Source organism: Sander lucioperca, chromosome 10 (genome assembly GCF_008315115.2).
Source record: "Sander lucioperca isolate FBNREF2018 chromosome 10, SLUC_FBN_1.2, whole genome shotgun sequence".
Lineage (NCBI taxonomy): Eukaryota > Metazoa > Chordata > Actinopteri > Perciformes > Percidae > Sander > Sander lucioperca.
In genome coordinates, this window is record NC_050182.1 from 10,719,312 (window position 1) to 10,863,490 (window position 144,179).

General features: G+C 41.0%; 2 long non-coding RNA genes across 2 annotated transcripts; one reads left to right on the forward strand and one right to left on the reverse strand.

Moving 5' to 3' along the window:
• The first annotated feature begins 5,937 nt into the window (after positions 1 to 5,937).
• Positions 5,938 to 55,575, forward strand: LOC118496153. The gene is made up of 3 exons (XR_004898641.1): positions 5,938 to 6,035; positions 54,879 to 55,074; positions 55,443 to 55,575. It is a non-coding gene; the product is annotated as an uncharacterized LOC118496153 (long non-coding RNA).
• Positions 52,684 to 75,003, reverse strand: LOC116049111. The gene is made up of 3 exons (XR_004898640.1): positions 74,865 to 75,003; positions 59,275 to 59,279; positions 52,684 to 52,695 (listed from the first exon to the last, which is right to left on the reverse strand). It is a non-coding gene; the product is annotated as an uncharacterized LOC116049111 (long non-coding RNA).
• Positions 75,004 to 144,179: the final 69,176 nt, after the last annotated feature.

A 144,179-nucleotide genomic window follows, 5' to 3' on the forward strand; every position in this document is an offset into this window, starting at 1 on the left:
AAAGGTGAAAAATGGAGGTGTTAATCTGCAGTAGCTAAGAACTGAATTCAATTTATATCATGCAATCAGCCTAAGTAATACATTTTGAGGTGCAGCACTTTTTCTTGTGAGACTTTTACTCCACCACATTTTAAAGAGAAATAGTGGTACAATATGATAAAGATGTTGTTGAAAGTACAATTTATACTTTATATTCCAACATGTTGATCTGATATGTGTTTGCTGCTTTTTAGATCAAGTTCATAAAATGTGATCCATCATTGGAGTTTAAACTAGCCAGCAGCACATGGAGAGGTTTGACCAATTGCAGTACAAAAATCCCTTTCAAAAATGTATTTTTATTTTTCCTACTCAAATTCAAGGTGCAGGTGTGAGGAAGCAGAGACAGAGTGAATAGCAAAGGGAGCTCTGTAATGTACAAGAATAATGGGTTTGCACCATGAAAAGAACATTGGTCAGAATGACGACATTTGTTAAAACTTTAGTGCGTAACTTTTTTATATTAATAAACGTCCGTTACATACAAGCCATTGCCAAATGAGTTTATACACAGCTAATCAGCGCCACACAACTATCTCTGTATTTCTCAGTATGGCTATGTTCAGAAGATTGTGTCGTCCGGCGACTTTCGCACGCAGAAACTCGAGTGAAGATAATTACGTCTTCTGAAGAGTCCATGTTTTTTTTAATCCTCCGTGTCCTCCATGGCTACTAGCAACTTCGTGGAGGAGGGGTGGGGGTGGTGCAAGATCACGGAAGGCTTGTATCATGTGGATGGAACAGTTTTGTTGTCCTTACTTAGAATTCCTCATGGGGGAGACAGAAACTACACTGTTAGAAAATCCGTACAAATACAGGCTAATATACTGTGTTAACAGGAAGGAATTTTCTGTAATGATTTTTCTGTAATCTTAACAGAAAAGGTATTGGTAATTTTCTGCGAGGACATTATCCGTTTTTGTACGGATCTTTTTCTTACAGTGTACGCACTATAGCTTTAAAATTTAAACTCACATTTTACTGCAAGTTCTTACATTTTGCAGCACCTTTCAATGAAGCAGCATTACCTTGTGGGACTACTTAATCCTTTGTCCAGACAGTTTACTACGTGACCCTGATATGACGGAGATTGACTACATATCAAAAGTGAAAGGTCAAGGCTTCATTGTCACCGTTAAATGTTTTTGTATTTTTCTTTAGTTGTGTTTTTATGTGACCGTTGGCCTTGGTATATAAATCTTTGGGAGGTTCCATCGATTGATAGCAAAGCAGCCTGTTGAGATGCAATTAAGTGTGTTCAACACATCAGATACATGCAGTTTGCCCGCAGAGTCCTCATGTTATGTTGAGTGTTATTGTCAATACTGCAGAGGAATGCACGGAGATAACCAGTGCGTGTGACTCTGTCTCGGTGACTTCGTGTTGCGTGCTGAGGAGTTGTTTTCTTTTCCATTGCAGCCTATGGTGTGGATGGTACCCATCCATCAGTCCAAAGAGCAGAATAACCAAGAGTGACATTCAATTACTGTATGCTAATTTGTGTTCTTTATTTATTTATTTGGGCTTCACCATTTATTTACTTAATTAACAATTTTGGACGTGAGCTATCATGAGCAGATTGCAATATTCTTTCTAATAACAGGCCATAATGAAATATATTATTAGCAATAAAGTTAATGGAACAAGTGAAGTGAGACTCCTCATCACCGCTGGATGGATGGCAAATTAAGGATCCTAAAGGGAACAAATAAAGAACACAGACTTAGGAAAATATCTCCTGTAAAGTATTGTTTAAGATTTCCATGAAACGTCTGTGGGATGCGCACTGTTAGCACAACTTGCGTCGTATCATTCTGATGCATAATAGCATTTACATTGTCCACCTGTCACTGGAAGGTCTAAAAACAACCTTTCCCCCCTCGTTGTTATTGCAAATTGGACCTTGTTCTCAATGAAAATGTTATTAGAGGGCTAAAAGAGTAAACTGGATGTTTTGTTACAAATATTTAGCTGGACCGTGTAGCATCTGGCATTCACTTGGAAATCCTCATTTGTGGTTTGATTGTTTTTGTGATGCGCTCCTTTTACAATGATTTGGCTAATCAAAGGAGAACATCTTCTAAAATAAGCACGTTCATCATGCGTGCAGATTTTAACCAAATTTCACATACTCTATGCATAAAAGCTGTAATTGTATTTAATGATATATTACCTTAAAGTGTGCTGGTCAGTCTGGATTCTCAACAATATGACTTAAATCAGGTTTACTTAATTTTTCATCCCCTGAAGCAGTCTGAGAAACATTAAACAGTATTTTTCTTTCGCTCAAAGTTCTCAAAGTTCACACCGTGCCAGACTAATTGGACAGAAATAAATCAAGCAGCAGTGGATCTGCTGACCTCTGAGACCAAGCTGGACACACAGTTAGAAGGAACTGTCTTTGATGTTAAGATGTTAAGGTCTGAAACTGACTGAAGCTTGGTCAGAGCCGTTGGGCAAGCATCTTTTGAAAAGTCCAGTTATGTATTCGAAGCACAGACATTGGCAATACGAAGGGAAAATAAGAGCAGATTGGTTCAAAGTAGTCTCGCATTGCCAGACCTTCCTCCACAGCGCTGAGGAGGAGGGTCTGGCTAGTCCACACAGCATTCTGGGATGGGAGGAAAACGTGCTCTGCTTTATTGGCATTTCTTTAAACCAATCACAATTGTCTTGGCCGGCGCTAAGCACTAGACGGAGCCCCGTTGACGCTGCAAAATAGCCTCAGGAAGGAACTTGTTTTGGTGGAACATGTGTACCATTTGGGAAAAATGTATTTGCCATTGACTGACATGTTTTAGAAATTTCAACCACTGCTGATATCTGGCTTACATGTATTCTATTTTGTAACAAGTATCCACCAGCTGCAGTGTCTAAATATTTCTTAGGCATTCAGTGGCATTTGAATGACATATTACATGAAGCAGGTCCTAACTAAACATTACTGTATGACATTGTCATTTATTTTGCCGTTTTATCCTCAATGTCTTCATCTTTTCTGCTGCAAATCACCAAATCGATGCTTACTGAGCTACAGTGGTGTGAAGCAGTTGTAGATGTATCCCATAATGTACATCTTGCAGATCATTAACAATAAATGGACATACATCAAAGAAATAACGGGTATTCCATATCTGCTCGGGCTCTTGACATAAAACCTAATGGTTGTTTCCTGAATAACTGTCCAGACGAGATGGCCTACAAATGTTACAAATGTATGGCCTGAAAGTTGACCACCACTGGTTTGTTTAATGAACTGGCCGCGACAAACCTCCTGCCCTCGTTAGTTATATTTGGACTGACAAAAAACACATTTTTCTATCATTGCCTCTCCGCCATCGTCACCTTGTCCCGAAGCTGGAGCCGTACAGTATGAATAATGAAAGCACTGATCTCCAAGTCCTGCTGGCTCTCCGACAGCAACCAGGAGCGCCTCCATTAAAGAATGAAAAGGCAGGTCTCTTTTGTTGCTCCCGGATCTCCCCATTATTAAAGAATCCCATTAAACGACAGAAGAAGGTGACTTTTCCTTTCAGTGCGATGACACATGGAAAGAGGCCCCTGTCAGGTCAGAGATGGGGGCCGCTGATGAGGCTAGTGAGGGGCGTTTTGACTCAAGAGGAAAGGAGTTATTGATTGACTGAGCCAGCACTGCGTCTCCTGCACTCTGTCAATCACCTGCGGACCCTTTTCTCTGTTGCTGTCTTTTCTTCTGGCCACCAGTGGATCGCCCATTTCTAGAACGCGCTCTGCCGAGCCTGTGCCCTCATTTAACTTCATTACTGCGGGGCTGACAGCCAGGCAGCAAAAGGGGGACAAACAGCATCCTTCGACCCTGCATGGTCACCATCTCCTGGAGACACCTTTCCTGCCGCCATCTATCCTCAACTCCCCTCCCCCCGCCCTCCTTCGCTTTCCTTTCTGTCTTCTCCTCTGCGGTTTTTCTATCACTGTCTCTCTGCCTTTCTCCGCTGCCCTCCCCCGTCGCGCCTACAAATGCAGCTCAGCAGCATTGATAACAGTCTGACAGACCACAGTGGAGAGCTGGCGTCGGCTCCTCGCCCCCTTCCACTAAGTCGATGCCTTGCCTTTCTCGTCAAGGTGACCGTGCTGCCAGAGAGAGAGCGAATGCCAGCCTGCGAACGGAGGCTTACACCTGCCACTACTTGTTCCTTTACAGAGGTTTCTTGCACCTATGCCACGATGGTGCCAGTGGTTTGATTTAGCGCTGTGTGGCCAGACTGTCAGTAGGAATAACAACTGATGTGATGCAACACACGTATATGACAGTGTGGGATTTATGGACAACAACAGATAGTTTCTACTGCAGAATTTCAATTGTAAAGGACACATGATTTGTAGTACAGGGCCTAAAACAGTTGACATCACTGGTATGGTCATTTGAGCTTGATTTATAGGCTGTTCTGCTCCTACACAACTCATATAGTTGTTTTTTGCAGTATATGTGTGAATATATAATGATATGCACCTTCTTAATATACACTGTGATAACTGCTTTCCGGAAAAGGAAAATGCCTGTACCATCGTAACCCAAACATGACCTTAATTAGGATGTGTGGCAGGAAAAGGAGCGAGTCCCGATAACACTCTGTGTTGTGCTGTAGATTCTCTGCCCTCTCTGGAGTATCTGCTCTGCCATCATACGTATATTTAGCACCTAACTTCAAACCAAAGTGTCTTGCACCTTGGGTTGTAACCGGCAAAGGGAAAGTAATACTTGAGGCAACGTGCAAAGTTTGTCTCTCTTAAATATGTGCAGCGGCACACAGTGTAGTGTACTTCGGTGTGGCTCAGTGATGAATCACAACACACACACGCACGCACGCACACACACACACACGCGCACACACACACACACACACACACACACACACACACACAGTAGACGTGTAAACAGACTTATTTCAGAGTGCTACCATATAGCACATATATCCAACCGGAGGTACAATTGCTGGTTCATGCTTTTGTCTGTGAATTTAACCAATATAACATCTTATAATAAAGATTTACATATAGAAATAAATAAAATATTTATTCTATGGGTATTTCATTGCAGAAAATGTGTGAAAATGTGTATATATGTAGACATAAATAAGCAAATAGGCTACATAAATTGATGCTGCTCAAAATGATGACTGTGTTGGCCCAATTTCAATTAGGCCTACATTATTTTATGACACCTTATGAATTATTATTTAGTCTTTCGAACTGGATTTTCAAAGTGCTGCATCATGGATATTAAATATACTTTGTTTCCAAAATATCCCCAAGAACAACACGCCTATGTGGCTCCACATGCGAACTCCCAGCGACTAACTGAACTCCTACTCTGAAATGAACTTGCCATGAAACAGAGTCAGACTTGCTTATATTGCTTATATTTGATAAACTTGATAAAAGAGGTGTAATTAATAAGTTTATAAAAACAAACACGATTATAAAAAGTAAGGAAATGTGTGTTTGGTAGATTATTTCTCTGTGGTAACAATGCTTTTTGGCAATAAATCTTATACCGTTGGAAAGCCTGTTTAGTTCCCTTTCAAATGGGGCACCATTTGAACATGCATTTGTGGGATGAGTGTGTGGGTTGCGCCCATGAAAAATTTGCCAAATCTTCTCTGCCAATGCCAAACAACTTATTCTGCCATTGACTCGTTTGGTGTTTGGTGGATTGGATGATTGAAGTTTGAAGAAACAAGACATTTTGGCAATTTAAAAATGCCTTTGAGGTATCAATAAATGCGTAGTTGTTCAATCAAATCTCTTTGTGAATTAATGATTGCTCTCAGCTGTGATGAACAGGCTCATCACAGCTGAGAGTTATCACTAATTCAAGGGAAGGGGAATGTTCCCCCACTTCCGTTTAAGTTACTATCATATTGTGTAAGGTACCATAAAAAGAAGAAAACCCAGGAATAGGATTACAGTCACAAGAATCATGGAATGATGGTTACTGAGTGCTTCAGCCATTTCTGGTGAGTCTGCTTTGCTCAGGGTATTACTTTCTGCGACAAATTCTTGACTTTGATAATGTGTGTGAAGACCTCCAGAGAGAAATGTCTGCACACTGATTAATATTTTGAAAGACATGTTCACACGTTGTCATTGTGATGTCAGTGTGTGTTTTCCTTTTTGCACGATGCGACAAGGAGCCTTGAAAAATATCCTTTCTGCCTGTTCTGGGTCATTTCTTGTGGGCACAAAGCAGTCTGTTGAGTTGTTGCATGTTCTCAAATAGTACGCGCTAATTGGAATCTGCACACCTGCTGATAATCACACTAATGACCAGAGGCTCCACACTTCTCTGCTCAGTAACCATTAAATAGTGATAATTTTTTGGACAAATTGGCAGTGAGATATAGGACATTCTCCTCTTGTGACAGGCACAATTTGCAGTTTATTCTGGTGTATTGCAGGTGTACTTTTACATAACCATCTTTTCTACAAAATACAATGTACACATGTTATACAACGACCACACAGTGTTGGGAAATGTTGTTGATCTCCAATACTTTTTTTATTTATTTTTTTATTTTAGACCTTTATTGTATATGACAGCTTAGGCCGGCTACACACTGCCTGCGTGGCGTGAGCGTGGCGTTTCTGTTGCGTGGCAGCTACGTGGCATTTTCTATGTCTTTACACACCAGAAACGTGTCTGACGCGGCGCTGCTGCTGCTAGACTTGTCTGTACACATGTATGTTTCCCATTGATAAAATGAAATACCATGTAAAACATAAATGTATACTGATTTGATTACAGCAAAGACAACGTCGGCAGTATTGACGGCAAAATAGGCTACAGAATATGTAGTTCTGTATTGACAGGTGCAATATTTGAAAATCGATAATTATTTATTATTTTTTTAAATTTCATTTATATCTGTATTTGTGTTACATTACCTAAACTGTAACTTTTTATACACCAAATAGTTTTTTTTATTTTTTTAAACCTGATGGTTTTTATGACTGGTCTGTTTCATTGCTTTGTTTAGCACTTTGCAACGTGGATTTTGAAAAGTGCTCTAAATAAAGATTATTATTATTATTATTATTATTATTATTATTATTATTGATATCATTTGACTGGAGAAGTTTTAATACAGATTGTTATAGTTTTTTCTTTTGCATGCAGACGTATTGTATTTAATTATAATGTTACTGTTGCATTTCATATTTTTTTACTACAGTGACTTTATTAAAATATATTGTTTTAGTCTCTTCCACAAGTAACCGCAACGTTTCCTTCTTTCCGAAATTAATTTCTTACTTATGCCTCCCTCCTGTCCCTTTGCTCGCAGACAGAGCTTGATATTTTCCCACTTACTCCCGCACTCAGAGCAGCCAAACCCACCGTGATAACTGAGCTGTAATCGCTCCTCCCACCCACTCACTAAATTCTCTTGACCTATCTTGTTTTGTTTTTTTCCTGCAGTGGGAAAGGCATTTCTGGGATGAACAATCCATTGAAATGTCACCAGATTCCATGGAGTCCCAGAGAGCTGCATCCTCCAGCCGGAGGGACTGGCATGTTGACATTAGACAGTAAGCAACATTTCATATCATATTATGGTGTGACAACAACATCATATGACTGCAGCTTTCAGAAATGCCATTCTCAAAGGGTGGGCTATGAAGCATATCGTATTGATATTATATACTGCAGATCACAGCATGACTCCACCAGCAGCTGCAGGGAACCACAGGCAGTGTTGCGAGGCCTTGTGTCAGCTGCACACGTTTAAATCATTTTGTGAATGTTACAGTGATGCACACACAAAGACACTTGACAGCGTGTGCCTTTTAAATTTACAGCTAAGCCTCTGCTGAGAAATTTACTTGCACATTCAATGACACCTTGACAAAAGGACGGGAAAAAAATCTGACTTCTTCTCTTTTATATTCTGCTCTGAGTGTGTTTCCTCTGCCAACCTGCAGTGTGGTCCAAGATCAGGTTGCTTGCGAACAAAAGTTCTGTTTGCGTCTACTGTAGCACTGAATTGTAAATGTGCTGTCGGGTAGATGGTATTACATTTTCTCTTTGAATAGTTTTCATATTAGTTTATGTGTGAATCACACAAATATTCAGTTTCCTCTAACTTCTTATAAGCTGTGACTTAATTCAGAGGCTCTGAAAGAAGACACTGAACCCTGAAGTTATTCCCGATGACGAAAGATAGGAAAGTGATTTATAAGTGCTCTCCATTTACCAAAAAAGTGTGTCCTTCAGAAGAACTCGAGTCTCGTCTGAACTTTTACCTCCTCCCCAAATATCCCAGATCCATACCACTTTTTATATATGTGCTATGTACTAATATTTTAAGTTTTCAAGCAATCAACAAACTTCACAGTTTTGAACTAACAGGATATTGCACAATATGCACGCTGCATCACTCAAACTCAAATTTCTGAACACCACTGCCAATCGCACATCACAAAGAGTTTTTCAAAAGATTTGATACTTATTATTTTTGATTTGCAACATCTTTCTGAAGCTGCCTCGCCTTTTTTGTGGCTCTAGAGTAACTGTAGCATTTCCTTTGTGCATTGCATGTGGGACAATAGTATTTATAGTTTTCTTTAGTCTGCTTACTGACAGTTTTAAAAGAGTATACATTTTTGTGCCACTTTTCTATTGTGTGCTTACAATTAGTGTGTAGTATGGAATTGGGACAGAGTTAAAAAGTAATGGTGCGTTCAGATGCTCAATGTCAAGTCGTAAAGTCAGTTTATCGCAGGAAGTTGCCCTCAAAGGCCGATAAAATGTAAATATCCGTGGGGCAATGCAGTGCAAAAATGTCCATCTTTTAAGTCATTTGTCTACTTACTACCAGTCGTGTCCTCCAGATTCAGGCTAAAAAACGTTAATAAAAGAGTATTTGTTATCTGCCTTTTAAGGAGCCTTTGAAATTGGACCCATTATGATGGGTTCAGTTAAAATGTGCACTTTAGAGGATGAAATCCTTGAATACTGTAAGAACACAGCTATTATCACTTAATACCTTGGAGGAGTGCGAAGAAAGGGATTAACAGCTGTTTACCGCCACCTTAAGTATCAGGGATTTACTAATGTGAATGCGTGGTAAGAATAAAAAAAGAACAGGCTTTCATCACTTTGAACTTACTAAGTAGAGATCCAGTCCTGCACCCTCACTTACTGTTAGGATAATCACATCTATCCTGTTTATAAGGTGCAGCCTAATGCTCAGTCCAGGAGGCAGGGGGTAGCTGGTGGATGCTTCCTACTGTTTTTTTCCTGGCAGACTCCTATCTGTGGATGGGAAACTACAGGTGTGCACTGCACAGCAGTATTCTGTCATCAGCTGTACTCATGGCAACAGAGACACTGAATCTCATGGTGTGCAGGTGCGGGGCTAGAAGGGGGCACAGGGTGGCACCAGCCCCCCCTGAAATATGGACCCTCCACCCTATCCCCAATGCATTGGGCTGATATCCATTGGTTCAGAGTACTGTCACTTGGCTGCCTGTTCTGCAAATGTTCCCAGCCCTTGTCACATGACCAATTAATGTTTCCATGATGACTATCCAAAAAAAGTGGCAGAATGAGCCTATAGAAAATGTGTATTGTATTTGGATATATAGAATTTGTTTAAAATGAAAAGAATTGAAACTGATGAATGTTATGTTTTATTTAGCAGTAAATACCTGCATTAGTTCTGTGCTTGTAAATGTAACCATAGAACTCGCTCCCTTTTTTTTTTTTAAACTGTAGGCTTACACTGCTTTTTTGTTGTGAATGTTGTGAAGCTGACACAGTTATTATTCTATGATCTCATCCAGAGGAATTTAGGTATTAAAGAGGCAAATTTGGTTGACAGAATTCAATACATGAATGCCCGTACGGCTCACTTTTGGAATTGGCGGATTGCTAAACTGCTATACCCTGGACAGTGATTGTTCGAGAGCTTAGCAATTTAGGCACAGCAGGCCTGCCAATCTTTGGATTTCTCAACATGATGCAGCAGGGTGCATGAGACACAAGAGCGAGGAATGGATTAGACTGTGTGTTTAACTGCTTGAATGTAAGCTGCAATCAGCATTAGAGTTTATGCTTTAAAAAAGCCATTGTTGTAATTTCCCAATGCCTGGAAGCTGGTCCTGGATGCTATCAGAGTTTAGGGTAACATTAGCTGCTCTGTCCTGCTCATTGGATTTGCGGAAGCTTATACGTCCACAGTGGCGACTTTTTTTTTTCTGTGAGACATGCAATGCATCTAATGATAACAATGCGTACATGCGCACCGGAGCAGCAGCCGACAGCAGCTCTGTTCTGCTCCCAGCTCTGTTTACAGTAATAATTTTCTCGTAAATTATAAGTTATTTTACCAACAACCCATCCACTATCAATCAGAATGGTCATTTTTATGACTCGATATGTGGAGAAACTGGTTGCTGGACGCTTATTATCGCTAGACCCACGGATGGAGCTAGCATGTTGTTTGAATCATGTGTGTTAACATGGACATGAATGTTGCATTTATGAGGCTTGAACACCATTTTTGATCATATTCGGGATATGATGTTTACATGGCACACAGAGAAATCAGGTTATTCATATCTCCATACAGGCTCGCCGACAGCTGTCTGCTCTGAGTGCATCTCTCTCTCTCTCTCTCTCTCTCACTCTCTCAAAACACTTCAGTAAAATATTTTCATGATCTGGTCATCATGATATGATAAAAGTATGGTAGGAGCACACTCTCATTCACATCCAATATTATAAGAACGACTGATTTCTGGCACAATAAACCGCTTCGGCGGGCGTTTTTTGTGAGTACTATGAAATAGAATCCTGCTGGCGCCACTGCACGCCCAGTAACCCCAACAAACTCCTACGAATTTCCTACATTTAATCCAATTGCTGATAAAATTACTATGAATTTTGTGAGGTAAATCTGCCATTGTTATCACTGTAAATTGCACATGTGCCGTGCAAGACAGTAAATCTTGACAGGTGTAGCGAATGGTCAGTCGTGGGCTCTGGTAGCGTCCCAAAGGCAAACATGAAAAAGAAGATTTGAGTTGTTTTGCTCCATAGAGCTGGTATAATCATATACGACTTTGACTACATTTAAATCCAGAATAGAAACTTGTTGGAAGACATCTCTCTTCTTCCTTTGGCTAAATCTCAACACTCCACATTTCACTTACATCTCAGTGTTTTATCTGTCTCTTTTACATTTCTGGTTATCTTTTAAATTATTTTAATACAGTCTTTTTATTTGGGTTTTTGTTTGTCTTATGCATAATTTCTTTTTTTAATGTATTTTATGCTGTGTGAAAAGCACTTTCAGTTTACTTTCATATAGCATGCTGATTAAACTCTTAATACAGTTCACATACTACCCCTCACATACTTGCATAACTGCATCTTTAAACGATAATTGGCCTAATGCTGCGTGGTGTAGCCACAGACAATTTTCAACATTGTTTACAGTGAAGTCACAAACAAACTGTGTTTCCTATCTGTTGTCTTGTTGGAATCAGTGTTGAAGTTCATCCCCACTGACCCTTTCAGCCTTCCCCAATACATGGATGTTAATGAGAAAAATCCAACAACAGAGCAGTTGTATATGACTTCCCCCAAATGCAGGCCTAATCCCTGAAGCAGTGTCTCCTCTGACTTTGATGCACTTTATCTGTGTTGTCCTTGAAGTTAGTTCCCTTTTTCCTTCAAACCTTCCGTCTGGCTGCAGCTTCATTGCCCTAAGCGGGTCTAAGTGGTCGGGGGTTGAGCTAGTTTCATCTGAGGTCACCTCGCCTCCATACCAGGCTTCTGTTCCTCAGAGAAACCGTTGGATGCTGCAAAGAGCTGCCCTGCAGTTTTGATTAGTGCTGGCTCCACCTCCACAGCGTCTCCTGGAGGGAAGAACAAACCATCAAAATAAAAGCACTATCGTGCTGGCAACAATGAATATCATCAGAGAAGCCCGGATAGAATCAGGGAGCGAGAAAGGGGGAGTGAATTTTTTTTCTCCACTATAACCCTGAAGCGACAACCCTGATCGAAACGGTGACCTTAATACACAGACTCTTCATAATGCTGAGAAACCCAATGGGTGGATTTTAAGCTGCAGGACTATTTCTAAATGCCATGCTAAGGTGCCAGTCATACTTACAGCTTTAGAAATCAGCTGAATTGCTATTTGTCAAGGATAATAAGCTGCCATCACCTGGTGCTGTTGGAGTTGCGACTGAAACGGATCAGTAATTCAGTGTAGAACTTTCTGTTTTACAGGCTTTGCTGTTTTTAAACCAGCAGGGAATAGCCAGGGAACAGTTGGAGATGTGCTCTCTACAAACATTATCACCCAGCATTATTTACCAGTGTTAACATGGCCGCAGAGTTCTTCTGTAGCAGTAGGTGGAAAAGGGGTTTGAAGCTTAGCTCATGCTAGGTGGAAAGGGTACTGAGTCGTGGGAAAGTCGTGCACAGGTTTTTATCTCTACCTGCCTCATTAAAACCACGCTGTGTATTGTATGTGCTGTAAAATATACTTGAAATAATTGTGTAAGTAGTAAAACAATACAAACGCAAATGGGGCAAAAAAATGCATTTTTATGCAAGTTTAGTCCCCCCTCCCCTGCCTCACAGTGGTTAGGTCCACTGCTTGGTTATCACTTGTTTTTTTTTTCACTAGGTTTTCTTTTACAGTCACAGGTTTTCTCCCTTAAACGTTAACTGTAGCCTATGCAAAAATCCAGTGGGACTGTGATTGAGAGATTGAATTGCGTCAGTAAGTAGGCTGGCAAGTCTGTTCCATTCACTTTAAACATCAGATGAAGTGATTATTTACAGATGATGCTGAGTCATTGAAACATTATAACCATGACAAAAAAATATATATTTTCTCCACGAGTCTGTTAGGGTTCTAGGTATAAAGCTGGTAGTTGGTAGCTTGTCGGATAGTTAGTTAGCTATCTTGCTAATTCCACCCACTGTGCTTTCAAGCTACACACTGGTTATAGATAATGAGCCGAACAAAGTGTCCCTCATCTGGCAAGAGCGTAGTGCTTTTCTACGCTGTGACAACAGTGTGTGAATGAAACATTAAACTTTTACATTTTACTAATTAAGTGGCCAGCTGGCTGGCTAGTTATCTAGCTTGCTTGCTTGCTAGAAAGCTCAGTTCAGCATCATCTGTATTGGAGAAAAGAGTCACTTCAAACGATTTTAAAGTGAATTAAACAGCTTTGCCAGCCTACTTACTGGAGTTCTACAACCACACATATCCTATAAAAGTACAATGTTGTATTATTTATGTCCCCTTTAATAATTGCTCTTAAGAAATTTTGGGTTTATTGTCCCCCCCCATCTGAAATTTACGCCCATGGTTTATACGGTCCCGTTCTATTTCAGCGAGTCTTGTGTCTCTTTAACATGGTAATGCCCGAGTGAATATCAGCATTTAAAGAGACCGCTTTTTCCCTCAGGAGTTGGTAAAGACCAAAACAGAGCTAAAAGAGAGTGGCTATTTGAGTTATATTCACCAGGTGGGCAGAAACACAACTCCAAATGAATGATAAGGTTGCCATAAGGGCAAGATGTGTAAATAAGCAAGTGTTTCCTCGTATCAACTTGTTTATGTTCCTTTGTTAATATTGCAGGAGTAAGGTTAGGAAATAGTGGCCCTCATTTATCAACCTAACGTAGAAACCAGCGCAGATATCATCTTACGACAGACTTCACGTGTGATTCATGAAACGTTCGTATCACACCAATCAGAGCGTAAGAATGGTCGTACATTGATAAATGCAGCGGCTGGAAACGATCGTAATTTAAATATCACGCCCCTATATATATATTCTCGGTTTTGAGACCTCGACCCTACAATTTACGACATGGCGAGATGTAATCCGGCTGAGAAGCGGCACTTTTCAGAGGTGGAGATTGAAACCCTGATATCTCAGGTTCATTTTGTAGAAAGAATGTGGAATGGAAAGAGATCACTGATAATAGCATCGATGCAGTCAACAGTGTTGCTGTTGTAAATCGGACTCCAGCTGAAGTTTATTTAATTTATACATCCTTGACGTATGCTATAGTCCTAAAAGTAATATACAGGTTTATATTGCAATCTCTGAGGCCTACATGGTGTACCTATATATTTAAATAAACACACAGTAGTGGAGTTTATGCAGTCTTTTATTTTACTCGTTTTCTTTTCATCGTTACTTGTGGCCATTAACGACACTTTAAACGAGAAACGAAAACCTGAAGAATAAGTAAAAATGTTGTGTATCGTCATGTTTCCTGTATTGAGTATCATTGCCAAACATAACACTATACCTTTTAAAAGCGAGGAATAATATCCTGTCTCATTCGTATAGCCACCAGTTGGTGCTGTGCTGGACACTGCTCTCAGGGCATTGGGTCATCTACTCCATCACTACATTTATGGCACCCTGTTTTCCTGCGCGATGTTGTGCAGAACCCCACAGGCTAAAACTATGTTGCAGACTTTTTCTGCCGTGTATAGTAGGGTCCCCCCTGCTGATGCAAGACAAAGCCATCTGCCCTTTATTTTTCTGATGGGGCGCTCCACCGTGGCCCGTGTGCGTACCTGTGCACTGTTGTACCGGCGCATAGAGGTCCTCTAAAAGAGCCAGATCTGCCATTGTTGATAAGTGATCAACTGATGACTTCTCCTTCTCCTGTTAAACTGATTATATGCTGCACCGCAAGTCCACACTGACTCGAAAACTTGCGTACGCGAGTTCAGACCAGACATGAGATTTTATCGCAGCCTACCCTCACGTTCAAATTGATAAATGCCTTGCTTTGCGTAGGAATCGGCGTACGCCCGTCCTACGTCTGTTTTAGATTATACGCACGTTTCCTAAATGAGGGCCATTGTGGTCTTTGTTAAATGCCAACTTGAAGCACAGGTGATTCACACCTTTTGTCAGGATTGTAGGCTTGGATCCAAATGCAGAGATGCGAGGAGAGTGCAGCAATTTAAATAATAATTTAATAAGAAAACAAAGAGACTTACAAATGTAAGCAGAGCAGGAGAGCTAATCCAAAAACAAATCCAGGAGCACAGACATACAGCAAAATCACAGGAAGAGAACCACAAGGACCGACGACAAGACAATCCACCAACAACAGACACAGAAAGCACAGGGACTAAATACACAGGGTAATGAGGAAACGAGGGACAGGTGACACTAGGGCTGGGGAACAGGTTAAACACATCAGACAATCATAAGGGCGGGAAAACCAAAAGACAGGAAGTAAATAACACAAGACTAGGGAAAAAAGACAGACTTCAAAATAAAACAGGAAATGGGAAAACCAACATAAAACCAACTAAACAAAGAAACTTGACAAAGGGACTAAACGTGACAGTACCCCTCCCTCAAGGGACGCTACCAGACGGCCCTTAAAAAAGAAAACAAAAAATAGTCCACAGAATAGGGCAAAAAGGCCCAGGGAGGGCGGAGGGGGTACGGAGGAGGAACGAACAAAAGTCAACCCACGGAAGGGCGAAGGGAGGAACAAGGGTCAACGGGGTTAGGGAACTGAGGTCTGTGGGAACTCAGGAACTGAGAACAGTGGGGCTTGGGGACCGAATTGCTGTGGCCAGCTAGGCACGGGGTCCGGGGCTGCAGACAGCAGCGAAGGCGGAACCCCTCTGGCGGCCGAGCAGGACAGCGAAGACTTTCAGGAAGACGACGGCGAAGGCGGAGACCCTCTGGAGGCTGAGTAGGATGGCGAAGGCGGAGATCCTCTGGAGGTTGAGCAGGACAGCGAAGGCGGAGTCCCTCGGGAGGACGGACAGAACCGTGAAGACTCTCTGGAGGTCTGCGGTGAAGACGAAAACCCTCTGTAGACCGTCGGCGACGAAGGCGATGTCTATGAAGGCGAAACCCCTCTGAAGGCCGAGCAGGTCGGCGGCGAAGGCGAATCCCCTCTGATGGCCGACTGCAAAGGCGAAACCCCTCTGAAGACTGAGCAGGTCGGCGGCGAAGGCGATATCCCTCTGGAGGCCGGCGGCAAAGGCAATACCCCTCTAGAGAACGTCAGCGAAGGCGATACCCCTCTGAAGGACGGCGGCAAAGGCAGAATCCTTCTGGAGACCGGCAGCAAAGGCGAATCCCTTTTGAAGGCCGGCGGCGAAGGCGAAACCCTTCTGAAGGCCGAGCAGGTCGGCGGCGAAGGCGAAACCCCTCTGGAGACCGTCGGCGAAGGCGAAACCCCTCTGGAGGCCGGCGGCGAAGGCGAATCCCTTTTGAAGGCTGGTGGCGAAAGCGAAACCCCTCTGGAGGCCGTCCGCGAAGGCGAAACCCCTCTGGAGGCCGTCTGCGAAGGCGAATCACTTCTGAAGACCGGCGGCGAAGGCGAATCCCTTCTGAAGGCCGGGGGCGAAGGCGAATCCCTTCTGAAGGTCGGCAGCGAAGGCAAATCCCTTCTGAAGGCCAGACAGGCGATGGGTCAGCTGCCAGTGTCTGCCAACAAGGTAACATGATCAGTAACAGGCAACAAGGCAACAGGGTCAGGAGTCGGTCGGACCACCGACAAAACACGGGGAGCAGGAGTCGGCCGGACCACCGACAAAACACGGGGGGCAGGAGTCGGCCGGCCCACCGACAAAACACTGGGGACAGAAGTCTCTGGGAAGCTGGGCACCGGCAAAGTCTCTGATGCGCCACACGGCACAGTCTCTGAGGCGCCACACGGCACAGACTCACACGGCACAGTCTCATGATCGTCCGTAAATGAACATTCAGGGAGAGCGGTCGACATAGACTCTAGAAGGTCAGTCGAAGTAGACTCTGGGAGGTCAGCCGACGTAGACTCTGGGAGGTCAGCCGACGTAGACTCTGGGAGGTCAATTGACGTAGACTCTGATTAGAAGAGCGGTCATTGAAGACTCTGGATGACTGGAAGACTCTAAAAGGGCGGTCATCGAAGACTCTGGACGGCTGGATGTCAGCCAGGATCCAGGGAGACAGCTAGCCAGCCGAGGTTCAGAGCGACTGCTAGCCAGCCAAGGATCAGAGAGGCTGCTAGCCAGCCGAGGTTCGGGGAGGCTGCTCGTCAGCGGAGGTTCTGGATGGCTGCACGTCAGCTGGAACTCAGGAAAGCTGCACGTCAGCGGAGGTTCTGGAAGGCTGCACGTCAGCGGAGGTTCTGGAAGGCTGCACGTCAGCGGAGGTTCTGGAAGGCTGCACGTCAGCGGAGATTCTGGAAGGCTGCACGTCAGCGGAGGTTCTGGAAGGCTGCACGTCAGCGGAGATTCTGGAAGGCTGCACGTCAGCGGAGGTTCTGGAAGGCTGCACGTCAGCTGGAACTCAGGAAAGCTGCACATCCACAGAGGTTCTGGAAGGCTGCTAGTCAGCCGGGGTTCAGAGAGGCTGCTAGCCAACCGGGATTCTGGGAAGCTGCTAGACAGCCGGGACTCTAGGGCACTGAATAGCTCGGGGAGAAAGGACAGCCTGGGAACACTAGAAGGCTCAGGGACGCTAGAAGACTCGGTGGACACTAAGAAGCTTGGGATCACTAGAAAACTTGGAAACACTAGAAAACTCGGGAACACTAGGAAACTCGGGAACACTAGGAAACTCGGGAACACTAATCAACTCTGGCTTGGGGCCGCTGGACAGCATGAACACTAGAAAGCTCAGGAACACTGGACTGCTGAAGTTCTGGAAGGCTGCCAGGCTTGGAGACAGGAAAGCCAAATTCCTGCTCCGTAGACAACCAGCGAGCCTCCATGAGGTGTCTGGCAAAAGCAGGATCCTCTTCATGAATCTCACAAAAAAAATTGAAAAGAGTCTTACTGACCGAGTCCAGAGGGTGAAAAAGAGGCACAAACTCCATAACTGCTGGGTCCATTTGTGGTTGGTGGATACTGTCAGGATTGTAGGCTTGGACCCAAATGCAGAGATGCGAGGAGAGTGCAGCAATTTAAATAATAATTTAATAAGAAAACAAAGAGACTGACAAATGTAAGCAGAGCAGGAGAGCAAATCCAAAAACAAATCCAGGAGCACAAAAACAGAGAAATCCAGGAACACGGACATACAGCAAAATCGCAGGAAGAGAACCACAAGGACCGACGACAAAAGACAAATGACAATCCACCAACAACAGACACAGAAAGCACAGGGACTAAATACACAGGGTAATGAGGAAACGAGGGACAGGTGAACAGGTGAAACACATCAGACAATCATAAGGGCGGGAAAACCAAAAGACAGGAAGTAAATAACACAAGACTAGGGAAAAAAGACAGACTTCAAAATAAAACAGGAAATGGGAAAACCAACAGAAAACATAAAACCAACTAAACAAAGAAACTTGACAAAAGGGACTAAACGTGACACCTTTCCTGAACCAAGTGTAGTGGCCCAAACCTAACTCCTAACCTACTTTCTGTCTCTGTGAAGCCTGTTTTAATCATTGTTGAGGAAAGATGCAACAGTTTTGCACTGCTGTCAGTAATAGGCCTATTTGTAGTAGTAATATTATGTTTTTTGCTTACGGAGAACATATGAAACATAACTCTGACATTTGTTTTGTTTCCTCAGTCCTGATGAGCTGACCCTTAACTATCCCCTTCCATCAGTGTTGTCGTTAACATTCACAAACGTCTTCACTGATGTCTGCTGTAGATTAATTAGTCTGCATTTAAAATCCCTACAATACAAATAGCTGGAGAGAAATGCCGCCATTTCCACTCTGTTACGTGTTACAGGCCTGTGCCACTCTGAGCTCTATTTCTGTGCTTATCTATTAAGTAAATTAGATGCAAATGGTAAACAGTTTTACTTTACAAATGACAAATGACCTCAGTGTGCAGGCTAACACGAGATGATAAAGAAGGCTGTTCTTAAACAGTACCCAGCGTTTAAATGGCCAGCCTGGTCGAGTGCATCATTCCCGTGTCAGGGAACAAACAAATAAGATAAAGTGCTCTCTCAAAGTCAGTGGAAAGGACAACCACAGTGGCTCCGAACAAACAATGATAGATGAGCAATACATGATGGTGTGGGCAGAGAACGGGGGGAGCGTTCAATTAGTACAAGGAGAAATGGCAGTTTAACAGTACGGCGAGAGAAGCTGGCAGGCATTGAGAAACGCCAAATTGAAAACGCATACATCTCAGATCGCTGACAACCTCATTCCCTTTTCCAAATTGGTCACAAATTTATGATTTTCCATAATTGTTCATGTTTTGACACCTCATATTTCAATCTTGAACATGAATGAAAGAAAAGTACGCTTGGGGGGGATTTACAAAAAACAAAAGAGTTTATAGGGTGTTCCCATGTAAAAAACGTACTCTAAATGCTAAAAGTGTAAATTCAGCTGCATACTGCTCGCCCTCACCTCTCAACTTTGCCACTGTGCTCCAGGATTTGTGGCACACTGGAGGCTGTGCGCCAAGCTATTGTCAAGAGTTACACCTTCAAAAGCACTCTGAGCTGGACTCATGAATATTTATACACTGATTAGGTGCCCTGATTTATCAGGCTGCGACAGAAAGGAATGATGGGTCTTAAGGAGTTGAGGCATGCACAGAGACAAAGGTATGGCTCTGTTAATGCAGATCCTACACTCCACATAATAGGCTGTCCATTAGAAAAGACTGCTGGCTGTGTAGAAAGCCAACTTCAATTTTGGGGGTTTTAGTTCATTGGCACAGTGATAACGTAGAAGAGCTGAGTCATCATAAGTATTGCAGTGAAATACAATGATGTAAGCGCTAAAGCCAAGTAAAATGAAGAACTGGCTCTACAGCTTACGCTATTTGTGTTTAGACAGTTTCAAGCTCATTTAAGATTGCAAGTGCAGAGCTTCTGCGACTGGTTGTCTTGGACAAAGAAAACAGCAGAAGTGCTGTTTGGAAATACTTTGCATTTGAGGGAAAAGAACAAGGAAAGGCAAAGGATACAAGCAAGCCCATATACTATCCCCATGGTATCGCGTAAAGATTATTTTTCAAGGTATTTTATCGAAGTTATTAATAAATCAAGTGGCATACCGGTAGTTTTTCTTTTCTACTAATGGAGCTCTCATTCTTGAATTTGTTTTTTACATTGGAGGTTAAGGAAAGAAATGAAAAGAAGGGGCATTACTTTTTAAACAGGCTCCTGGATTTAATGGAAGGATCTGGAGTCTTATAGTTTCTTTTCAATACTTTCTGAAAGCTACTTGATTGTTCCCTGATCTGTCCATGACCCCAATAGCAGCACCCTTTGTCTGCTAGTTTATTTTTCTCCAATTCACACAGTCATTTGCTTTTCTGTTGAAATATTCACTTTTGGAAAAGCTCTATTCATCAGACTACTTTAAAGTGTAAAGTGCATAACATCAAAATTCTTGCCCCCCAATATAATTTGCGCATATTTGCAGATGTACAAATTAAAAGCCTTATTTTAAACCTGAAATGTGTGCTCGAGTGGAGACTTCACCAAAAAAAAAAAACAGCAGCATCTGCTGTCTAGTCAAGTGCTTAAAGAATCAGTCCCTCGGTGTACAAGTCCTGCGTTAAAAATGTTACTTAAGTAAAAGTTTGTATCATCAAGTAAAATGTACTTAGTAGTAGTAGTAGTAGTAGTAGGCAAGGCAGCTTTATTTGTATAGCACATTTCAGCAACAGGGCAATTCAAAGTGCTTTACATGAAAACAGATTAAAAAATTTAAAACAGATAAAATACAAGAATAAAAGTTACAGTGCAGTATAAGAAATGAAACATTGAAGAGCAATTAAAACAGTTAAATATATAAAAGCAGATAAAATAGGAATTTCTCTTTATATGCTTATATAGATTGTCATACAGTGTCAACAATGCAACTTCAGTATAAGAAATGAAGTTATTTAAAGAAAGGCAACATCAAATAGATAGGTCTTCAGCCTTGATTTAAAAGAACTGACAGTTGCAGCAGACCTGCAGTTTTCTGGGAGTTTGTTCCAGATATGTGGAGCATAAAAACTAAATGCTGCTTCCCCCTGTTTAGTTCTGACTCTGGGGACAACAAGCAGACCTGTCCCAGACGACCTCAGAGGTCTGGGTGGTTCATAGTGTACTAGCAGTGTATTTTGGCCCTAAACCGTTTAGTGATTTATAAACCAGCAAAAGTATTTTGAAATCAATTCTTTGAGGCACTGGAAGCCAGTGTAGAGACTTCAGTACTGGCGTGATGTGATCCACTTTCTTGGTCTTAGTGAGGACTCGAGCAGCAGCGTTCTGAATCAGCTGCAGCTGTCTGATTTGATTTTTTAGGGAGACCTGTAAAGACTCCGTTACAGTAGTCTAGTCTACTGAAGATAAAAGCATGGACAAGTTTTTCCAAGTCTTGCTGAGACATAAGTCCTTTAACCCTTGATATATTTTTAAGGTGGTAATAGGCTGACTTTGTAATTGTCTTAATGTGGCTGTTAAAATTCAGGTCTGAGTCCATGACTACACCAAGATTTCTGGCTTTGTCTGTTGTTGTTAACATTATCGTTTGAAGCTGAGTGCTGACTTTTAATCGTTCCTCTTTTGCTCCAAAAACAACCACCTCAGTTTTTTCTTCATTTAATTTCAGAAAGTTCTGGCACATCCAGTCGTTAATTTGTTCAATGCACTTAGTCAGTTGTTGTATTGGACTATAGTCCCCTGGCGATAAGGTTATATAAATTTGTGTGTCATCCGCATAACTATGGTAACTTATTTTGTTGTTTTCCATAATTTGAGCCAGTGGAAGCTGTAGATGTTAAACAGGAGAGGCCCCAGAACTGAGCCTTGGGGAACTCTGCACGTCATATTTGTATGCTCAGATGTATAATTCCGTATAGACACAAAGTAGTCCCTATTCTTTAAATAAGACTCAAACCACTTTAGTACTGAGCCAGAAATGCCAACCCAGTTTTCCAATCGGTCTAGTAATATGTCATGGTCGACCGTATCAAATGCAGCACTGAGATCGAGTAATACTAAGACTGTAGTTTTGCCACTATCTGTGTTTAAGTGGATGTCATTAAAGACTTTAACAAGAGCTGTCTCAGTGCTGTGGTGTGGTCGAAAACCCGACTGGAATGCATCAAAACTGTTGTTTAGTGACAAAAGGTTCAGTTGTTGAGAAACCGTTTTTTCAATGATTTTACTTAAAAATGGAAGTTTTGATATCGGCCTATAGTTGCTCATTAGTGACGTGTCTAGATTGTTATTTTTTAAGAGTGGCTTAATGACTGCAGTTTTCAGGGCCTGTGGGAAGATACCTGAGAGAAGAGACGTGTTTACAATCTGTAGAAGATCTGTAGCCAAACAATTTGCAACATTTTTGAAAAGGCCCGTTGGTAGAATATCAAGGCATCAGATGTTGTATAATGTCCTCCAGGTTTTTACGGTTAATCATATGAAATTGGGTCATATTGGAATCTGTTTTTCCTGGACACTGTGACAACACATACCCTGTACTCGATATGGAAGCACTGACTGTTTGTTTAATTTTCTGAATTTTGTCATTGAAGAAGGTGGCAAAATCATTGCAGGATAAAAGTTGAGATGCTACTGGTACTGGAGGGTTTGTTAACCTATCAACAGTAGCAAACAAAGCACGTGAATTATTATTGTTTTTGGCAATAATGTCCGAGAAGAAGGACCGCCTTGCATTCCTCAGTTCCAAATTATAAGTGCGAAGTCTCTCTTTATAGGTGTTGTAGTGGACCTGGAGATTAGTTTTTCGCCACCTGCGTTCTTCTTTTCGACACTCTTTTTTCTGTTCTTACCAGTATGGCATTTCTCCATGGAGATATTTTCTTATCAGAGACAGTTTTTACCTTAATGGGAGCAATGGCATCAATAACATTTGTAATTTTACAATTGAAATTGTCTACAAGCTCAGTGACTGAGACCCCTGAGAGGGTGGGTGTGGACGAGAAAAGCTGAATGAATGTTTCACTGATGTTGTCAGTGATATACCGTTTTCTTATTAACTTTGTTTGGACACTTTTTTGCACAGAGATAGTGCCATTAAAGAAAACACAGGAATGATCAGAGAGAGCAGCATCAGTCACCACAACCTTGGAAATGTTCAAACCCTTCGAGATAATCAAGTCCAGAGTGTGCCCCTTGTTGTGTGTGGGCTCCGTCACATGCTGAGTCAGTCCATAGTTCTCAAAAATACAACACAGTTCTTTGGTCCCTCTATCCTGGGGGTTGTCAACATGAATGTTGAAATCACCAGCAATAACTACACAGTCAAAGTTAATACAGATTAAAGACAGCAGTCCACTAAAGTCGTCAAAGAAGGATGCACAGTATTTAGGTGGCCTGTAGATAATTAGAAATATAGGTCGAGAGGGGGACCTTAGCTGAAGAGCCACATATTCAAAAGAAGCAGTTTCCATAAGCTATTTGAGTACATTGGAACGAGTCATTAAACAAAATGGCGACTCCACCTCCTTTCTTATTCGCTCTATTCTCACTCATAAAACTGAAGTTAGGGGGAGCTGACTCAATGAGAACAGCATCACTGTTATTATGGTCTAACCAGGTTTCAGTTAAAAACATAAAATCAAGATTGTGCTTAATAATAAAATCATTGATTAAAAATGATTTACCCGCCAAAGACCTGACGTTTAGTAAGGCTAATGTTAGTGTGTTAAAATAATTATCTGTCTCGTTTTTTGGGACAGGCTGTGGCTGACGAGGAATGGATGCTAAATTTGCTAAGTTGGCAGTTAAGTGCTTCTTTTTCTTACTTAGCGGATTCACCATTCTTTTTCTATTACCTATCACAACATAGATTGACGAAGAATTGAATACACAGGGCCCAGGCTTGTCCTGGAAAGAGTCATGAGTGCCACTAGGCATGCAGCCTGGGCCCAGCACATATCAGTTAAAGCTTGTTTCATTCTGTACACAAGCATACTTATCAGTCTGTTGAGAAGGAGTTAGCTGCCGTCCTTGAGGGGGCAGAGGTGCCTGGCGTTTTACTTTCAGTGGTTGAGTCCAAACAGGGTCAGTTTGATGCTGGGGGCGAGTGATGGGAAAAGGTAGTGGGGTAAACTTGGTTCCAGCATCTACCAGCTGCTCCATCCGGTCAGTGTAGTAGTAGTAGTAGTGTTGTAAAAGTACTCAATGGATTTTAGAATCTGGAAATGAAGAAATTAAATTCACATTTAATTGGCTAATCATTTCAGCTGTACTTGTAGGCTGTTATATTGTTGGGTAGTTTAATTCATAATAAAACCTTGTATTTTATAAACTACATGTGTTTTTTGTGCAAAAATCTTAATTTGTAAAGTAACTAAAGCTGTCAGATTAATTTAGTGGAGTAAAAAGTACATCTCTCTGAGATGTAGCGGAGTAGAAGTAGAAAGTAGCATGAAAAGAAAAGACTCAAGTAAAGTACAAGTAGCTCAAATTTGTACTTAAGTACAGTACTTGAGTAAATGTACTTAGTTACATTCCACCACTAGCATGAGCAGACTCATGAGCACTAGAGTGGTTGTAGACTTTTTCCTCATGTTTTTAAAGATTTAGTGCATAACCTTTTTAGATTAATGAAAGTCTGTTACATTCAAGCCATTGCCAAATGAGTTTATGCACATCTAATTAAGACTATCAGCTCCACACAACTCTCTCTGTGTTTCTCAGTATGGCTATGTTCAGAAGATTGTGTCGTCCGGCGACCTTCACACGCAGAAAATTGAGTGAAGATAATGACCTCTTCTGAAGAGTCCATGTTTTTTTAATCCTCCATGTCCTCCTTGGCTACTAGCAACTGTGTGAAGGGGGCGTGGGGGTGGTGCGCAATCACGGAAGGCTTGTATCATGTGGCCGCGCCAACAGTTTTGTTGTCATTACTTAGAATTCCTCATGGGGGCAACAGAAACTACGCTCTATAGCTTTAAGACCAAAAACCTTTAACATTCAATTTCCGACCTCGATCAACTCAGTCATCTGTGCTTTCACTGTTGTGTTTTTGCTATGCATGCAATTACAAACAAATGTATTTTTTTTGTCATTGTGAAATATAACAGAAAGCGATGGACATAAGCATAACTCCAATCACTGGGGGTCTCGTTTATGAAACTGTGCGTAGGATCCTTACTAAAAGTGTCCATACGCCCAAAAGCCAAAAATGGCGTACAGCAAAAAAAATTCAGATTTATAAAGCTGTGCGTATGCACATCTGTAAGCAATGTTCCCTTTATAAATCACAGATTACCCACAAGTGTGCGTACGTGAATCAGCCTCTTCGTGTTTATGTTCTCACATTCACAATCTGCAGAGTAATCCTCACCAACACAAGCATGCAGAGTAATCCTCACCAACCAACATCTTCTCTTTCCAGCTCTTAGCGAAGGCGGTCGCTTTTCTCCCTCTCCCTCCCAGGCCTACCCTGCTTGCTATCTTGTCTCGTGTTGTCTGTTGTTAACTTTTCTCAGCAGGCCAAACTCCCCCACCCTACCCCAGGGGCGGAGCCAGACAATATAAACATTCGGGGCTTAGCCCAAACCTAGGGGGGTCCGGGGGAGATTTTTTTTCCCAATTACGTCAGCTAAATGCACTATTTTTCAGGATGTTTGAGATAATAGAATGCCTAAAATTCTATACACTATCTGGGAAAATGATGATAGTTACTCAGTAAAAAATAAATCACCCAGTAGAGCCTACAACCTATTTTGTATTTAATTGTTCTCCAGCTGTAGTGAATCCAAAACACCAACAATGTTAAGGATGACTCATTTTCACCCCTGGCAACTAAAAAGAGGCAACCATTATCTGACTATTTTTAAGTTAGCCTACATAGGTAAAATTGGAATTTGGTGTAAACATCATTACTAATCTTAAGAGTTCAGTTCTGTTTTGTTTGTGCTTAGCTGATAAATTTGCTACATCAGAATCCATAAAATGGAAAAAAGAACAATTGAAGCTTTAACTGCACAACAAGGTTTATCGTGTATTTTTAAACAATACACAAGTAATAATAATGTAATATAATAAAACAAAAAAATTATCCTTAACAGGTAAAATAGAAATTTAGAAAGAAAGCAGTACAGGTGAGGATGAAGGCCAGGTGAGGATGGAGGCCAGGTGAGGATGGAGGCCAGGTGAGGATGAAGGCCAGGTGAGGATGAAGGCCAGGTGAGGAGGGTAGTGATGGTGTCGAGTGGAAGAAGAGCGGCAGCACTTCTGATAATCCTGCAAGAAATGATAAGCACAAATCAATCAGAGGCAAAACATACGACTAATAATCAAACAAACCTAACCTAACACCTTTTTAGGGGACATTTTTTGGCCTATGGTATCCACCTTATTATTCACGGAAGACTGGCACGGACATTTGTAAATGGAATGTGTCTGGCGTCCGATGTCATCCGCTTACAGTTATTCCTAGCTGTACAAAAAAGCTTGTTATGCTTCTTGATATTGGAAACTGGTATTTTTCTACCCTACCCTATTATTTTGATGTATTGAATTTGTCATAATTCTAAACACTAGTTTGTAGCACAAATATTTTTATCATTAATAGCACTTTGTTATTAATCTCGTGAATGAACCGGAAGTCTCTCACATTCACAGAAAATAGCTTACTTAGCTTCAAAGTTGAAAAATAAGGTGGATATACAAAGCCCTTATGATCAAGATTAAAACAATAAAAGGCTTTAAAAATATTTTACTTTTTATCAATCAACTTTACTCAAGACACAAAGGTCCATAGAAACAACACAATACAGATATATATATATAAAACAATACAAAACATTTAAGAATGGTGCCGGTGAGGCATCATTTATAAGAACATATACAGGCTTTGAGTCCAATGTTTCCAAAAGCAAGATGTGTACCTTGTGTCACTCTTAGAAACATCTACTAAACAACACTATGGACACAATGATCATATTCTTAGACCCTGTCAGTCTGCACATGAATCTATACATAAAATGTCTTAAAACAGCGTTAAAAGTGGGCACATTGTTAGACACAAACATTTCACTGGCACTACTCCACCTAGGGATTTTAAGCACAATTCTCAGTGCATCATTGTAAGCCACTTTTTTAATTTTCGACTCACTAAAATTACACCACAGGTGGGCAGTATACAGTGGAGTGCAATAGGTAAAAAAGTTTTTTATGTAATGAATGTAGAATATATTAAATATTTACTATTTAAATTAAAGTATGGGGGGAAAAAAATCTCTTTTCCAGTGATATTGATGCATCTGTACTTGGAATTGTTGTCATCAGGAGGAGGAAATAAACTCTCATGTCTTTCTGATCTTCTTTATCACTATATTTCTCAATTAGTCTCCCTTCTTATCCCACTAATGTGCCGAGATTAGCTGTAAAACATGCCCTGAGATAACTTAGCATTTGACACAAGCTGTGTGTATCCCCCCCCCTACCCCCCTGTGTACATGACAAATCATCAGACAAATCATCCGCCCATCTCTATTAGCAACTAATTTCTCTTAATAACAACTAATAATGTTAACTCGCTAGCTAGCCAGCAATCCAGTCACTTAACTCAAGTGTTACAACAGCGGATTCACAAACCTGCAGCGCTTGTCCGCGGTTCGTCTGACGCTGCTCCTGAATCTCTCCGGCCGGTGAGGTCTGTTACTATGGTTACTAGTTATATCTGTCGGTACACGATCCGTTCTGCCTGCACGATCCGTTCTGCACATGCGCAAAATGTTCGCGCATGCGCGGTTGTACGAGGATTTACGACACTGCACGATCTGTTCCACGCTTCCGGTCGACAGCCAAACTAACGTTAGTTTAGCTAACAGCTAATTCGGCTAACCGCTAGCTGATTGTAGCGGTCTGCCGTTAGCCTCCACAGGCAAGGTAACGTTAGTTTAGCTAACAGCTAATTCGGCTAACTGCTAGCTGAGACCAAGCCCCCAGGAAGAGCGCCGAGTCTAAAACATGGATGTATTAAGAGAACTGGATACAGTGTTCGGCGGGAAGCCCCGTACGTTCCAATGAGAGTGCTCAAAAGCGCATAAAGCAAACATGGAGCTCGGCTCTTCCGCATTGTTGGCCCATAACGCTGGTTGGCTCACGATGGGCATGCGCACTAGCAACAATTTGTTTGCGTTGTCGTAGCAACCGGTAGCAACATGTGTGTTCATGAGCTTCTCTGTCGTGTCTCTTACTGGCGAACTCATGAACTCGCCGTTTTCATTGTCTAAAATATTCACTAACGTTAAACATTGTTTTTGTTGTTCCCTATCGTTTACATGCTTAGCTAAATAAACGATAGATGTATTTAGCTAGACAACCAAGGAGATTTAATAATTATGTTGTGCTACTAGCTAGCTACCTACTAACTCGCGCTAGCTAGCTGTTAGCCTGCAGTTTCGTGAACAGAGCTCATCCATGGCTTCAGCTCTCATCCACGTTACACGCTTTACAGCATACAGCCCTCGGATGTATTATAAGAGAACCAAGGCGATGTAATCACTATGTCTGTAGTAACGTTATGTAGGCATATAGCTAGCTATGTATAGATCTTAATACAGCCATGCTAGCTACCCCTGATGTTAGCAACTAGCTAGCTAGCCGATAGCCCACCAGTTTGGCAAACGCTAATGACGTTACATCCACGTAGCTAACAGGCTTTACAGCAGCTACATACATCCCTGGAATGTATCATGACTTCATATGATAATACCATGGACGTATTAATAGAACACATGGTGAATTACAACCATTAGCTATATCCATTATTACAGCTAGCTACATGAGCTCGGGAGAACAGTCATGTGAGCGGGCGGGCGCAGTCCCGCGGCTCTGCTTGCGTCCACTATGCGCGTTCATCATGTCAAATTTAATAATTCTGGATTCGCTTCTAGTGAATGTTAAAAATGTTAAAAACGTAACGTTTTAAACAAGGACCCTTTCAGTGTTCGGGCTGGTAAGTTGATATACCCAGAAACAAATTATAGACGGTTTCTTTCGCCATGCAAAGTCTGTGTGAAAAGGCTTTCTGGGCCATGGGGTGCAGTACCACCGTTATCCGCTAAGCCCATGGTGGCTTTTAGACCAAGCCCCCAGGAAGAACGCCGAGTCTAAAAGCCACCATGGGCTTAGCGGATAACGGTGGTACTGCACCCCATGGCCCAGAAAGCCTTTTCACATAAACATTTTTAACATTCACTAGAAGCGAATTGCTACGATTGCTACGACAACGCAAACAAATTGTTGCTAGTGCGCATGCCCATCGTGAGCCAACCAGCGTTATGGGCCAACAATGCGGAAGAGCCGAGCTCCATGTTTGCTTTATGCGCTTTTGAGCACTCTCATTGGAACGTACGGGGCTTCCCGCCGAACACTGTATCCAGTTCTCTTAATACATCCATGGCTGAGACAGCATGTAATAACTTTAAAAGACCCTCAAAATAAAACTTGAAAATAAACGTTGACATATATAACAAACACCTAACATATATAACAGCTGTTACGTCAGTTCTACTTTACTTGTGCTCATTTAAAATACAATCACTCAATACTTGTCTGTATTGTTATTACTGTGAAGTCTTAATTTAGCTGTAGCCTGCTTTTCCCATTAAGTTTGAGTTAACGTTATTTTAGACTGAATCTAGCTGTCAGCTAGCGGTTAGCCGAATTAGCTGTTAGCTAAACTAACATTAGCTTCCCGGTGGAGGCTAGCCATAGGCTAGCGTGGAACAGATCGTGCAGGTCGTATCATCGGTAAAACAGTATTATCTTGCGCATGTGCAGAACGGATCGTGCAGGCAGAACGGATCGTGTACCGACAATATCCATAACTTCAGCCGGTTAGCCAGTAAGCTCGCGACACCGATGAAACATACAACATGACAACAGCCCGCCAGCCCCTGATGACAAGTCAACGAAGAAGAAGATTTATATTCTTCCTCGTTAGTTTTTATTGGCAGTTGGCAAACAAGCTGAGTGATGCGCGATGCGTTACCGTCCGCCACGCACGGTAATAGAGCTTTTGTTTCATTTTTTGCCGCTCCAGTCAGAAAGACTGAGAGAGGAAATGAAACAAAGTTGAAGTTATTTTAAAAAACCTAAAAGATTCGGGGCTTTTGACAAAACATTCGGGGCTTAAGCCCAATTAGCCACCCCCCCGCTCCGCCGATGCCCTACCCTATACCCCCAGTCCCACGCCTTCGCCGCTAAATGTGCAACTGTACATTTATGTTATGTTATGTTATGTTGTGCTGCAGTGCAAATGTACTGTTTGTGTGCTTACGTGCTGAGGTGTTTTTTCCTGTTCCCACACTGTTCTTATCTTTATGAGTATAGTCTGAGAGTTGCTTTTTTTTCCCTCTCCTTCATGTCATGCTGTATCTGTCCCTGCGAGAGTTAAGAGAGAGTTTTAAGTGTGCATGCGCGAAAGCTGCATGCTGCCTGTTCCTGCTCCAGCTGTTGTATATGTTGTTGTATACCTGAGTGGTAACAAAAAATAATTTCCTCCTGGGATTATTAAAGTATTTCTGATTCTGATTCTGACAAGCATGTGTATGTATTGCCTTTCTGTTTTAAATGAGTGATAAATAAAATGATCCTCAACCAGATAGCTGCCGTGCTAACCAGCTGTCCTGCTAGCAAGTCCATCCCGATGATGACCCACATAACTAGCTAACATCGGTTATTCACTGACCTAGCTACATATCCAAAAAAAGAAAGCCGTTCCCTTGATCATTTAACTTAACACACATACAAAAAATATCGGTTAAATTAAAGATGACATGGCACGGAACTAGCTTCAAAAACGTGTTAAATGCGGGTCTGCGGAGCTCCTACCCCGGCTAGCTGACGAGCTAGCTGCAGATGGCTTTGGACTGCTCGCTAGCTGCTGCCCATCGCGTCGTAATATCCACCGGTCAAATCTTAACATAGGCTACACAGCGAATATAATCACAGATAAGAAGATGGCTAGATGTTACAATTATGTGTGGTTACTTTTGATCATATACACTCCGTGATTTACTGCATGGATTAACGTGTGATAGATAATTAATGACTGCACTTCCCAGAGCTGGGATGCATTCAGGCATCCATTAGCTAGGAAGTTGCATTGGCACACCCAGTGAACAACGGTATGTGGGTAGCCACGACCGACCATGTCCTCTAAAAACATGGGCTTGTTGTATACATCTTTACTTAAGTAAAGAATAGATGTTAATACAAACTAAACCCTAGATTGATGTCTTATCTTTGCCATTATGAGGTACCTCCCCCCGCCGTTAGCGTAGCATCGCGTACCTGTAACCCAGCCAGCTACAAATAACTGGTAAGCATCCAGACTTTTAAAAGATTTGAGATCAGCACCAGTATACCCCGTTTACCACATAGTGTTATAGATCGTGTGGACTGAAGTTGGGCAGACTCGGTGATTTAATGAGGTCCGTGAAAACGGAGGGAGAAAGAACTAAGGGTCGGTATCCAATACTGCTATCTCCAACTTCTCCAAATACTGCTCTTTGTGAGCACCTACCAGGTGCCCTACCTCGACCAATAACGGCACGACAACTTGTTGTTCAATAGAAGAAGCCATATGAAGCCATAAATAGTTTATTTAGTGTTATGTATTTCAAACTGAAACTATGAAACTTTCCGCTCGTCCACTACTGTTTAGCCTGTGCTTCCGCTGTCCGTCATGGCGCCATCACGTGGTTGTGTGACGTGTTTGCAAAGGGTCAATACCAGACCTAGATTTAACGGAACTATATATTATATCCAAACAAGCCTTAGTGATAAAGTTGAAGATTATATATAATATTTATAAAAAAAAAACACTTAGCTGTCTGCCATTTCCCTCTGGAAACCCCAGAGTGGTGAGGACCTGTATTTGGACCGGGATGGACCGGGATGGCACGTTTCCAGCGCGTTGCCCTCTCTACTGGACCCAATTCAGTACATAGATCCAAGAGCATAGCTTTAGAGAATTTAAATCACCATATTAGCCAGTCATCATCATGGTCCCTGAAGTCTTTTTCTCTCCTGATTCTTCCATTGCCGTAGTCCTCCTGCAGGGCCAGCAGTGCCATCATGCAACATTACGCATGGGGGTCACCGCAGTATTTATATGTTTACAACAATTAGAGTGATTGTTAACACATTGCCAAAATCACAGCATTAACTAGTGGTATCCCCCACCCCGAGATACAATTTGAAGACGAAAGAAATTGTAATAGGCAAAAACACTTTTCTTCATGCAGGTTTTGTCACAAACAGTATTAAAGTTCGGACTGATAACGAGGACATTAAGTATAACGATTGCGCGAGAGCTTAACGGCTGTATGTCCAAACTTTGACATTTGATGATATATGCACAGTATTAAAGACATATATTTAGTTATTTAGGCTACACTGTTCTCTGCCGCTATCTAATGGTAGCGTATTTGATACCATCCTGTATTCCATGCAGTCGGGCCATCTCCTCCTCCTGCGCTCCGTAGCAGACAACGTGACGGTGAGACAGCGCTGATTAAATATTAAGAACACATTTTCATTTAAGATTTTAGTTGGAGGTGTTTATGGAACAATTATCACTCAGTACAAGTGCAAATAAAACTGCTAGATTTAATCTTCATGATAACGTGGATGATATGGAGTGAAAAAATGTGCGTGAGACATCAATATTTGAACATATTACGAGTAATCGTTATTCCCACATTTACTTTCTGCAGTCTGACTTCAGTTCACCACCTCACCATCTGCATCGCCAATTCCCAATGTCTCCAAAATGTGCGTACGCATAGGTCAGAGTTTGCGTGGAGGACCGCACATTCTCCCGTCAAGTTTGTTTTTCATAAATCACAACCTTTGCATGTGAAGTGGCGTACGGACATTTTCAGCCCCGCTTTGTGCGTACGCCACGTCTATAAATGAGACCCCAGATGAGTCGAGCATTGCTCTCTAAAGAGGACGATGAATCCACTGCGAGAAGTAATCAAAGACCTCCGGCTCACCTCGACGCGCTGCTATTGCTCACGCACTTTCAGCTGCCGTTTTTTTCCTCATTCGCGTCGGCCTTCCTCCCCAGCTGCTTGACTGACAGGTGAGATTAAGCACCCTTTGAACTCTATCTGGTTATTGGAGGAGCAGTCTAAATTGAAGCAGTGTTATTTCATGCCGCCATGCTGAGTCAACGGGAAAGTGGGAGCAGGGGGTGGCACTTCTCTGAATGAATAACGAGCTTTTCAGAGGGAAAGGCGTTGAGCCAGATCTCAAATACATTATAGAACAATAATGAGAATTGTAAAGGCAAGAGGGGGAAAATAGATTAAAAATGTTTGGAACAGAAGCTTTGCTTTCCTTTTAATCTCTCAGAGAAAAAAAGAAATATGACCTGGAATATCATTTTAATAAGAAAAACATTGATTAAGTGGTTTTCTCAGGTCACACTAGAACAAATAAGAGCCTCTAAGAATAGATAATGGTTTGAGCAAGAAACACAACTATATTAATTCTGGACCTGAATCTGAGCAATGTCAAAAGACGAGGATATATACATAGATCTTAATATTTAGCACCTAGAATGAATTTTTGTTAATCCAGTTGCTTGTAAAATTGATTGGAGTAAGATTTAAGTTTAAGTATGACATTCTGTAATAAGAAATTACTGAGTTAGTAGAATAGTTGGGTATTGTAGCTGAAACTCAGTCAAGATTACATTACATTACATTACATGTCATTTAGCTGACGCTTTTATCCAAAGCGACTTACAATTAAGTGCTTTCAATTGTGAAGGTTCAAACTCCAGACAACAAGTATAAGTGCAAGTACATTAGCTTTAAATAGGCAAAGCTACAAAGAGACATATGAAAGTGCAGGTTCAAGAATTTTTTTTTTTTTTTTTTTTTTATCCGAGGTGTAGTCGGAAGAGATGTGTTTTTAGCCTTCGGCGGAAGATGTGTAGGCTTTCGGCCATCCTGATATCGATGGGGAACTCGTTCCACCATTTGGGAGCCAGGACAGTGAACAGTCGGGATTTCGTTGAGTGATTAGTTCTCCTTCGCTGTGAGGGGGCAGCAAGCAGTTTGGCTGATGCAGAACGAAGTGGGCGGGTTGGGGTATATGGTTTGACCATGTCCTGGATGTAAGCTGGGGCTGATCCGTTCGTGGCCCTGTATGCAAGTACTAGTGTCTTGAAGCGGATGCGGGCCGCAATTGGTAACCAGTGAAGAGAGCGGAGGAGCGGTGTAGTGTGAGAGAACTTGGGGAGGTTGAAGACAAGTCGAGCTGCTGCATTCTGAATGAGCTGCAGGGGTCGGATGGCACATGCAGGCAGGCCAATCAGGAGGGAGTCGCAGTAGTCTAGACGTGAGATGACTAGAGCCTGAACCAGAACCTGAGCCGCCTTCTGCGTTAGAAGAAGACGTATCCTTCTGATGTTATGCAGCATGTATCGACACGGGGTTGCAGCAATGTTAGCAGTGAAGGAGAGTTGGTCGTCAAGTGTTACACCCAGGTTTCTAGCAGTCTTGGTGGGGACTACCACAGAGTTGTCAATTGTTATAGTCAGGTCCTGGGTAGGAGAGCCCTTCCCTGGAAGGAAAAGGAGCTCAGTCTTGTCGAGGTTGAGTTTCAGATGGTGTGTAGACATCCAAGAAGAGATGTCAGTCAGACAGGCCGAGATACCGAAAATAACAAATTATAGTGACAGTACTTACCAGTGTTTTATCTCTGTGGATACAGATGCAGTTGTCACAGAAATCACATTATGCTTTCTACATCAGTTTCTTTTGCGGAAATGATTTTAATTTTGTTCCATGTCTGTAATTAAAAGGAGGTACAGTAAGTATGTTCTCAGGCGGAGTAAACGTATGTGTTTCTATATAGATATTAAATATTCAGAGATAAAAAAGAAAACCTCAGAGAATAGATTTCAGTTGTCAAAAGAAAATAAATTCAGTAATAGAATATATAAGGCATATGAAAAAAGGCAGTATGAAAAAATATGCAATTACACAACAAAATGGACTTAAAAGAGCAAAAGACATTGGTAATACTGTAGTCATTTTTTTTTAACAGCATGTGGTATTAGTGTGTTTTTAAGAAAGAAAATCCCTTCTGAGTGGAGGATTGTGGGAGAATAGATGCAGGGTAACAGCTTGCTTCCCATGCTGTCTGCTCACAGACTAATCAGTCAGGACTAACAGTGTAACATCTGTATTAGTTTGTTAATTTATATTTAGGCAACTGTCAGTCATTGTGTTATGTTTTCAGCAGCCCAACTAGGCAAAGTCCTCTTGTGAGGACACAGTTATATTTATATCAGCTAAAGAGAATGTGTGCCAATTTTTACACTGCCGTCATACTAAGGGGTGAGACGCAGTGGTTAGTATGCATGAGGATAACATGGCACACATTTTGGCCAGTTTCTCCTCAAAGGTATTCATGGTGTTGATTGTAACCACGAAAAGTGACAGAAGTTATTGTGTGAAGAATGAAAAAAGAGAGAGACAAAAGAGAGTATATGTGGGCAACCACTGTAGGAGATTTCAGACGCTTTTAGACTATCCAACAAGCACTTTGAACCCCTTAATCCAACCCATTAGCTAACCCAATCATCTCCAATTTACAGCCTTACTCCATTTGAACTCAATCCTAATAACTTCCAATTCTTACCCCGACTACAATCTGGGGTTACACTGAACGGTGGCATTGGATCTGGGGATTCCCCCATTAACTCCAAGGTGGGGAAATCATAGGATGGTATCAAACATACCTACACAACCCTAAACCCACTCAGGCTGCGTTTCATTAGTTTTTCAACATGCCCTCCTTCACTTCCCCTCAGCCCTTGGTATGACGTCATAGCATACGTCGCACGGACGCCACTTGGAGAGCAGAGGGAAAGTGGGCAGGGCCGGAGCGGGGGAGTGAAATGGAACACACCTGCCCTCCTTCACTTTCAGCCCAAAGTATACGGATCGACCTCCAGTTATAGGCTTAGCGCTACGGCTTCAAGTGCATTTTATTATCCATCTTATTTTCTATTAAAGTGCCCATATTATGAAAAAATCACTTTTTCTGGGATTTGGGGTGTTCTTTTGTGTCTCTGGTGCTTCCACACACATACAAACTTTGAAAAAAATCCATCCATGCTGTTTAGAGTGAGATACAGTTTCTGAATGTGTCCTGCCTTCAGTCTCTGGGTGAGCTGTTCCAAATCGGCACGGCTTGTGACGTCACAAGCCGAAACGAGCAGGCTAACCGCGACCATTAGCTCGTAGCGTTAGCATGCTAATGCTAACGCTAGCATGCTAACGCTAGCATGCTACCTTGTTCTCAATAGCAAAGCACTGCTACAACACACACAAGTTCACCATAATCTACAAAAGAACTACTTACATGTGCGCCCTCATTTAGAAGTCTCCCAGCTAATCCTGCCTTGTAACTGACCAAAGTTGTAGAAACAGCCTTTCTTTTACTGTCTATGGAGCTAGCTAGCTGACATGATCTACATCTGAGCTACTGGGCATGTGCAGTGCAATCAAAGATAGTACAGAAGAAGAAGAAGAAGAAGAAAAGAGGTCTCACTCTGTAGCTAAAACAGAGACCAGGTGAAAAGAGGATCTGCAGCAGTGAGAGAGAGCGGTGCAGTACAACAAAAATATGGTGTTTTTTGAAAATTAAACCATGTAAACCTATTCTGGTACAACCTTAAAATACAATATGAACCTGAAAATGAGCATAATATGGCTGCTTTAATTATCACATTCTATCCCCGTTTTTATGTTCATTCTATGTCTACTTATGTCATGCAATTTCCTTACTGTACAGTAGGCCTATTTCTTGTATAAAAGGACAATACAAATATCATTTATAAAAAGTATTATTACTGCTGTTTATACATCATAAATACCTGCAGACTCATTGCAATGAGGCTTGGCTACAGCTGCATGAGTTCCAGATTTAGAAATTTGTGATCCGTATCACGATTAATCATGTTAATGCTTACATCTCGCTAAAACACAATTTCTTCCATGTATTTACAGATAATGTAAAGAAAGAAATCACACATACAACTATCTAGTAAATAAAACGTATAAAGTAAATATTAATTGACATTAGTTATATTACATGTTTCAGTAAAATATCAAGCTAACAACAATGAGGAAACTAAAAAGCTGAAATGCATTTATTCATCTTCTCCTTCTTTGGTGGTCAGGAACAAGAGTTTTAGCGGTTGTACATTACTGCCACCTAACCATGGATGTACTTTCTTGCACCAAATACATAACTGCAATGTATTGTGGGTGGTATCCACCTCTGGAGTGACCTTCGTTGTTCACTCGCTCCCACAGCCCTCCGAGGGTCGATCTCACCAAGTTCACTTCAGTTTTTCAGACAATTGGAACGACACTCAAGATGACGGCGGGGATTCCCCCGAGGGCAAGTGCTTGGAGGAATTGAACGAGGGCATGTTGAACCACTATTGAAACGCAGCCAAAGTCTAAACCCTAAAATGAAATGCTTAAAGGACAATTCCGGCGCAAAACAAACCTAGGGGTTAATAACAGATGTGTACCCACTCGATCGCTCTCTGGGACATGTTTTCATGCTAATTGAATGTGTTTGTAGCTTGAAACAAGCTAGCGCGGACCGCTGATTAGCTTACAACGCTAGTATTCGGGGCACAGGGAAAGTAAAAACAAATTGCTTACTATACCACTAAAAAGGCTCTAAATATCACCACACTTCAACGGTAATAATGAGTATGAGTAATGAGTGTCCTTAAATGTTAACTGAAGCATTGAGAACATTGTAAGTGTACAAACAGTTTATTTAAAAGATAGATTATAAAGACAGTCGCGTTCTCGTATACAGGCGACCGCCATCTTGGAGCTACTGTCAAAATTTCAGCTTTTTTTTTTTTTTTACTCAAAAATTAGGTATCATTTCATATAAATTAGGTTTATTGACCATGAATTAAAAAAAAAAAAATAGTGTACAACTAATGGGAATAAGTTGATGATAGCGGTACATACGGAGGCAGAGAATAAAAAGGGCAGAAAAAAGCCACAGAAACCTCAAAAAAGCTTCAAAAACCTCGGCAAAAAGGTTAACCCGGGAGGATTTTGCAGGATCTTGCATGGTGGACGGGAAGACAACACAAGGGTTAACTTTGTGGGAAATTGTCCCCAGATGCCAGACAAGCCCGCACAATGTGACCCACAACATGATTAACGCAAGTACACACACACACACAGTTACATGTATATTATCTTGACACCTGGGATTTGCCTGCAGCAAACTTTCAACTGTCAGCCTGCTGAATAATTCCACCGGACAGAATTGGGGCTTGCATGTGTTGTTCAAAGACAAATGGCTAGATTAAAGAATGATTCTGATACCTCGTCCAACCACATGCTCTGGTTGCTCAAAGCAAAAACATTGATCATTTACACCGAGTGTAACACTCTTCTTCTGCAGTCCCTCACAGCCGACAGACTTCGATCTGTAGCTTTTCCGTCTCTGCTGCTTTTCAAATGTCACTTCCTGGAACAGCGGAAACATTTCAGGTGTGGCAAAACAAATATGACCTTAAATCCCCAATCTGACATTTTAGAGCTATATGGAAAAGAAAAATGACTTTTTTGCTAATACTAAAAGAATATCAATACCTTTGCAGCAATGTGGTGTAGTGAGGAATTTCGGTGTTTTTGCACCCCATCAACCCAGTTCTCTGTAATGTATGCATTTATTTATTTCATTGAGTGTACTGTAGCTTATATGCTTTACAGGGAGAGATACATAAGTATAGGACATCCACTCATGGAGAAATTAGAGGAAAAGTCGGGGCATCACCAAAGTCAGTTGGATTCATCCTCGGTTAGGAAATTTCCTGGCATCCATCCAATAGTTGTTGAGATATTTCATGATTATGGACTAAAGTTTTCGACCACCGTCAGACAGACTGATCTAATTTCCAAGGCTCATCATTTCCTGTTATTACAGGGTTTCACACAAAAAATAACACTATTGATTCCCATGAGGGGAATTCTGGAGTAAATTAGTTTAAACTGATTTGCACCTTCATTTTATGTTCTCACACATCAAAATGTATTCATTTGGCAGCCCTGTTCACATTATACAGGGTCCTCTGGTGGGGAGGTGATAATAGAAAGTGGAAAAAAATATCCATTCCATGATCCGACAAACTAATTCATAGAAAAGCACGTCCAAACCACAAAGTTGGGTCTGGCTGGGAACTTTTGTTGCATGTCATCCCCACTCTCTCTGCCCTCATATCCTGACTGCCCCTCGACTCTACGTACAATCAATTAAAAGCTGAAATGCCAACATGCTTGAAATGTTTGTAATCTGATAAATATATCACCTGAATTGATATATTAGTATTCTAAATAGCTATCCCTGAAGTGCCTCGTTTGTCTTTTTGAAAGTTAATACAAATATATCCCTCATTCCATTCAAAAGTTGCAGTTTGAAAGGTTGAAAATTGATGTTTTAATTTTCCAGTTCATAAATATTTCCCCGGCATCTGGCTGACACAATTCTGTAATATCTGTTGTTTCACTGCTTGCTGCACAATAAAGGATGCAGAACATGGAATTATTATTTTGATGTGAACTCATCTCTACCATTAATATGGAGTCAGCTGTTCTACATGTGAACAGCAGGCAGATCAGAGGAGCAGCCACTGAATGTTTGAGCGAGTACCTGTGAGACAAAGCTTCCCTTTTTATCCCCCCAGTAAGAGTTGAGCCTGCAGAGCCGGAGTCATACAGGCACAACGGAGACATATGTTTCTGTCAGACTGCGTTAGGTTTGATTCTCACGGAACGCACATGCCATTAGAAGTAGATGTCACAACATTCCTGGATGAATCGGTTAGGGCCGCAAAACAATCTGCTGACTTCCATCCATCACTGGCCTGTGGAAACAGGGAGCAGCTGAATTCACTGTATGCCTCACTTCTTTTCTCTAGGCGTTTAGTTGGAGGTCTTGATTTTTACCTTTTTTTTTTTTTCTTTTCCTTTTCCTTCCTTTACATGCTTGACTTCTTCCTTTTGATGCTGCTTTTAAGCTGTACCAGACTTTTTTTTAAATCATTCATCGTCCTGTCAGTTGTGAGTGCAGGATTAAAAGGTGGTAGTGGTACTTTAAAGTAACATCGTAACAAAGGATGGTGCTCACTGAAATAATCTTACATGACTGCTGTTGTACAGTAAATGGATAGCGTAGTTGCTACAAGCTTCTTTTCTCAGCATAGGTAACATGATTTGCTATACATCCAATTACATTTCCTACATCCAGTTGGCACTGTTAGCAGGAGCAGCTCAATATAAGCGCAACAGTAGAATACAGTGTGTTTATATCAAAAGCTGGCACAGGTTAAAGAATAACTTTGCCTATGTTCAACCTGGACCCTATTTTACTTTGTTTTTGTGTCTAAGGGATTGGTGGGAACAACAATATTTAAAATGAGTCCAGTATTAAAGGACCATTCCGGCACAAAATGAACCTAGTAACCTTAATAACACATGGGTACAGAGTTGACCGTTCTCTGGGATATGTTTTCATGCTAATCGAATGTGACCAGTTTTAGCGCAAAACGGTAATTAGCTTGTAACGCTAGTCGTCGGGGCATGCTAAAGTAAAAAGAAATTGCTATTTTTATACCACTAACAAGGCTCAAAATAGCATCACACTTCCTCGGTAGCATAATGAGGGTCCCTACATGTAAACCGAAGCATTGAGAACTTTGTAAGGGTACAGACAGTTTTGTCACAAACAAAACGCTTGTTGTGACTTCCTGGTTCATGTGTTGGGTGTAAGGAGCAGTTTGGCCTCTAGGGGACACAAGTGGGGCATGGCTTGTTACCATGTATGTTTGTGAATGTAAAAAAAAAAAGAAGAAATCACGCTGTCATGATTGAACAGTGATATGGCACAGATTTTCCACAGCACCATCTGCTTTGTCTAATTAGAAATCTCACTTTTTCTCATAGAGAAATTGCCTGTCCCCCACTAAGTAACAACAGGACACCCAAGATAAATGTTTTTATTTGTGAACGGCTGAAATGGATAGTTTTCATGATGCTTTAAATTCCTTGCAGCCTGAACCAATAATACATGTGTAAACGCTGTAAATGTGTGATTGATTTGGAAGATAGAATACAGAAAAAATACTGTAGGAGGAAGATATTAATAAGAGAGGGAAGAGTATGAGCAGTAACCTTACGGTGGTGCTAGAGGAAAAGTAAGGGCAGCACCAAAGTGGTGGACCGACCGATGTTCAGTGTCAGTAAGGACCGAGTCTTTTCAGGGTGTGGCGATGGTTGATGGATGTGTCTGACTTTTATGCCAATGCTGCAGTTGGTATCCCATCTTAGACCACCAATTTTTCTAACAAGTACCATTAGTTAGCCTACCTAAGGGGGCTTTCACACCTGAAAGTCCGGACCAAGGTTCATTTTTTTTTCATTTGATCCGGTAAGTTTTGGTTTCACACTGCAGTTATGCAAGCGCACAAAAGAACTATACATGACAAAACTACGTCCTGTTGTCATCACATACGTGAGCTGCGTCTCCTGACAGTTGCAACTGATTGGTTTGTAGACAGGCTTCCCCATCCTCTCGTATCCTCTCTTTGATTCAGAGTTTTTCCAGCTGACCGCTGCTCTCCCCGTGCTACTGCGGCTCTTTTTGTTTTGTTGCGTTGTTGAGAAGCAAAGACACGGGAACTTTACTTGGGGTTTGAGGAGCTGCAGCATTTAGTCAGAGGCAAACTAAAACCTACACTGTACATTTACTACCACTTAACAAGTAAACTGCGGATATATTCTCTGCTCTGATAGCCGACAGCTATGCTCTGAGCGCATTCACCCTCACTCTCTCGGCCTTGACCTGGATTTGGTCCGAAAGTCCGAACCATCCAAAAAATGCTTTCACACTAGAAACGAACTAGACCATAGTTCAGCTTGATCCGGACCGAGACTACCTCTTTTGGTCGGACCAAATTTCGGCTGTTTGGCTTGGACCGTGGGGGAGGTTCCACAGTAATTCACTGTAATTTTGGTTCGGATCAAACTGAAAAGTCCGAAAGTCCAGATCAAACGAGGTAGTTGTGAAAGCCCCCCTAAGTTAACCATATAGTAGTTTCCATTTGCAAATAGTTTAAAATAATTGATGGAAAATGTTCAAAAAGGTTTTTACTGATGTAATGTAATGTGTTTCTAAAGATATGTCCTCTACCATGGTTGTGTCTGGCAAGCAGGTTGGAGCTTTGTGGCCTTGATGATACAGCCCAGAATGTTTTTTTCACCTACAGCAGAATGACAATGGTTTCTGGCGGGACATTGTCCTGCACTGGCACAGTGTTGCTACGCATTGTGGGGACAGGTCGCTAATGTGAGACTATATTGAACGCTGCATTCCAGCAGGGACATTCAGAGGTCAAGAAGATTTTTAAATTAAATGAATGTGGCTCTACTTTTTCTGTCAAAATTGAATCAGAGCCCCAGATGCTTACTTTTACCTTAATTTGATGCTGAGTAGAGTGCAGAGACAGCTATTTCAAATTCCAACAAATCGTCAGAAAAAAAGAAGAAGCTGAGTGCACTCCCTTGATTGTATCTGAAGCTGTTTGGGTTGGCGGCCACTCAGCGGTCCATAAATCGAGCTACTTGAAAGGAAACATCAGAGAAATTACAAGGGCGACTGGTGTATCCACACCATTGGAACTTTTTAATGTGGAAGTGCAAAGACATTTTTATAGGTCAGTGTCACAAATTACCGGTTTAGTTTCAACCTGCAGCGCAATTGTCTGTTCCCACCAAATACTTCCCAATAAATACGGAAAACTGAAGTTTACAGAAAAGTGGCTGTAGGATGGAGGAGAGGAGTTATTTCCCCATCAAATGTCTGCTTGTGTTAATTCACTCAAGCACATAAAAGAGCTCTAAAGGCAGAGAAGCAAACAATGACTTTATGAAAATCTCTACAAAAGACGTGACATATATCTGACAGCTTGTTCAGGCAGGCAAACTTGGACTTGTTTTAATCTGCAGTGTTACTGTTAGTTTCCCCTTGGGAAGATGTCCGGCCTTGAGTGAAAAAAAAACTTGTAAGAGATGTAAATGAGGAAAGCAGCTTTTTAAGTCACAAACATTCTTTCAATGTTGTATGCACTCATCTTTGGGGACTTTGTGGAGGCGTAGTGCCTCAGGTGTTTGTTGTCCTCTTTAAGGATTACAGAGGAGAGTTTGGATAGGTGCATAATCCTTTCAAGTTTCTATTCGGCTCGGACCAGCGGCAAAAATAAACAGTCCACCAGGCAAAACTGCTCGTGTCCCCTGTCCCTCGTCCTGGCCACTATAGAACTCAACATTGTGGTTACAAGATTGTGTAATGATGGTTTATGCCCCTGTAGAAGAAACAAGTCTGTATGATATCAACCTTGTTTAAAGAAAAACAGGTTTTATCCGCAATGTCATCGATAAATACTACACTACCCACTATCCTAAGTGTAACAGCGATATCTCTGATTGGTGGAGCCATAGAAATGTTACCACACCCGTGAACTGCTTTAGCTAGCTGCTACCCCAGAAGTCCATGAGCTTTCACATACAGTCTTGTCTTTGCCTTTTTTGCTTTAAAAGAATGCCAAAATGTTCTTTTGTGCCGAATCTAGGGCTGTACCGAATACCATTTTTTTTTTTTTTTTGTAATTTGAAGCCTTGGTACTTATCAACAGCAAATATATCGAAGCTTCATTGGTGGCAAGGATTCTCAACATTTCTGACTATTCGAATATTCAAATCCCCAAATTTAAAATCGAATACACACCCATCAAACGAATATTCAGATCCAACCCTAGCCAAATCCAATGTTTTATGGTTGATGTCGTAGCTGGTTGGTTTGGATTCAGGCTTACAATTCTTTATATAAGCGTTTTATGAAACGTAAATGGAGATATTGAATGGGGAAAATCACTTCCAGAACCACAGCCGTTTAAAAAGTGTGCGGTCACTGTTGAGCTCTATGACAAATTCCAGCTGGTCTCTGCCCAGGAGAGAGCGTGTCCACCTTTGAACTGCTGATCCCACATCTTGACCTTTTTTCCCTGCCTTTCATGTATGTTCTTGCCATGTCCGGGGTCGCTAATGTAATAAACAGGAAGGCTGCTGGTGTGTGATCTTGACACACGACCCCTGTGAGACGGTTGAAACCGAGTGCTGTGGTTATGCCTTTCCTCTGGAGCAGTGCAGCTCGTCTCACATGGTCTCGAGGACAGAGGGGAGACCTCCAGGGAACGTACCTGGTTATTACCTCTGTGTTTGGCCGTGCTGAGGTCAGCGACCGCCACTCGGCAGTAGGTGGACACAAGCTTGCCGTTTTTGTTTGCTTTTAATACAACTCTGATTGGATTTGTATTTATTTTCATCATGAGTCTGTCATATGATACATGTTAATACATTATTCCGCTGCCTTTGCCGTATGCAATCAGTGATCTGCAGCAAGAGGTCAACAATGTCATGTTACGCTTATGCAATATTGATTTCAGTTCATCCAGTGCTGACCAGTTTGAGGAAGTAACCAGATTCTTTATTTAAGCCAAAGCAATGGATTACAAGTGAAAGTTGTGCATTCAAAATTATGAAACACAAAAAAATTGATTGGTAAGACTTTATAATAATGGTACATGAAATATCATGAATTCATGCATGACTTAAAGCTTTAGTGCGTATCTTTTTTTTTATAGTAATGAACGTCAGTTACATTCAAGCCATTGCCAAATGAGTTGCTACAAAGCTAATTAAGACTATCAGCTCCACATAACTGTCTGTATTTCTCAGCATGGCTATGTTCAGAAGATTGTGTCGTCTGGCGACTTTCGCATGCAGAAACTTGAGTGAAGATAATGACCTCTTCTGAAGAGTCCATGTTTTTTTAATCCTCCGTGTCCTCCTTGGCTACTAGCAACTGTGTGGAGGAGGGATGGGGTTGAAGCGTGATCACGGAAGGCTTTTATCATGTGGATGCACCAACAGTTTTGTTGTCATTACTTAGAATTCCTCATGGGGGAGACAGCAACTACACACTATAGCTTTAATGCATGAAAAAGCATGAATTCATTTATCTAGTACTTCATGAACTATCAGTAATGTACAAGGATTAATAGTATCATGCATCATCATGATTTCTGATTTATTAATGATGTTCATGCCTTCTTCAAAAAACTAACCAGTCACAGCAGTGTACATATATTCTGAAGAATTGTAGTGTTGTAATAATTGTTAACTAAACATCATAAATTCTTCCTTACTTCATCATGTTTGTTGTCAAGAAGGTAAGTAGCGAGGCTTGGACCCAAATGCAGTTCAGTTGAGAAAACAAAGTTTATTAGCAAAAAAACTTACAACAAGTGGTTCCAAAAAAACAGGCAGGCCAGGAAGACAGGAATGAGCAGGCACATCTAAACAGAAAAACCAGAAACTAACACATGCAGCACACAGACAGACCATAATGATCCCACAAGACACAAAGGAGACACAAAGGAAACACAGAGACTAAATACACAGGATAATGAGGAAACGAGGGACAGGTGACACTAGGGCAGGGGAACAGGTGAAACGCATAAGACAATCACAAGGGCGGGAAAACCAAAAGACAGGAAGTAAATCAGACAAGACTAGGGAGAAAAGACAGACTACAAAATAAAACAGGAAATGGGAAAACCAACAGAAAACATGAAACCAACTAAACAAAGAAACTTGACACACGGACTAGACGTGACATTTGTGGCCCTTCAAATAAAGTGCTGACCTACTCTATCTGTTAAGTGTGCAGGGATAAATTCTGTTTTGATTTGAAACTATAAATAAAATTCACTTAAAGATGTTGATGGTCTGTCTTTAACATTGATAAATAAGATTTGATTAATTGTGGCATAAAATTAAATGTATTAAGAATTAAAGGTGTTCTAAGCGATGTCACATGTTTTTTAGGCTACAATATTTTTTGTCACATACAGCATACATCTCCTCACTATCCGCTAGCTGCCTGTCCCCTGAACACACTGTAAAAAAAAAAAAGCGGTCTCTGTAGACAGCCCAGGCTCCACAAACAGCAACAAAAACAATCTGTGCCAACCTGCACCATGAAACATAACAGTGTTCCAGCATTCCAGCCAATAACCGACAAGAAAGATTTTGGGGTGGGGGTTGGGGGGTTAGTGCGCGGAAGCACGGAAGGGAGGGGGAGGGGACGGGATGAGGAGGAGGGAGGTGCGAGCTAGTCTCGTTTTGTTTGATAATACTTTGAACGTCAACAAGAAGTAACGTCACCTAACATCGCTTAGAGCACCTTTTTAAAGGAGTGGCTTGGCATTGACATTGACACAAAATACAGTGCCTGAGAACAATGCTCAGCCAAGCAGAATATTGATGAATTTTACTTTTTTACTAACTTCTAAGTTTCTGAACACCAGAGATGTCTTGACACATTTTTTTATTTGAGGGGTCTCATAGATGATTGCGGCATATGCCACCATGAATCATATCTTATACAGTACTACAGTAAATGTACTTTGCGCCACTAGTTCTGACTTAATCTTCCACTACAATACATTACAATAGTGAAAAGGAATATACCTGTTGTGTGTCATGTGTGAAGGACGGTCAGATTTCAGGTCAGGTTAGTATAAACTAAATAAAGTTCTGTAGATAAGTCGCTATATTTACAGTATAATAATAAAAACTTGGACTGTTTTTTTTTTTTTTTTTTACCAACATCCATGCATTGGAAATTTTATTTTTCCAACTTTAAAGGGGGAATTTAATGGGAAATCAGGACTCAGGAGGTTAAACAAAATCCTCAAATTATCTTTCACTGGAATACTGGCAACCTGAGACTGGTCTTTATTTTAACACATTTAATCGAATGTGTGTGTGAAAGAGCGAGAGAAAACCAGACATCCTCTAATTTATGATAATTGTGGACAGTGATTTTAATCCTGTCTCAATCTGTAAAAACAAAACAAACACAGAAAATGATCTGCCATATTTCCATAATGACAGACGTCCCCTGACAATGCGAATCCTTTGCAAATCAAACCCTTTTAGATGTTTGTTTTCAGTGAGCAATTTATTTTCCGTCTTCCCCTGCAAACACATTTTTCAATCTCCTTCCTGTCATGAAAAATGAAGGATTTTTTTTTGTCATTTTGAGCATGAAGCTCAAGGTTTTGTTTTACCAAATCATGAAGTGACAAAATGTTAAAGGGCACTGGTGATTGCAGAAACATTCACTCTCTGGTGTTAATGCGTTTCTAAAAAAAGCAGCCACTGAGGGTCATTCATTTATTACACCGGCTCCATAATACTAACAGCTTCCCTCAAATGCAAACAAGTCTAAAGACCATGTAAATGGCTGTTTGTGTGTTTTAAAAGATATTACTATGCTCATACCATTTACACTGTCCTGGACCAGCAGGCACTGGCAGCATCAGTGAGAGATGACACAGTGACAGTAGCTAAACCCAACACCCTCCATTTGTCTGTCAGTGTCACTTCAGCCTTCCAAACTCTCATCCTCCCCCTTCCTTTTGTTCTTCAAAGCGGGTCACATTTCAACATGGCAGCCCTGGCAATCATCACTTAATTGTGTCCTCCGTGCGAAGCAGGGGACACTCACACAGCTGCGACAGCCGCATCCTCCAATTAATTCCTCACAACAAATTATTAATTAAACCCAATTATCCACATTGCTGTGAAAGCAAATACATGGCAAATCATTATGATGGTAATTGCACGTTGCAGTAATGGTGAAACTGGTCATTAGTGCTCATATTTTATGTATGCATAAGAGACCTTGGAGCAGTGTTGACTACAGTGAGAGACTCTGATCTGGTAACAGTGACTGGGAGTTGGGGTTGGTTTCCACACAATACCAGTTTACTGTGTGTTCTTTCTTGTACTTCTATCTTTGAAAGGAACAATTTGGGTTATCGTCCTTGATTGTGTGTATTCAAACCCACTCTAGTATCCTGATTATCATCAGGTTTTGTGCATGTAAATATTATATTATACATGGTTCCAGAAACGTAAATAATGGTTCCAGAAACATGGATAAGTTCTCATGCTGGTTTCGAGACATCCAAATATACTTTGATAGAAACCAAGGAAAATAGAACAATAGTTCTATCTCCGTTCAGAGTGAGCCACCTATAGCACCTATAGCTCTAGAGCTCACTAAGTTGTATCTTGTTTATTTTGTCTCGAATGCATTTCCTTCTACATTAAACACGTGCAGAAGCGAGATTGAGAGAATTTGAAACTTACATTGTTCACATCCATGTTTGCTTACGATCAGTCTTCCTCTTGCTTTGTTGGTACATTGCAGCGTTTCCGCCACCAACTGTTGATCAGTGTAGAATCACATTGCTCCGTAGTGCTACATTTATTAAAAAACCCAACAGGCTGCCGTTATGCCATTAGAGTTGTATCAATCAAAATATGACTTGGCTAGGATTAGGGTTAGGATTAGATATGTAGCTGTTATAATAAGTAAGATTGTTGTGAGGCTCCAGGGAATGAAGGGAATTTACTTTTTTTGTGTAAGAGAGTGATTTAGAGAATACGCCTTTTTAAACGGACATTTTGACTCGTCATAGAAGGAAAAGTGCAGTGTTACTACATTAACGATGGCTTTGTTGTATTGAAGTGTCCCATTTAACCATGACTGTGACCGAGACCATTAAAATGAAGAAGTCTAATGGACTTCGGCCGTCATTAATTGCATTGTTTACAGCTCTGTTTTTCCTACTGTGACTTGCCAAAATGTCTTCTGTGGAAAATGCCTATTTTATTAATAAGAAGAAGAACTCTTAACATCTACAGATGAGTTCAGACTGAATTTAAAACCAGATGTTTGGGAACTAAATGTTAGGCTACAAGGTAACAGACCTAATCATGAGTTAAACTGAAGCACAGAAAACAACTTGATGATTTAAACACAACTTCTCTTTTCTGTCTATTAGCACAATGCAAGGTGCCATTTTCACATCACATAACCTTGTGTAGCCTTTATTTGAATAGGCAACATAATAATACTGTATAATATAATAGTACAATAATAATGGACCATCAACCTCCATCGCATTAGCGGCTTCGTTGCCTGACCTGATTGTTACCCTAGTGTTATGTAAGTAAAATATTGCTGTTTGGTGCTTTGATACTTGGGTCACTGAATCACAATAATCATTCACTTGAAAAATCAGTTACTTAAGCTGTTACATAAAACTGTTATATATTCTGATGACACAGCCAGCAGGTCATTGTAACATGCCGAAACAATAGAAGTTTGAAGATAGGAGTAAGGCATGTGGCAGTGCCAGTGTGGCAGTGATGGCAATGCCAGTCGGTCAATCAATCCAGCACTTTGGCCAAGAATGAAATATACCTCAACAACTATTAGAGGGATTGTCATGACATTTTTGTAAAGACATTTATGGTCCCCAGATGATGTATCCCATTTTTTTTTTCATTTTGTGTCGCCCGCTGGCCAGTTTTCACCTATTCAGTGAAATATCTCAACGTCTATACTTGATGACTACATTTTGTGATCTCTGGTGATCCCTTAGCTTCTCATCTAGCGCCATCAGTTATGTAAGCATGCAAATATGCTAAACTAAGACGGTGAAGATTGCCAACAATATACCTGCTTAACATCCGCATGTTGTCATTGTCAGTGTGAGAATGTTAGCATGCTGCGGTTAGCTCTGAACCCTGCTGTGCCAAAGAACAGCCTCACAAAGCCGCTAGCATGAGTGTAGACTGTGGACTCATGTTCTAAAAGCAGACAGAATTCATTAAGTATGTTGCTGGTGGATGTGTAAACGTAGTTGAGGAGTGTTTTACACTTGGCCAATTACCTGACTTATGCTGAATTCACAAAATTCTATCTGTCAATGGTTTCTATTTAGTAGCTTATTAGCGAGGTGGACTGCTTGCTGTTTGTTTTGTTGTTGCAGCAGTAGGAGGTCTAATCTAACTGTTCAGCGAGTTTAGGTGAGCTGAGGCTTTTTTGGTTCCAAACCACCCTGACTAGAAGCATTTCTGCAATCTAGGGGAGCCAGTCCAGCTCTGACAAACTGAACCTCTAGTACACAAACCAAATTTAACAATATCCTAATGAAACATCTTTCATAACTAATGTGCGTACATTGTGAATTCTCATAATGAAGCCCCTTTAATACTCAATTGAAGATAAAAGTCTTGTTAAGATGGATATGTTTTTTTAGTGCTTGGATGAAAAGTGACCCAACTGTCTCCTATCACAAACTGGCCCTTAATTGCCAATATGTGCTGACAGGCATATGTTCTGGTCACTTTATGTTGAATGCACTGTCAGAGGATCCGTGCGTGTGTGTGTGTGTGTGTGTGTGTGTGTGTGTGTGTGTGTGTGCGTGTGTGTGTGTGCGTGATGTATCTAGCCGTGCGTGCGTGCCAATTGCTATATGCGCATGCTTCATTTATGTGTTTGACAAGGGCTCCAATGCCAATGTTGACACTTGGATTAAAGACAGAGCAGAGGAAGGGAAGAGAAGGGAAGAGAAGGGAGAGGAATTGGACGTGAAGACTGCGTGACCTTCCAAGGACAGGAGTGGAAATGAACGATAAGATGGAGGGGAGGGACGGGAGCAGCGCGCTGCAGGCAGTTGGCGTCTGCCTGCTCTGCATGGTCAGGGATTTAAAAGCCTGAGGAGGGCATAAGAAGACTGGCACACTGAGGAAAACCTGGTCCTGAGCTGCCTGACTCCTGTTTACTCTGTTGGGTTTCATCTATTTTTTTATAGACTGCTGCATGAATCTCATTCCTCATTTTGCCCCAGCGTTTCTATTGATTTTTCTCCCCCTGCTTTACTTACCCATCCAGACTTGGTGGCACGCCCTGGGAAAATGTAAAGGTTACTTTGTCCCGACGTACACAGACGCAGCCATGTTTCAGATATCAGATGTTAATATCGCAGATGAATTTCTAAGAGGAGACTCTTAATCTGATTTTTCTTTGTTGTTCACCTCTGCTCGCCTGCACTCCAGTGGCAGCTAGCGTCAGAGGGTACAGGATACAAAAGCCCTGAGTAAAGCTCCGGGTAACCATTCATTTCCTGCTGACAGATGGCTCAGAGTGATGCATAGCCTGTAACTTTACTTGATTTATCAAAAATACACAAAGAGCGCAACAGACTCTGAAAGAAGACAGGGAAAAGGCCTTTCGAAATCTGCTGAATGGGTTGCTTTTGAGCGCTATTTGCATAATTGGTAGTTTGCTTCAAAATGATGAATAAAACAAAGTACACACGGAAAACAGCAAAGTGCATAGGCAAAGCGTTGTCCACTGCCAACTGAGCGTGCAGCATAATGTGTGTGCCTCTGCTTCTCTGCTAATGAGATTGAGATTGCAGTGTGTCAGTTTGAAGTATGATCCAAATGACAGGACTCCGGAGAAGAAAAAAAATCCAATTGTATTATTTGGTGCCAGCCAAGGAAGTACAATAAAATATGAAGCCAAACGTTGCAATAAACTTAACCTCGATGGTAAACGCAGCTGAGCAAAAAACGATTATCTATCAATGCTGAATAATACATGAAGTTAATTGTCACTTTTGATTTTTAATAATAAAAACCTCAGAGGGCCTCAAGCACCACCACTTGACTTTGCATTAAGCAGAGAAGGTGAAATTTGAAAATGCTAACCCTTGTTTCAGCAGCTGGGCTGATTTTTTTTTTTTTTTTTTTTGGAGCAGCGAATAAGCTGGCCTCAAGAGATGACAACGTAGAAATAGACTTCAGTTTATGGGAAAAATCTCTCTTTTCTGTGAACAATGGGCCCATCAGATGAAGACTCAAACCTCTCTTTTTCACCAATTTCCTACAAAACCCCAAAAAGTGCCATGGCACAAAGAACAATCATCCACAGATGTTAGAGGGCAGAGGCGCGGACATCCATCAAGCTCATTGTCACCGAGCTTCCCATCCCTCCAAAGAAACAAAACACCCTCAAAACCAAATCAAGGAACAATAGTTCCGGTTTTTCAGTGTCCTACTATGGCCCGGGTCAATGCCGAGTTTCCCATCCTTTAGCACCGACACAAAGTCTCCTTGTCTCCCGGCGAGGAAGATTGACACATCTAGCCCGGCCTCTTCCATCGCTCTCTGGTCCCTCGCCCACATCTGCTTTGTCTCGTCTGCCCTGCCTCATTGGAGCAGTCAGCTCCATTCAGGCAGGTTCACAGGGGGGCATTTAGTCATGCACTGTCAGCTCTGCTGTAGTCCTTTGCCTCTTCCTGTGAGGTGTGTCAGGGGAATGACACACACACACGCACGCACGCACGCACACACACACACACACGGTCACACACACACACACACACACACAAAATCACACATGAGGGCAGACCGCAGAGGAGACATGTCAAAAAGACCAATTCAGGCGGGTCGGCTTGACATGATTGTAGTATTTTTGAGAATTGCACATTATCAAGGGATTGGAGTGAGCAATGAGATGGAAGAGTGTTTGAAAGAAATTCCTGGTAGCCTGTGGTTGTGTTTGTGAGCAGAGCTGGGGATAACAGTTATTCAAATGATGTACATCTTCTGGACTATTTCCATTTGAAGAGTCCTCCGCAACATTTCAGATGGAAATATTGAAAAAGATTTTACTCGACTACATCAATTTGACAGCTGTATCTAATACAGGTCTAAAGTAGCTCAGTAGATTTACATATTTGAGGTGCTTGTACCGAAGTACTTTTGTTTTGTGCAAACTATAGTTCTGTGTCATTACTTTGTACGATCTGGGTATTGTTTTTGTTTGTTTTGTTGGATATTAGTGCTGTTACAATACGAGTTTGTCACCAATACTAAAACAATACTTCATTTGATATCTTTAAGCAATATAAACATGCTTTCTCTACAACACAATTAATAATACAACAAAAAGCTGCACAATTTGATTCACTAAATTACAAATTTTAATCTGGCAAAATTTCGACTTTTCTTTGATTTGGTCTTTACCAAAAAGAGTACTGACCTTAAAACCCTTCCATGGTTACTTTAAGTAAAGTTTTAAATGGCAGACTATTACTTGACTGTAGTATACACAAGTTTACACGCCAAATCACGGGTGGCGCCATAACTCTACACAAATGCACTTAATTTCCACCGGAAGTGGTTTGCGCAGCGTCTGCCGGTGTAAATACAGCGATTTCGATGCTAGCTTGGGAACACGGTTCTACTACTTTGACTGGAGATGGCGTTACTCTCCTATAACATAACTTTCGTGCCGGCATAACTTTCGTATATTTACAATTTTGTCATGCCACGTATAGAACATCTACCCCAATGTCTTATAAAGCTAACTATGGTGTCCGATTTCAATTTAATGCATTTTTGTGAACATTAAGGGTATCCTTAGGAGGAGCTGCTAGCTAGGCTAGCTATGTGTCCCATTTAATCCTATGGGAAAGATCGTTGCTACACTTTCGGCATAATTTTCGTATATTTACAGTTTGAATTTCGTCATGCCACGTATAGAACATCTACCCCAATGTCTTATAAAGCTAACTATGGTGTCTGATTTCAATTTAATGAATTTTTGTGAACATTAGGGGTTTCGTTTCAGAGGTCTAAGAGGAGGCTAGCTAGCTCTCATTGATAGAGCTCCATCCAGACCAGCCGCAGGCTCTATCAATGAGACTCGCGGAGCCTGCGTTTATTTCCCCGATCGTTTGTTTAAATAACTCAACACACATATCCATTATAAGATTAACTGGAAAATGCAGTAAGAGATTGCGGGAGTAACAAGCTCACACACAGCGGCCATTTAGCAAGAAGAGTTAATTAATTGTTATATCCTCTTTGTCACTGCGATATCAGTGCTTTGTCGGCACAACGGAGCTAGCTAGCAAAACAAACCCAGCCAGCCAGAACGGAAGTGGATTGCATCGACGAGAGGAGTTTAGGATGTAGAACGGAAACGGCTCAAAAACTTGCGTATAAGTATGTGTAAGAGATAATGAATGTGTCTTTCACCACTGGTAGTGACACTGACAAAATAAAACATTCAACATAAAGTCCTATTATACCATAGTTGTTCGGTGTAATTGATAAATGTGTTACTCTAAAATGTTAACATTGAAGAATACCAGCACACACGTGTTGGTGCACGTGTGCATGTGAAGTGAGCACAGAACGTGGAGTGACACAGGAGTTAACCTCGTCTTACTACTCATATTATTATTCCCACAGCATACAGTATTTGCATATGAAATGTAATCACAGGCTTGAAGTTTTATTAAAGTAAGTGATGTAGAGGATGACAAAGACAGTAATCCCCTCTCAGCTCTACTCACCCTGTCTTATAATGATAATGGTAAGAAGAATTACTTTCAGTCTGCCATTCACACACACACACACACACACACACACACACACACACACACACATCTGTCTTGTCAAACGCAAACTGTAACTAAAGTTATAGACAAAGTCTGTGCACACATTCTTACAATGGAAGCAAATCCAACACACTTCTGCACACCAGCACACACACACACAAAAACACACACACACACACACACTCATATTCGTACACCGTCCAACTGCAACATCAGCTTCATGCACACACGTACACACACTAATTTTACAGAGTGTTCATCTGTGTGACAGAGCGCTGGTGAGAAGCAATTTCCCCTCCTTGTCATTATTAGATTAGTGCTTGTATTATTTGGGAGAATAAATTGGCCGCGATTGAAATGAATGCCATCAGCCAGGCTCTAATACATATCTCCTCTGTCTCTTCAGCTTGGCATTCCTTCCTGATTATGAAATACAGACGGAGTGTGCCAGAGGGGAAGCACCACTACCACCACCACTCAGATGGGACTCTGACTTTGCTCCCATGATGTGTTTTGCCTTAAGCTGAGCTGAGTCAATCTGCGCAGGGTGATTTGTGAGCGACCTCTTCAATGTGAAGAAAATGATGACTAAATCCTAAATGGTAAGTAACTGAACTCCCTATGATCCAAGTGACAGGAATTACAAGCTGCGACCGCAGAGTGACCCGACTTTCTGTTTGCTCTGTTGGAGAAAAGTATTTATCGACTCTGGATGGAGCAATTCTGCTTCTCCCTAACAGCAAATTGTCTAATTTGAGAGAAATTGCGACAAAGCAGCACAATCGAAAGTAGCGAGGCACTTTTAAATCACCTGTATCCATCATTTCAAGAGTGCCCAGATTGCTTGGGATTCGGCGCTATAGCTACGCCGCTGCATTAGCAGGTTATACAGCATTGTGGAATGTGTGCGCAACACTTAAATGCTTCCCTTCATTTCCCCGCTCTTTGATTCGACAACTGCTGAAATAAGCCCAGCCGGCGCCGCCTGATGACTTTGCCTGTGAAGGGTAATTGATTGGCGGGGATGATCCCCTTCCAAGTCACCTGCTGATGGAGCACAGAGTGACAGAGGTGGAGCGATCTGCAGCCAGAGAGCATTCATGTCTCCTGTGAGGATGACAGTTGCTGAGCGTAAAGTATATTTAAAAAAAAAGAAAAGAAAAGTATTCTCACATAGACAGTGTTTAAACAATGACCCCGAGCCTTCTCTGTCTTTTGCTGAAATGTTTAGTTTAGTTTATTATAAGGATCCTCATAAGAGGACGCCTAGACGACCAGCTAGTCTTCCTGGGGTCCAAAACAACATTTAATCAATATTAAACAATATTAAAACATTTCATGACACATACAGAAAAGAAAAGAAATATAACGATATCTAAGTATAAAACAAAATAACAAGGAAACAACCAAAAAAAAACAAGAAAAATAAAAATATCTTGAAGGATCAAGACCTTGTGAATAATCCGCCCAAATCTTCATAAAATAAAAAGCATGTTTGTTGCACTCCATTGCCAACTGATATAGTAATATTAAGTTACTCAGCCTGTACACAACTCATGAAAGCTTTTCTATCTGCTTTTGTTCTGTACCAGCAAATAATACTAATGCACAGCAAATGTTATGTGTTTCAATGCTGACTTTAAGAGCAGCCAAAAAGACTGTAAATGCGGTTCCATCCACCTGTTTTTTGTTATTTTATTTTCAATTAGCATATTGGCCGAGGTAGAAAAGTTGGTATATTTAAAAAAAAAAAAAATTGTGGAAAAGTGCAATGGAAACAACCTTGCGGAATAAATTGTGAAATTCAGACATTTTGTGGTTGACACTCTTGGAAGAATGTGACACGGTGCCTACAAGAGACCTGGCTTGCAAAACAAGACCTGGATAAGCTCAACATTTTACATAAATGAATGTAAAACGTGGAAGCTGGACTGGACAAACCTAATTAGGGATGATCTAAACAAATATATTTACTGTAACTGACTGAACTTGTTAAATAAGATCCATCGTCCTAGGAACGCTCTGATGTGCCTCAGTACGCTTTGTAAAAACTGACAGCACAGTGGGGAGCTCTGTGATATGTGCGATAATATTGTAAAAGTCCATAACGACTCTGGAAGACTCCTTCAGAAACACAAAAACAAGGTACATAACATCAAACCTGGGTTGAATGCATTTGTGGCAACAACATGCTGCAGCCAGAGAGGCTTGTAAACTCTGGACAGAAGCAGGATGACCTAGACGGGGGTCATTGCTCACTCATGCCAGATTAACATTCCCTTTGTTTTATAAAAAAAGACATGTGGGCTGATTCTCTTGCCAGGATGCTGCAGAGTAACAATCACCATGATTTTGGGAAAGAGGTTGAAATCATGAATAATTTTAAAACCCCTTTAGCAGCTACCGTTGAGGGTGTGTGTGGTCAAGAAGAAATAGCTAAGGTGTGGCATGAGCATTGTTTCCATCTATTCAATTGTGTTAAAAGTAATGCACTTGTAGTTGATAATGTTGACCTCTCAGACGACATGGGGGTCCGGGCTAGTGATGTGTGTGATGCTATAATGATGCTGGAGGAGAACAAGGCTTGTAGTAGTTCTTCCTAAAAGGGAGTTTTTCCTCGCCACTGTCACACTAAATGCTTGCTCTTGGAGGAATTACTGGAATTGTTGGATTTTTGTAAATTATAGAGTGTGGTCTAGACCTACTCTATCTGTAAAGTGTCTTGAGATAACTCTTGTTATGATTTGATACTATCAGACGTGTATAAAGTACTAGAGACCCATACTTGAGTAAAAGTACAAGTGCTCTATCAAAAAAGTGACTTGAGTAGAAGTTGAAGTGCTCTTTAAGCATCACACTTAAGTAGAAGTACTAAAGTATTCAACATTTTTTGTACTTAAGTATTGCAAGTAGTTAATTTTAAAATATGCTACTCAAGTACTGAAAGTAAAAGTGCAAGTATTGTTATTTAGTTATTAAAGAGAGCAGTCAAAAGTTTGAATATCATATTGTTTATATTCAGTGTTGGGAGTAACGCGTTACAAAAGTAACGCAATTACAGTAATGTATTCCTTTTTGCTGTAACGCAGTAATATAACGCATTACTAATTAAATTTCGGTAATATTATACTCGTTACAATCTCAGTAACGCGAGTTACAACGCATTTTAACGCAACATTTAGTGGTGCATTGGTTTTTTCATTTCTTCACAGGAAAAAAAAAAAAGCCGTATTATTTTCCTGTCGCTGTATTCGATGGTTGAGATGACTGCAGAGACAGATACATTTGCGAGATGGATATTATTTTCAGGAGTTATTACGCTACGTTGAAGTGAGCTGTCCTGTTTCTGTTCCCGTGGTCAGAACCAGAGACGGTACGGACAGCATGTATGTCCCAACAGGTGACGGTACGTCAGCGGCTGACAGATATAAACATGTCGGGAATTAATGTTGAGGCTTGCTACACATAAATATCATTGCATGTTTATCAGCCGTGGAGAGTAACTCTGCCTGTAGTGGAATGGCTTCGAATGACGACCAAAAACGCTTGTCTTTTACTGTGACCATTTACTGTTCAATATGTTGCAGTTTTACAAACAAGAAAGTGAACAACTGGAGCCTGACGGACATGTTGCTTCTCAGTAAGCTAGCAAGAGTAGGCTACACAACAGACAACTTCCGTGTAGCCTACTTCAAAATAAAAGCACTTCCTGTGACGGTACGCAGTAAAACTAAATTACTGTTAAATAAGGTTGTGTAGGCTACCTTTTCACAAATCAGCTGTAAATCAAGTACTGTAAATAATGTTAATAGTGAGTTTTAATCACACTATAATTGAACATTTCCTTTAGAGTTTTTTAACAAAGTTTTTAAGTTTTAGTTTTCTAAACAACATGAATTTCTTATTGAAGTGCTATAAACAAACATTTTACAACAATGCCATACTTTTAATTGAGTATTTTCATTTTCTCCTACTTGCCTATTATACGTTTTACTTATCTATTTTGTATAGCTTTAGTTACTTTGCATATTTATATTAATTATACAAAATATGAATAATCTATGATGTATTAAAGTGGATAAAGAGGAGACTTTATTGATCCGGTGGTGAAATTCACAAGCTAGCTGCCAAATCAAACTTCCCTTGTTATTTTGGTGAAAGTAACTCAAAAGTAATGCAAAAGTAGTGTAACGCATTACAATTCAGAGACAGTAATATTGTAATATAACTAATTACTCTCAAATGACAGTAACTAGTAATCTATAATGTATTACATTTTGGAAGTAACTTGCCCAACACTGTTTATATTATTTCAACTGTTTAGCCTAAGGCTGTAGCCACAGGAATTAACAAATATTAAATATATTATATTACAAATATTAACAAATACTGAAATAAAATGTACAATTATCACACTGTGCAAGTAAAATAAACATCCTCTCCAGCACAGTAACGATTAAAGCCCCAAAAACACGTATCGCACACTAGCTAGTAGCATGTGATGAACATAGACTGTATATAGAAGGTGATGAACAGGAAAGTTAGCAAGCTAGCATAATACAGATAAACTAACAGCTTCACATCACAGGATAAAACGGTTAGCATTCAGTACTCATTGCAGACTGAAACAACTCAGGAATAGCTTAATCTGCTGCAACAATAGCTTAATATAAAGAGTACAAACTTACACCGTCTCTGACTTGTGAACAGGCGACCATAATGAAAAGAAACACGACCCCATCTCGGGGATTTCTTACGTAAATTACGTAGTTAGCGTACGTAACTAACGTAGCCGTAACTACACACACTGTAACCTACACAGTCTCTGTAGTGTGAGGAATTCACAACAGTAACGAGTAACGATGCAGCACATAAAAAATGTATCGGAGTAAAAGTATTAAACTCATCGAAAATATGTACTCAAGTAAAAATGGAAGTAGGAGAAAAAAATAATACTCCAGTAGAGTACAGATACAGCCTTTTAGTACTTAAGTCGAGTAGTGAAGTAGTTCTACTTCATTAGGCTACTCTACAGCTCTGGATACTATAAATACAACTTAATTGAATTGAATTGAATAGTATAGACTGCGTCACTGCAGAACATCTAAAGAATGCCATTTATAGGCTCTGCCCTTTGCTGCTAATGTGTTTTACTGGTGTTTTAGTTCATGATGTCCTACCTGATTCTATTTCGTCCGTAGCATTAGTACCTGAAATCGAGGATGAGGCTGCTAAGCTAAATAGCATGGATAATTACAGACCTAATTGCCCTTCGCAAGTATTCTTTCCAAAGTTCTGGAAAAAAGATATTGCTTACAAGGTTTGAAAGCTTTGTTCTCACCACTGAATCAAACCACTTTTGAATTAAATGTAGCCCGGTTATGATGTAGAAGTCAGTCAGAAAAAGACCAAATCAGTGCTTACAGGGAAGCAGCGAAAACTGCCTTGCATTTTTAATTCTTGCCTTGAAGCTGTGTAACGTTGACATTGCATTTTACTCACACGCTTTGACTGACAGGGGGAATTTCAGGGAATTACAAGGTAGAACTTTGATTTGCAACAGAGATGGGAGATAAAAGAATGAAGCAAAAGACATAAAAACAAAATACAGATACATTTGCATTTCACCTTGAGTATTTCTGTATTTTAACGTTTCAAATTGCACCGGAACTCGCCAGATCCTGCCTCTCCAGAGGCTTTGCATCCTCCCTGCCTGCCCATCATCCTGCCTGGCAACATAATTAGAGAGCTTACAACAACAGCATCCACCCGACGGGACTCATCACACATGAATGCTTAGTCCACTGCCATTGCACACTCAAGACACCACCCCAATCCATTCTGTCCTCCACTTCAGCTGCAGTGAAGTCCCCCCTCTGTCTGCGTCTCTTCTTCTTTCTCTCTTTGAAGGAGCATTTCTTCCCCGTCCCGCTCTGCAGAGGCCTGAGGGAAGCAGCTGGACTCTGCGGGTTGCTGCCGAGGCGAGGTGGCGAAAAACAGACAAATCAGAGAGGCCTAATTGTTTTTTAATGTGCTCGTCTGCGGGGCGGGAGGGCCGGTTGACTGTGCGTGTTTGTTTATGTGTTCTTCTCTGTCTGATTTGTGTGTATGAGCAGGAAGATGCGCGATATTGTATGATTGTTGTTTGCAGGCGTGCCTGTATATACACTGTGTGTGTGTGTGTGTGTGTGTGTGTGTGTGTGTGTGTGTGTGTGTGTTGTGATAGCATCATTTTATTTAATTTGGATTTCATAAAACATTACCTACACTCTCTTTAGAGCAGAGCACAATTATTGAATAATTATCATAATTTCCTGGTCTGGAGAGATGAATGAAGGTCAAACAAACATGTCACCTGTTGTGTTCACTGTGATTATAGTCTTAATGATGTGTTTTTCAGTTTCATTGCTTTCTCTCAGTTCATCAACATGAATAGTGTCGGTTTGACCATTGCAACTTCTTTGGTCTGCTTGTAACACTGATGAACTATGATTCAATGCTCATTCAGCTGTCGCTTTGGATAAGACTGTGATGTAAAATATATATATATATATTTTTAAATAATAAGGTACCTTTTTTTAGAGCCATTTCCCCCGACAGCCCATTCATGCAAGCTGATTGCTGCCTTTAGTGCTAATAGTCTCACAGAGGCAGGCAGGAACAAATTGTACTGTTCAGCTGCAGGCAAACGTTCTGCGTCAACGATGTTGCCGAGCGTGAATCATGGTGGCTGGGTTTGGAAGTTTTAGGTGGGTTTACAACTGCATCCACCTGTACACACAACTTCTATTGTATGTTTGTTCGTTATTCATTTATCTGACCGGGACAATGCACAGCTTCTTAGCAGTACCAGAGTTAGCTTTAAGCAAATTGTCATCTGTTGTCCCTGTGCAGGAAACAGAGAATAGTTATAAAAAGAAGATGTTGTGCATATCCATGTAGTTGCTGGTGCAGGACAAAAAGTGAATGTTCAAAAAAGGTATAGTCCGCACAACAGCTCAATGCTCAGCTCAGTGCTGTTGTGCTGTTGTGCTAAGGAATGCCAAATTGTGCGCCGAAACGTTGTGTGCCTTATTTGCACTATTAAAGTATTTTTCCGGAGTATTAAGCTACTGTGCGGCCTTTACCTTCTTTGTACATTCACTTTTTTGTCCTGCACCAGCACCTTTTTACATCATCTTTTTTTTAAATATTCCCTGTTTCCTGCAGAGGGACTACAGATGAAAATTAGCTCATAGCTAACGCAGGTACTGCTAAGTGAATGTTCAAAGAAGGTAAAGTCCGCACAACAGCTCAATGCTCCAGAAAAATACTTTAATAGTGCAAATAAGGCACACTGTGGTGTCGCACCTGAAGAAAGCCAAATCATGCGCCAAAACGTTGTGTGACTCTACCTTCTTTGAACAGGAAACAGAGAACAACATCTGTGTCACTGAAGTATAAAAACACTAACAGAAGTGTTCGTTCTGAGAGGGATACTTCCTCTGTTACTCTCCCAGAGGTTTCTTCCATTCTGTTCCTGTTAAAGATTTTTATTGGAGAGTTTTTCTTCATCTTTATCGAGGGTTTAAGGCCATAGGGGGTTGTAATGTATGCTGCAAATTTGTGATATTGGGCTATATAAATAAAACTCACTTGACTTGGCATGTTACTGAAGGTCCTCCTAATATTTAGCTGCAGCCAGTTTCTCTGTTATCTTCATCTCCTCTGCCATGATTGGTATATATTAGCCATGCTGCTAGAATGGCTACAAATGTGCTTATATCTGCTTACAACATTATAGTGTGTTACAGTATCATATGTTACTAACCACTTCACTTATTCATTGCTTATATACTGTTTGTAATTGCTAAATGGGGGTTAATTAAAATTATTTCATCACACTGCACCAAAATTATACTCTGAAAACTGTATACTTCAAAGCTCCCACCAACAGCAATGGATCCTGGGTCTACAAATGACTTGCTCATAATGGCGGAACCATTTTTAGCAAAGCGTCTGCCATGTTTTGAAGACATTAGGCACAGTGCCAAATGTTGTAATTTCTGCAGAGCTCCCTTTTTAAAGCTTTGAAAAGGCATATGAAATTACATAAAACTAGTGCTGGAGCAAAACATCTTTAGAATAGATGAAAAGCTCCCATTAATGTGTGAATTACCTATGATTCATCCACATTAGCAGCAACAATTAAATCTCTTGGCATTTCAATGACATTTATTTTGTCATCATGAAACACTTTGATTGATCGCAGGATGGCTCATTTTGCCTTTTAGATCTTAATGTCACAAGTGGAGTCATTTATTAATTAATAGTGAGTGAAGTCACCATCCATTACCAACAAGCTCAGCCATATAAGTGCACCGTATATGTTGTAATATATAAGTTATAGGTCCAAAATGAGAAACGTTTTGGACCTATAAAGTTGTTCCCTGCCCTGAAAGCTAAACCCAATACATAAAGTTTTATATTGATTGATTTTTACACAGCTATGTGGGGAGCCAAACAATCTTTCACTGAAGGTTGAACACGGGTTCAGTCTTAACTGGAAGAAATTGTAAAACTTGTGAGGGTAATTAAGCTACTAAAATTACACACAGAGTAAAAGGCGTAACAGTTAGCCCAACATTAGCCTCAGACAGCTATGCTGTGTCTTAAATTGCGCACTTCTGTACTTTTTGAGTACATAGTGCATTCACACTGACGAAGTAGGGCCAAATGCAGTGCACTATGAGTACCCGGATGCTGCACTCAAAACAGTCAAATCTTACCCGGATTTTCCACCAGGCGCGTCTTTGCTGCAGTTTTGTTCCGTCCTCCGTCACGTGCCATACCACACCGGGGGCGTCTCAGAAGCGGAGCGTCTTGCCTGCCTGACTCACAGATTTTATTACTTGAAAGAACAATCACATGTTTATTAAGCAGTATCTACCTTCCACTCCAAGCAATCCTGTAATTAATATCCATGCCTTCCCTTTTCTGGAATTGTCCCTTATATAAGGGATTTGTGATGTATATTGTGTTTTTTCACCAAGAAGAATCTCTCGTGGTCCATGGGGTTTGTAGAAGAGGCATAAACGATACTGGGTGGTGTCTTGCTGTTTCACTTCCTGCTCGGCTGTCCGAACGAACTGTGGCTGGCGTAAAAAAAATAGACCTGGCGAGTACCACTTTATGCACACTTCTAGGATGTGCTGTGACGCAGGTGGTGGAATATCGAGCATTAACTTGAATGGCCGCGATTTCTCACGGGGGTCGCGGTGCCTCGGAAACACTGCGCAGATGCGCTCGGTGGAAAATAGGGGTTAACATTGGAAGTAGAATACGTTTAAATTACTGCTAATGCTTTTATTGTTTGTTTTACTTCTTAGTATATGATCATTTTAAGTGCTGCAGTTTTTTGTAAAATGTTCTGTTGAATGGATGATTCTATAAAACTTGAGCTGTGTTTCAGAAAGGGAATACCTTTTTTGCAGCAGATTTTATCCCGTGAGCTTGGGACAAAACTGAAAGTTATTTGTTTGCAATGTAATCTTATTATTATGACGTTATGTTCTTGTCTTCTAAGTCCAGGATCTTTGTTAGCGATGTGGTTCTTCAGTAAAAATGGTTCAACACAACAAGATACAGACATCTTCAGGTATTTGGTCGGCAAATCAATTTAAGTATTGCAGAGACGAATAGAACGAAAAAAGTCACAGTGAGCTGTTCGACGAAGAACTGCAGTCTTATTAGTGTGGTTTGAACCAGCGCATGTCCAACCCGACTCGAATGGTCACAGCTGCTCACCACTCCGCTCGGCGCGAGTATCTCCACTCCAATCAAAAACATCACAAAATAAGAGGAAGGGGGCGCCCGGATAGCTCAGTTGGTAGAGCGGGCGCCCATATATAGAGGTTTACTCCTCCACGCAGCTGGCCCGGGTTCAACTCTGACCTGTAGCCCTTTGCTGCATGTCATTCCCCCTCTCTTTCCCCTTTCATATCTTCAGCTGTCCTGTCAAAATAAAGGCCGAAAATGTCCCAAAAAATAATCTTTAAAAAAAATAACAAGAGGAAGAGTCCTAAATCTGTTTTTTTTCTATTTCACAGTACTTTAGATGATTAAGTGCATGAAATGGAAAAATGAACAGAGTGTCATTTTTCCATAACAAGTAGATATTAATTATTCTGGACACTAAAAGGTCCGTGGCAGGTAGTTTCTTCAGTTCACCCCTTGGCAGGAGACTCCGAATGTTCATTATGGACACGGAGCCAGGGGATGATGTAACAATGGGTTTTTCATTGTGTAACATTCATGCACTTCTATAGTCGAGCACAGACTCCTGTAATACCTGGGGGACTAAAATATCTTGTCATTACAGCAAAGTTCATCACTTATGGAACACAGGATCCCTGTAATTACCAGTAGATGGTGTTTGGGATCATTAATGACATTACTTTTGCAAAGAACTGCAGAGCAGAGAGAGAGCAAACAAATGAGGGACCATCTGTTACTCATGCATAAAGAAAATGAACATGAAACTATTTTCGAGTTGAGAACACTGTGCTGCTTTCCCATGAACATGGAACTGCGCACCTGCAAACATGTTTTATTAAGTCTTCATCGTAATAAGCTAAGTGCTCGTTGCCGTGGTCATTTTTCATGGCTCTTCTCTGTAATCTCCTGTCAAAAAAACAGAGTTGGTGTTTTATATCTATGGTGGAACCATCATAGCTTGTTCCGTTTTCAGTTTCAAGTTTTTAGTTTTTATGCCTTCTAATAAGTAACACCCTTTATTCAAAACACCACAGAACTGTAAAATGCAAATGCAGTGCAACATAATACCAGAATTTAGATTAATGTGAAACTTTCCATCTACTGGGTATAAGTTAACTCATTACAATTGTGTCATATCAAGAGAGTATAACAATGCAGGTATATGTTGATGTAAAAATATTGCAAAAACATGCAAAATACATTAAAAGTTTCCTCTCTTCCTTACATTCCTTCCCCTTCCGCTCAAACCCCCCCATTCTCAGTCCTAACTGATCTTTTTTTCTACCATTGCACATGCCACTGTATTCTTAATTTGATTTCAACTTTTCATTTACACAAGAAAGGATGTGTTCTTCCTTCATTACATCATCCCCAGATCAATGCTGTAAAATGTTGCCACTTGGGGCCTTTGAATCTGCCCACTCCACAGAGTTGACTAAAGATGTAAACGGAGTCTAACTAGTAACAATTCTGTCTTTTATCAGGCACGAAGGACTGCACAACAAGCTCGCAAACCCATAGTCTTTTATATCCTGAATTGTCACGGCTAACATGTTGGCGAGCAATTGTCTATTTACACATCCAGAGGAAACAAAGCAACAGTACACTACGTTTACATGCAGATAATATTCCGTTTTTTGCTCTTATACCATATTCCGACTAAGCTGTTTACATGGCTAATGAAAGTGAATATTCCACTAATATTCCTGTTTACATGTAGCCGTACAAAATATGATTTGGCGGACTTGTTGGACCGTGCGAACACAGCGTCCCTCTTTCATTCCTTCAACCAGCTTCTTGAGAAGGTCGGTGTAGCGATGTGTGTGCATATCCAAAAACCTGTTGATATCCAAGTCTTTGATAATGTTTAAAAGTAGCTGTGTTTCTCCTTCTTTTCGGATCAGCCTTGCAAACTGTTGACTGGTTGGTTTGTGTACAGCAACCATAGCAACGCACAGAGCTGACCATAAGCCGTAAACAGGCAAGAGGCCGTAAACTGCGGTAAAACCCCCGATTGAGACGCATATTCCGAATGTGCTGTATACATGTCCAATGAATGCCTCTAAAACCCGAATAATACTGTAATATCCCACATCTTAATCGGAAAATGTTATATTTGGAAAAAGGCCTTATTCGGAATATCCAACCAGAATATGCTGTTAACATCATCAACATTATCAAATTCGGAATATTGTCATATTCGGAATAATAGTAAAATCATGTAAACATACTCAGTGTCATTCACTTGGAGTCCTGTCTCTTTCCACCTTTAAGCTCTGGTTTTGTCTCCAACTCCTGACTCTTAGACAGATACTCCACTTTCTTCATTATCTAGCGCTAACTTTGCCCGTCTGCTATTAGGGCTGGGCACATAGCTACAGCGGGTTTATCAGTATCAATTTCGCAGAAAACAGCAGCTGAGATTGAACCATAGAGAAAATATGCCATAAATTGAAAATGATGAGCTAAAACAAGCTAGAAAATATGCATTGAACTGCACAGGGGGTAGCATTTCTATGTAGGTTCATCACTATGAGCAACCAACTTCATATTATGTAGTCACAGTGGTGTAGTCTACGTGTCTACGTGATACGTGAGCTCCAGGATTTCCATATACCCACTTAAAAATGCCCAATGACAACATGCTTTCCATTATATCTTTGATATATTTTGAATTGTCATCTGTGTTTTTCTTCTGCACATAGGCTAAATAAAGGTATTTCCGCCTTAAATTGGTGCATAAAAGTGTATCTGAATACAGGAAATGAAGTCGATGCTCAAAACTTCCCTGGGGGAGGACACCACCCCCCCACTATGATATGGCCCCCCCTCCCCTAAAGGCAGATTCTGGCCAATATATACAATACAGTATACCCACTACAATACATTAGACTTCACCTAATGTCACTTGATTTATTGGCAATATGTGAAATATTGATTAGTGACGCTTCAAGGAACAAAGTGCATCCTGATTGAAAGTGTACTTAGCTTATTTCATATTTTCATCTGACTCTCTTCTGTGAAATGCATGAGAGCAAAGCAACAATGGAGATTTTACTCGCTGAAATACACATTTGCTGTTGCCTGGTACCCCGCTTCATAACAACAATCTCATTGCACTTATTCACGGTAGAAAAAAGGGGAAACTGGAGAGAAAGAAATAGCTATTAGCACTCAAAGACAAATTGGCTTTTATCCATTGATGCTGTATGCACGGCAGCAGATGCAAGGCATTTCTCTGTAGTCAGAACGGCTATATTAAGGCAAATTAGGCTGTGTTCTGCATGCTGAAGCAGAGTGCTTGATCCTTTCTTGCCGGAGGAGGCCATCACATTGTGCTGCATTAGGAGGTCCAATTGATCCTGTCTGCTGTTTAAATCAGGCCATTTCTGGACTCCCACCAAAGGGCTCACCCACCCTGAGATCCTCATTAACACTCCCCTCTCGCAGACCAACTTGTTCTTCCAACACTGCCACCGTCTAAAGTTTTTTTGCTCCCCCGGCCTGTCTCCTTAGCACGTTGTCGTCGGGCGCAGTGTTACTCCTTGCCTCGTCGTTATTTTTGTCTGTTGGGCCTCTTATCTTGCCTGCGTTCCTCCGTTGCTGTTTTTGTCTGCCCATCCCTCCCTTATCCCTCCTCTCTATTTTTGTCTGATTCCCTCTCAGTGAGGAAGGCTGAGGGAGAGACTAAAAGGGATCTACAGATTCCATGGTGTCATTGAAGCCACGGAGACTGACAGTGAAAAGCCAATAATGAGCTCTCCATGTTTATTTTCTTCAGGCGCTGACCAGATTCCCTTCTGCCCATCAGGCCAGGTCTTTTTGTGGTCAAAGGTCATTTGTCTCAGTACCATAGAGACTTAGTCACTTTCACAATGACTCACCCACATTCCCATTTGAGTTAAATGAATCTAATTATGTAAACATTTTAGATGAAGGATTTTAGGCCCTTATTCTAGTAGCAATTACTGAGTTTCAGGAGTATTGATTTATTTCAAGGTAGAGCTACAGTGGATTGTGTTGAACCTTGCCAGGAGGCAAACTCCAGTATGAAATATACTGTATATCCTCGGGTAATTATGTCAGGAAAGTGCACTGCAAATCATCAAGCAAATTCATTCTCTCTCACATTAGCTACAAAAGAGAGCGACACGCACTCTTGTGGACACTTCTGGGCGTGTCTAGCCTACTCCTGGTTGCTTGGCAACAGTAAACAGAAATTCTCCGGTGCTACCTTCAAGCACGTCTTAAGTCATTTCAGAGGTATTGTTAAGTCACAAGAACGATGTTTTTGGATTTAAAAGCATTTATTTCTCGATAGAAGTAACAAAATATATGAGATAAAATGCCAAACATATCAGATATATACAGAAATACGATGTCCTGAAGCGTTTCCGCCATCTTGAATAATTTTCTTCGACTCGAGCAACCAACATACATACGTCACGCTGCCCTCACGCTGCCTCACTCCGATTAGCAGTCGCTTTGTCGCATTGCTCAGCATTTGCATAAAATAGACTTCTTGTCTATTTCGGCCCCACCTTGCTCGTGGCAGCGGCAAGCTTGTAGCTTGTCGCTGGCAAACAGCCACTCCCATTGAAAATGAATGGCAGCCTGTCGCTTTGTCGCTGTCTCTTGTAGCTAATGTGACTGTAGGGTTAAGTAAGAAACTGAATTGATCATGGTGAGTTGCACGACATGTATTATCAATTGCATAAATATGACTCAAACATACAGTACTATCATAAAACTGTGGCCATTGTGGCAGTATGACAAAAGCAAAAGCAGGGTGAGGGTTCAACATTTTTTTTTTCACTTTCAAAAAATTGTACTTGCCCAAAGTCAATTTTTACTGGCCCCTATACAAATTGTTAGTTTTTGTTCAATACATCAGAAAAAATGTCAAACTTCGAAGAAAAAAAGCGTTGAAAAAACAAAAAAAAACAAAAAAAAGTCAAACAAAGCGTATTTTTTTTTCTCCAAAAAATCAAAAGCATCATGAGCCAACTCAATTCTTGATTGGCCAACGGCACATTCAAATCAAATCATTCAACAAGTGTTCTCCGACAGGGCGGCAAGAGAACAATAACGTCATTTATGATACAATAATGCCCAAATGGGCCACTGGGTTAACCTTATTGTTGAACCCTAAGTGTTTTCTGCACAGAATTACAGCAGCAGAAGATGAAAGCATAATGACTTAAGTTGGCATTTTGGGTTTTCTCATGAAATCTGCAAAGCATTAGCAACAATCTCACAACACATAATTCTTTCCCAAACCTTTTGTTCTTATTTCACTAGGTCCTTTCTGTAACAACACCCCTGTTGAATGAGGTAGACGGGGCATTGCTAAACATGGAAAGATTACCGCAGGATGTAATAACCTTATCTGTTCGACGTAAAGTGGATTACAGAGGCCAGAAAATACCTCAGCATGGCTTATCATGCTAACATTGTGCAGATTGCTGCAGATGATTTGAATAGCATGTTGCTCGAGGAGATCTATCCAGACTCAAAGCAGATGGTGATAGCAGAGAGGTGGAAGTAATTAAAATGGCTTATCCTCAGCTAGTTAGTGTATTGATGCTTTCTCCCAGGCTACACTAAGCCCCGACTACAGCAACGCTCCCACAATAACCCAGACAAGAGCAAAAACATAATACACCACCGCAGAAAACGTGTTCTTTAAGTGATTTCTTACTATTTTATCATGTCCGCATTTGTCATGACGAGTTCATTGTTGGCTTGGTGCAGTGACAAAGCCTGGGGGCACAATTACCAGACATACTGTGGTTATAATTTTGGTCCCAGTCTTGACTGCAGTGAGGATGGTTTCCATAGATAGGCTAGTTTAGTTTTTCGCGTGGCAGTGAATGCAGTCGATGCCCTGCGTGCACTCACTGTGCGTTAAATCTGCCCAAAGCTCAGTACTGTATGTTGTTCGGGGGATAAATATGTCTAAAAAATCCAAACTCAATTACATTTTTTCCTTCGGAAACTTGTAGGATGTGCACATTTTGTGATAGATTGTGGTTTTTATTCATCGCTCCCAGCTGCTCTTTTTTTTTTATCCACACAGGAACTATTTGCCGCAGGCCTCATTATTCAGTGCGTTCAACACTATTGCTTCTTTCTGGTTTGCACAAATTACTTAATGAAAAATGGCAGACGCCTATGCCTGCCTACCTTCACCATTTTTACTATAACGCTGTAAATCAAGATATAAATTGCAGTTTAGTGGCCCATGAAAAGATGGATATAAGACATCATGTTATTTATTAACACACACGTGTGGTCACTCTTTACTTCCTGAAACAAATGTTGTCATTGGATGGACTCTTAAAATTTTGCTGTAATGTCTCGACTGAATAACTATTTATATTCACATTGTGCGACCTTCAGGAAAATACGGCTCCGACTGGCCATTGGGAGCTTAGTGGTGTGTGCGATAGAATGCCGCGCTACATTAAACCAGCAACGAGGTACACGCAGCATTGTCATAAATGAGATCTAACCTCTACAGTGTGACTTCAGTGAGTCTCGGTGTGAAGCCACAGTCTTAATAATGGCAGCCAGGGCTGGAAAGATGCCATGTTTTTTTGTTTTAGGTCCAGAGCTAATGTCTCTCACAAGTCTATGTGACTTTAACATGAAATCAGAAGCAAAGCTGTTGTTAAATTCATCTGCAAAATGTGAACTAGAAGTGATCTGAGTCAGATGCATAGTTATTTAGGCAAATAATTTGTTAATCGTAAGTAAGCAAGTAAGTGAGGGCTGCAACTAACAATTATTTTCACAATCAATGAATCTGTTGATTATTTTCTCGACTAATCGATTAGTTGTTTGGGCTATAAAATGTTGGGTAATGTCGGTCAGTGTTTCCCAAAGCCCAAGGTGACGTCCTTAAAAGTCTTGTTTTGTCCACAACTCAAAGAAATTCAGTTTACTGAGTGAGGAAACGAGAAAATATTCACATTTAAGAAGCTGGAATCAGAGAATTTAGACTCTAATTATCATAAAAAATGACTCAAACCATTTAATATCAAAATAGTTGGTGATTAATTTAATAGCTGACACCTAATCGATTAATCTTTTCATCTTGTAAGTAAGTGAGTAAGTAAAATGTATTTATAGATCGCTTTTCACCGATAGAATTACAAAGTGCTTTACATAAAAAAATATGTAATATATATTAAAAACACAATACACAATTAAAATGACAAAGTAATACATAAAGTGCAGAGAGGTCAACCAAACGCCTAAAGGTCTAAAAAGGTACGTCTGGTGGTAACATCAGCATGAGTAATAATAATAATAATAGTCTCAGTAAAGTGAGTGCAGATATGCATCAGAATTAGTACAGGAATACAAACCACCATATGAGGTTAAGGGACAGTGCAAGATATAGTGAATTGTCTGCAGCATATTATGTATAATGATCCACAAATCAGGCCATTGACGCAGTACTTATGCCTCGTGGTGACGGGAAATCATCTGATGAAGAATTATGCTGCTTCAGCTCTGTCTGCAGACATTAAAACACACTGACATAGCTGACATCTGCTGTTGTGACAGGTGTACCAGTTTACTTTCATGAGCTGCATGAGATACAAAGTCACAACCACTTCTTAGGCCCATGATGCACTTGGGCTCAGCATGAACTTTTGTTGAGACAGCAGTCCATGCCAAAACACGAGAGTAATGTTCAATAGCGGATTATTAGTTACGCACGCACACGCATGCAGAGTGGAAAAAGAGAAGAAAAGCTGTATCCTTGCAGAAGAAAAAGAAGCTGTTACTCTAACTTTATTCGTTAGTTTTAATCCCATGACTGAATTTGGCCAAAAGTGTTTAAATCCTGCTCCTTTTAATGATCTGTCGGCTTATTCTTTATACGGTGGATGTGGTGTCAGGATGCAAGACACTGACACTTCTTCTTTGCACATATGAAACGGCCACAAACATCTTTAAACTTTGAAGTAGTATACTCTCATTAACTTCAAAACTCTTAATCTTAAAGAGGATGAAAATATGAAAAAAATGAGACTAATCCATTTCCGTGACCAGTGGAAGTTTAACTCTAAAACTTAGGAAAAAGAGAAAACTGCAATACATTCCCATTTTTCTCTCCACTTCACAACTGTTAAATGCTTTTTATTTGGTTGACAAAACCATTTCACCTCATGGCCCATTCAATAGCTGTTCTGGTGCTTTCAGCTGTACCACACTGTCCTCATCAAGAATTGCGTAAGTGGGACGTCTGCGGTCTGGACTGAGGGGCTGTCTATACCGGTTCTGTCTGGTCCGAGCATTTCAAAGCATTGAGCAGCAGCCAGATTTTCTTTAACAAAAAAACATTCAAAATGCTTTACACATTAATATAAGGATTACACAGAATCAATAAATAAACAGCATAAAAGGAGAAAACATGCCATCAAGAACAATAAAACCAAAGAACAAGGTCAGACAATAACATAATATATAGATAATATGATCAAAGTTTAAGTTTAAGTATGAGTTTAAGTTTATTTTAATTTATATAGCACTTTAAAAGCAAACAAGTTTACACCAAAGTGCTTCACAAAGACAAAAACATATACAAGCATAAAACACATATATACATAGATATAGTGAAAATACAAAATCACATAAAAAGTTTAATAATTAAAATGAAAAAATCCTAATAAAACCCTAAAACATTTGGAAAATTGTCATAATGTAGTAAAGTAGTAGTGTTTCATTGGGCATCAACCTCGTGTTTACACAAGAATTGTCTAAAAAATAGACTTGAAGCACAACTTAAAGCTTCAGGCTGTGTTTACCCCGTGAGACTTAGCTGAGACGGAGCCTGCATGGAGCCCCTGCAGACAGCTGCATAGATTACAATGAAAGTGAATCTGGCGCGTGAGACGTGCGAGTGAAAAATCCGTCTGTGGTCTAGACTGGGGTCAAGTTCGGAGTTTTGTCTTTACTCTCAATTGACTCTTTGCAACAGCTACTGATAGAGGTGCATCATTCGTCAGTTTCTTCTGTATTTTGTGTTTGTTTGGGTTGGATCAGATTTACTCATCTTTGGGTCTGAATCCCTTTCAGATTGGGGTCTTTTCTCTTTTAAAATAAAATGAATTTATAGGCTATATGTTGGTTTTCTACGCGTCTGACTCATGATGCAAGCACCTCGCTCACGTTTATTACAGTGCTAACTGCCCAACTGCACATCGGCAGCAGTCAGATCCTATTATGACACAGTATGAATGTGTATAGATGCACACTTCCTGAATTTAGCATTTTCAGTGTTTAGAAGATACTACATATTTAACTCTAGCTCTTCACCCGGGTTTCTAACAGCCACTTCTCCTGTATCCTGTCAATACATTTACATATTTACTAGATGGTCTAAACCACAAATGAATGCAAATGATCAATATTCATCATAAGATAAATTACACCTCATTATTGGATGTACATGTGGAGGGGTGTGTGTGTGTGTGTGTGTGTGTGTGTGTGTGTGTTCAAGCAGAAGGGGGGCTATTAGGAGCCTGTGATGGCATTCATCAAGTCCTTCATATCGACTACGGAGCTATAATGTAATTTCTAGAGTAAAAAATGATCCACAGCGTAATGCACCCATGGCACACTGCATTTAAAACCTATTATTCACCGACAACTTGTCATCAATAGTTCTCAGCCATTTCTCCAGCTCCTCAGCAATGTCAAATGGCAACATACTGTACTTGTACCTGTATAATCAGAGGAGTGTAGATTCTGATTCTGGTTTGTCTGCTTGGTGCATATGGTCAGCACTAACCTTTCATTATCTCTTCTGGTGGAAGAAAGACACCCAAGGAAAGGTAAAACAATTACACAGGAAGCAATCAGTGCCACGCTCGCGGTGTTGTGGAACTGAGGGGTGTAATTACGCAGATGAAGTTGGTGACGGCTGTGAATGTCTCGGATATGAGACGACGCCATTAGCCATCCTCTTTTTTTTAATTAGTGCTTGGCTCATTTTTTTTGCTGCGACATGAAGGGTAATGTTGCAGGGAGCAGAGCGGGCTGCAGACACAGGCACACAAGCACAGTTTACATAACTCACACAGAGCTGCTCCAGTGTCACTTAATGTAGCATGAAGCGTCAAAAGGTTTTATCCAAACAACGCAATATGTCAACCGATAGGGCTCTTTTATTGATCGAAGACTGGTACTTTGAATTTGAATTGCGTGGGACGAGTGGAATTGCTTTTGTCTGTCTTCTCTTTAATATGCTCAAGTTCTCCCATGATGACACACTCATCTAACACTTCCTGTCCCAGCTATTCATGCTGAGCTGAAAACTATGTTGCCATACAGAGGTGTACACACAATATACAGTATGTCCAGACAGGGTTCAACCCTACGCATCCACCCATGCAGGTGATTCACTCTTGCTTCAAACATCAGAGCTAAATACCAGTTTGAAATTGTGCTTTCATAGTTATAGTCATAGTAAGTTTCCTCATGTTATGAATTAAGTTTGCCCCGGTGTAATCCATAATCAATTCAATGGAAAACATTATCCTGGAGCATTGCTCTTGCTGTGATTGTGACTATTGGGTCACATCATTAAGATGTGATGGGTTCATTAACAAGCTAATACACCCTAAAATAGCTGGGTTATTTCATCTACCCAACCGCTGGGTTATGAAATGTTTTACCCATTATGGGTTATTTATATGGAATTTGGGTTATTTTGTGCAACTCATGCGTTGAGTCAAAATCCACCAACCCAACATACATCTGTTGACCCAGCACGTGGGTTGTTTGTGCTTCGAACGTCATCACATCATCACCAGAGTCCACCAGAGTCCACACACCGAGCGCTCGTCACAGCAGAGAAACTGACTGGTCATCCAGCGAGGCAAATACATAATAAAAGGTTTGTGTACGCTAGCTACATGTCTAATTCACATTGTATGTGTTGCGTTACCTATTAAAGTAGTATCTTTATATTGTCGAGGCTAGTTGGTTGGTTTGGCCAAGGGGGTAAGCCTCTCCTCGGACCGCGAACCTCCTATGGCGCCATTTTAATGCTACAAAGCGACCACCCCCCGTTAGCATTCCATTGACTGCCATTCATTTTGGCACCACTTTGACAGCGAATAACTTTACATCTGAAGCATTTAAAGTCTCTATTTGTCCATTGTTTATTTCTAAAGAAACACGACAATGTATAAAAGGCTTCATTACCTTGTACCTCACGTTATGGCTCCGTAGCAGACGTTTTTATAAAAATAGGCTAACGATTGTGTCATAACCACGCGACTTACTGTCGCATAGTAGAGAAATTACCATATAGTACAGGAGAAGCGCGCAGGCAGTTTCGTCTCACATTAGCTGTTTAAGTGTAATTACTAATGTTAACTAGCATTTTAGTTAGCAATAATTAGCCTGTGCCTATGTTATCTCCTTACATATACCTACGCTCTCCGTCTCTGCAAGATTGGGAATGATTGAGATTTCTCTTGGCACAGCTACCAGAAGACTTACAACTTTCAGACACGTTGCTCACAGCACATTTACGTTGTCTCTCTCAGTTGGAGGCTGCGCAGTAACGCTCAGCGCTCACCGGAAAAGTGCTTCTAACGGCCTTCACTGGTCTCCGTCCAGAGCAACGGGATCTGTTGGTCCATTCTTATATAGTCTATGGCAGGGGTCACCAACCTTTTTGAAACTGAGAGCTACTTCATGGGTACTGAGTCATACGAAGGGCTACCAGTTTGATACACTCTTCTGAAATAAAAAATTTGCTCAGTTTGCCTTTAGTTATATATGATTATTAATGATTAATGATACTCATCTATGTGAAGACACTGATCACGTTAATGATTTCTCACAATAATTATCAACAATGACTTAACAAGGTGGGAAACAGATAATATCAATATTCAATTTTCATTTTTAGAACAGGCCTGAGGGCTACTCCTGTGGTCCTTGGGGGCTACCTGGTGCCCGCGGGCACCGTGTTGGTGACCCCTGGTCTATGGGTTTGGCTAACATCGTAGCTAATGTTAGCCATTTAGCTAGCCGTAGCACGGATAGCCTACAGCTTATCCGTTTGGTCTGAATTATATTAATGAATGAATGAAACAAGTTCATAATGCCCATGGGCATATGATCATGTTTATTGAGTTCGCCAGGCTAATTTGCCAGCTAGTTTCAAGCTAGCCAGGTGATTCGCCAGTTAACTAGCTAGCTAGCTAGTTTAGCTACTTGCCAACAGGCTGTCAGTTAGCTAGCTAGCTAGTTGCTTTGCTAGCTATAATATTTTAACTGGCTATAAATGAACGTGCTTGTTTTTCCTGAAGCTTTTAATGTGAAATGTGAAGGCATAACACAGTGTTTGACTGATTAAAGTATGTAAAAACAATGAGATAACCTGATATGTCTGACTAAATGCATTTATGTGCATTTATTTAAGGAATGTGGTGACCCACAATAGATAAGAAAAAACTCTTATTTAAAATGGCAGCCTGGCAAACGACAAGGGCCACTTGAGTGAAGGGTTAAGAAATATATAATAAAAAGTTTGGGAACCACTGCAGACTGTTATACTGGTAGTCGTGCCCTGACGGCTATGCTGTGAGCAGCCACAAATATTCTTGTGAAGTAAAAACATAGACAATTTACATGTATGCAATTTGTCATATGAATTGTATAGGGAGAGAGGGAGGATTGTTTTCTCTATATTTTGTGATGCTAAATAAAATGGCTGTTATCTTCACATTGGATTACATTCTGCTGCTAGTCTGCATTGCTTTTGCATGGTGAGATCTGAATAGTTAATACAATAGCAATTGTAGTTTTGCTTAAGCTCTTTTTGTGTTTCTTTCAGATCAATGGACAGCTTTGTCATTAACACTTTGACAGAGTGGCAGCTGACAGACCTTGTCGAAAATTTAAAGGTAAGAAATATTTGTTTTCCCATCCACAGCATAGCTGAGCTAGTGACTCTACTATGAGGCTGCGGGATGTGTGTGTGTGTGTGTGTGTGTGTGTGTGTGTGTGTGTGTGTGTGTGTGTGTGTGTGCGTGCGCAGCTCTGCTGTTGTCATGTTAACATTGTCAGCCTTGAATATCTTGTACAACTCTGAATATAGCACGGTTAGTTAAGGGTGTATGTGACACGTTTACTGCCACAGAAACGCAGTGACTGTACTCCGGTACTCTTTTAAATACTTAGATCTCTGCCGCCTTCCGGCCCAATAATAGGAGGATTAACTAAACTACAAACTAATCAGCTGCAGGACGGGAATTAACTGCACGTAACAGTTAGCATGGGTTTTATTTTAGTTGGATATTGAATGACAAAATCACAGGTATGCCATTCCACATCTTATTGACACCTATGTCTTCCTACAGATGGCGTTGGGGAACTTGCCCTGAGGCAGCTGCCAGTCTTGCTTCCACCTTCAACTTACAAAGATGGCTGTGGCCGCGGTGCGAAAGTGGTTCGCCACACCATTCAGGAATGCAGCTTGGCCTTAATCGCCTGTAAGTCCTCAAGCACATCTAAAGGGGAAACTTTATTAATTTTATCAACATATCTGCGCTCAAGAATGTGTGCACGCACACATGCATATCCAGGTTTGTTTGACTATACTTTTGGGGACAGGGATCAAATATAGCCTGACAGTATTCGGAAAATAGCCGTTCTACAAGCTTACAACGCGTTGGTCACTATCAAAGCATCCTGGGCTTCTAGCACTAGCTTCTAACACCTCAGCAGTGCCACAGGCTGATTACCTCTGTACCACACCGCACTGATGCAGTAATTTGTTCTAAAACAGGCACCAACAAAGTATTGAGTGCAGAAATTAACATATTTATCAGAAGGTTGACACTTTTGTATTTTAACCCATTAAATCTACAAAGCATTTGCAGCCCACCTATCTGATCACCTAACCCAGCTGCCTATCGGCCAGATAGGATAGTCAGATAGGTGGGCCGCACACATTTTCTGAGCATGTTTATTGTAATGATAGATCATCAATCGATTTATGGTCAATTGAGGTCTGAATCCTTTTTTAAATTGTTTTCTGTAATGTGAACTATATGCCATAACCATCAAGACTTAATTAAAAAAGGTTTGGAATATTTCGTTATGTGCAATGAAATGTAGACTTTTACAGTTCAACTTTTTGAATTAGAGATGCACTGAATCTTTTCCAAATTGTAAAGCTAACTAGACTTTATCATAAAACAATCATTTCTCTAGTGAGGACCAGGAAAATGGTCTTCACAATGTCTATATTTTAATTCTACTGTAGTAGTCGGTAGACATTTGGTCCTTACCCACTCGCACTCTCTCACTTGCTCTCTTGTATTCTTTCTTTTTTAGCCTGGAATAAACATGGTGGAGTACCTCCATGAGGCCAAGGCATGCAAACCATACCCCTACATCCTGACGCTGGGAAATGATCAGAGTGCATTTCAGGCCTTTGTCATAATACCTGGACAGGCCCTGGAACAAGAAGCACTGCTTCAGGCCATTGATGTCTGCTTCAAGGCATTCTTTGTCTTTGACATTAAATACGCGAAGCAGTGTGAACATGTGTGGGAATTCATACAGACTGTAATATATGAAATGCCAGGAGGGGAGTCTAAAATTGTAAAGTTTATTCAAAGTAGAATACTTTCTTGCAAGTAGAGCTAATGGCTCTTAATAACAGCTTTTTAATAGGAATTTGAATTTCTTGAATTTGTTCACAATAGACCTGTTGACTGTTGGCTTATTGAATGTTCAGCCAGTTCATTCGTAATTGTTGTTTTGCTCTGAATGTTTTCCTACCTGAGTGATATGAACTGCACCAGTTCCACTATATTGTTGATATTAATTAATGTAATATAATAATTTTTTTCAAAGATTTCATCATGTTGTTTTGTTTTTGTATTGTTTAAGTGTTTATTGCATAATATATGCATAAATCTAACATGTATTCTGTTCTAGGTTTGTAGTTTAACAGTTATAGCTATGGGTAGTCTATTGCAATTTATTTTCTTAAATTGTACTGTAATGTGGTTAATTGTACCCAGAATTTGGGTACACTATATAACAAATATGTAGTTAAATCAACCCAGAATTGTATTTAATTTGACCCAGCATTTGTGTAGAATATTTTAACTCATCTGTTGGGTTAAAAATGACCAACCCATCTTGCTGGGTCAAATTAACTACTGTTGGTCCGGTGCAATAGTGATCCAGCGGTTGGGTTATAAAACAACCCAAGTTGGGTTATTTTTAACCCATCATTTTTCTGTGTGTATACATTTTTATCGTTTTGTATATGTAATAAAGTGTCATCTATAAAAAGGTTTAATGCTCATAGGGTTGTGGGTAGATTCATGAAATCATTTTAATCCTGCTAGCCGTATGGCTCTATGGATGGCAACGTTGGTCGTTCCAACACTTTTGTTTGGACTGAAATATGTCTTTACTTTAATACTTTTGGCTGGCCTGTGCCAAACACCACTCCTGTGTACAAGTCTGCTTGTAGATCCAGGTCTAGATTTACCAAAAGTGTCACACGCATTAAACAATTTCTATACTTCCTGTCTACACTCCTCTTAGTCTCAGCTCCTCTCCCTCATTACTCCCAACCAGCAGAATGACCTTCCTGCTGCAATCATTACAGCAGAGACACTCTCGGTCCATCACCTGTGGGCTGAAACACATCTGTTCCAAGAATTATTTCACTCCACACCTCCTCTCCCATCTCCCTACTTAATTATAGCTCCATTTCCAACTCCTGTCTCTCATATGATCATCCAGTTGTCATAAGAATGTTGTTAAGCCAAAATATGGCCGCTGCTGTAGAAATCCAATTTAATAAAGCAGACATTGACATTCACAGCAGCACTCGTTCCATGTCAAGAGGAAACAAACAAACCATGGTTTTAGATACAGGATCATTCTGGACCCCATTCACACGTGTGTCACAAGTGTCTCGCATCCAGATAAAATCCAGATGAGATTTAAGGCACTTCCATTTACACTTAACCACATACTGTATATGCATTTCAGTATGCTAAATCACAAATCGGATTGCAATCGACCTTGTTTTTTTCCAGGATGCATGCAAATGAGTGTTGGTTGTACTCCAGTCGAGAGGAAGGAGGTAATGCACCTGATGTTGTTTAGTGATTTTGCCCAAAGCGCTAGAAGAAGAATGACTTCCACACTTTAGCGATGAATTGACCAGTTTATTTCACATCAATGACAGTTTAGCTAGCGTTGGCTAGGTGGCGAAAAACAGCTTGTTGTGCCTTCTGTATTTTATGTGTTGAAATCACTGAACCCAGTCTTCTGCCTTTCTCAAGCAACAAGGGAGCGCTAAGGCTGTCAAAATTAATGTTATAATAACGAGTTAACGTAAATTCCTTTTAACGCCACTACTTTTTTTACGTGCATTTAAGGCACGCACGTTCTGTGATTTCGCTGCTTAGTTTGAGGAATCACGAAGCTGCAGCAGTAACATAGACAGTGTTGCCAGTTGACGACATTCTCGCTAGATTTAACGACTTTATATATCCTCTTAGCGACTTATAAATATATATTAAAAAATATTTCTATTGTAATTAATTCCCATGCATGCAGTCCACAGATCCTCGGTTAAACATAGGGAGTGGATGCCTAGCAGAAACAAATCTCCTTGAGCAGAAATGGATAAAGAAAAGCGTCTTTTGAATGGCAAGTTGAGTTTTTAGTTTTTAGTTTCCAGACGGTTCTCTCCACAAGACTAAAGTAATTTGCATGTAATGTCAATGTGAATTGAGTTACCACTGGAGAAGTCGAGTCTGAAATAACACTTAAAGGTGCTCTAAGCGATGTTGGGTGATGTCACTTCTTGTTGACGTTCTAAGCGATGTTGGGTGACGTCACTTCTTGTTGACGTTCGAAGTATTGTCAAACAAAACGGAGGCTAGCTTGCCCCTTCCTCCTCCTCATCCAGTCCCCTCCCCCTCCCTTCCGCGCACTAATCCCCACCCCCAAATCCTTCTTGTAGGTTATTGGCTGGAACACTGTTTGTTATGTTTGGTGGTGCAGGTTGGCGCAGTTTGTTTTTGTTGCCGTTTGTGGAGCCTGGGCTGTCTACAGAGACCGCGTTTTTTTTACAGTGGGTTCAGGGGACAAGCAGCTCGCAGATAGTGAGGAGATGTTTGCTGTATGTGACAAAAATTGTTGTAGCCTAAAAAATGCGTGACATCGCTTAGAGCACCTTTTAAGCAATAAAAACCTGAAAAACTAGGACACCCTTGCGATTAATCACCAATAAAAATTGTAATCGATTGATAATGTAACTTTAGCTGCCATTATCACAGGGGACAGACTATTTCCACAAACTGCTTACTGACGTAGTTACACTTGGGAGGAATAAAGTGTACGTGTCTTGGAGAGACTGATGCATTTTCCATGCGTCTCTAGCCAGAAGGATGGATCATTTCATTCAAGACCAATTGATCAGATTTCCCTCCATCTTGAATGCTTCTAGGATGCATTTACACTGAGATATTTTGAGATCAGATGTTGTAGCTATCTTATCCACCCAAGACGCATGAAATGTAATGAGGTATATGATTCCAACCCCATTAATATTGGTTGCTTGTAATATTAGAGATCTAGAGAACCAGACCATACTGGATGACATCATCTTCTCTGTGTATCTCTACCCTCTCATGACTCAATGTCGCAGCGCCCTCCGACACTGAGAGGTCAGTCCACAGGTCTGAGAGTCAGGGGTCCTGGCCTTTCGCTGAGAAAAGCTTGCGGCGGCTCCCATCTGTCATCAGCTCAGCGGCCAAATGAGCCTGTTCTTTACTGGGAGCCAACAAGATGGATGGAGGCACTTCATCACGGCTGTATTGGGGGCACAGTGGAAGCACTGCACTGCATGCCTCTTTGACAGCCAGTCCTCCCCCACTCTGCATCCCTACGGTTACCATCAGGGCAATGTAGATTACAGCTATCTCATTAGCGGTACTACTGCTGTGACTGCATATTTGATTTGCTGAATAATTATTTACACCCATCAACAGTAAAGGAAAAAGGATTACAATATTAAGAGTTGTTTTGTTATGAAACATTGTAATTAATTTCCTACAAGTTGAATAACTGTACATACCTGCACAGAAGATGATGTCTAAATATGTACTCAATAACTTTTGTCAAGATATTGCTACAACTTTAGGTTAAATTCCAGTGGCAGAGGATCACAAAGATAGTTAGATGTCACTGCTTTCAACAACATCTATCTGCAGTGTTGCGTGCAGATCCATCATCCTCCACGTCATTGTGCAGTCTTGTTATTCCAGAAAGTTTGGCAGTCCCTACACCAGTGTTTTCACTCCCAAGATACAATTCTTGTGGCAGCACTGGGAACATGTCCTTTGAACAGCTCACAGTTGTGGAACTAAAGAGATGGATGCATTTTTTGAAAGGCTATGACTATCAGTACCAAATTAGTCTCGCTTTGGCAGACCTTCCTCCACAGCAGGCGGAGGAGGGTATGGCTAGTCCACACAGCATTCCTGGATGGGAGAAAAACGTGCTCTGGTTTATTGGCATTTCTTTAAACCAATCACAATCGTCTTTATGCGGTGCTAAGCGCTGGACGGAGCCACAGTGCCACTGCAAAATAGCCTCAGGAAGGAACTTGTTTTGGTGGAACAAGTTTACGTACAAAAGTTGTTTTAGTCGTGCAACAGAAAACTCAGATTGGACAGATAGTCTAGCTAGCTTTCTGGATTTACCCTGCAGAGATCTGAGGAGCAGTTAACCATAGTCCTCAGAAATCGAATGGAGTTTAAATTCCAACACAAAGAAAGCGTAAGGTAAAAGACATCCGGCCGAAAAGATTAATATCTAGCAGAATTTCCGGCGGCACCGGAACAGTCCCGGAAATGGAACGTCGTGGATATAGACTACAGTACCAAATCCATACTTGTCCCAAGATAAATATTGTACATAAAATACAGGTTAGCTGGCGAGCTAACTAGTTTGCTAATTATTTTCATCTGCTCAGTTTTTTCAAGGGGGTAAGCGAGCATCCGGAAAGTGTACCTCCTATGGGGAGATTCTGAGGCTAACAAGCCATTACCTTTCGCTTTTGACGTCACTTTGACAGCAAATAACTTTACATCTGAAGCGTTTAAAGACTCTATTTGTCCATTGTTTATTTCTAAAGAAACACGACAATGTATAAAAGGCTCAATTACCTTGTATCTCACGTTATGGCCCTGTAGCAGGCGTTTTTATAAAAATAGGCTAACGATTGTGTCATAACCACGTGACTTTCTGTCGCACAGTAGAGAAATTACCGTATAGTCAGGAGAAGCTCGCAGGCAATCGGGGGAACGTGGAGGCATAAGGGAGAAGCCCATAAAGAGTCCATGAAAGCATCAGAATAAAATATTTCAGCAACGTTTTGATGGATTGGAAATACTTCGGTATGTGGCAAGTGAATTCATATGAAGTAACATCTCTGCAAGATTCGGAATGATTCAGATTTCTCTTGGCACAGCTATAGAAGACTTAGAAATTTCAGACAGGTTGCTCACGTCACATCTACGTCGTCAAGCTCAGTTTGAGGCTGCGCAGTAACGCTCAGCCATCACCGGAAAAGTGCTTCTAAAATGACTTCACTGGTCTCCGTCAAAGTCTATGGCTTCGCTGTGTCCATTTCTTTCACTGTATATGGTTTTTTTCAGTGAGTATGTAAAACTCCAAGGTCACACAATAACTAGGGCTGTCAAAATAACGTGTCAATTCCGATTAATTAATCTGAGAAAAAATAACGCGTTAAAAAAATAACGCAGATTAATCTATTCCATATTGACATTTGACCCGGAGCCGTTCTAGCCACCATTGGACTGTAAAATGAAGGAGGGAGACGAGAATGTGCTGCCTGGATCATTAACTGGAACATTTACTTGTAAAAATCTTCTTCCTGCCAACCCTGGCTACCGAAATCTGGTGCCACTGATATGTCTGCGCTTCTCTCTGATGCTCTGAAGACGACACAGGCAACACAAACACCGCTGCACGTGACGCTAGTTAACACTATACTCAACAGCAGCTAACGTTAGCCTACCGCTAGCTAGTAGCTGGAATAAACACGGTTACAATGCTGACAGCTAACGCTAAACGGTGTAAAGTTTGACTGTGTTTTACTGTAGAGGATTCAACACCGGTATGTAACAATCTGCAGCTACCGTCGGAAAAACAACACAGACGGTGCGTTCAATGAAACTGGTAAACTACAGCCTTGTGGTGCATTTGAAGTTATTGTAAATGTCCTTTGCCCATCTGGTGGTTGTTTTTGTCGTTCAACAGCAATTTACTAGTGAAATAAGTTATTGTTATACATTATTATTAAATCATTTAATTTTGAACATATGGCCTTAGCAATAAACAAGCCGTTCTTTAATGTCACCGACTGTTGTTTAGTACCCCTTTTTTTTCTTTTTTTACTTTCTTAAAAAGTATTGGTTCAGGCACCGTTAATTATGTATGCGATTCATTTTGATTAATTAATCAGTATGTAATTAATTTGATTACATTTTTTAATCGATTGACAGCCCTAACAATAACACAAACAAATTAATCAATCAAGGCAGCGGTAGACCAGCAACTCCCATGTTCTGCGATGTAAAATTACTGTTTTTGTAAAAGGAGTCTGTTGGCTCTGAAGAGAGCATAGATAGCATAGATGACAGTTTCAGGTTCCCTTCGGAAAGGGCTGTCTGACGGTAAGGTAAAGTGGTGAAAATATTCAAAATATAGCGCTTGGGGCCACTGCCCCTGTCCACAGCCATAAATTGCTTAGCTTCCGTGTCGGTACTCCTGTGTGCTTCTCCAAACTGGGGACGTGCCAACCGCCATCTACTGTAGCTAACACACTGACTATGGAGAAGTAGCTCACATAACCCCATTTCAAAAAATCTGAACTATCTCTTTAATATGAAGCTTTTAGTCGCAGAGTTTGTAATTGTGATAATAATAATAATGTACAGTTTATTTACTAATGTCCTTTTCAACAGATGTTTTTAATTATATCTGTATGTGCACATGGAAAGAGCAATTATGAGAATGTTACACTCCAATCAAGATAGTTAAAGGTATTCCACCCACCACACAGCAGGTGTTTGGAACTGCTGTAATGTCGTGATTATAATTTGTGTCTGGTTACATCATTGGCAAAATGTGCTTTCGTGGACAAATATCAGGGTTAGGCGTTTGGTGAAGTAAAAGCAATCAAAATTCACCATCATGTTTATGTAAATTTAAAATGCACTGTATAATCATAAGTAATCATTACTTTTGGCTTTGACATTAGCCTTGACTTTGACACTTGTTTAGCCTCTAATGCTACGGTTTCGTTCCTTTGCATGACGGACTGCGCTCCATCATGTCATTATTGAGCTTCCAGACCAGCTTGAAGTGATTTCCAGAGTTTTGAATACAAATCCAGTCAACCACAACTGGACCTCAAAACATGAGGGTGTTTTTTTTTTTTCATACTCGCCATCATCTCGATATCATTTCTGCAATTACCCATACTGAATCAGTCTGAAGTAGAGGGTGTGGGGAATACAGAATCCTGTCTTATATTAGTGATGAAAGCCGTGTTTTTCATTGGAATTAGGTTTGGGGGCTTTAAGCCACTGTTGATGGAATTGTGGTTTCAGCTGAAATGATCAGATGTCAGATCTCACACGATAGCTGTTTTTTCAGTTACCACTTGTTATGAATTTTCTAGCGCTTTTACATATAAAATTATCTACAATTACCCTCAACTGCCAAAGCTTAAAGTTGAAAAAACAAATATCCACACCTCTTCGCCATTGTGACATTTCAAAGTTAAGTGGTTGCTGGTGACATGAAATGTTCAAAGAGGATTGTTTTGCCAAGACACACACATTCACATAGCAGAGGAAATTACATTTTCCATATATTTAGTTAAAGCCTTGTATGTCCAAATCATGATTATATCGCAGACTCACAGAAAAGGAAAGAGAAGCCACACCGTCAATAGTCTGTTCCTTTCATTGTCCTCATCTCTCCCTCCTTTCTTCTCTCACCACGCTGTAGACACAATCAACTTTTCACCCTGAATTAAGCTTGAGAGTCTGGCATGAAAATGGCTCCTTTCGTCATGGGCTCCTCTGTCAGCAACCAAAGCGCTCAACTACCTTCCTTAGGCTCTCTATATTTCTTTTTTGCTCTTTTCCCTCTTATCTATAGCTCTGTCTGTTTTCTCTCTTTGCTGTCTGGAGCAACTAAGAAAGGAAGAAGAGACGAGATGAATGAGTACTGAAGACACATAGAAATACCCAGATGGCTATCGCTTTTTTGCCTCCATCAGTCTGTTTGTGCATGAAAAATAAGCATGAACCCAAGAGGCAAGTCAAGAGCCTTTACAATATAAGCCTTTTTCTTCTAGCTCTACAGTTTCACAATGGCTGTAAATCTTAAGAAGAGCTTTGACTTAATGAGACGCTGGGTTCACCCAGTTTGCTCAAGTTTTATTAGAACTACTGTTGGGTGTGAATGTCTAAAATAACAATCTGAAACTTAAAGTCACAGTACTCTTGTCCCTTTGGTATCTTTTTTTTGTGTGGTCAAATTCTTGATGCTTTTCTTGCATGCGCCGTGATTCTTTTTAAATACATTTTTAAATGTGACATAGTGTATGTGTTTTCAAAGGTGAGAAGATGTTAAGTAAAGTCAATAATATTTATATAACCCACTATCACAAATCACAAATTTGCCTAAAGGGGCTTTACAATCCATACAGCATACTACACCCTCCTCTGTCCTTAGACCTTTGAATTGGATGAGGAAAGAATTTCACAAAAAAAAAAAAAATATGTAATTGGGAAAAAGTGGAAGAAATCTCAGGAAGAGCAAATGAGGAGTGATCCCTCTCCCCGGACAGGCAGATATGCAATAGATGTGCAGTGTTTCCTCTATGTTGATTTGACCACGGTATCAGAAATAGGGTTGCATTGTTAGAGTGCATGTCGGAGAATAGCGCGGACACACGAGAATAACTAGCCAGTTTAGATTGTGTGTGTACGTCCTTGAGAACTGTAAGTCGTACAACTTATGTTGTCAATTAATTTAAGCCTGGTCTTGCAAATTTAAATTAAGTTAACTGCTGATTTTCGTTGTTTGTATTCTTCACCTGCGAGCTAAATTGCACGTGGCTGTTGATTCGATAGCGATTGCTGAACGCCCTCGCCCACGTTTGTATTTTAGGTGCATTATTTACATGCTGAAGTAGTTACACTGCATTAAGATAATGTAATTAATAGTGGGTTTGTTGTTATTTGCTACAGAATGCTTAGCCTATATGTCAAGATCAAAGTTGGCCTATATAGTAACTCAAAAAATACAGTTCAATCACAACAGAAAATATGCCTCATTGTGTGTGTGAATAGAGGTGAATAAATATATTAGTTTGTGTTGCAGCGAAGTGTCAGTTCCGTTTCATTGGGGGGTGCAGACCTGCCCCCACTGCTAAAAAAAATCCTAAAGGAAACACTGGGTGTGTGTACAGAATAACCAACATAATGAAATTGCAGTATTGACTATCAGGATTACAAAATTATTAATAGATTTTAAACATATACTGTCTGTCAAATGGATCCTGGAAGATGTCTATATTCTTTTGCTTGTGTTTTGTCTATTTTCATGCTTTTTCTTACATTGCAGTGCATTTGCGGAGTTTTCTCGGCTGACGTATGATTGTGATTTGCTTACTGCCATTTAACTGCTGTTGAAATTTACATTGTTCCAAAAGTAGGGCTGGGCATCTTTCAAAATCTTTCGATCCGGTGCCAATTTCGATACCTCAGTTTCGATGCCGGTTCCTTAACAATACTTTTTTCGATACCATATGTTTTAAAATCCATTTCAACATCAACAAAAATCCATTAAACACAAAACTTTTATTTTCCACCTTAATTGTGAATCAAAACAGTTATCAAAATAAAACACTGCTCACTCAGAGTAACATTAATAAAACTGGTTGTGCTTTTGGAGAGGGGTACGCCAGTCAGATACTTAGGATTGGTATCAATCCCAACTTGGCCAAAATTAACAAAAAAAGAGAAACCTTTTTGCCACAACATGAACATATTATAAATAATAAATAAATAAACAAATGACATTGTGTACAGGCTAATATTGAACTAACTAAAATGCAAAGGAATGTAAACAACAAAGATGTTTTAGTGCAAACTGCATAATGACACAAACCTTTAACAATAAACTTGGTGGCTGCCCTGTTGTCAACATTGAACTAATGGAGAACTAACTTAAGTGCAAAGGAATGGAATTGAATTGCCTTGTTGCTGAAAGGTGCTGTAGAAATAAAGTTGCCTTGCTGTTGTGCCTGCTTGTCTCAGAGGAAGTGTAACGTCAACAGCATTGCGACCGCTTTCACCTCGGCATTAATATCATATCGCAGAAAACGCTGTCTGCGTGAAGTTTTGAAAAACTGTAACCACACTTGAAACCACTTTATTGGCATTGCCGTGACTCACTGTGACTTCAACAAAACTGCAGTTTGCTCGAGTTTACTCACGCACCTCTACGCGCGCGTGTGTGTGTGTGTCGGAGCTCCGCTCTGTGTCAATATGCAGAGAGGACAGATAAGCTTGCGCTTACGCACTCAGGCGCTTTTGGAACCAAAATTTGGCACCGAAAGATAAATAATTTTTCGATACTCGTAGGATCGGAGTATTTCTTTCGGTGCCATAAAAGTATCGATGTTCGGCGCCCAGCCTTATCCAAAAGTTTCAACTAACTGCAATTTGGCTTTCAAAAATTCCTACAGTAGTGCAGCTGTAAAGGCAATTCAGTTTTTAACCTTGGAATAGTTTCTCTTGTACAATAAAAGGGCCCCTGTCGAGTCTTCTTGTAAACAAACAATTTCTCACTAAAACGCAATGAGTGCATCCTTAAGTTCTAGCAAATGCGTCGAATGCATTTCCTTCATCATAAAACATTTGCAAAGCCTTTTTTATTTTTTGTTTGGTTTTATTTGCAGTTGTCTTCTTCCCTGCCTTTTGCTGGCACATTTTGCATGTTGCCGACACCAACTGTCGATCAGCATAACAGCATGAAACTGTCAAGGATGCATGTGCCGTCGCCCACATCCTCCATAATATGACTACTTTGGTTGTTTGTTTATTGTTCGTCTGGCCGCTCAGGTTACTTGTCCTGATAGACTAATTGAAAAAATGTGTCACGTCACCATATTTCAGCCGTTAATTGGCCAAACATCTAAATTGCCATTTAAAGAAAGATGTTATTTATTCATTTTATTTCTGAGCTCCTCTCACCTTTAGACTATATTGTCAACCTCATTCTTATTCTTCCCTCGTGACCTTTAACAGCCTATCTACTCAAGAAATGCTCCTCAGCAGTTTTATTTTATATTGCCTTGATTTTCCATTTTTAATCCACAGAAATATATAAAACACCACCTCCCAGGTAACAGTAATCATGGATTATATTCAGTAAGCAACCACTAAGTCACACATAAAGGATTTGGTCAACAGCCTAAAAAAGACAGCATTTCCTTCTGTATGATTGCATAGATCTTATCTCAGACGTAATCTCATTCCATGCTTCTGATAAGATTTCTTGATGAGTGTGGAGCTTTTTCGCTGACTTTTTTTGCATCACTTTATCTTACTTTCTCTGCTAGGAGGGCGCTGGGAGGAGAGAAACTGATTTACCTAAAGAAAGAAAACAACATTGTCTTCAGAAAATTAATCCTCAGTTCTGTATTCTAGAGAAGCCTCTGTGATTTCAAACCGACACATTGCATTGCTCCACCAGTTTTAAATTATCATACAGATAATGCAAGTCTGTGTGACAGTCTGTTGGTTTAGTTTACTTTAATGGAATGACATTGAAGTGCTTTTACAGTTGGATGAAGAGTGAATGCAAAGAAAAGAGGCATACAGTGTCGTCCTATAACATTCCTCTGAGACGCTGCTGTGCAACAGGGCGGTTACTCAGGCAACGGAGCTAGCAGTCTGATCTAATGCATCACACACACACCTCACACACACACACACACACACACACACACACACACACACACACACACACACACACACACACACACACACAGGAAACCCTTGTCTTCCCAAAATGCAAATCCAATTTTCAAGGCAGGGGAAGAGAGTGAACACATACGGCGACCTTTGCCAGCCACGGCACTTTGTGTCTGGGCCGGCTAATCGATTGGTATTGTGTGCCAGAGCCAACAGCTGTTCAGATGTCGAGGCCCAGTGACCGGGCAGATATGCACTGCCTATCTCCTATCTGTTGTTCAGACTCCCAGGTTGTTTCTCCAAATTCTGCTTGGAATTTAATGAGCATCTTTCTGCCTTCTGTCTGAACAGTCCCTTGCCTTTGACTCAAGGCTTGGTAAGACCTTCTTCAGACTGTGAAAATTCACCTTCCCCTCCTGTCTAACTGACAAAGTCGAGAATGCATCGTCGGTTTCAGCGTAGTCTCGCATTGCCTTCCTCCACAGCGCTGCGAGGAAGGTCTGGCAAAATAGCCTTGGGAGGAACTTGTTTTGTAATGGAATATAATAAGACACATCAAGACACATTGTATTCAAACACAAAGAAAGTGGAAGGTGACGGACATCCGGCCGAAAATTAGGGACATCCGGCGGAATTTTCTGGCGGCACCGGAACAATCCTGGAAATGAAACGTCGTCGATATAGACTAGTTTCAGTGTAACCTGCGGTTCTGACCGACCGTCAAAGTTCATCTTTGTTCAAATTTGACCTGCGAATTGTCAGGGTGGAACAATAGAAACAAAGTTGTACGGAAGTGTATTGAGTTAGCAATGAATATAGCAGTGTCCCATCATAACTGCCAAATTAAACTACAGCAACTCTGCTCAGTATTTTCAGATTAGCTACATCAAAAGCATGTTTGTTTACTATGACTGGCACTATGACTTCCTGTTTAGATACTTCATTGCTCTTGATCGGACAATGCTCTAGATATTTCCTAGCAACCTATTCACACGTTCCTGAAGTCTTTATGTTTTAATGGTGCGACCTGATCACTAGTTTGAAACTAGCTAGTAGTTACTAAGAAGTTACGAAGAACTTTATGTTTAAACTTGCAAGCACATCTTTCCTGTGCAACTCACTTTCGGTGTTTGCCTCCAAATAAATTGGATTCAAATAATCTGGCTAAGCTTGACTGATGTGTGATTGTCTGATGGCTTGTGTTTGTTGGCTGGTTGGACCTATTTTACTTTGGTAAGTATGTATAATGTAATCTTTACAGTGTGTTTTTTAGCTGTGGTATTGAAGAGTAACACACCAGCATCTAAACAGAATAGATAAGGTGCAGGACAAGACGTGTTAGATAAGGAGATTTTAGCAGGAAAGTTAATGTGGGTTGCTGTCCAAAGTCTGTGGCTCTTGACAGCAGCTGCTGTCTGGCTGTTTGTCAGTCTGCCTATGATAGAGCGCTGACGGTAATTCTTTGGCTGTATGGAACCAAGTTTTCCATCTACTTACACAAAGAAGTAATTGTAATCTGAAGAATAACTACATAACAGGGAGCGTGATCATAAAACCAAAAAATAAAACAATTTCTTGTTTTTCTTAAAGTAGAACACGGGACATGTGATTTACAGAGCAGATATATATGCTGTAGCGGTCAAGACACATAATTTAATTTCAGTTGGACTGTAAGCAGCCACAGAAAGAGGGAACTTTGGTTTAGTAATGAGAGCATGATCTCAATGTTGAGGTGATCTGCAGGACTTGTGGGCTTTATTCCCTGTATCCTCTGTAAATACACCCTTGTATACAAGCAGTGCAACATCATTCGTCTTTGGAGGCTTTGCTTCCCCTGAACTAAACTTTTTCAGACAAAGAGGACGCTCCGTCTTGTTGCAATGTTGGCCCAGACTTTTGTGATAAAAGTACGCCAGAAACAGGAGAGGTGTGCTTTTTCAAAGGCAGCCCTCGTGGCGAGCCTTCCTGGCTCAGTGAAAAGTGACTACGGAAATCAAAGACTTTCAAAGAACACTTAGAGGCGAACCATCTGATAGGCAGTGTGGAACTGCACACTCGTTCGCTTTTGGAGTGAGTGATGCTCGTCGCATATCCTACCATCTGCACGGCTGATAATCGGGAGGTAATGAGAAGTGCGGAGACAGAGTGTTGAGGGGATGCATGGCTGTATCATCACTCCAACTTTGTGGGGTATTTCTCCTATTTTCTCCCTCCAGCTGGCGCCCCCCCTCCCCCTGGCACTGCCTCGGCTGCTGGTGGTGGTCTGGGGCTCAGGGTCATGGTCCCTGTCACTGGCATCAAACAACGGCAGCAGATGAGCCTAGTACACTACCTACACAAACACATTCATATTAACACAAAAACATGCATGCACACACACATCCATACACAGACCATATGGCTCCTTTTTCATTTTTGAAACATTTCTAATAGACGTAGGGCCCTGTGGAGGTTTGTTTCCAAATTGTTTGTGTGCATACGTTTGCGTAATATACGTATGTTTCTCCTTGTGCTTAAACTTTTGATTAAATGTGGCTTTGAAAACATGAATCAGATGAGGAAAAGATTGTAGCCTATGCTAATGTTATCTTGCACCTTGCAAATGTGTGTTTAGGTATTAAAGAATAGTTACATGTGGACATTTGGGAAAATGTTCTTCAATTTCTTCACTGATACCACTTTCTTGCCTGTGCGTGACTTGTAAATATAGAGCCAGCAGGCAATTAGCTTAGCTTAGCATAAATAATTGGAAGCAGAGGGAAACTGCTAACCAGCTAGTTCAAAGATATGCCTAGCTTGGAGAGCTGGAGCTTTTTCCCTCTTTAGAAATTATTTAGTGAATGAAATGATGTACAACCCTAAGAACAAATATTTTGGCAACACTGCAGATGATTTCAATTACGCACAGTTAAACTTCACTGTGCTATTTAACAATGTGACTGGACCTTGACCTGGTGCAAGTTTAAATTTATTTACAGAAAAAATAAATGCGGTATCATCTCAGAGTGTGTGCATTTTTGCGTCAGCTCCTTCAATCCTTTAGCTCGGTGTGATCTACAGAAAGTGCGTTTCTAAAATAATACAGCATGCGTTCTTTTTATACACTCAATTGCAAAAATCCTTAATGGGCTGGATGTACTTTAAAGGAGCTTAAATGGTGTACGTTTAAAAAACTTAGTCCTTTTTTTTCTGAAGTTCCGATGTTCAACATGTGTCACAGCGAGACCTTTTCACAGTGACACAGTCACAGCAAAGTGCAGAGCTAACATTGTCTTTTTACAGACCAATTACAGTACTTTAATCTGTATTACTTTTAAATTACCGCCTTCAGGAAAGCCTGGACATTTGGCTGACAATAGAAGGAGGTTTGCCAGCTGATGCATTGTACTTTTAAAGACTGAATCACACACAGCCTAATGTGACTTGATGTTGTACTCTTTCTGTTTGTTAGATGTGTAGATGAGCCTTGCAAAGTGCTTAATCTGTACTGTCAGATCTTTGCTGAAGACGTGAAGGACAAATTGATTTTGTGACGAGAAGGAGTTGAGAGAATTGATTGCCACAAACACGAAGAAGGCCATGTTGACTCGTTCACCTCGTCTTTTCTTTCAGTCTTTTTCTACACAGTGCTTCACTTCAGAGCATCTTAAAGTGGCATGGTGCTTTTATCCATTAATATTGAACAAATGAGCCAATAAAGTAGCTCCTTTCTGTAAAGCATCAAGGTTCTGGACTGTAGCTACCCTTCAGTGGTTTTCTTGTACACTTATGTTGGAGAATTTGTTGTTCTTTTGTCACTGAAAAGTACACTAGTTGCATTATGTAACGTCCCGTCTAACTCTTTGCAGCACTGTCTGTTCCCGTAAGCCTTTTACCATGATAATATCTCATGACATTTAGCAGAATGAATGATCCATTTGTTCATTATCATATGATAGTAATGTCATATATCACAGAGGGCTTTCAGGTTATGTAATGCACTCTCTGGCAACCATATTGGAGGTCTTTCAGTTCAACAGCAGCAGTGGCTTCAAACAACTTATTGTGTCATTGCATGTATAACATTGCAATTCAGTGCTGTTTTGCCAAAGAAATTGATTATTTCACAACCGTTTTCATCATATTTTTAATACTGTATACAGGAAGATATCCATTTTCGACCTTACTAAAACGTTGTATGTTGGTTTTTCCATTCGTCACATCTGTAGTCAAAGCCACTGTGGATACTACTTGCATTTTAATATGAAAGTTTTCAAAGTAAATTGTCCATTGCATACATCATTAACATGTGTGGTAAGGATCACGGTATTGACGACATAGCATATTCTCGTCGTTTTCTGAAGCAACGTTCTGTAGTGTTGTACTAGTATTCAGCTCTTGGGTATGTTGGATTTGTCATTGTAGAGAAAAAAAATATTTATAATATTTATAGTCTTATGCAAAATCACCATGAGGTTGACATTTTTTTGTATTTGAATGAAACATCTCATCAACTATTGGAGGGATTGCCATAACATTTGGTTCACTTTTTCTATAGCGCCATCATCAGGTTAGAATTTGTAATATGTCCAATACTTCAAAACTAATGACATTTCCGTCAAACTTAGCTGTACTTTGTTTAGCATGGAAATTAAGATGACCATGGAAAAACATTTTACCTGCTAAAGATCAGCATGTTAGCATCCAGATGTTAGATGTTAGCTGCTAGCAGGACTGTAGACTCTTAGTTTTAGGTTATTGCTATATTGACATATAGTGCCTAACCGCCACTCACAATACATTTTCCAAACCAAACAATGATGCTTCCGGTCAGTTGAAACCTAAATCAAATATTATTTTAACAATACATTGTTTGAGCATCAACATCTTTAAGTGAATTTTATTTATAGTTTCAAATCATAACAGAATTTATCCCTGCACACTTAACAGATAGCGTAGGTCTAGACCACACTATATAAATTTAAGAGAGAAAAAGAGAGGGAGAGAGAGATACACAGCAACTTCAATAATACATAACTAGAATAAATATAAAAATATGACTCATAATAATTATATCAATTATATAATTAATCCAACCCTAATGAAATGACATGATAAACAGTGGCAACTGTGACAATTAATATTCTAATAATAGTAGTAGTGGCAGAGGGCGTCGGCAGGATCGCGGCAGCAGCCTCAGCCACGATCCAGGTACAACCACAATCCAAGTAAATTTGTGACAGTGGTAAGATAAAATAGCGAAGAAAATAGCGAAGAAAAAGCAGTTTATTCCCACAGAAATCATTCACGTTTATGCGTCATCTTGATTGCTAATGCACTGTGGTGAGATTTATTGTCTATATATGTAGAAAAGCACATCACAGTGAACAGGAAGACTATACAGCATATACTATACTATGCAAGACGACATGTATGTATATGCTCGTGGTCAGAGAGACCATTAACGAAGAATTTAACTTTGACTAAAGCTCTGCGTCTGCCGTAATCTACTCTGCTAAAGTGCTCTTGACAATACTGAGAATTTCCCCGGACATGTTTTTCAGCAGCAGGTTAGGCCTTGATCATTGTTCCTCAAGTTGAAAAGTGTTCGTCCCTGAGCAGAAAAACATCTGACATCACCCCAGCTTGGTGACCCGTCACATGTACTGACCATGGAGTTGTGGTCGCTGTGCAGCAATGACCTAAGGGCAAGGAAGCAGAGGGGTAAAGCAAAAAAGAAAACAAAGGAGAAAAAGAGTTCATCCAGAGTTACCAAAGAACAGGTAAGAACCAATTTAAGAAACTAATTGATCAAGGCCTAACCTGCTGCTGAAAAACATGTCCTGGGAAATTCTCTGTATTGTCAAGAGCACTTTAGCAGAGTAGATTACGGCAGACGCAGAGCTTTAGTCAAAGTTAAAATCCTTAGTTAATGGTCTCTCTGACCACGAGCATACACATGTCATCTTATACATGGTCTCATGGTATAGTATAGTATAGTATAGTAGTATATGCTGTATAGTCTTCCTGTTCACTGAGATGTGCTTTTCTACATTTATAGACATTGAATCTCACCACAAGTGTAAATCTCTATTAATGTGTTTTCCTTCCAAAAAAAAATGTATGTATCTCCCTCAGATCTTAATTGTACATGCTTGGATTCTGAAACTGTGCCGCTGGTTTCAGCTGTTAGTTTCTGACCTTCACTGCTCTGCACTTTTGTCATAAGTCCCTCAACAGAAACAAGATTACTGTGAGCAAAGAAAAATCCAGATGTGTCAGCAGCCGGGCTGCTTCCTCCAGCTTGTTGCTGAGCTCTCATATATTATGTCTCAGCCACCTTGCAGTTTAGTATTGTGGTGATTAAGTTATAATCCTTAAAACTTTCATTGTATCAAACCCCATTTTAGATACTGCTGTGTTTATGGTTTTGCATTTTTCCAGCAATAGCCATTAGATTTATTTTTTTTTTTTTTTGCATTCTGTGATTGCCTGTCTGTGTAGTTGGCATTGCTCTAGTTTATATACATGACGTTCCACTTCCGGGATTGTTCAGGTGCTGCCGGAAACTCCGCCGGATGTCCCTTTTTTTTGGCCGGATGTCCGTTACCTTCCTTTTTTTGTGTTGGCATTTTAAACTCCGGTGGATTTATGAGGACCATGGTTAACTTCTCCTCAGATCTCTGCAGGGTAAATCCAGACAGCTAGCTACTAGCGACTATCTGTCCAATCTGAGTTTTCTGTTGCATGACTAAAACATCTTTTTAATGTACACATGTTCCACCAAAACAAGTTCCTTCCCAAGGCTATTTTGCAGCGGCACCGTGGCTCTGTCTGGGGCTTAGCGCCACCCAAGACGATTGTGATTGGTTTGAAGAAATGCCAATAAACCAGAGAAAAAGTTTCTCCCATCACGAAATGTTATGTGGAAGCCAGACCCTCCTCCAGGGTCTGGCAAAGTGAGACTAACATTACTCAAACTTTATGGTAAAAAAGGCAAGAAAAAGTTCAGAGCAGACGGTAAAATAAACCAACTCAACAGCTAAACAAAACAGAATATTGCAGTCAACAGATTAAAATAAGTTGTTTTCTGATGCCACAGAGGGCCAGATGCTGTTAAGGGATCATCCTTCCTGCTTAATTATTTTGCATACACTGAGTAAAATCATTAGCTGAATGTTTACAGTGTAAATGTATGTCATCTGAAAGCTATATGGATTATTGATGAGCTTCTCACTTACTGCACTGCACGACATTTCATTCAAACTGAGGAGCACAACAACACGAGAATGACAACAAGTTATGTTTCCTGTCATACTTTTCCAAGTGCAGGTCAAGCAGCACTTAATCAGGAGGTTAAATGAGCACCAAAGTTTGGAGCCTGTGGTGCAGGTTCCCATTAGCTAGACTGACAGCAGTGGGAAATCTGCTGCAATAACACCAACCTCCCCTGCTCTCTGCAGATGTACAGTAATTAGCCCATCCGCTTATAATACCTTAACAATTACTGGCATGTCGCCATTTGTTATATGGGAGATTTGCTTTGTTGACTCATTTGGGAGGAAACCGATATGAGTTTTTGATGCAATTACTCATCATTAAGGATTTGGTTGGTGTTGTTGTTGACTCTTATGAAGGCTTACCCAGGAGCAAGATTGAGGCGTAAATTGTTTTTGTGTTGTTTTTTTCTAAGACAAATCCAATATGTGTGATGTTGAAATAAGAGTGGGTGGGGAAGGGATTTTTGATGTTGTTTGTTTGACAGGTTGCAGGGGTTAATAACCCACTGCCAAAGCTTTGATAACAGAGGTATTAGAGGTAATGGAAGCTGCAGACACATGGTATTACTTGGCTGAAAAAAGTTGTTTTCTTTTTTAGATTTCATCAACCAATGATTCTAAATTGCACTATAACACACGCACAACTCTTTAGAATACAGCAAGACGTTATCAGACATCAATGCTAAAAGTTGCAGGAAAATCACTTTTTTTTGCCGCTTTGGACCAAATTTCAATAACGTCTGGCTACATTTTGTTAACCACTGTCTTTGAGATAACATATAGGACTTCCAGTGGACAGCCGGCTGTTTTTTTTGTTGTTGCTTACGTACACACCCATCATGAGACCACTGAAAGTTAAAAGCATTAAGTTCTTACCTAATATAGTCTTGCTTTTAAAAACTAGCCAAAATATCTTAAAGCTTTAGTGCGTAACTTTTTTAATATTAATGAACGTCCGTTACATTCAAGCCATTGCCAAATGAGTTGCTACAAAGCTAATTAAGACTATCAGCTCCACACATCTCTCTCTGTATTTCTCAGCATGGCTATGTTCAGAAGATTGTGTCGTCTGGCGACTTCCACGCACAGAAAATCAAGTAAAGATAACTACCTCTTCTGAAGAGTCCATCATGTTTTCTTAATCCTCCGTGTCCTCCTTGGCTACTAGCAACTGCGTAGAGGAGGGGTGGGGGTGGTGCGCGATCACGGAAGGCTTTTATCATGTGGATGCGCCGGCAGTTTTGTTGTCATTACTTAGAATTCCTCATGGGGGAGACAGAAACTACACTACTGACCACTTAAAGGGTTGAACATCCATGTGATTTGGTAATCTGCAAATAATATGTCTAGGCTCCTAGTTTTAAAGTACACTAAACTTTATTGAAAAATGAGTTTTTCAAAGGTTTGTTTCTACAGAATTAGCTACATTACAAGTACTTGTATAGTCACTGAAATGCTGTTGAAACATTGGTTAAAGCTTTGAAAACTATTACATCTTATTATTTTCCACTGTTAAAGTCCTATTTGAAAGTTTTTTTTGAATGACATCCTTTAGATTTAGAACAACGTGGTGTCTTCTGGATCGTTGTACCATATTTTATGGCCATCAGTTCTAATTGTTTCCACATTTTGTTAGTTTGGCTAAATACTACGATACGCATGAGCCTCAGCCACTGAGAAGAAGCCAGTCCCAAAGAGGCTGAGCTGTAGAACAATAGGAAATTGCAATTGGGAACAAAAAACAGCACCATAGTGGCTGTATTCTTTTCTAATTCAACCAGAATCTGAAAGTGAACTGAATGCTGCTGAATATTTTTTCAGGTCTCTGTAAACATTATTCTTTAGCTTCAGTTTGACACACAGTCAGACAGGAGAGAGTAAACACTGATAAAGCCCAGCTGTACGTGTGTGTGTGTGTGTGTGTGTGTGTCCATTGGCCATGTGTGCACGCCCCCTCCAAAACACACACACACACACACACACACACACACACACACAACAGACGCAGTACCTTTTGACTTTTTATTTTAAAAAAACATACATTTTTAACACAGCTGCTCAGTTTTTATACTGTATGATTTAACCAGAAGAGTTTCCTGTCCATCCCAGCCTCGGCAGTGCTCAAACTGTCAATGCAGAAAATGAACAGGACTTTGACACCCACCTCATATGTGAGTGAGACGTCTCAAATAGTTCACTTTTTAAATCCCCAATTCATTGCTTCCTGGGATCTCTGAATGTAATTTAGTTCACCACCTGATGATCAGTGTTTCTGAATTAAAGTACATTTATGTCAGACATAAGTCGTGTGTGTGTGTGTGTGTGTGTGTGTGTGTGTGTGTGTGTGTGTGTGTGTGTGTGTGTGTGTGTGTGTGTGTGTGTGTGTGTGTGTCTGTGTGTCTGTGTGAGTGTGTGCGCATGTGTTTTGCAAGTCTAGGCCTCTATATATATATAATTAATATATAATTAGTACTTCAGTCACACCATTCACCCATTTAGATTCAATAATTGGAAATGAATAATTCTGAAATGCAGCCCAAAAGCTGCAGTGTGTAAAGGTTTATGAACTAATTATTTTGCCTGCACGCTACAGCCATAGAGAAATACACTGGAATGAAATCATGGCAGAGAACAAAACTTAAATGACTTTCCCCGAGGACAGTATTTAAACAATCCTCACTCATACTTTTCCTCCCTGTTCATCTGCGTTTGCTGCTTTTGCCAAATGAAGTCTCTGACTTCATTCCTCTCTCTGCCTCTCAGATGGCTGCCAGAGTTGAAGACTGTGGCCTCGGCTCTGACAGAGCACACACCGCCACCGGAATGTTAATACCGCTCCACACATAACTGTTGAATAATGTCATAAAATCATCTCTCATATTTTTATAACCACATTTGACTGTTGCTGCAGATATTAAGAAGTCAGCCTCAAGGCAGACATATTGCCTGAGTTGCAAACGAGGGGGGTGGGGAGGGGGGGGATTCCTAGTACAAATTTACAAATAATCCTTTTCCTGGTGGATGTGTCCTTGGTGGAATTATCTCCGATGGCCTTAAGATGTTGACGGAGGATGGAAAATGCCATGCATAACAAATATTGATCAATAAGCCATGATTATGGGAAGAAAAAGGCAGGTAAATAACATGAAGGCTTGTCCATTCACTGATGTGACTGCGATCCAAAGCAAGTCGGGCTATTTTTACCTCCGCACTCAGATAACGCACAAACACTGAGACACACACAGGCACACACAGCAGCAGTGACCCTGCTAAATGAGATTACTGCGGCACAAACACTGACGCTGCACATGCACAGGTGCAAACAAAGGCAATTTAACACACACACACACACACACATAATGACACACTACAATCAGATACATGCATGAGATAAAAATCAGTGTACAAACATGGGAGCAGCCTCTGAAGCTCCGCTCTATCCTTCATAATGGCACGGTGACCTTTCAGATACATTCCACACGGACAGAAACAGAAGAATAATCAGCGGCTGCACGGGATGAAGAGGGATTACGCGTCCAGTGCTGCTAATCAAATGAGAGAGCAGAAAAATTGTATTAGGTGGGACAAATAATTCAGTTAGAGCTATCAAAGGACACTGGCGGCTGCAGCTGCTCAGGCTCAATACTGAGTACAGTATTGCACAAACATTTTGTCCTTTGTTTCAACACACAAATACTTCTCACTAGAAAAATAGGCCTCACTTGTAGATTCAGAAAAACTAAAAAAAGCACCAGTCAGGCCTGTTTTTAACTCTGACATAGACTAGAGTATGCAGCTTTTTGCATTAAAAGAATAGTTTGACATTTTGGCAAAAGCGGTTATTAGCTTTTCACTCTTATATCTGTCCGTTAAATATTAAATATGAAGCTACAGCCAGGAGTAGCAGTTAGCTTAGCATAAAGACTGGAAACATGGAAACAGCCTGGCACTATTCAGAGGTAACAAAATCGAATTACCAGCACCTCTTAAGCTCACTAGTTAACACATTTCTTTAATTCGTACAAAAACCAAAGTGTATAATCACAAAGTTGAGGTTTTATGGGGGGGTTATCAGACTATTCCGGCTGCAGTAACTTGCTGTTGTCTCCGCTATGGTGACGACGTGAGTCCTCTTCTTGTCGTCTAATGCCTACCATCCAAGACTTTGAACAGACTTTGAAAAGATTACAGTCTGACACCAACTCACATCATCTCACATGTGACGTTAATAACTGTCATAATTTGTAAAGACTGGAGATCTTGCAGGGTCACACACATTGCAAGGCTACAACTATGATCGTTTTGAAAAAATTAACCAAGCTAGCTAGCCACGGCTAGCGTTAGCTGGTAACTTGAGGGAAAGTTTGGTTCCCCCATATGCAGATGCAGGTCCACATATACAACGTAGTGAGACTGTCACATAGAGGACCGTCCCACAAGCACACATAGTATCTCACGTGTCTTAAGTGTTTCAAACTAACCTAAACAGTTGGGAAAGAAATAATATGTACGAATCATAAAATATACAGTATTGTCAATAGCACTTGCCACTCAGCTGTCACAGCTTGGAAGATTATTTACCAGCAGTAGATATCAATTTTTTTAATATTAAAACTTTACATTCAGTAGCAGTTCATCATGATTACTTTTAACAGTTTGTGCAATTTTGCTAAACCCCCGAAGAGAAATGGATAGTGCTGTAGTAGGTGGGATTGAGAATAAGGAACAGAAAAAAAGCCACGGAAAGTAAATTAGATCGATGCAGCTGTACATGTTGTTGTTAGACGATTTAAGGAAAAAACACCCTCAATTTAACAATACCTGCTCCTTGCAACTACTACCCCAACTTCCAGGTTGAGGAAAAATGACATGCCTAAAGTCTTGTGCTATTAGTAAAAAATCCTCAAAACATGTTCTTCCGGATGACAAAATCTTTGTGCACATACTATATGTAAACACAACCACAATTCAGACTGATGAAATCCTGAAACAGGCTTTAATATACGAAGCCTTTTGTCTTTTTCCTCGGTCATCAGTTTATCGCTTTGTCACCCTTGTGGTACCCGTCCCCTCTCTCCTTTCTCCTGTCAACTCCTGTTCCTTCTTGTTCTCTTCTTCTCTCCCTGTCTTCTTCACTTTCCTGTCCCCTTAATCTCTTCCTCACTCTTTCTGCTGCTCTTTCTCTCAGTCGCCCTCTCCGGGCTTGTAATGGCTTCTGTCATCCAGGAGGATTTGATGAGGGACGAGGGCAGGAAGGCAACGTTCCCTGAGGCACCGAGTCCACCAGGATCCTCCTTTTCGAGCCCCAGGCCGGATGTGCTGATGTTAAATTAATGCTCTAAGATTTTTCTTTTTACTTTTAGGCAATCAAATTCATCTTATTGGCTTTTAAGTGGTTGAATATCAACAACAGCAAAACATTTGTTCAGCTCCCTTAGCTAAATAGAAAGAAAATAGAATGAAATGAATCAATAAATTAATCTGCAGTCAGGTACACAGTTTACATATTTAATTGATGCAGTTTATTGCCTCTGTTTGATGTTTCAGAACATCTCCATTACTGAGCGGAGTCACTCTTTTGTTATGCGGCATGGAGGTTTGCACTAAAGCTGAAAATACCTTTGATGCCTTGAAGTCCTTACAAATGACACTCAATTTTGTGAAAAAGCCGTGCTAACCTTCACAGTGTCAATACCGACTTGACAGATAGCTGCATTGTGCGTTAATGTGACCGTTAAAGAGGAGCCCTTAGTGTATATTTACATTTGCTGTATTTTTGGTATGTACAATGGTAGATGTAGAGGTGTATGTGGCGTAATTTATGTACATACAGATAAAGATGTTTAAAGGATGTTTGATTGTAAAATGTACAGCCTGGTATCACCAATTGGCATGGATGGATGGATGGATCAAACACAGGACTTTGACCCAGCAGACCGCTATTCGTGTCCCGTGTGAAACCAAAAGTCAACGTTGACTTATTCATGTTGACTACTTATCTCACGTACGTAACTTAATTTGCATAACAAACATACTTATTTTAACCCACTTCACAACAATAACTTCGTGTTTAAAGTGTTTAAAGAGTTCGGATTGAGGACGGGGTGTTAAATGACACAAGAAAAACTACGAAATGCTTAGACATGACACACGAAATGTCCTTAAACGCAAAAGTGCAACAAGACCTCCACATTAACAGCAATATACAGTACATTACACATTGTTTAGTCCATACCATCCAAAACTACATATAGTTGGGCCATCCCATGTGGGATTACAAGACACCACCAGCCTATTTAACAGACATCTTCCGGTCTCGCATATACAAATCATGTGGACAAATACATGATTAACAACAACACGTATACGTGTTTTCTGATCTTACACTGCTGTGGTTAAAGTTTGGTTGGGCTTAGGTACAAAACAACTTAGTTAGTGTTAAGGAAAGATCACCGTTTGGGTCAAGATAACTAGTGTGTTAAGGTTAGGTTATCCATTTACCCTGACCTCCTCCCTCTGTGGGTTTTGTCAAGCTATAATATCGTCAAACCCCCCATCTTTTTTGCTCCTGACATGCATGAGCCATAAATCCTACGGCCACCAAAGGACTTTGTGACTTTGGAGTAAACAAGTTTGTTTTGGGACGATTGCTGAAATGAGCCTACTGTAGAATAATAAGAGAAACTGAGGTACCATGGGCATAAACAGTCATCTAATTCCATCTAGATCAGGTTCCCTCAGTTTCATACATACACACACACACACACACACACACACACACACACACACAGGTGAAGCAGTTTGTCTGATTAAAATTGCCATGGTATATTGGCTGAGTTCAGTTAACTCATCTTTCGTTTGCCCTCAGGAAAGAGACAGTTCTCAGAGAACACGTTGGCACAATAAAGTTTATTAAGGAGATCAAGTTGCCGTCCTTTCATGACACCAAAAATATTTCTACTTTTCTTTTTCATCAAATGTTTTCAACACTGGAAGAGATGAATCATCAAAAGTACAAAACTCTCTGTGGCAAACCGCTCAGATGCCATGTTCACATATTGGAAGATGTGGTTTTCTGTGTATGTTGACAAAGTTGCACAATTCGTTACACCAAAGCACACGAAAAGCTTCCATAGACTGTTTTGTTGTTGCCACTTCAAGGAGTTGACAGAGTTTTTCCATTTTGCTGGCAGTACTTACAACATAACTGAAATGTCAAAACGTACGAGACGGGAAGATGAGAAGGGCAAAACAGTGGAATTGTGTCTGTGTCTTTTCTTTCTTTCCCTCTTTCTTTATCCTCCCTGTTTTATTCACACTTTACAATGCCCTTAACATTATCAGGTGCATGCTCAATGCTGACATCGATTGTTCCTGTTTTCACTGTAATCAAAGGATCTTAAAGACTTTAAGCCTGACACAATCAAAGGTCCTTCTATGCTTGAGAGAAGAGTCTTGATTGAAAGAATCAAGAACTCTTACTTTGGTGCCGTTTGTCAAGGACAGAGACCTGACACTTCATCTTGTGTTTGACAAAACCAGAGTAGTAAAAGGGAAAAATAGAGACTGCTTGAGTATTAAATGGCTTGCTCCTTTAGACATTAACAAGATTTGCTCAGTTTAAAAATACACACTTGGTAATTTCAGGAGATGAAAAGTGGCTCCCTAAAAGCCTCTCCCAGGGATCACAGAGACCTGCATTAATGGCGATTGTAAAACCGAGTGAAAGGCAAATTATGATGGCGCTGTAGCTTTGCATTTCTTGAATAAATGGAAATAAATAAATGGAAAGCAAAGGAAAAAGAGACCTGGTCTAAAAGGTGCTTCAGTAATGATGTCAGTGAGTGACTGCAGAGGGAGAGCCAGCTGAGCGATTAGACATCTGCTCGGTTGTTGTCCGATTATTAGGGTATGTACAAACACTTTGAGAAGCTTTTAGAACGGTTTTGTTACGCGTCTTCCATAGAAATAAAATGATAAAATAAACTGACTGACTTTTTAATATCTGCAGCAACAGTCAAATGTAGTTATAAAATAAATAAACAATTTTATTTCTTTGGTGCCTTCTCTCCATTTACATTTTAGGTGCTCAACTCAACCATTAGATTTTGAAAGAAATATAATTTCTGTCTGGATTAAGCGAAATTGATACTGTACTTGATACAAGGGGTGAACGGCAGTCTTAGCGGGTTTTGATGTTGTTCAATGTCAGATTTGACTTCCTAAAGTCACCACTGCAACGCCAGATGGATGTATTATACATGATCAGTCCAAGGCTGAGCAAAGATCGAAAGGTTCCCCTTGTGTCATAACTGAATACGAGACTTCTGACTTGCATAGTGCGTACATTTCGATAGGGGAGTGTTGTCTCAAATTGTTATAACATTACTGTTAACCTTACTGGCTGACAATCATCAACTGATCGCTACGTTATGCTCGCAGCTAAATATTTACAACTTGTTAAGATCACACATCTACTAAACTCTTCTACAATAAGGGTGACAATTTAACACAAGCAACACCAAATGTATGCCAAACAAATGTAACGTTAAGGTTAAAACATATTTGCCAGTGGTTAAACTGCGCTGCTGTTAGCTAAGGTTAGCTTGCTAGCACGTTACAGTACGGTACCAATATGCGTTATAATTCGCGTTACCAGAATCATTACCGACTGCAAAATTAACCAAATAAGCATAGAGGTGGCTTATATGTTATACAATTATAGCAAAAAGACCCATGTACAACTTACATTTGTATTGCTCGGTTGCGGGACTCGCCACCGCGTCCTTGGCTGCCATTATTGCAAGTTTGGGAACTTTTGCTCCTCCCCATTCGCTACATATCCAAGCTGGCGACCGTTGAGGGTGGGAAGTGTCCATCGTTCCACACTCAACATTTTGACCGTATTGCACTGCATTTGGCCACACTTTGACAGTGTAAACACACTATATACTCAAAATAACTAGTGTAATCACTATGCAATATCACTTTCTCAGCTATCTAAAATGAATGATTCTCCTTACAGGGTGCCAGCCTGCGTAGGGATTGAAGAAGAATTAGTAGCCCGACTTCTTTGGAAGCCTTCCTGACTGATCGGGTAGACTCATGCCTGTTAAGAATCCAGTGTTGTGTTTTGCCAAAGAAACATGGACAAAGACCCATCAAATAATTAAGGCTAGTCCATATTTTACCCCTAAAGCCTTTGTCTGGTTTAATAAAAAACTATTGATAAACAAAAAAAACTGTTCTGTGGGAAAAATGGGCCAAATCAGGAATTCATCTTCTTGGTGACTTGGTTAGGGAAAACAAAATTAGATCATTTGATGAAATTAAGAGTGACTATGATCTTAGTCAACAGGTCAACAGTTTTTGAGAAATTTCTACAGATCAGGCATTGTATTCTAACCAATAGAAAAAACAATCTTGACCCGCCAACTAAGATCCAGGAGCTGTTTCATGTAGCTTGGCAAAAAAAAAGGTGGAGCCTCCAAGTTCTATGGTTTTTTTACAAGACGTACATGTACCGAGATTGGAAGGTTTGAGAATGTGTTGGGAAATAGATGTGGGTGAAAAAATTGCAGATGACCGATGGGAAGAGCTGGTTGCCTATTGGCATATCTGCACACGGGAAGCTCAAACTCAACTCACTCTGTATAAACTGTTAAACAGGAGTTACTGGACCCCAAGTAAATTAGCCAAACTTAAGCTAAAGGACAGCAACACCTGCTGGAAATGTGAGAAAGAAGTTCGTACTCTTGTACACATGTTGTATTTCTGTGAGAAAAATGAGCACCTTTGGGAAGGGGTGGTTACTCTCCTGAATAAGATATTTCAATTGCCGTTGACTAAATCTCCAGCTTTATGTGTTCTGGGTCTTCTACCGGGTGACGTAGTTTTGAATGAACAGAAAAGACTATGGGTTCGTCTGGCCACAATAACAGGGTGTAGAATAGTATTAAGACACTGGAAATCAACTAGCCCATGCTGTTTTAAGGAATGGATTGAGTTGATGACAAAGATGGCTACTTTTGAACTGGTTACTTATAGAGTCAGGGGTAGGGAAGACATTTCCCCCCCGAGTGTGGGGCCTCTTTTTGGATGTAATAGAAGAAATGTCTGTTTGATTTTAATTGGTATATTGGATTGGTAGGCGTGGTAACTGGTTCTATCAAGGCATGTTTACTGTTTCATTTTTATCACATTTTGTTTTTGTTGTTTGATTATTTTTATTGGTTTGTATTGTTCGTTTTGTGTTGTCTACAGATGTGTCTCATTTTGATTTTGTAATCAATGGCTGACAGGTGCAGCCTGAGCTAATTTGTCCAAGATGCTTCTGTCATATGTTGGGGAAAAAAAATTAAAAAAATAAATAAGAAAATTGTCAGGTTGGAAAATAAAAGACAAAAATGGAAAATTGGACGAAAACGAGGTCAGTTAAAAAGGCAACAAAATAAATATTGCCATGCAGTTGAACAAAAAACAAAAAAAAATAGCTAGTGTAAGTACAGAAGTGCGCGATTTGAGACACAGCACATGTGTAATAGTGATTTTACACTTTAAATAAATGTGATTGATTACATTTGATTGAACACTGTAAGCCACCACGATACACTTTTACTGTATCTGTAATGTGTCTAATGAAAAATCCTGGTAATATAATGTGTTCAACCAAAAACTATTCATTGGTTCGTCTTCACATCTGTTGTGGACTCCAGGAGAAACATCGACATAGGCTACTCACTAGAATCAAGCTCCATTTTGAGAGGGACCAGAGCCCAAACGTCTGAACAGCACTGTTCTAGAGCAGCTTAAACACTTCCCCAAACATATCAAACTTTATGCAAACTCTCAGGGAAAACCTGAGCATTAAAACCCTCTTACTTTCTAGTCAGAGGCTTTGGCTACAAACAGTTTCCAGTTCCACTTTGTTTCTGATGTGTAACAACTTGTCATGATTTTCCATTACAGGCTTGTCATTACATCCAGTCACTTTTTATTTACTCTCAGCATCACAAAGCTCTTCAGTTTCTCTGCTGTCAGGCTGCTCGACAAACAGAGACCAACCCTGTTTACAGCCCAGATTCTGTATCAGTGTGACATTAATCTTCTTTTGTTCAGTTATTGTGCAATACCCACCTACACACGCACACTCTCACGGTCAAAATTAAGTTGGAATAGTCCTGCTCTTTATTTTGCCCAGTCTCCAATCAGACCACAGCTTGTAAAATACATCTTTTAGATTACACGTACATTTACATACTTCCAGCCGAGATTTACTTCTTTAATTTAGATGTAGTGTACATGTAGAGTGTAGTGCTCTCGTGCAATTAGTTAGAGTGTGGTACCATTGTTGTGCATTGATTTATTTTGTACATTTCATGCATTATCATTTAGAGCAGATGTCAGAGCAGTTGTTGCTCGTGTTGCCCCTTACCATTCAGAGCCCTACTGTTTTTGTAATTTTAGCCGTTTAATCAGGGAACAGATGAACTCCTGGGGTGCCAGGTGAACACAATTAAGGAGCAACTAACAACCTGATAGGACAGAAAACCACATGAGGTCAGGCTGGAGAACAAACGCATCTGAGGTTATTGCAACAATAATACATCTGATTACATATAGTGCACATAAAACAAAAACCCCTTCGTGAAAAACATTCTTCCATGCTTGTTGTCCCGCGTGTTGTGTAAACGTACCTTTTATAAGCACACCCACGATCTTTTCCTTTACCTAACTGTATCGTTCTTCTTTTCCCAAACCTAACTGTCCCATTCTTCTATACCTAAACCTAACTGTCCCGTTCTTCTTTTCCCAAACCCAACTGTCCTGTTCCTGTCCCGAGCGTCACATAAACGTACCTTTTATAGGCCCACCCACGATCTTTTCCTTTACCTAACTGTCCCGTTATTCTGCCGCATGCCAGTTAAACATACGTCCCGACCCAGAGCGTTAAGGAGACTTTTAGCGTAAATAATGGCAAAAGCACCTGACCAAGCATCGGTATTTTACGCAATGGGAGTGGGAGTGAGAATGTGTTGTTGCTGCACAGTGGAAACCACAGCAGGGACTGTGGCACAAAGCATGGCAGCATCAAGCTCCTCCATCATGTTGTCCATTACTAGACATTGTTAAAGGCTGAAGGCCAACAGGATGTATCGTCGCTCTTCACCTCCCCATTGTTATTCAGCGTTCTATTGGAAACCGTCACCACTTAGTAGCAGCAGCTACCTTCTTTGTTTTCAAGTAGCAGGGAATTCACATGGAACCGTCGCAACTCTGCCGTCATTATGTTAAACCCGCCCACTGACTCTATACATGATGTGATTGGCCTGGCCAGAATTTGGTTTTTCCAGCTCGCAAGCCAACGGAGAGTTGCTAGACTGACCATGGCTGCAAATTACATTTGCTGCCGCTAGGGCGCATCTAGATTTCTAGGCTACCCCAATGTAGCACAAGTAGACACAATTCCTGTTTTCTGGACATATTTGGAGCCCTATGAACGGTTCATTTTTTTTACCTCTTCTGGGGATTGGGTTGTCTTATGGTTGTCATATTTTTTTGAGGGGGATAAATCTACTTTTCTAAATATTGGGGAGGGGGGGGGGGCATACCTCCCCCCCACATGCCAATACGAGTGTGGATGATCAGCTTTAAATGATCAGATTTGAGACATAGATCAGATTTAGCTGTCATATTTATGTGAGAGAAAAGCCAGATTGCAGACTAGGTATTATTTCTTACCAAAGTTTGTTTTATTTTGGTTTTCAAATCTCAGTGTTAATCTCTATTGAAACAGGCTGTTTGGGCTTCATTTACAGAACAATAGCATTATACATGATCCACTGCACTGATTGGCAGGAGGTGTTGCTGATCACTCCCCCTTCCTTGACATACCATGTTGTAAGACTGAGGAGTATTACAGGCCTCATTCAGACCCACATTTGACTGCATTTACCTCATTATTACCATCCGAATCAACACCATCTTCACCTGCTCTGAGCTGCTGAACCTGCTTCTCTGTTCATCTCTCTCTCCTTCATCTCTTAGTCTCATTTCCTTGTTTATTTTTTTTGTGTTAAAAAATGATAAAGATTATTATATCACCATTTTGTGAGTAATATTGTGGGTAGTTTCAGTTTTTCTTGGGTGCATTTGAGTGGAGGACAAAGCAGATGTTTTCAATTAAAATCACTACAATATAATTGATGTCGCCCCCAGTGTGCGGCTGGAGGGCAGCACCAGGCTCTGTCCAGGAGCTGACAGCGTAATGAGCTGCTGCTGTCTCAGTAAATTAGGCGCTCAATGCAAAACCGTAGCACCATTTTCTTAGTAAATCTGTCTCTGAATGTCTGTTTACCAGGCAGTTCGGAATGGTTTTGTTCAAAGATGCAGCTGCATAATGTCACAAAGTTGGCGAAGAATGAAGAGAGACAAATTCAACACCACTTAACCCTTGTGTTGTCTTCCCGTCGACCATGCAACTTTTAGTTTTTCTGGGTCAAAATTCAAAATCAAAATCCTCTCCTGGAACCATCACCTTATCGTGGTGGAGAGGTTTGTGTGTCCCTATGAACCTGAGGGCTGTGTTGTCTGGAGCTTTGTGCTCCTGGTAGGGTCTCCCAAGGCAAAGTGGTCTCAGGGGAGGGGCCAGACAAAGAATGGTTCAAATACCCTATGAAAAAACGAGGTAGAGATGGAGTGACCCTGCCCGGAGGAAGCCCGGGGCCCCCGTCTGGAGCCAGGCCCAGATGGAGGGCCCGTCAGCGAGCGCCTGGTGGCCGGGTTTGCCACGGAGCCCGGCCGGGCACAGCCCGAAATAGCTACGTGGCACCTATCTCTCCAACCCATGGGCCCACCACCTGTGGGAGGAACCGCTGGGGTCGGGTGCGCTGCCACATGGGTGGCAGTGAAGGTCAGGGGCCTCGACGGACCAGACCCGGGCGGCAGACGCTGGCTCTGGGGACGTGGAACGTCACCTCTCTGTGGGGGAAGGAGCCGGAACTTGTGCGGGAGGTGGAGCGCTACCAGTTGGATCTGGTGGGGCTTACCTCTACGCACAGTCTCGGTTCTGGAACCATACTCCTGGATAGGGGTTGGACTCTTTTCTTCTCCGGAGTTGCCCAGGGTGTGAGGCGCCGGGCGGGTGTGGGGATACTCACAAGCCCCCGGCTGAGCGCTGCTACGTTGGAGTTTACCCCGGTGGACGAGAGGGTCGCCTCCCTACGCCTGCGGGTTGTGGGGGGGGAAAACTCTGACTGTTGTTTGTGCGTATGCACCAAACAAGAGCTCGGAGTATTCGGCCTTCTTGGAGACCTTGAATGGAGTCCTGTATGGGGCTCCAGTAGGGGACTCCATAGTTCTGCTGGGGGACTTCAACGCGCACGTGGGAAATGATGGAGACACATGGAGAGGCGTGATTGGGAGGAACGGCCTCCCTGATCTAAACCAGAGTGGTTGTTTGTTGTTGGACTTCTGTGCTAGTCATGGATTGTCTATAACGAACACCATGTTCGAACATAGGGATGCTCATAAGTGTACTTGGTACCAGAGCACCCTAGGCCAAAGGTCAATGATCGATTTTATAATCGTTTCATCTGATCTGAGGCCGTATGTTTTGGACACTCGGGTGAAGAGAGGGGCAGAGCTGTCAACTGATCACCATCTGGTGGTGAGTTGGGTCAGAGGGTGGGGGAAGACTCTGGACAGACCTGGTAAGCCCAAACGGGTAGTGCGGGTAAATTGGGAACGTCTGGAGGAGGCCCCTGTCCGACAGACTTTCAACTCATACCTCCGGCGGAGCTTTTCGTGCATCCCTGTGGAGGCTGGGGGCATTGAACCCGAGTGGACAATGTTCAAAGTTTCCATTGCTGAAGCTGCGGCGGGGAGCTGTGGTCTTAGGGTCTTAGGTGCCTCAAGGGGCGGTAACCCACGAACACCGTGGTGGACACCGGTGGTCAGGGAAGCCGTCCGACTGAAGAAGGAGTCTTTCCGGGATATGTTATCCCAGAGGACTCCGGAGGCAGTTGCAAGGTACCGAAGGGCCCGAAGGGCTGCAGCCTCTGCCGTGAAAGAGGCAAAGCAGCGGGTGTGGGAGAAGTTCGGAGAAGACATGGAGAAGGACTTTCGGTCGGCACCAAGGTGCTTCTGGAAAACCGTTCGCCACCTCAGGAGGGGGAAGCGGGGAACCATCCAAGCTGTGTACAGTAAGGATGGGACGCTGTTGACCTCAACTGAGGAGGTAATAGGGCGGTGGAAGGAGCACTTTGAGGAACTCCTAAATCCGACTAATACGCCCTCTATGGTAGATGCAGAGCTGGAGGATGATGGAGGATTGTCGTCAATTTCCCTGGTGGAAGTTGCTGAGGTAGTTAAACAACTCCACAGTGGCAAAGCCCCAGGGATTGATGAGATCCGTCCAGAAATGCTTAAAGCTCTGGGTGTGGAGGGGTTGTCTTGGTTGACACGCCTCTTCAACATTGCGTGGAAGTCGGGGACGGTGCCTAAGGAGTGGCAGACCGGGGTGGTGGTTCCCCTTTTCAAAAAGGGGGACCAGAGGGTGTGTGCCAATTACAGGGGTATCACACTTCTCAGCCTCCCCGGTAAAGTCTACTCCAAGGTGCTGGAAAGGAGGGTTCGGTCGATAGTCGAACCTCAGGTTGAAGAGGAACAATGCGGATTCCGTCCTGGTCGTGGAACAACGGACCAGATCTTTACTCTCGCAAGGATCCTGGAGGGAGCCTGGGAGTATGCCCAACCGGTCTACATGTGCTTTGTGGATCTGGAGAAGGCGTATGACCGGGTCCCCCGGGAGATACTGTGGGAGGTGCTGCGGGAGTATGGGGTGAGGGGGTCCCTTCTCAGGGCCATCCAATCTCTGTACGACCAAAGCGAGAGCTGTGTCCGGGTTCTCGGCAGTAAGTCAGACTCGTTTCAGTTGAGAGTTGGCCTCCGCCAGGGCTGCGCTTTGTCACCAATCCTGTTTGTAGTATTTATGGACAGGATATCGAGGCGTAGTCGGGGTGGAGAGGGGTTGCAGTTTGGTGAGCTGGGGATCTCATCGCTGCTTTTTGCGGATGATGTGGTCCTGATGGCATCGTCGGCCTGTGACCTTCAGCACTCACTGGATCGGTTCGCAGCCGATTGTGAAGCGGCTGGGATGAGGATTAGCACCTCTAAATCTGAGGCCATGGTTCTCAGCAGGAAACCGATGGACTGCCTTCTCCAGGTAGGGAATGAGTCTTTACCCCAAGTGAAGGAGTTCAAGTACCTTGGGGTATTGTTCGCGAGTGAGGGGACAATGGAGCGGGAGATTGGTCGGAGAATCGGCGCAGCGGGTGCGGTATTACACTCAATGTATCGCGCCGTTGTGACGAAAAGAGAGCTGAGCCAGAAGGCAAAGCTCTCAATCTACTGGTCAGTTTTCGTTCCTACCCTCACCTATGGTCATGAAGGCTGGGTCATGACCGAAAGAACGAGATCCAGGGTACAAGCGGCCGAAATGGGGTTCCTCAGGAGGGTGGCTGGCGTCTCCCTTAGAGATAGGGTGAGAAGCTCAGTCATCCGTGAGGAGCTCGGAGTAGAGCCGCTGCTCCTTCGCGTCGAAAGGAGCCAGTTGAGGTGGTTCGGGCATCTGGTAAGGATGCCCCCTGGGCGCCTCCCTAGGGAGGTGTTTCAGGCACGTCCAGCTGGGAGGAGGCCTCGGGGAAGACCCAGGACTAGGTGGAGGGATTATATCTCCAACCTGGCCTGGGAACGCCTCGGGATCCCCCAGTCGGAGCTGGTTAATGTGGCTCGGGAAAGGGAAGTTTGGGGTCCCCTGCTGGAGCTGCTACCCCCGCGACCCGTTACCGGATAAGCGGAAGAAGATGGATGGATGGATGGAAAATTCAAAATTCAAACTTTCTTTTCCAACCCTTTGGTCGACTTTTTTGTTTTTAGTCACTTTTCCCGACGTTTTTTGAAGCTTTTATGATGTTTTAGTCACTTTTTTCAAGGTTCTTTTATCATTTTTTTTTTTTCAAATGCAATAAAATTTAATAAAACACCCAAATTCAATGAAAGTAGTAAACCAATCATTAATTTTACTTGTGAAGAGCGTTGTATGGAGCCATTTCACTTTGGTTAATTTTGACAATTCGGTTGAAAGAAATTCAAATTTCTGATATCAACACTTTTTGAAAATGGGTCAAATTTAACCCGAGGAAAACAGGAGGGTTAAATAACATCTCTAACTTCAAAATCCAACCCAGAGCTCGACAGTTCTTGTTCTAAATAATACCGCCTCTTTCCTATTTTTAAATTGGACTGTCCTGAGTCTGCTGACAACCCTGCCGGGATTATTTGTTGTGACACATTTGCGTCTGTAGGTTTTACTTCGCAAATTTCATGACCATTGCAGACCAAGTGACCGGTCAGTGCCTTTATTGCACACATACACATAAACCACTAACAAAAGCAAGGGCACAAACACACACACACACACACGCACATGCACACACATGCACACACACACACACACATTGGTACATTTTAAAAAGAAAGTCAAATCTTACCTTCACTTAAATTATTTATAATGTTGTTTTTTTTTTTTTTTATCTTATTGTGTGGTTAAAAATATTGGATTTTCTTCTTTGTCTATGTGAGCTACCTTAATGTTAGCCATGTAATATACTGTAATATATAACTTTGTTAACACGTTGTTAAGATATTTCTCTATTTGTTTTGTTTGTTATTGTTTTTATTTAATTAAATTTTTTTTATTTTTTTTGAGTCTTTTTTGTTATTTAGTTCTGTAAACAGATATTGTTGTATTGACTTTTCTTTTCTATATATGTCATGAAATGATTTAATCTTGTCTGATTAAATGTTTTGGACCCCAGGAAGACTAGCTGGTCATCTAGGCGTCAGCTAATGGGGATCCTTATAATAAATACAAAAAGAATACACACACACACACACATATATACACACACACACACACACACACACACACACACACACATCCCACCCTTACATTCTCCATATCCCACAGCCTTTGATTTGTTCTATCTTCTGCTCCTATGTGTGACTGTTTCTCCCCAGAAGCTTTAGTGAAGAAATAGAGAGAGAAATACTCTTTATCTCCAGCTCTTGCCCACAACTGGCTTATCATGTATGCATTGGAAAAAGCCTGAGGTGATAGAGGCAACAAAAAAAGGCCACAGAAATAGGGTAGACGTCTATGAAGAGTTGTATTAAGCTGTCAGAAAATGAAGAGACAAGCTGTGCTCTCCCATTGACCTTGGTCTGACAGCAAGGAGCGATAACACCTGAAAAAGATTTTTGAAAATTTGCTCTGCATTATACAACCCGTTCTGAAAGGAAGCGGTGTTGTGCGCAGTGTGGAGTGCCGTGTGTGTGACTTTCAAGATACTTTTTTTTTTTTATGAAACCAAAGTCACATTGAAGAAACTGATGGGGAGGAGTGGAGGAAAAGACACACATCCACAGGCCACAGCGTAAAAATGAAGACACGAAAACATAGTGAGCATGAATATTATTACGAAAAGTAATAATTCATGAAGTTTTGATATACGTTTCAGAAGCATGTTCTGCCATAATTCTGCTCAGTTCATTATAGGAAGAAAATGTTTGGCTCCTTTCCCCTTAGTTAAACAAGAAACATTCTCATTATCTCACTGAACATTCTCGTTATTGCACAAAATCAACATATCTTGTTAAAACAAAAAAATGTTTCTTGTTATAATGACATACCGTCTTATCTCATAAAACAAGGAACTTTTCTCATTATGACATGATAAAATGGTGTGATTTTTAACAAGAAACTTCTATATATCCAGTCAAACCTAAAGAGAAGACACTGTAGCCTCTATCCAATATCAATACCCATCATTATATGTCATTATGTATTCTTATAACATGAAAACATATCGTATACATTTATGTAAAAAAGATCTGATTAAAACAAGAGAAAAAAATCAGTAAATATAAATATCAAATAGATGAATATTATGAGAAAGTGAGCAAATTTTGATGTGCTCGAGGCCTTTTTTTCAATAGTTTCACAGGCTGTGCGTCTGTCTCGATGCCATGATTTCTGTTTGTGAGAAATTTCCAAGTTCAAATTTATCAAACAACTCTCGAACATACAAACTAACAAAAGAGTAGGGAGAGAGATCAGAGGACAAGAGCAAAGATATTTCCAAAGTTGGCAGCTTTCAAATGGCAGCAGAAATAAGACTAAAACATTGAGAAAGCCTGTAAGGTGACATCATTAAACTGCTTATGTTACTAAGCTTATTCAACCTGCAGTAAACTATAAACTTGAATGTTAATCAGTGGGTTTTCAATTCATTTTTGTAAGTCCAGCCTTCGGATGCAGCAGTTAACCCATTTCACTACTAACCGCGCTTTAAAGGTCCAGTGTGTAACGTGTTTAGTTGTTCATAATCAAAATCTGTGTTGCCCGTTCACAAACTTGTCCTTTTTCATAAATATTTAGCACCACCATCAATTCCAAGTATTTCTTTTGGCTTGAAATTTTACATTTGCATTCGTATGAACTGGGTTAGACGCTCCATATTCATGCGCCATCTTGAAATAGGTTAGCCAGTAAGGGACATACAGGACATACTGCTCCGCCTTTCGCGTTTTCGCTGTCACATGATAACCTCACAGGTGCTGCTAATGCTGCTAATGGGTATTGTAGCTTCCCGGCCCCGGGAAGTTTGAAGAAGGAAACATGGAGGACCACACGTATTCAAAATCCAAATTTCAGGAACAGGAGTCTCCTTCTTCGCCCAGAAAAATAAAAAGGATATTGAAAAGAGCAAGAGACCGGCTTTTTGAAGCGTGAAGGCTACCGTAGCTGTAATACGTACTTTGAACTGCGTGGCGCCAGAGAGTTGATTGCGATATATGATCTCAACGCTAGATGGGAGAAATTCCCACACATTGGACCTTTAAAACGTCACAGTTAATTAATCGTAAAGGCTTCGCTACACCATTTACTGACTGCACGTTATTTGTAGCAGTGTCTGCAATTCTTATTAAACCTCCTTGACAACATAAACGTTCGCGTTCACGCACACACGGCACATCAGACGCTGGTCTGGTCACAGCGAGTAGTGACTGTCAGAGTATAGTCTATATCCTCGAGAAATGTGATTATATAGCCTACATTCCATTTCACCTTTTCTTTGTATTGTATGTTCTGTATTTTGTATTGGTTTCTCTTTTTTTACCTTCTTTTTTCTCTTTGTGTATTGAAGTGCCTTTCTTCTTGAGTTTTTTTTTTTTTTTTTTTGTTATCATTAAGTAACGTTGTAACGTTTTTTGTCTGGAAATGAATATCTTTTTTGATATGTTTTGTAAGTACGATGCCGAATTTTTCAAACACTGTATAACATATTTGTAATAAGTCTATGTCCTTGACGTTCCACTTCCGGGATTGCCAATAAATCAGAGCATGTTTCTCTCCCATCGAGGAATGCTATGTGGATTCGCCAGACCCTCCTTCGCAGCGCTGTGGTGGAGGAGGATATATAAACTGGGAACTATATTCTCTGCGCTGTGCTGATCTGCTCGGGGCTTCTCAGGTGCTGCAAAGCATATCACTCCGCCCAAGTAGCAGAAGTAGCACTGCGTCGCCTTTCTGAGAATATAGTTCCCGGTTTATATACAGTTTAAAGATGGCTGTGTCTCATGTGACCTGGCATTATTTTGTCACTTATTGGGAGCAGTAGGCTAGTTGGAACCGATTACCTTCAGGATCCGTGCTAGGTTGAGCTACCGGTGGAGCCGTCAGACAGAGTTACGACACGCACGGAGATGAGAAGGGTATGTATGGACTTATCTAACTCTGGGGGATACGGTGAATAAGCTAAAGTCCCAATAAGTCGTCGTGTTCCTTTAAATAAAAAGGTTGATGATTGATCCTATAATCATTACAAAACGTTACTGTGTTATTTCTGTTTCAAAAGGCAGCAATAAATAGCACATTCAAATCTAGAGTGTTCATGTAATTTCATTCATTAGCAGTGGAACTAATTATTGCATGATAATCGTGAAACCGAGATTATTTTTCAGACTATAATCGTACTGTAACTGTCTACGTAACACAATCTGTAATCGTTGCATCCCTAGTCCAGCCAACATCAGATTTTAACTCGGTGAACTTTCTGGATCTCTTACCTGTCAGTGGCCATTCAGATGGTAAACAAATGATCATATATGAAGAATAGGAATTTAAATCGCTGGCCCTGCAGTCCCATGTTGAGGTGTCGTTGGACAAGACACTGAACCCTGAATTGCTCCCGATGCTGCGCCATCGGTGCATGAATGTGTGTGATTGTTCATCTGATGAGCAGGTGGCACCTTGTATGGCAGCCTCAGCCATCAATGTATGAATGTGTGTGAATGGTGAATGGTTTCTGTACTATGTAAAAGTGCTTTGAGTAGTTTTTAAGACTAAAAAAGCGCTATATAAATGCAGGCCATTTAAATATTTACATTTACATTATTAATTCTTTGATGTTTGCATCCTGAACAAAGCCACACAACATTATGTTGTGGATTTTTGTGTGTCTATGATTCTTCTTTACCTTGTCTGCTGTCTGATTCAGTTTCCTAGTTCTTATTTTCTAATTTATCCTGATGTCAGCCACTGACTGCCTGTCCCTGTCTCGATAAAGGCCAGTGGACTGACAACGATGGAAACTAAGTTTAGGACTTTGTACTTTTCTATCCCTGAAAAAAATCTGATATATGATTGTAATTTATATTAGTAGGCAATGTTGTCAAAAACAAAAACAAACTAGTAAGACAATTTCAATGAATACTTTCAAATATAAATCAAGGAAAGAAATGAACAATTGTACAAATGTAAAAATAAATTACTACATGAGTAGATAATAAAAGCCCACAAAGGATGCTGGGAAGACACAGTGGTCCACGAGTTCAAATTACAGCCCCACGTCTGCGAGTCACATCGGTTGATTCTTTTATGGCAGGAATCTACAGTGTGTTTGATTACCATCAGCATCTAATGAATCCAGAGCTCCATTTTCCCTCCGGTCTTTGATGTGTAATTGCTCCGTACCGATAAATTATAATGACGATGGCTATATTGTTGTGGTATGCTAATTGTTTAAAGTTTACAGTGTAAACTGTATCTGTGGATGGCTACCATAATGGCTACCTTACTTAGTAAGCATATCATTAATGTTGTGTAAATTACATTTTGTTTTCTTGTACAAATAGGCCGATTCATCTTTGCTTATAATATGTTTTAAATGTATATGTCAATGTATATTTTCAGACATATTTTAATTTTAAAACAAACAAACTTTTAAATAATATATATCTTATATATTATATAACAATAATTTGGCGGCATCCCTGCAGTAACTCTGAGGACCCCCCAAGCCGGTGGCAGGAAATACGACCCACAGGAGTGTTTACCATCCTTTTATGTAAAAGACAGAACGGAACGTTTGCAGTTTTAAACATGTCATTAATGCTGTGAAACAATCAGTTTTGCAGTTTGGTTACGTTTAGGCACAACAACTACTTGGTTAGGTTTAGAAAAAGTGCTGAGGGTTTGAGATATCGGCCGATGAATCTTAGAAATCAGAAATCTCAGTGTCAGATATCTAAAACCCTCAATAAACTAATACACAATTATCTGCATGGCTCAAAACAACTTGTGGCAAGTGATAACATATTTAGCTTTGTGATTTGGGTGACCTGACCTCTTATTGTACTTAATTGTACTGTCATTTCAACATACGTGTTACTAATGTTGTGTAACAGACTCAAAGAGAAGCTCAAGCATTACACAGACTGCAACATGTAAACCAAAGATGAATGCAACATAGCTATGCAACTTGACAGTAAAATTGATATTAGATAACATGTTGGTTGTTATTTCTTAAAGTCGTACACGTTACAGCTGTGGATGACTAACAAACTTATAGTTGATGTATTTCTCCCCTGGTGCAGGCCCGTCACATTGACATCTATGTAATGTCAAAATGGTGCCTGGGAGGACTGACACTTCCCTTTCCAATTAAGAGTTGGGGCCATTATTTCGAACAGGAGACTAATTCAAGTTCCCTCCCTGTGTGTCAGCACAAAAGGGGCCATCTTCTGTCAGGGAAACCTTCTCACCGGTTTCACTCCCACGCTGCTCGCTGTATTTAAACATTCATCCCCGTGAGGGCTCTGCTTCCCCCAAATACTAACTCTCAGACTTTCTCGAGATCAAGTACTGAGCAAGCACCGCCCCAAGGTACACACACACACACACACACACACACACACACACACACACCTGCCTGAACCACATGTTCTTCATTATATCGAACCACTCGCTGGTTAGCTTGGGGCTGTTCCCTTACCTCCTACCTCCTCCCAACATCTCTATAAAGGGACTGTGTGTGTGTGTGTGTGTGTGTGTGTGTGTGTGTGTGTGTGTGTGTGTGTGTGTGGGGTGGCATAGCACACAATTATGGGCCCTGTAGAAAGGCATTCTCTATGGGCTCCTCCCCGCATCGAACTGGGTACTCTATTTCCACCCCCAGTCCAACACCCCTGTTTGTGCGTGCGTGCGTGCGTGCGTGCGTGCGTGCGTGCGTGCGTGCGTGCGTGCGTGCGTGCGTGCGTGCGTGCGTGCGTGCGCTCTTGTACTTTATCTTTGTAAGGGCCAATTTGAGTGTTAGGAAAGTGAGGACATCTCACTTACTTTCAAATGGCTGTTTGAGAGTCCAGACTGTGTTTGAGTTTTAAATGGTAACATTACCCAAGTTACAAGAAAATAACTAGATTTTCTAGTGGTATCAAGCCCTGCTGATGTTTTGGTTTAATGTGGATATATTTTAAGATATCCATCTCTGGTAGTTCCAATGAAAAAACCATGACATTTTTTCTTCATTTTGTGAGTATAACATCTACTGTTATGTGTGACTGCAGCATAATATCCCCTTGATGCTAGCAATGAAAGAATTGCATGCTGCCACTAGCAAAGTACACATCCAGAAGCAGCCTTTATTGTTGCGGGGTATTGTTCGACCACTCCAACCTGAAGACTATACGCCCCAAATTCCACCAACGTGTCTCCTGCCCAGTGGCGCAACTACCCAGTGTCAGAGGGGTATGCAGTGACAATTTTGGCACCCCCCCCCCAAAAAAAAAAAAGTGCCGGACATCATCATGTATGGGCTTTAAATAATAAAGGTTTATTTTAAAGTATATCAGCAACGTTAACAGTTGCACGGTTGCCCTTAGCAACCAAATTGTGACAATTGGCAACCTAATCATCACCACTGGTTGATGTGATTTGAGTGGTGAGTGGCTTTCCATCTCTGTCTGCACTATTTCTTCAGACAAAAAAGGACACAGTGAATAGTTGGTCAACAGAACTTCAAACCATACTGGACATTTAGTTTTGTGTGGTCTAACAGAACTCCTACCTGATGTCATCACTGGTCTCATCTCTACTTGATGCCATCACCGACCTCATGTCTGTCTCATTCACTCCTTGCCTGTGTTCTTCTCCACTAAGACATATTGTCAAACAAACATTATGTAATAGATTTTTCATTAGTTTTTCCATATCAATAATATTAAGAAATGAATCTGTTGGTATCAACTGGCTCCCTACACTTCCACCTAATGTTAGACCTACCTGTTGCCTTCCCCTGTCTTTCCTGATCCACCATCCTCACACCTGAATGACATGAACTCACTGTTAAATATAGCAGCCTAAATTCAATTCTTAAATCAGCCTAATGATAGCATCAGATAAAACAACTATTATGCAGTAAGGTTGTGCTGCTGCTGAAATTACATTCACATTTTGTATTTTAAATATTTATATATTTTTTTCATATTTATTTATTTTTCTTCTTGTCATTTATTGTGCATGTTACCTTATATTTACCAGTTGTTATTTGACCTTAATAAAATTGAGATATATCATGAATGGGATTGGTACCATAGGGTTTAACCAAAATCTAAATGTAGCTATCAGCAACATTGGTTTGCATTAAGTTAGCAAACACTAGCCAGTCTGTTAACATGGATATTTGCAAGCCTCCAAGTTTGGTAGCAAATCTATGCATGATTCCATGGTAAACCAGAGTTATAGCATTAGTTATGTAGTTATAGCATTAGTTATGTTTTCCAGATTATTGTCATTTATTGTACCTTCTTACAATTGTACCTTATTCTACCTTATATTTATCAGTTTTCAGCTCAGCAACCTTGGTTTTGCATATTGTAAGCTAGCCGTAAACCCCCATTTGGCTGCTACATTCCCAGTGTTAGCAAACGCTAGCTAGTTTGTTAACATGAATATTTGCAAGCCTCCAAGCACAGACGTCACACTTTAAATCCTACCTGTTGCCTCTCACCATCCACTTATTTAACTGCTGTCGCATCCCTTGACATGTCGTCTCCTTTTCCCTTTTTTTTAATATTTTTAGCCCCAACAGCTATTTTGCTTTGCTCTTTTTCCATAGACGGAGCGCTCACAGTGCCCACCCGCTCCCTCCCCTCTCCCTCCCTCTTCTATGTCAACATTCTATGATGGAATGTTATGAGACAGGGCGCCTAATCTAGCCTGTTAGCCCTCTAAAATGTTATATAATAACATTGAGGAAATGCAGAAATGAAAATACCAAAAAAAGATTATTATTTTTTTATTTTTTTTCAAACCGTCGCTTTGGCGCCCCCCATGGTGCGCCGCATATAGTGCATACCCACTTTTTGCGCCACTGCTCCTGCCCCACTAGAGGAGGTGAGAATTTGGACCATATTTACACCAACATGGCTGATGCATTTAAAGCCATTCCCCTCCTTCACCTAGGACAGACTGACCCCCTCACAATGTTCCTCTCTCATAAAAGAGAGAAATGACAGCTAAACCTACAAAAATAACATCCAAGTAGTAATAAACCAAAATCATCCTTTACAGTTATGGTTGGGGGCTAGAGTCATTTCTCTCTCTCTCTCTCTCTCTCTCTCTCTCTCTCTCTCTCTCTCTCTCTCTCTCTCTCAGCTGATCACATCAGATGGCTGCCTGAGCCTGGTTCTGTCCGAGGTTTCTGCCTGTTAAAAGGAAGTTTTTCCTTGCCGCTGTCGCACCAAATGCATGCTCTTGGGGGAATTGTTGGGTATCTGTAAATTATAGAGTGTGGTCTAGACCTACTCTATCTGTAAATTGTTCTGAGATAACGCTGTTATAATTTGACACTATAAATACAATTGAATTGAATAGTATCAGGTCCTTACTAGTACAGTATAGTACAGTAAAAGCACATGTGTGTTGTTCCCTGCAACTGTGTCTTTGTGTTCACACATGTACTGGCATGTGAGATTATATAGATCCACGTGTGTTTTTCATGTGAAAGTGTGTGTCAGCTCGTGTGTGTGTGTGTGTGTGTGTGTGTGTGTGTGTGTGTGTGTGTGTGTGTGTGTGTGTGAGAGACCGCTGGAATTTTGCATTGTGTATGATAATTTCACCACACCGTGACACCAGGATCTCCTTAGGATGATGTCCGTTTATTCTGGTGACAAACGTGAATGGATAGACCTCATCATGTAACAGAACGGCCCGCTCCAACTTCTCTCCCAAACAGTATTACAAAAAGGGGCGCATTTACAATAGACTAAAATAATGTGCGTAATACAATAATACAGCAAAGGTATGTTAAAACGTACCTGGTGACAAACATGAATAGACAGACCTCGTCATGTAACCGAACGGCCCGCTCCAACTTCTACAATACTCACACATTAACACATACACAAAACAGCAGTTAGCTTTGTCTGCGGCGAATTTAAGCTAGCCACACTAACTCTTACAAACTCGTAAAACAACAAACAATAAAGTGACATAAGTCTCTTGAAATCAAGATGTGGAAAGGTTGAGACAGACATTATAAAAGTGTGGGGAAGAAAAATATAAACAGAATAATACAAGAAATAATGGAATGAATTAAAATAAGGAATGAGCCAAAAATAAATTACACTCACCTCTCCCAAACAGTATTACAAAAAGGGGAGAGGGGAAAGGGGACACAATGTATTTAAAGTCACAGGCCCACCGAAGAAGAAATAAATCAGGGGCTCTGAACTCTAACATATAGTATAGCCTATATACCTTACACCAGATACATTATAAGACAGAAGTAACCACAACATATTTTGTGTAATTATAAATGAGATAAAGCCTGTTATGTGCGTGCGTGCGTGCGTGCGTGCGTGCGTGCGTGCGTGCGTGCGTGCGTGCGTGCGTGCGTGCGTGCGTGCGTGCGTGCGTGCGTGTGTGTGGGCTTGTTTAACTATATTTGTGGGGTACAAAAACCGGGCCGTTTGAGGGTTAAGACTTGGTTTTAGTATTAGGGTTAGAATTAGGTTATGGTTAGGGTGAGGGTAAGGGTTAAGGTTAGGCATTTAGTTGTGATGGTTAAGGGTAAGGTAAGGGGCTAGGGAATGCATTATGTCATATGGGTCCCCACAAAGAGAGTGCCACGCACTGTGTGCGTGTGTGTGTGTGTGTAAAAGGTATAGTATTTTAGGGCTCTTACTGTGTATTTTACAGCTTAGAGGCAGGAGGTGCCTGTTAACTAGAGAGCTGCTGGTTTTTATTTATTTACTTTAGTGATTCTACCTTTCCTTAACCAGGAAGTCTCCGCTGGGACCCAGAGGGTTGTTACTTCCAGTAGTCTAGCGGGCGGGAGGTCAAACTAAAGTGTTTTTACTCTGTCAGCCTTTTAGTTTAATTACACCGCTGTACCCCAAACCCGCCAGAAGTTTTGAGCCCGGCTCAGACTCGTGATTACAGACGTGTCATCTCCAACGTGCCGCCTCCCGTTTGATAACGATCATCATCAGCTCCAGAGCTGCAAGCTGAGGTTATGGGATTAGTGTTAATTATGTTAGCATACTTTGTTCTGATCATATGGTCGTCGGATGCTGGGGCTGATCAAGATAAAGATAACATTTTACTGCACTAACATGGTCTACTTGACCCACCGCTAACCTCGGCTAAATGACTCACTATTACAGAGAAATGGGGATCCACGGAAGGGCTGAATTTCTCAGAAATATGCTGAATAAAAATGTCTAGGAGATAAAAAGATTCACTGGCAATTATGAATCAGTATTCCAGTGTAAAACAGCTGCTAAAACATATTGTTTTATTCAGTGGGCATGGCTCCTGGCTAAACCTTATTCTATCCTATAAATGTCACTTCACCTTTATATACTTTTACTTACTGTTTTACTACCTGTTTACATCTTTGTATACACTTCTCATTATGCATATGCATTTACATTCCCGTTTACATGACAGGAATGTCATTTTACTGCCTAGCATTTTATATTTTATCCCAATATTTTAAGTTCTGCACTATTTTATGTCTTAGATTATCATATTTTACTTGCATGATTTTTTTAATACATATTCAACGAGGGGGGAGTCTGAGGTGTTTTTATGTATTTTTTGTGCGTATGACACAAATAACCTGAAACTTAAATGCTGGTACAGATCTGTGGCGAGCTGATATTGGCTGTTAATTAGTCTCGCATTGCCAGACCTTCCTCCACAGCGCTGCGAAGGAGGGTCTGGCGAGTCCACACAGCATTCTGGGATGGGAAAAAAACTTGCTCTAGTTTATTGGCATTAATTGTAAACCAATCACAATCGTCTTGGGTGTAAATGTGTGAACATGTGTACATTCAAAAGTTGTTTTAGTCGTGCAACAGATAAACTCAGATTGGACAGATAGTCTAGCTAGCTGTCTGGATTTACCCTGCAGAGATCTGAGGAGCAGTTAACCATAGTCCTCATTAACCCACCGGTTTTAGAACGCCAACACAAAGAAAGAGGAAGGTACCGGACATCCGGCCGAAATGAAGGACATCTGGCGAGATTTCCAGGACGGCACCTGAACAATCCCGGAAGTGGAAGGTCGTGGATAGACTAGCTGTTTATATCAACCAGATACATTGGTCCGTTATGTATTTCATAGTATTGATGTTTCCTTCACATTATTGTGCCAAATTAAGAACAATTCAATGCTAAATTACTGCAGATGAACATGTTTTCCTTCCTATTTGTAGTCGTGTCATCTCCACCCACTGCGATGACCCAATTTTGCAACTCTAGCCTTTAAAGTTTTATCTAATCTGACAGTGTTTTCTAGCTACTATTGCAGATTCATGAATTCACGCCAACAGTCTCAACACCATTCTCCCCCCCCGGCTCCCAGTCAGACTGGGTGGTTCAGTCACGTCGTGTAAAACAGCACTTTGAGGAATCTTAATTCACGGCACATTCCCTCTCAGTGACATGGGACGGCACCGGCGATGACAGAAGGGGGCCTGAAGCAGGGATGTGAGGCTTAAAGTAGCTGTCACGCTGATTTGCCGGTCAGGAATCAAGCCTGTGTGCTGCGTCACTGCTGCTGTTATTAGAGAGCAGATTCTGTGGCTGCATCCCAGCGGGCAATAAGCTCCTTGAGTGCAATGAGGCGCAGAAAGTTTTAGCCGAACTGATCCGTCTGACTGTACTGCCACAGAGAGCCAAAGGACAGCGGCTGTGTCAATGTGGTGAAAGGGAGAAAAATGACTTCAGAGTCTGTCTGCTGTCGCCACAAAAAAAACTTTTGACTTAGAGATGGACTGTGGATACTTTAATCTTATTTATTGGATCATTTTCATGCTGTGTTTGAAGGAGAAGTCTGGGATTCTAGATTTCTGGAATTGTCAACATATCCAGTAAAAGATCAAAATCAACAATAAACGTCACATGCTGTTTTGCGATCAAATTGGTATATCGAATTGATTTTATTTTATTTTTTATCTTATTTATTTTTTTAATTGATTTATCTTAAGGTGTTTCCATTCATTTTCGCACTGAATCGCACAACATTCAAGCTAACTTTTGCGAACAAAGTTTTGCTAGACAAAATGGATCATGCCATCTACCAACAAATGATCAATATTGCACAAGTTGTAATAGTGCTTATGTGTCAGCTGATAGCGACATATCAAGCTATAGTAAGAAAACAACGACGCTATCAACACATTGCTGTGATGATGCAGATGCAGATGCACGAAAATGCCCAACGACAACAGAGGCAGACTGTGGTGTGGGAACGACAGCACTCCAAACAGTTCTGGGAGATCGTGGTTCAGAGACACTTCACGGAAACCCTTTGGTTGAAGCATTTTCGGATGACCAAGACAACATTTGACCTGTTGTGTAATTTTTTTGGCCCGTCCCTTTTCCCAGATGTCGCAAGCTATCGCCCTCCGTTTCCATCCGAGAAGCGTATCGCCATTGCGCTCTACAAACTGGCTACATGCGCAGAGTACAGAGTGGTAGTCAGCAAAACCACCGTGCACCAGTGTGTTTACGCCGTGTGCAATGCCATACGAACGAGGATGATGCAAAGGTATATATACCTACCTGGAGTGGATGAGGCGCATGATATCTCGCTGCGTAACTGCAGAGCGCACCTTGTGCCACAGGTGTATGGCGCAATAGACGGGACTCACGTCCCGATTAGACCCCCTGCTGAAGGCTACAGGGATTTAGTCAATAGAAAGGGCTGGCCATCAATCGTGCTACAGGCTGTGGTAGACGATCGTTGCATCATAAGGGACATTTGTGTCGGCACTCCCGGTAGTGCGTCTCCTTGTTCGTCCACTTACATCTGTCTTTGTTGACACCCACCATGTGTGCAAACAGAGCGGAAATACTGGGCGGAAATGAACTAAAACTTCTTCTTCTTTGTTTTGTGGCGGGTTGCAACCATAAAATTACCTAAAACTTAATCGCAATTCATTATTTATTCGGCAAATAACGTTTCCATCAGCGTTTATCGCATAAGCCGTATATCGATCAAGATAAAATCCGATGAGACCGAACGTATTTCATTTGAGTCGATATTCATGAAATTCAATCAAATTTTACTGTTTCCATAAGGCATTTTTCATTCGATATCACTTAATTCGGATAAAAACGTGTGGATGGACTCATGAATCCATGGCGACATTATATGCCCTGTTTACATTCCCCAAAGCACCATATGAACTCTAGCTCCAAAACAGCATTAGTATCCTACAAAGAAAGAAAGTTACAAAATCATGATTGGACTGACAAAGTTTCCCTAAAAAGTAGCAGTAGCAAAGTGGCCCAACTTATTTTGATAATAACAATACGTATATGGCATGTCAGGCTAATACATGTAGTGACTTTGCTAAAAGCCTGTAAATAAAAAGATAAAAACTGATTTGCAGCCTGAAAAGTCGTTTTTTTTTTCTGACTTCATTACCCAAGACATCTAAGCAATGCAACTTTCGTTGATAGTAGCACTCAATACCAACTGCTACTCAAACGTTTACATTAGCTACTGTCCGTGGTACTGTTGTACCTATTAAAGAATAATTTCAGCCAAGGACCTCTAATATGTCCGCCACAGGAAGTTGTTGCGTCACCTGAAAGCTCTCTAAAAGTGACTCACTCCACAGCACCACGGTGGTCCCAGCAGGAATCACTTAAGATCTTCACCTCGCCATTTTTATCGTCATTCTCGAACTAGCTCGAGCTTTATGGGTTTTAATTAGGACGCAGCGGCCGTTCAGTCATTATCAGCCAACTTGAGTGTGGCGAGTGAGCCGAGGCTACATGGCTACTGGTTGAGATGCAGAGTTTAATGAGTCAGCCAAGAGCATCTGAACCTCATTAACTCTTCCACATAGTCACCGGTCTCCTTCAGTGGGTAGATAAAATTGAGAGGAGAGACTTGGAGCTGCATCAGCAAGTCTTTTCAATTGTAATATAGGGCATCTTCACACCCAGCATGTTTGGAGTTTGTTTAAGTAAATGTGAATAATAACTCTAAGGGCCCTATAATGCACCCGGCGCAGCACGGCGCAGCATGGTGCAAAGCCCGACGCAAGTGTCTTTGCTAGTTTAAGACCGAGGCAGTTGTCAATTTCCCGTCCGGCGCCCACGTTGTTTAAAAGCAGTCTATAAGCAAATGCACCTGCGCCCATCTGTGCGCCCATGGGCGTGCTGGTCAATAACACAGCATTTCATTGTTATTTTAACAGCGCATTAGTAAAATGCCTAGCGTATGGACCCTTTTTTCTGCAGTTAAACTAGCAAAACTGGATTCGTACACACCCTAAACGCACCTGAGCCATGCGCTTCACACCGTGCGCTAAAATTGTTAAAATAGGGCCCTAGAAGTTGTGTGCCACTAAAAATGGTCTTCCAAGCAAACTGTGGCGCTCCTTATTAGAGTGTGATCCGACTGCAGGACTTGATGCCAAAACATGTAACACTACACGGATGCAAATGCTGATAGCCAACAATTATTTATTTTTGAAAAACATAGACTCAGAAAACTGCATCCCAAATGTTCCTCATCTCATATTTATGTTGTTCTTGGCTGTTATAAACATTGTCTAAGGGGAATTTTAGTAAAGACAGAGACAAGGCTTAAGTTACAGGGACTGGAATCTAATTAGTTTTGACCACCAAGCCCAAATCATACAGGATGACAGAAATGTGCATTTGACTGCATACAGTGTTCAGCATAAAATGTAACCATCACTGGAAGACAATACCTTTCATCATAAACCCAAAGTAATCCTGTTTACGTAAACCTGTTTACATTCTTTCGTTTGCATTGGTATAGTGATTTATCAAAGTGAGGATAAAGTTTGTATTGATGATACTTTTGCTAGATCACAAAACTAATATTAAAAGTTGCATTTCTGAATTAGAGAAGAGTTTTAATCTTCTTGCCTCTCTAAATGTTGTCTTCCCCGGCAACAAGCACTGTCAGCATCAGAAACAGTCCTTGTGACATCCATTGTTTGAATTGTTGTGCATATTTTCTTGTACGATATTATACGAACCCGTTCATGAGAATGTGTTGCTGTAACACTGCCCCTAAGTACACTCTTCCATGATGGCTGACACCAAAGAAAAATAACCTGAAAAGAGTAGATTGAAGCCTAAGGCTATATTTACATTGCTACGTTTTGGTTTAAAAATGAATTATCTTTGGCTACGTTTACACCTCGCATTCACACTGCTCTGGCGTTTCAGAGCCCCTAAACCAGAGACATTTGAAAACCCTTCTGATCCCATTTTGGTTTGTAATCTGTGGGGTTGTGTTGCCGTCTCAACGGCCGCAAACGGAGACCTTTGGCAACACCGACACTGACGCCAATGTCTCGCCGCCTAATTGGGTCATGACGTCTCGTTCTCTGAGACTAAGCTACTAATGTTACCATGGCAACTACCAGCAACGAGCAGAGTATACATGCTGCCTCCCTTTTACCCCGGCACGCACATGCCCAATATACCAGAATGTTGATGAGATATGTGGTTTGGGTGTGTTAGTTTAAATGGAGATTAGTTCTCCCTCTGGAGCTAAAAACACTTCACAGATCGCTTTTGGCTCAAAACTCTGCTTTAAAACCAACATGTAGCCATGTAAATGTAGCCTACTATTCATTTACTTGTGTGTTTTAAACTAGTACTGTGCAGCACACCTTAAACCAGCTGTTCCTACGTTTCATCTTCAAATATCATGTCACACTGTCACGTCACAGACAGACATAATAATGGACCGCCATGCAATGAGAGATAACTAGAGGTAAATGTGATGCCTGTGGTTGTGTCTACTAACGTCATAGAACAAACTTTCACAACTGCATCGCTCCAGTCCACCTGTTGCCACCCATCAACTCCGCTGACGGGAAGACTCGTGGCCACATGAGGCTGCAGCCAGAGAGGCAGAAAAACCACATTTCATCTTTTCACCAAATAAATCACATTTTCTTTAACAATTGTGACATGCTATTAGTGTACAATCCTCCGAGGGGCCAATAAATTAGTATTTTGAGGATTTATGTTACCTTTTTATGTAATAAATGGTTCGAGCAGTAAGAAAAAAAAGAAAAATATAGGGTGCAGGGGGGGGGAAGTTCACCCAATGGCCTAACAACCCTGTTAATACATTCACGTTTGAGGGTGCTCAGAGGTAATCTACTATTTTGAGTGCATTGAGTTTAACAATCTGAACAATCAAATGTTTCTCTGAAATCTAGGAGAGGAGTTTAAGGGAGATTTTAAAGCACTTTTCTGAGTCTATAGAAAACATTTGCTGCAGTCAGCCTCTCAGTGATCACAAACTTTTAATATGATAAAGATTGAGTCAGAAAGAAACTACTCACTTTTGATATTGAACCAAGAAATTTATTTTAAAAAACATTTGCCGTCACCTGCTGTTGACTGCCAGGATGAATCAACAGCAACAAACTAAGTGGGTTTATATCTGTCATGACATTCCTTATGTAAACCTGGAGGAGCTTTAAGCCACAAAAAAAAAAAAAAAACTAAAATAAATTAAAGTAAAACACTTACAGATTTAAATGAAGGGACATAAAATATGAGTGACAATCTTCGGCAACCATCTAATGGGCCTTATATATATTTAACACACCCTTTGCATGTATCACTCTATCATCACTGTTGCTGCCCAAACTCTACCCATCATTCACCTGCAGGCTTTGGTTTCCTTTTAGTGGAGGGACATTTGCTATCGTCATTCCCCAATCTCCCTCTGCGCAGCCTTCGGGGACGGACAGTGTCAGAGCACAGACACATTCTCGATACATACTTGCACCCACATTTAAATATAACTGCTGCATGTAAGTCGGCCGATTAAAATAATTTATCTGGAGCGAGAAAAAACCTTGAAGTACAACCTGATGTATGTGAGGAAAAAATTGCTTCAATCAAGAAGCACCTGTTTAAAATTCTTGCTCCGAGGTTTCAGTCATTACTTTATAGTGCAGTGTGAGGAAAGACTTTTAACTAGTTATGCGAACGTCTTACCAGAACGTCCACTCCACTCCAGCCTCCTACATACATAAAGATGTGTTCATATTGACTGACTTAGTATTTTTTTAGACTTTATTCTTGCTCTGTGCAGCCATACACTGTCAGACAAAAGTAAAGTAGAGGAAAATGTAGAAGCACCACCGCCCTGAACTGAACCTGTGCAGTGCACGTGCTACGTTTACTTAGTTCAATAACTATTTGTACTTTATAAACTATTTTTTTTTTTAACAATGTCTTTATACATTTTTCATTGCAGTTACAGTTTACAATAATTGCAGGGATGTGAAATCGGCAAAATTGTTTATTGCTGATGTGATTTACAGCCGTAACTGTAATGTTTAAAGACATATACCTACAGTATATACTGTATACCTATCTGACGTTTATGCTGTGCTTATTTTCTGTACTGTGTTAAGTTGCTGTTGCTGCCGTATCTGTCATTTGGGTGTCAGTTTTTTTAGTCTTTGGCCCAACGGGTAAATTAGGTCTCCAAGCTAATATTAGTAAAGTGTTGACATATGAAAGCATTAAACACACATTTTAGATGAATGAGATGAGAGTACATCCAGCTGTTCCTCATCTGCGTTAAATTGTATGTGCAGGATGCAGGGGTTTTCTACCTGGAAGTTATTGTGATTGTGTCTATATTTGAACTTTATAGGATTTAGTTTTAGTAAGCCATTTTACTGATGAACATTTTGAATGCCTTGATAACCTCACTTGACGATATCAAGTAAAACCGTGATAATTATTGCAATGTTAATTCAATTCAATTCAATTTTATTTATAGTATCAAATCATAACAAGAGTTATCTCGAGACACTTTACAGATAGAGTAGGTCTAGACCACACTCTATAAAGCCCCAACAATTCCAATAGTTCCCCCAAGAGCAAGCATTAGCAGTGGCTATTGCGACAGTGGCGAGGAAAAACTCCCTTTTAGGAAGAAACCTCGGCAGACCCAGACTCTTGGTGGGCGGTGTCTGACGGTTGGGGTTATGACGGTACAGGATGTAGCGTGGCACAGCAGAGCATGGGTGGACGCGGTGGACGCAGCAAGACGTAGCCGGGCATTGCAGGGAATCGCAGAGCGTAGCAGGGTGTAGCAGGTCCATAGCCACAGCTGCACCCAAGACCCAGGTCTTGGTGTCACCCTAATCCGAGGCGATGTTCTGGGCGAAGAAGAAACACAAGGACTCCGGGGAGTAAACTCCCCAGAGCTAGGTGAGTAACAAGCACTTCTGAGACAGGATGTGCATAAAAGGAAACAAAAGAAAAGAGCGTGTCATAAGAAGGAACTTCCTCGGCAGTCTAGAATTATAACAGCATAACTAGGAGAGGCACTATATTATTGATTATACGATAGGTAAATCTGATGACTGTAAAGAGAAGCAGAGAAAAGCGGTGGTGCTGTGTCTGCAGCTATACACCCTGCCCCGCCGGTCTAGGCGTTCACTGCAACTCCTCACTCCCTAACTATAAGCTTTATCAAAGAGGAGAGTTTTCAGTTTAGTCTTAAATGTAGCGACGGTGTCTGCCCCCCGAACCCAGATTGGGAGCTGGTTCCACAGGAGAGGAGCCTGATAGCTGAAGGCTCTGCCTCCCATTCTACTTTTAGGGACTCTAGGAACCACAAGTAACTCTGCATTCTGGGAGCGTAGTGCTCTAGTGGGACAATAAGGTACTAAGAGGTCCTCAAGATATGAAGGAGCTTGACCATTTAGAGCTTTATAGGTCAGAAGAAGGATTTTAAATTCAATCCTGGATTTTACAGGAAGCCAATGGAGAGAAGCTAATACAGGAGAAATATGATCTCTTTTCTTAGTTCTTGTCAGAACACACGCTGCAGCATTCTGGATCAGCTGGAGAGTCTTAAGGGACTTATTTGAGCATCCTGATAATAAGGAATTACAGTAGTCCAGCCTGGAAGTAACGAATGCATGGACTAGTTTTTCTGCATCGTTTTGAGATAGGATGTTCCTAATTTAGCAATGTTACGAGGGTGAAAAAAGGCTGTTCTAGAGGTTTGTTTTAGATGGGCGTTAAAGGATAGATCCTGATCAAAAATAACTCCTAGATTTCTGACAGTAGTACTTGAGGCCAGGGCAATGCCATCCAGAGTAATTATATCTTCGGCTAATGAGGTTCGTAGGGGTTTGGAGCCCAGGACAATAACTTCGGTTTTGTTTGAGTTTAACATCAGGAAATTGTAGGCCATCCATGATTTTATATCTTTAATGCAAGCTTGAAGTTTAGCTAGCTGGCTGGTTTCGTCTGGCTTGATTGACAGATATAATTGGGTGTCATCCGCATAACAGTGAAAGTTAATTGAGTGTTTCCTAATAATATTGCCTAGAGGAAGCATATATAAGGAGAATAGAATTGGTCCAAGCACTGAGCCTTGAGGAACGCCATGGTTAATTTTAGCGTAATTGGAGGGTTTATTGTTAACATTAACAAATTGCGATCGATCAGAGAAGTAGGACTTAAACCAGTTTAGTGCGATTCCTTTAATGCCAACTAAATGTTCCAGTCTCTGTAAGAGGATGGTATGGTCAATAGTATCGAATGCAGCACTAAGATCTAATAAGACAAGTACGGAGACAAGTCCTTTGTCTGATGCAGTTAGAAGATCGTTAGTGATTTTCACCAGTGCCGTCTCTGTGCTATGATGCTTTCTAAATCCTGACTGAAAGTCCTCAAATAAGCTATTGCTATGTCGAAAATCACATAACTGATTAGCGACTACTTTCTCAAGGATCTTGGAGAGAAAGGGAAGGTTAGATATAGATCTATAGTTGGCTAAGACCTCAGGATCGAGGGTGGGTTTTTTCAGTAGAGGTTTTATCACAGCTACTTTAAATGACTGCGGTACATAACCTGTCAATAAAGACATATTTATCATATCTAGCAATGAAGTGTTAACCACGGGTAACGCTTCTTTAAGTAGCCTCGTAGGGATGGGGTCCAAGAGACAGGTAGATGGCTTTGCTGAAGAGACCTTTAGCATTAATTGTTGAGGGTTTATAGGATAAAAGCAATCTAAGTATATGTCAGGTCTAGTCGTTCTTTCTAGCAGTCTGTCAGTTAAAGGTGACCCATTAGAGGTTGGGGGCAAGAGGTGATGAATAGTATCTCTAATTGTTATAATTTTATCGTTAAAGAAACTCATGAAGTCATCACTACTCAGAGCTATAGGAATAGATGGCTCAATAGAGCTGTGGCTATCTGTCAGCCTGGCTACAGTGCTGAAAAGAAACCTTGGGTTGTTCTTATTTTCTTCTATTAGTGATGAATAGTAGTCTGATCTGGCCTTTCTTAGGGTCTTCCTATAGGTTTTCAGACTGTCTTGCCAGTCTAAACGAGATTCTTCCAGTTTGGTGGAACGCCATTTACTTTCAAGTTTGCGCGAGATTTGCTTTAATTTACGAGTTTGGGAGTTATACCAAGGTGCTAGTTTCCTTTGCTTCATCGTCTTCTTTTTAAGGGGAGCAACAGAGTCTAAAGTAGTCCGTAGGCAGGCCATAGCACCGTCTACGAAATTATCAATTTGAGAGGGACTAAAGTTTACATAAAGATCCTCTGTTATATTACGGCACGGTAATGAGTTTAGTGCTGTTGGAATATCTTCCTTGAATTTAGCTATAGCACTGTCAGATAGGCTTCTAGCGTAGAAGCTTTTATCTAATTTCGTATAATCGGGTAGTAAGAATTCGAAAGTTATTAAGAAGTGGTCTGATAATAAAGAATTTTGCGGGAATACTATTACGTCTTCAATTTTGATGCCATATGCCAGCACAAGGTCAAGGGTGTGGTTAAAACAGTGCGTGGCCTCGTGCACACTCTGACTGAAACCAATTGAATCTAGTAGTGAGTTGAAAGCAGTACTAAGGCTATTGCTGTCAACGTCCACATGGATATTAAAATCACCTACAATAAGTACTTTGTCTGATTTTAGGACTACACATGATAAAAACTCTGAGAATTCCGATAAAAATTCAGAATATGGACCTGGTGCTCGGTAGACAACAACAAATATAATAGGCTGTACTGTTTTCCATGTTGGATGCTGAAGATTAAGAACAAGATTTTCAAAAGAGTTATAATTTAGTTTAGGTTTAGGATTAATTAACAGGTTTGAGTCAAATATGGCTGCAACTCCCCCTCCTCGGCCTGAGCCTCTAGAAATTTGAGTATTAATATGAGTGGGAGGAGTGGCTTCATTTAGACTGACATACTCTTCATGGCCCAGCCATGTTTCAGTTAGACAGAATAGATCAATTTGATTATCGGATATCAATTAGTTTACTAGTATTGCTTTAGAAGACAGAGATCTGATATTTAGTAGACCGCATCTAATTTTCCTATCCTGTTCTATCATTGCAGTGGTAGTTGTAATTCCAATTAGGTTGTTAAGTATTGCCCCTCTTTTGGTTACCTGTGATTTAACTGATCTGAGTCGAGTTACAGACACTGTCTCGTTTTTTGGGGCAGGTTGTGGCTGACGTGAACTGGATGCTAATTGACTATGTTTGCAGTCAACTTCTTATTACTTAGGGGATTCAACACTTTGTATGGTCTATTGTTGATTATAACTGGAATAGTACTAGTACTATATGTTACCCTGCAGAAAACATTTTCAGATTCATTCACTTGTAAAGTGCCATTAGGATCAATACCTGGGGGGCATGAATCTGTGATATTTTCAACAGAATGTCAATACTTAACTTTCAGTGTGGTCGTTATGTTGTCAGATAGCAGCAATGTTATCATCCATGTCACTCACCCCTATCATGTGGTCGTTATGTTGTCAGATAGCAGCAATGTTATCATCCATGTCACTCACCCCTATCCTGTACGTCTAATGGTTTATGAATGAGCAGGGTAAAATGTAATTACTGTACCTGATCTGGAAGGTTAGTGTGAGAGTGACTATGGGATGCTATAATACACTGATTGTCTTTTTCAGTCAGTTTTAAAATGTTAACCTGACAGTTTAAACAGTGGTTGCCAACTTTTTTGCCTTATGACTTCTTGAAGTACTGCTAGACTTTTAATTCAAACTACACATTGGCGTGGGCGTGATGGCTATGCTTCAGCATCAGAAATTAAACAAGATGCAATTAAGCACGTGAACTGTGTGGGCAGTCGGCAGTATGTGAATAAGGTCAGCAGCACACAAAAGTTTTGAAGAGAAACTGACCTTGTTGCCCTCTGGGGTCATCATGTTTGTGTTGTGCAACTCTTAAGGAATTTCTGATAATAAGGGCCCTGATCTTCCCTCCTCATGGATATAATTTTTAACCAGAGTATGTGAACAATGCTGTTCGCATCGCAGCCGCTTGTCTACATCCACACATTGTCAAAAGGTACATCATAAGCCTTAAAATGAAGCAGTGTGTACTTGCAAATGCTCATCACAGGTTGCATAAATTACTATTGAGTAATTTTCACTTGCAAACTTCTCAGATTGTTGCCTTTGAGTAATTGTTAGAGGCCTCAAGAGGCCAAACTACCTAGTAATTTACAAGAAAAGGGCAAAGCATGAAGAAAAGTCAGGAGGAATGAAGATACATTTGTGTAGCAGCTCAATGTTTTTCCTTCTGTCCAATCCCATTAATCATTGTGCTCTCATCTCATCAGGGGTCCTGACCCCTAGGTTGGGAATCAGTGCTTTAAAATACAAAGCTAAAGTTTACAATACATGTAGAGGGACTTGTTCATGGCCATATTCAAGGCTCTAGTGCTTGTGACTTTGCTTTAACTTTATTTAACAGTCGTATTCAATGAACCCCAACATACAGGGTTTTTGTGCATGCAAGGAACAGCTGTAGGTCCATTTGCATTCCCCTTCTGTTTTAATTTTAAGGTTTGGGCTATAGCTCAATTACTGTGCTCCTCTCATGTGTGCAAACTGCAAACCACTAATAAGCCCATCTTAAGTGTTGTTTAATGAACTATACATAGAGTAAAGGCCATCTTTGCTCTGTGTGCTGCTGTGTGTTAATTGTCCTCATGTCTCTGACACCGGATCAGACTGGCTTAGTTCAGGGTCGTGCTTTGGAATTACACCGCTACTACAGTAATCTCTAGCTTTAAGCCCACAAGATATATTTAAATTTTCCAGTGAATATAACCACTTTGCATTCAAGCTGGCGATATGTGTGGAAATGTCAAAGTATTCTATTCTGGCCTTTGGCTTTATTCTTTACCCCGAGTCTCCCAGTTCGTTTAAATCATTGCAAAAACCTGAGGCTCCCTCTGCACATCAGCCTTGGACCCTCCTACATAACTTATTTCTGGCATTTACTTTTGTAGGGTTATGGCAGTGGTTGTTTTCCTGCTTGTTTGCTGTCTCATTGTTTGTGTCTTTGCCCTTATTTATTTAAATGAGCAGTTATTGTGGATTTCACTTCCCCTTATAACATGGAAAGATCATATATCTGGACAGGCTTTTTGGGTTATTTATTAACTCCAGTGACTCGACGATCACTGGGCCAAGCTGCTGAGATTTCTGGCCTTAACTTTCTCTGTTGAAACAAAAACCTCCCATCAGTTCCAGCAGATAAAAATATCTATGTCTATGTGTTTTCCAACTAGGACATTGCAGCAATAGTGTATAGCAAACAGTATACAGTAAAGCCCAGTTCAGACCAAAGATTTCCGACGAGAAGAAACCATTTTAGAACGTCGCAGAGAAAAGTTGCAGTGGTCTGGACCGGCCCGTCTCAGCTCGACTCAACCAGCTGATGGTTTCGCTGCGACTCAGCTGGTCGAGTCTCCAGAGGCTGGTTTTAGAACGTAAGGGACGTCACCTGTTTCAACAGCCAATAGCGAAGTTAGCTGGTAAAGTCAGCTATAAAATGATCCATAATCCATTTTATTTTGATGTTACAAACAGCTGGTCGAAATGGCAGTTTTAGACGGAGGCTCAACGGCCGCCCGAAAGCACGGTAACATTATATGGTCAAGTGAGATAGAGAGTGACTGAAGAGAGGGAGCACCCACCGGCGTTAGAACAAAGCAGTAAATCAGAGAAATAAAATGTGTTTTCGCCAATTCATCACTAGAAATGTAACTGTAGCAAGGATCTCAATATCACTAACGTTATCCACATTCGGATTTTGACGAAACAAAGGATATATCCAGCTACAAATTAAAAAAGATAATGTTGTCATATTGTTTAAATGTTATTAACAAGTCCGTATGATATCGTACGAAAAAGTATGCACACCAAAACATATGATATCCTACGAAATTAGGAGACCGCTGGCTGGTCACGTGACGCCGGCTGGCTACGAGCTCCATGACGCCAAGCGCTAGTTGCTAGTTGTTTAAGCCGCTACAGAGCTTCGTGGCGTCAGCTACAGACCTCCGTTGTATCAGTGGTAGTTGGTGGTTTAGTTATCCGAAAATAGGTGATTTTGAGCCGGGTAAAAAGCATCGCGAGCTGCTGGTCGTTTCGGCGGAGATTGCGGTTAAATTTAGTCCACAAATAAGAACGTTTTTCCGCAAAGAAAGTTAAGATTAGGCAACAAAACGACTAGTTAAGATTAGGAAAGAGATCGGGGGTTTGGATTAAAACACTCCCAAGGAACACACATGGAAAGGCTTTAGATTTCCCTGGAAAGCGAACTCCGCTCTCTGGCTTGAAAGTCCTGTATGTTAACGCCCACCCATCCACCCCGATGGGTACTAGCTAACAGGTAGCCACCTTCTTATACAGCGGCCGTCAATGTAGCGAATACAGCAAAAAAAACGTGGATTGCTTTATGTAGCTTTTTGAACGAATGGTTCATGAGAACAGGCTGCCTTGGGCTGTTAACTATTGATCTAAATGGCTTTTGTAAAACATCTATCCACTGAAAGCTAAAAACCTCTAGAGCCATTTAGAAATTAAAATGATGAAATTGAGCTCAGAAGCTTAAATCTTAAGCACTCAGACACAGTGAGGGAGAGTCCTCGCAGGACATGTTACAGCCCATATGCTTTCCATTTTGGAGACATATCATTGATTACCAAATAGTCTGAGCTATCATAGTCATTTGAGACACTAAAGTAAATACTTTTAATGCAGTCTTGTTTTGTAAAGTAATACCAACTGTTCTCAAAATAACTCCTGACCACGAAAATAAATGAGAAATGGTCTCAAATCAGGTAACATAGCAGTCCATTTTTTTTTTGTTATAGAATTCAAGCTTCGGGGAGAGAAAAAAATAAGTTATTGGCGTCTCCTCTGCTGTGTGATTCTTCTCTTTAGTTCGCCCTCTGTTCTCTCAGATCTCTGACATCATCTCAGTACATCTCTTCCCTGCTTTCACGCTCATGAAATTGAATTTATGCCCCCCTCCCACCCCCCAACCCACTCACCTCCGTGTATTGGTGTCTTATTCTTTTTGCAGTTTTTGCAGCCCAATGTGCTCATGATGCATCCACTATCATATAAACATAAAAGCCTTGATGCTTTTAAAAAAGCACAGGCCACACTTTGTTTTCCTCCCATAAACAGAGACCCTTTAGTCTGGCAGAAGCTGCCGGTTAGCAGCATTCACAGTGTTGCAGAGTGAGGACATTATTTGTGTGATTGCGGCCTTTGTGTGGGTGGGAAAGGTCACCACATCCATATAGCATGAACACACAAGGTCTTTAATGTATTTCAGTGTTTCAGTGCTCCAGTAGATCAGTGACGGTTGTTGCCAAAGGGATGTTTTTCTAGTAAAGAGACAGTGAAATTTATATAATAATGTCAAACCAACAAAGTATTCATCACGCAAAGGGTCTAAATAGGACCTTGAGTTGTAGCGGTTAATGCGTCTTGGTACCAAAGGCAACCACTTATTCCAGAGTAAAAACATCATATTTCAATAGTATGGCAGAATTCAGATTCCAGGTCTCTGTTTACAAAAGGGAGCAACAGAATTCTGCAGCTCCATCATACTGTACAAATATTTCAGTTCACTATGAACTGAGTTAATATTTATCTGTAATTGGCCGGAGAATATGTTAAATATAGGACACAAATTGCTAAACAACCTCTTAAATACCAACTTTTGCTTCATAACCTTGCCTTCTAAATGCTATTATTCAAATAGTTTGCAAGTAACCAACCAAGCTGTGCAAATTTAAGTAATTCACAGTACACCTTTTTTATAGATTGTGCTTTAAATAAGCAACAGTTGCCTGCTGCAGGTATAAAATGGTTGACAAGATGATTACAACTTTCCCACTTCTCTTTAACTTTACATGATCCAGGAATAGATGTCTCAAGTTGTCTGATGATAAAGCTACATTAGAAATGCATTAAGGTTACGGTTATCCAGAGTCTCTCTGAACCCTAGTCTCGCTTTGCCAGACCTCCCTCCACAGTGCTGCGGATGAGGGTGTGGCTAGTCCACACAGCATTCCGGGATAGGAGAAAAACATGCTCTGGTTTATTGGCATTTCTTTAAACCAATCACAATTGTCTTCGGCGTTGCTAAGCCCCGGACGGAGCCACGGTGCCGCTACAAAATAGCATAGGGAATTTACATGGCATTTGTAACACTTGCCACTTGTATTAAACTTGCCTTGAGAGAGACCAAGCATGGTGGAAATGTCAGTTAGTGTTGTAGTCAAGACTGACTAAACTAAGACCAGGTCATCACTAATGGCGTTTTTCCATTACATGGTACCTGCTCGACTCGCCTCGACTCTACTTGCCTTTTTCCATTATGAAAAAAAGTCCCTGATACTAGGTAACAGGGACTTTTTTTAGTATCACCTCCGTCGAGGTTCCAAGCGACCTGAGGCGATACCAAAAGGTGACGTGAAAACCAGCAGACTACTGGTTGGTCGGAGACAATCGTCACTAATCACTGCGTCATCATTGCTATGACGACCAGCAACACTTCCCTCACGCATGAGGCGGTACTAAATCTGCAATGGAAAAGAGAGGGGGTTGTAGCCGATTCTGTGGTCTGGCACGGACCAGTGGTCACAACCACTAGGGGCGCTAAAGACACTGGACACTTTGTCTATCCAATGTTATTGATCACTATTGTTAATAGAAATCATAATAACAATGAAAGTTTTATTGTGTGATTGTTATTATATGAACTACAGCTCGCTAGTTCCAATGAGACAACCTGTAGGGGGACCGAAGAGGGAAAAGTTACATAGTAGAGCCCTGCGCGGGACTGTTTTCTTCATCCCGCTCCCGCCCGCTCCCGGCGAATTTCTGACCATTACCGCCCGCACCCGCAACATGTGTGTTACACTCCCGCCCGCTCCCGCAATGTGTACGTCCACTCCCGCCCGCACCCGCAAAACTCTGAGAATTTATGCCCGCACAATAATAGAGATGCATTGACGTTGTGTCTTCTCCCGTCCCGCATGAGAAAACACGTCATTTTATAGGTTAATAGGGAGAAGATGAAGGCAAAGAAGGCAGGTGCTTGCTGCTGTTAGACGGGGAGGAAGGAGCAGAAGGATAGGGAGAGAGGGGGAGGAAGGGGCCAAGGATGAGGGAGAGAGGAGAGGGAGAGAGGGGGAGGAAGGAGCCGAGGATGAGGGAGAGAGGGGGAGGAAGGAGCCGAGGATGAGGGAGCGAGCAAACGGTGGACGGAGCCTTGGCTCGGAGCTCCCCCATCCTGGGAGGCTCAGACACGCTGGTGTCTGCTCATAGATGGCCTATACAGTATATCCTCAGTCAGTATATATGTATATCTATGGTTTCTGCTGGCGTGGGGGGGGGTTCCAGGCTACATCCCGATCCCGCAGTGTTTTTTTTAGCCGCCCGCTCCCGCCCGCAGCAAAGTTAAAACCGCCCGCTCCCGCGAGATTTGCGTTGGGTCCCGCGGGACCCGGCGGGACCCAATCCCAATGCAGCCCTCTATTACATAGTATGCCTTTAAAGGCACTACTCGTCACATGGGCCAATTTTGCTGACACCTGTGCGCAATTTCACAGTAGGCTTTCAGCCAACAAATTGATTCTTGAGCAAATTCACTCCTCTAACAAATATAAGGAATGAATGTGAAAGGGAAGCTATCTACTCTATCAAATGAGATTACATTTGTGTTTGTGTGTGTGTGTGTGTGTGTGTGTGTGTGTGTGTGTGTGCCTGGGCTGGCACATGTTCACGTTAAAAAGCGTTGGCGTGCACGAGCACTACGGTCAGGTGCAAAGAGTCCCGGTTTTAGTTCCGGGAAATCTGGTCACCCTAGTCTAGGGTCCTCTTTATCGAGACAAGATGGAGTAGAAATGCGGTCGATTCCGAGACGAGACCGAGACTTTCAAAAAGTGGTCTTGAGACCGGTCTCGAGACCAAGACCAAGTACTACAACACTGTCACAATGTCAATTATTGTGTCACAATTACACAATGAAATCATCTTCCAGCAACTAGTCTTAGTGTGCATTCACCAGACAACTCTTGGTGATTATCCCTTAGGGATCGTTCGGTATTTCTGGAATGGACCACCGGAGGAAAATAGGGGAGGGTCATGTCTTTTTATTGTTTGCTGAGGGGAGGGTCATCCAACATTTTTTAGTCTGGGCGGGGGGATCACCCAACTTTTTTATTCATGAAAAGAGCAAAATTTCAAAGTGGCTTGTTTGGTGCATATTTATCCATGTAGCTCTCAGTCTCGGCCCCCTAGAGGATGGTCT